The sequence below is a fragment of the Haliotis asinina genome, chromosome 11 (genome assembly GCF_037392515.1).
Source record: "Haliotis asinina isolate JCU_RB_2024 chromosome 11, JCU_Hal_asi_v2, whole genome shotgun sequence".
Lineage (NCBI taxonomy): Eukaryota > Metazoa > Mollusca > Gastropoda > Lepetellida > Haliotidae > Haliotis > Haliotis asinina.
In genome coordinates this window covers 1,915,159-2,059,337 of record NC_090290.1, presented here as the reverse complement: position 1 = coordinate 2,059,337, position 144,179 = coordinate 1,915,159, and the positions used below count along the sequence as shown (strand labels likewise).

The 144,179-nt window shown below is 39.9% G+C and overlaps 5 protein-coding genes across 6 annotated transcripts; 2 read left to right on the top strand and 3 right to left on the bottom strand.

The window, feature by feature from the left end:
* Window positions 1-11,682: 11,682 nt before the first annotated feature.
* Window positions 11,683-32,080, bottom strand: LOC137255595 (uncharacterized). Of its 2 annotated transcripts, XM_067793034.1 has the most exons (8): window positions 32,007-32,080; window positions 28,173-28,284; window positions 27,587-27,614; window positions 17,777-18,036; window positions 17,262-17,289; window positions 16,348-16,548; window positions 12,372-12,490; window positions 11,683-11,908 (listed from the first exon to the last, which is right to left on the bottom strand). In XM_067793034.1, the coding sequence occupies exons 4-8, from the start codon at window positions 17,978-17,980 to the stop codon at window positions 11,771-11,773; spliced, it is 690 nt and encodes a 229-aa protein (XP_067649135.1). In that variant the 5' UTR covers window positions 17,981-18,036; window positions 27,587-27,614; window positions 28,173-28,284; window positions 32,007-32,080; the 3' UTR covers window positions 11,683-11,770. The 2 variants fall into 2 exon arrangements, with proteins under 2 accessions (XP_067649135.1, XP_067649134.1); XM_067793033.1 differs by lacking the exons at window positions 27,587-27,614; window positions 28,173-28,284; window positions 32,007-32,080 and adding an exon at window positions 19,425-19,569.
* Window positions 32,081-57,184: 25,104 nt separating this feature from the next.
* On the bottom strand, window positions 57,185-60,445 carry LOC137255587 (uncharacterized). Its single transcript, XM_067793013.1, has 6 exons — window positions 60,378-60,445; window positions 59,237-59,465; window positions 58,690-58,717; window positions 57,963-58,163; window positions 57,653-57,771; window positions 57,185-57,448 (listed from the first exon to the last, which is right to left on the bottom strand). The coding sequence occupies exons 2-6, from the start codon at window positions 59,423-59,425 to the stop codon at window positions 57,317-57,319; spliced, it is 669 nt and encodes a 222-aa protein (XP_067649114.1). The 5' UTR covers window positions 59,426-59,465; window positions 60,378-60,445; the 3' UTR covers window positions 57,185-57,316.
* A 12,141-nt stretch (window positions 60,446-72,586) lies between these two features.
* Window positions 72,587-84,420, bottom strand: LOC137256157 (cyclin-dependent kinase 5). Its single transcript, XM_067793862.1, has 11 exons — window positions 84,327-84,420; window positions 83,396-83,484; window positions 83,108-83,175; window positions 79,695-79,812; window positions 78,336-78,431; window positions 78,085-78,159; window positions 77,132-77,228; window positions 76,664-76,733; window positions 76,277-76,337; window positions 75,634-75,714; window positions 72,587-74,902 (listed from the first exon to the last, which is right to left on the bottom strand). Exons 1-11 carry the CDS (start codon window positions 84,361-84,363, stop codon window positions 74,804-74,806), a joined length of 891 nt encoding a protein of 296 aa, XP_067649963.1. The 5' UTR covers window positions 84,364-84,420; the 3' UTR covers window positions 72,587-74,803.
* Window positions 84,421-84,620: 200 nt separating this feature from the next.
* LOC137255864 (uncharacterized) lies at window positions 84,621-99,971 on the top strand. Its single transcript, XM_067793441.1, has 11 exons — window positions 84,621-84,785; window positions 85,395-85,431; window positions 85,789-85,870; window positions 86,818-86,943; window positions 87,316-89,546; window positions 91,832-91,976; window positions 92,798-92,944; window positions 94,031-94,198; window positions 97,002-97,124; window positions 98,126-98,285; window positions 99,356-99,971. The coding sequence occupies exons 1-11, from the start codon at window positions 84,767-84,769 to the stop codon at window positions 99,826-99,828; spliced, it is 3,711 nt and encodes a 1,236-aa protein (XP_067649542.1). The 5' UTR covers window positions 84,621-84,766; the 3' UTR covers window positions 99,829-99,971.
* A 3,685-nt stretch (window positions 99,972-103,656) lies between these two features.
* LOC137255711 (tubulin gamma-1 chain) lies at window positions 103,657-129,313 on the top strand. Its single transcript, XM_067793203.1, has 13 exons — window positions 103,657-103,781; window positions 105,089-105,139; window positions 109,458-109,519; window positions 114,350-114,517; window positions 114,843-114,911; window positions 122,574-122,653; window positions 123,438-123,564; window positions 123,918-124,004; window positions 124,539-124,688; window positions 124,989-125,147; window positions 125,715-125,876; window positions 126,436-126,627; window positions 127,332-129,313. Exons 1-13 carry the CDS (start codon window positions 103,733-103,735, stop codon window positions 127,353-127,355), a joined length of 1,380 nt encoding a protein of 459 aa, XP_067649304.1. The 5' UTR covers window positions 103,657-103,732; the 3' UTR covers window positions 127,356-129,313.
* The last annotated feature ends 14,866 nt before the right edge of the window (window positions 129,314-144,179 follow it).

The window sequence follows — 144,179 nt, the reverse complement described above, 5'->3', positions numbered from 1 at the left end:
TCATATGTGTGTTTAGATCTCAAAAGGTCATCAAATTACTTTGAGTTACTCTTCCTCCCTGTAACTTCTCCAACCAAGAAATACCATGGACAGTGCACGTGTACACAACGGTTGGTGAAACATATAAATAAAGGTATGTCACTTTAATATGAATTTTACCAACTGACCATGTTGTTGAAATACACTATTGTTCATCAAGACTAAAAGTTATCAAAACACTAACTCAAATCAGCCAAATAATCCCATTAGTGATATCCTCTTTGGACTGAAGTTGTTTCTTTTAAGAGTAAGAGGATTATAAGGCATGCTCAACTGGGTTTGTTCGTTTAACTAATCCCACACAGCCATCACCAGCAGAGGGAATGATTTACACATCTCATTCTTTGTGCTTAATTATTGTGTTTGTTCTTTATTGAAAAAAAAATGAAATGGGATTGTGAACAGCTTTACAGTTTATATCGACACCGGTACCATACAACATACAATACAAAATTTAAATGCAGCATGTGTTGTCACATATGTATATAAATTTCAGTTACAAACATGGGTAAAGGTTGAAGACAATCTTATATGGAAATAGTGAATTATCTGATCTTAATAATCTGTCCATCTTAAGATCTGCCTACCTCTTCGTCACTTCTTCTTTTAGATTTGATACTAAACATGATTGAAGAATTAACCTCGTGGTTTGTCTTATGATAATCTTGTATTAGAACTTTGGTTTATTTACCTTTGTAAAGTGCATTCCACACATACAAACTAATTGTATTAATATAGAGCATTTATGAGGATGTTATTGGTAAGATAATTATTTTTGGTGTCTTGATAGTAAAATTATGGATGCTCACCGAGACTAAACCATAGACTAAAGACAAAAAACATCTTCAAGTAGAATGGAAGACCGTGACAGAGTATGGAAAAGTTTTTTCCCATCTTGTTGAGTCAGTTGTGTATAAAGTGAACTATCACTGTTGACACTGATGATGTATGATTGTGTAGCACTTTAAGAATCTTATATTTGCGAAAGTTACCAAATGCAAAACAGAGTGTACAGTTATGTAAGTTATGTTTTATGTATGAATGATAAATGAAAAAATTATGTACGCCGAAACAAATGATAGACCGGCACGCACCATTTAAATATTCTGTAACATACTTCTTGTAAATGATTATATAAATCTTGTTGCACAATGATTTGTATTAATTCATTTGAGTATTTGCTCCAATCCACACGTACTGACATCACAACCAATTATCTATTGACATGTTTATGAGATTTCTTGAATACGCCAATTGCACAACACCGTTAATGAGCACCAGCATAAAAGGTCTAGTGACAGGTGTTAATTAATGAATGCATATAGTTCCCACGGAGTAGAGTGGTAAAATCACCGGAATGAGCTTGGGATGATGATCTCGAACAAAGGCAAGAGATCTGTTTTAACAGTCACAAGTACTTGGTATATAGATCAATGCTGGCCGTACACATCAACTTTCATGTTTTCATGCACCAGACGCAGTTGCATTGATATAAAGCACAAATGGATTATACAAATTATGGCTTATTCCTATCCATAATCCCATTCAGTTTTCATGAATAAATATGTCACATGCAAGATCTATTATGCATATCAACAGTAAGAACTCTACCAGAACAAAAACAATAATAAATTAGTAAGTATACAGAGTCATGGGGATTCTTGAGAAATGGCAAAATTGAAAGAAGTAGTGGTAAAATCCTTCCTAAATTTACAAAAGTTTACAAGCCTTGTAAACATCACTTTTACAACCGTTGTAAATATTTGTAAATATGATATTTAAATTTTGTAAATTTTTGTAAATCACCATTTTTTTTTTCTTGTGACTGCCGCTGGTGATGACAACATTCATTACCAATTACTGAATTTTACCTGAGACATGTCTTTTGACACTTTGGGAAATATTTGACCATATTTGGATTTCAGGAAACGTTCCTCAATCATGGCACAATGCCATTGTAATCCCCATACCAAAGCCTGGCCGGGATCATACAGATCCATCACATTATCGCCCTATATCGTTAACCAGTTGCGTTTGTAAAACCATGGAACGAATGGTGAACAATAGATTAGTCTGGTATTTGGAAACGAATAATCTCATCACAGATGTTCAATGTGGTTTCCAGAAAAACCGAAGTACTATTGATCATTTAGTACGAATAGAATCATATGTTAAGAATGCTATTGTAAATAAACAACACGTTGTATCAATTTTCTTCGATCTGGAGAAAGCATATGACACTACTTGGAAGCATGGCATATTGAAGGATTTACATGATTTTGGTTTGAGAGGTCGTTTACCTCATTTTATCTCACAATCTTTAAAATCTTTCAAGTCCGAGTGGGTTCAACTCTGTCTGACCATTACGATCAGGATCAGGGTGTCCCACATGGGAGTATTTTGTCTGTTACTTTATTTAGTATTAAAATAAATAGTTTTTCTAAACTTTTAAATGATGCAGTTAATGGATGACTTTTTGTGGATGATTTTAATGTTTCTTGTCTTGGTAAACATATGCATGCCATAGACAGGCAGCTACAATTATGCCTAAATGAAATCTATAAACGGTGTCTTGCAAACGGTTTTAAATTTTCGAAGTCCAAAACAAACTGTATACATTTCTGTAGAAAATATAAACCGCACAGAGGCCCAGAATTATGTTTAAATGGCACACCCATCAAAGTTGTAAAGTAAGCCAAGTTCTTGGGACTTATTTTTGATTCTCATCTGACTTTCCTACCACACATTAAGTACTTAAAAAATAAATGAATGAAGGCACTTGACTTACTGAAAGTAGTTTCGAATTATAAGTGGGGAGGAGACCAAACTACCCTCTTACACTTATACAGATCTCTCGTCCGCTCGAAACTTGATTATGGCTCCATTGTATATGGTGGAGCATGTAACAGCAATCTCAAACTATTAGATATTGTCCACCACCAAGGTCTAAGACTTTGTCTTGGAACTTTCAGAACTTCCCCAATTGACAGTCTCTACGTCGAGGCCGATGAGCCATTTCTTAACCAACGACGTATCAAATTATCTTTACAGTATCTCACTAAACTATATGAAACCTTTCCTCTCTGCTGCTGGAATTGAGCTGGAAAATATATCTCCCTCCCGTCTGATTTCGTCTCCTCCTTGGCAGTTAGTGAGACCAGATGTTGACCTAACACTGACAGCATTTAAAAAATCGGAAACAAATGATTTACAATATAAACAAGAATATAATCAATTAAAAAGTAAATATTCCATTTACAAATCCTTATTTACAGATGGGTCCAAGGATGGTGGCGCCGTGGCTTCTGCCACTGTCGTTGGATCCAGAATACTATCGTCCCGATTACCCGATAATAGCTCTATTTTTACTGCAGAAGCAAACGCAATACTAACGGCTCTAAAATATATTTAAAAAACCCCTAAACATCAACAATATATAATCTATTCAGACTCTCTTTCTTGCCTTCAGTCGATTAAAAACGTATCATGTAAACATCCACTTTTAATAGAAATTATTGAGTTATATAATGATCTTGCTACTGGCCAATATGACATCGTCTTTTGTTGGTTACCCAGTCACGTTGGTATTACTGGGAACACAATGGCCGATCGTGCTGCGAAGGCAGCACTCAACAAATCTGTGACACCACTTCTTATTCCTTATTCTTATAATAGCTCTATTTTTACTGCAGAAGCAAACGCAATACTAACGGCTCTAAAATATATTTAAAAAACCCCTAAACATCAACAATATATAATCTATTCAGACTCTCTTTCTTGCCTTCAGGCGATTAAAAACGTATCATGTAAACATCCACTTTTAATAGAAATTATTGAGTTATATAATGATCTTGCTACTGGCCAATATGACATCGTCTTTTGTTGGTTACCCAGTCACGTTGGTATTACTGGGAACACAATGGCCGATCGTGCTGCGAAGGCAGCACTCAACAAATCTGTGACACCACTTCTTATTCCTTACAGTGATTACAAAGCCACCATTAGATCTTATATCCGTGATCTGATGCAGAAGAAATGGGACACCGAAGTAGGTATAAATAAACTACATGAAATAAAACCGTATATTAGTGACACCTACTTGGGCTGTCAGTCCAGATTTGAAGAAGTTATTTTAAGACGATGTCGTATTGGCCATACGCATGTATACTTGTCAATAGGTGAGGATCCTCCGTTTTGTATCCCTTGTGATGAGAGAGTCACGGTGAAGCATATCCTGCTTGACTGTGTTGAATTCTCCATTACAAGGGATAAGTATTCCAATGTCAAAACTGTCAATAATCTTTTTAACACTGTTAATTCATATTTAATTATTGGTATTTTAAAAGAAATTGAGTTTTGGGTTGCATTTTAAGTAACATGTTCTGTAAATAGATGTATTTTAATGATTGGTGGCCTAGATTAGTACCTTGAATTGTTGTTGGCTGTACCCTCAAAGGGGTTGAAGTATTGAAAAATTATTGTCCTCATGAGAGGGTACATAAGTCCCAAAACGTTCAAAGTCAATGTAAACTTACCAGGAATTTTAAGCGTAGTGGCACCCGTGGCGAGCCACCTCCTCGTGGTGGGTGCTGGGTAACACTAAGAGCTCGCCAACACCCCCGTAGTGGACCCGGGGGATATTTGGTCCACCAACCCGTTTGCCGTGGGTTGCGGCCCGTGTCGGCGGAGGAGGGGATCCTGGTGGTTGAGGGCAATAGGAGCTTGCAACCGTGTTCCTGTTGCTCAATACACCACTTTGGCCCTGACTTCGCCTAGGCGGGTGGTCGAATGGGCCCGGTTCGACCAATCGGCTGGTCATGCCAAGCCCTGTGTATGGAATCTATGTATATTTATCATTGCACAAGTATAATTTGAAATTGATGTAATTTTGGTCTTGGTTTTATTTTTATAAACATGTTTGATTTGAATTCTGACGTTCAAAACTTTGCCTAGAGTCTTATGCCCAGAAGGCGATGGCTCATGGGCCAATCTGGTGGATCAATTATTCATAATTCTTCTGCTGGAGTATATCATCCGGGTATCCTTGGTGCTGCAGGCTGGAGGCCCGCTTGCTTTAGCATTGTCCTTGTGATACTCCGTGGTGGGTGGGGAGCTCGGATGATGAAACCTTAATAACTCACCATAGCTTACGAAACCCCCACTAAAAAGAGCAAACGTCCTCTTGAAAATGACCCTGTTGATGACCTCAGACCGTCTAAACACATTGACTACTGGCCCCATTTTATTGTCATTGAAACCAAAGATAATGCACCTTTAAAGTTAAACCCATTTGCGGTGTCTAAAGGTATCCAAGGCATTGCCGGTGATGTAAAGAACATTAGAAAATTACGTTCTGGTGCACTGTTGGTCGAGTGCGCCAAAAGGCAACAGTCAACGAACCTTTTGAACACTGACACTTTCGTTGGCACTCCGGTTACTGTCACGGCCCACAAAACACTGAACACGAGCAAGGGAATCGTACGTGATCGAGATCGCTTACTGGCAGACATGTCTGAACTTGACATCGCTTCCGAAATGAAAGATCAGGGTGTATTATATGTCAAACGTTTCACAACCTGTAAAAACAAAACAACTATTCAAACTAATACCTATCTGTTTTCTTTCTCATCACCTACTGCTCCAACATCACTTAAAGCTGGATACTGTAATATCAGTGTGGAAAAGTACATTCCGAATCCCCTTCGGTGTTTCAAATGCCAAACGTTCGGCCACGGTGTCAATACTTGCACATTGTCTGATGTGTGTGCTCACTGCAGTGAAAAGACACACACAACAGAAGATTGTGACAGTAACGTAAAAAAATGCACCAACTGCTCAGGCGACCACTCCTCATTTTCAAAACATTGTCCTGTTTGGAAAGAGCAAATGGAGATAAACAGAATAAAGTTTACTCAAAATATCTCCTTTTCTGAGGCAAAAATAATGGTAAAGAGGTCTGATCTTCCAGAACGTTATGCTACAGTAGCAAAAACTTCATTGGAGTCTACCCCTAAAATAACAAAATCATCCACAGGCTGCCAAACTACCTTGACTTGGGTAAATTGTCCACAGCTTTTGTACCCTGCCATATCATCTCAGACTGAGGAATCACTTCCTAGTACCTCAAAGTCTTTTTCTGATCACAAATCATCATCTCAGTCACACTCAAAGTCTCAATCGACAGCTGATAGTCAACAAACTGTGAAAAGTAAACCGAAGCCAAAGCCTGATGCTTCAAAACAACAAAGTGGCAGAGCTCCTAAAGGGTCACAGAACAAAATTCAACTGTTTAAGAAATACGGGTCTCTTGAAGACATGGACATTTCTGAAAACGTCCATTCTAGGGCACATAGCTTGTCGCCCTCCAAAAGAGTGCGGGGTAGATCCCCAATAAATCCCCCCAAAAGATAGTTTATTCCAATAATATTGTACAATGGAACTGCAGAGGATTGAGGACTAATTTACATGAATTACAGCTATTAGTCCAAGATTTCACACCTTCAGCGATATGTCTCCAAGAGACATATTTAAAACAAACAGATACATTTGACCTTCGCCAATTTAATGCATATCATTGTTTTTCACCTCCGGGTGATAGGGATACTGGCGGATCATCCGTTCTAGTCAGACAAAACGTTATTCAAAGCCATGTTTCACTTAATACTAATATGCAGGCTGTTGCAGTGAGAGTTACTTTACATTGCGTTTACGCTATGCTCTCTTTATATTTCGCCGTCTTCGACGTTTGCCAAAACTGATCTTCAAGCTCTATATGACCAGCTCCCGAAGCCCTGTATTATAATGGGAGATTTAAATGGGCACAACCCACTCTTGGGTAGTGTAGCTACAAACACTAAAGGTAAGTTATTGGAGGATTTTTGTTCTGACAATGACTTATGTATTTATAATGATGGTTCCAACACATATTTACACCCTGGTACAGGGACCTATTCTGCTCTCGACTTGTCACTCACAAATTCAGAACTACTAAATGAATTCGAATGGTCAGTCCACGATGACCTCTGTGGAAGTGACCATTTTCCTACTGTATTAAAAGCTGTAACTCCATCCGATGTTCCTCCATCATCAAGGCGAAATTTTAAAACGGCTAACTGGGCTTTATATGAAACACTGTGTGCTGAAAAACTTCAACCTGGGCGTTCTATTGACGTTCCCGATGCTATTAAATGCTTTTCTGATGAACTGAATTCCATAGCTGATGAGTGTATACCAAATTCCTCTGTAGTTCCACACATAAGAAAACCATGGTTCAACGATGAGTGCAAACAAGCTGGGAAGGCAAGGAAAAAAGCAGAACATTATTTCCGTCGCCATCCTATGGTGCATAATTTAAATAAATTTAAAATTCTAAGTGCTAAAGCGAGGCGTACTTTTAAACAGAACAAACGCCAATCTTGGCAAAATTATGTATCCAAAATAAATTCTCGGACACCCATGTCCAAGGTATGGAACATGGTGCAGAAAATCAAAGGTAAAGGTACTAAATCTACTGTCCATCATCTTAAACATGGAGATCAGTTACTTACGGATAAATCTGATATCGCAAATAACCTGGGTGAAACCCTTGCTAAACACTCTTTCTCTTCCAACTATTTACCAAAATTCCAGCAATATAAAAAACAACAAGAAAAAAAAGTATTAATTTCAATTCTGATAATGGGGAAGATTATAATGAAACTTTTTCTATTCATGAACTCCATACTGCTCTTGATCAAGCTCACGACACTGCTACAGCAGCTGATAACATACATTATCAACTCCTGAAGCACTTACCAGAATCCTGTTTAGAGACGCTCTTGTATATATTTTATGATATTTGGACTTCCGGGAACTTTTCTTCCTCATGGCGTTATGCCACAGTGGTACCCATACCTAAACCTGGACGTGATCATACGGATCCATCCAATTATCGTCCGATTTCATTGACAAGCTGTGTTTGCAAGACCATGGAGCGCATGATCAATAATCGACTTGTTTGGTACTTGGAAACAAATAACCTTATCACAGATATACAATGTGATTTCCGGAAAAACAGAAGTACAGTCGATCACTTAGTTCGTTTGGAATCATTTGTAAAAAACGCATTAATTAACAAACAGCACGCTGTGTCTATCTTTTTTGATCTTGAAAAAGGAAATAACACAACTTGGAAATATGGCATTTTACGAGATTTACATGACTTCGGTTTGCGAGGTCGTTTGCCTGAATTTATAGCCAAGTTTTTAAATAACAGACAATTCCAGGTCCGTGTGGGTTCTACCCTGTCTGATCATTACAATCAGGATCAGGGTGTTCCACAAGGCAGTATTTTGTCTGTCACTCTTTTTAGCATCAAGATCAACAGTTTATCTAAAGTTTTAAACGATTCAATTGATGGATCGTTATTTGTGGATGATTTTAATATTTCTTGTCGTGGTAAAAATATGCATACTATTGAACGGCAATTGCAGTTGTGTTTAAACGAGATTAATAAATGGTGTCTTGAAAACGGCTTTAAATTTTCTAAATCGAAAACTAACTGCATACATTTTTGTCGAAAATACAAACCACATAAAGACCCCGAACTATCTCTAGACGGGACGCCCATTAAAGTTGTGAAGGAAGCCAAGTTCTTGGGTTTCATCTTTGATTCACATTTAACGTTTTTACCACATATTAAATCACTTAAAAATAAATGCCCGAAAGCACTTGACTTGTTGAAAGTGGTTTCAAATTCAAAATGGGGAGGGGATCAAGCTACCCTTCTCCATCTATATCGATCTCTCGAGCGTTCAAAACTTGACTATGGCTCCACTGTCTATGGTGGAGCCTGCAAAAGCAGCTTAAAACTATTAGATTCAGTCCATCATCAAGGTCTAAGACTTTGTCTCCTTTAGAACTTCACCTGTTGACAGCCTGTATGTCGAGGCTGATGAACCATCTCTTGAGCAGCGACGTATAAAATTAGCCTTACAGTATGTAACAAAACTATATTCAAATGAGTCAAACCCTGCATATAACTGTGTCTTCAATCCTCTGTATGAGGATTTATACACGAAAAATCTTCTCTTGTTCCGCCTCTTGGATTAAGAATAAAACCACTTATTTCTGCTGTCAGCATTGAGCTGGAAAACATAGCTCCTTCCCGTCTTCTTTCTTCTCCTCATTGGCAGTTGGTTAGGCCACAAGTGGACCTAACATTAACGACTTTTAAAAAATCAGAAACGAATGAATTACAGTATAAGCAAGAATATAATCAACTGAAACATAAATATAGCAATTATAAATCCTTATTTACAGATGGGTCCAAGGACGGTGGCGCTGTGGCTTGTGCCACTGTCATTGGATCCAGAACAATATCTTCTCGATTACCAGATAACAGTTCTATTTTTACAGCAGAAGCTAACGCCATACTAACAGCTCTTAAATATATTCAAAGACACCCTAAACATAAACAATATATAATCTATTCAGACTCTCTTTCTTGCCTTCATGCTATTAAAAATATATCTTGTAAACATCCACTTTTAATTGAAATTATTGAATTGTATAATAATCTTGCCATTGGCCAATACGACATCGTCTTTTGTTGGTTACCCAGCCACGTAGGTATTTCCGGTAACGCAATGGCCGATCTTGCTGCCAAGGCAGCACTCAACAAATCTGTGACACCACTTCTTATTCCATACTCTGATTATAAAGCTAGCATTAGAACTTACATCCGTGATCTGATGCAGAAGAAGTGGGACACCCAAGTAGGTATAAATGAATTACATGAAATAAAACCCTATATTGGTTGCACTTACTTGGGTTGTCAGTCCAGATTTGAAGAAGTTATTTTAAGACGATGTCGTATTGGTCATACTAGATATACTCATTCATACCTTTTGAAAGGTGAGGATCCTCCATTTTGTATCCTTTGTGATGAGAGAACCACGGTCAAGCATATCCTGCTTGACTGTGTTGAATTCTCCATCACAAGGGATAAGTATTTTACAGTTAAAACAATGAAGGATCTTTTTACTAGCGTTAATTCATATTTAATTATTGGTTTTTAAAAGAGATTGATTTTTTGGTGGAATTCTGAATGTTATGTTGTGTAAATAGATGTATTTTAATGATTGGTAGTTTGGATTAGTAACTTGAATTGTTGGTGGCTGTACCCTCAAAGGGGGCTGAAGTATTGTAAAATTATTGTCCTCCTGAGAGGGTACGTAAGTCCACAAACATTCACAGTAAATTTAAGTCTACCAGGATTTTAATGGTAGTATTCATGTTCTTTTAATTTCGGCTAACTTTTCGTACAATCGCCAGCAGCTGAAGGGATGGTGTAAATCCAACTAGGATCCATGTAGGTAGCAAAGGTACTGTAAGTCCCCATGGTTCCTAGTGTGGTGATCTACCTTCTGTTGTTGGCGATCTATAGTCTGTTTTTATATTGTATTGTCTAAATAGTGCTATTTAACTTTCCATGCTAGTTTTAATTGAAATTGTGATATTCTAGTTGTTTTACTGTCCTTCGTTGACGGGTTTTTATGATGTATATATGCTATGTTTCATTGTTGAATGTTCTTGTCACGATATGGCTGAGATATTGCCGATGTGACGTTAAATATTAACTCACTCACTTTAAGCGTAGTATATTTGCTATATCAGTTTTGACTACAATTTCCTACAAACGCCAGCGGCTGAGGGGATGGTGTAAATCAAACTAGGGTTCATGCAGGTAGGAAACGCACTCTAAGTCCCCATGGTCCCTAGTGTGGTGATTTACCTTCAGTTGCTGGCGATCTATCGCCTGTTTTTATATTGTATTGTCCACATAGTAATATTAGTTTTAACTTTCCTCGCCAGTCTTAATGATAACTGTGATATTCTAGTTGTTTTACTCTCCTTCGTTGACAGGTTTTGTTATAGCAGACATATATTTGATTTCATTATTACACGTTCTCGTCACGATATGGCTGAAATATTGAAGATGTGACGATAAATCTTAACTCTCTCACTCACTCACTCTCTCACTCTCTCATTAGCATTGCTCCTGCTTAATGTCCCGACAACTTACTTTCCCAATATGATTATTATGTAAATTTCCTGGTTCACTCATGCATGCTTATTCTTACCCATATTAGCTTATTCGTCAGCTCATTTTCGCTTTAAGCTCATCAAAGTGCTTAGATCCACATCACAAATTAGTTTCTTGCAAAGTGAAATACTAACAGTTGCACGAGCTTGTTTCCAATGACCGTTGTACAACGACACAATATAAGCAAGGGGATGTGTTGAGTTTGTGAAGCACGCGTTTCAATAAAAGCGACGTAATCCTTTCCACACCCACAAGAAATTTCTGCTCAAACCAGAGTCGATGTATAATTGTGATTTCATCACGATTATGTCTTTGCTTCAGCAATATCACAGCTGTACGATATTGTTTGTAAACAATAGTGTCTGGACCAAACAATCCAGTGATACGATGACAGCATGTGTTTATGAATCACTATCAACAGCGATGATACCAAGTGTTCTGTTTTGTCCCTAGTGAAACACGATATCTGTATCGGAATGACCTGCAACATCCTCTGGAACTTAGATATTTATTTTTCCGCGCATTCGAAATCTGATAAAACTGATACATCATCTCGATGACATATATAAATGTGTTTATTCAGCAGAATACATTGTAAATGTTGCCACAGGAGGGTGGTGTTCTGGAACGTGTCCAATCACGTGTTTAGTCTCCCTGGCACACTGCAGTGTAACTGGCAAGGTTCTCTATGCGTGTTGCTTCATTCTCATACATACCAGGTGCTAGCAAGATTTTTTCAATCGCTTGTATCTGCGTTGGGGTGACCGGGGCGAAGTATACCAACTGAAATTATTTGAAAATGTGTGTATAATAACACGTCGTTTTGAGTTGCCAGACATGAAAATGTTCAGATGGTCTATGAGCTGAAAACAAAACCAATATCAATGATGTCCCCATTCTACCCGTTACCTAGCACTACCCAAGTCCTTCGATATTATTATATCACTGCCACGTTATCAATTCCTTTAAATACTAAAGCACATGACCCATAAACGCCAAAGATAACTGGTAATTGGGTTCAAAGAATTGGAGTGTTTTTTTCACACAGTATCACAAATAATATAATAAATTTAACAGCGAGTTTAGTCCGCAATATTATGTGTTACTGAATGCCACTATTCAAACCCGGGCCTTCATGGGTCAATGAATCTAAGAACAGAATCATCAGTGACTTTTGTTGACATTGAACGTAAGCAGAGAGACAGCAAGATACTTTCAAAAAGATATCTGTTACAGAGATCCTCACCTTAACCGGGTACTCTGCGAGAACTCTGAAGCATGCTCCTTTCTGACCAGTTTCCAATATAGATCGGTCCTGCTCAAATGTTAGTTTCAGCCTTTCATCATATTCAGTTGTTGTCAAGTCTGGAATATACTTGATGGGTGGTGATGTCTTTCACGTAGTATTTCAATAAAACAAATTCTTCATATGCTCTCCATCAAACGTTTAGACTCACATAAAACACTCATTACATGTTATGTCTGTATATATGGTCACTTGGAAGACGAATCTTTCCACCAATGCGGGGAAACCAACAGTGAACCTTATACACATAAACTGCACGAGGAACATTCATCAAATTGGTGTGAAGCATGTATATCGAGTACATGCACTGTTGCACTTTGTGCCTGCATTTACGATGGTGAACCTAAACTTTTGATAGTCAGTATATGATCTAATGCTGTTGCATTACAATTCCATTTGCTGTTATTGTCAATGATGCTCAAATGATACAGAACCTGTTGTGACACAAAAACAACAAAAACGACATTCATGGCGTATCTTGGCTATTTATATAAGTGCAGTAAGAGTCTGCTAGTAATAGTTATTTTTGTCCTTTCTGAAATCCGTTTGTCGTGGTAAATCTATTGTCCAAAACTTACGTAACTGTTGTTTCGGCCATTGCATAAAATAAGTATATGTATGCCCAAACAAAATCGTAACTGACACACAACAAACATATCCAGAATCAGTTTAAAAAAAAAGACGCGAATGAAATGTCATTACATGGAAAGACACAATTAATGTGCCGTGGTATGGTAATGATCAACAGTCCATCACAAAACTGCATCTCTCATAAGCGAATTGGCCACAACACTAGAGGGGTTCGTTATCAGATTCCCTAGTGTGTCCACTTTGTGGAATGCTACAGGCTTGAGAACATCACATCATACCCGAGGTAGGATATATTTGAGGATTCGAATGATGTCGTTACATTGAGGTCAAAGAGGTATTCAATCAGAACATATTTCAGACGAGGGTAACGCGTTAACATTGTTGTGATTACAAGATTACCGTACATTTGTGCTTTGAGGCGATACCATGCAGAGGACAGCCTCTTTCAAACACTGAAACACGGCGATTTCAATGAATAACTGGCACCCACGCTGCTACTGTTCCAGATGAGAACGGAACCACTTCCAAAAACGATCATCATTCAGAGCACCTAGTCTGTTGTAACGTTCACCTGTGTTCCTGGAAATAGTATAATGCTGATGGGCCGGACGTCGTTCTCCTGGTGTCCTATTAGTCACGGATACATAGCTCTGCTGACAGGTGAAGTACGGTCTGTATGGATATAGTGTACGGATATGATAAAAGGATGTAAGGGTATAGTGTAACGGTGTAGTGTAAGGGTATATCGTAAGGATGTGATGTACGGGTATAGCGTAATGGTGTAGTGTTAGGGCGCAAGGGTGTAGTGTAAGGGCAGAGTGTAATTGTATACTGTAAGGATGTACTGTAAGGATATAGTGTAAGGATGTAGTACAACGGTGTAATGTAAGAGTATAGTATATGGTTGTAGGGTACGGGTGCAGTGTAAGAGTGTAGTATATGGGTATCGTGTAATTGTATAATGTAAGGGTATAATGTAAGCATGTAGTGTAAAGGTGTAGTGTAAGGGTGTAGTGTAAAGGTATAGTGTAAGGGTGTAGTGTAATTGTATAGTGTAAGGGTATGGTGTAAGGGCATAGTGTAAGGGTATAATGTAAGGGTGTAGTGTAAGGGTGTAGTGTAAGGGTATAGTGTAAGGATATAGTGTAAGGGGTGTAAGGGTAGACTATAAGGGTGTAGTGTGAGTATGTAGTGTAAGGATGTCGTGTACGGGTATAATATAAGGGTGTAGTGTAAGGGTGTAGTATAAGGGTGTAGCGTAAGGGTGTATCGTAAGGGTGTATTGTAGGTGTGTAGTTTAAGGGTATAGTGTAAGGGTGTAGGGTTAGAGTATAGTGTAATTGTATAGTGTAAGGGTATTATGTAAAGATGTAGTATAAGGGTGTAGCGTGAGCTTGTAGTATAGTTTAAGTTAGTAATGTAATGGTATGGTGTAGGAGCATAGTTGTAAGGGTGTAGTGTAAACGTATAGTGTAAGGGTATAGTGTAAAGGTGTAGTGTAACTTTGTAGTGTAAGGGTATATTGTAACTGTACAGTGCAAAAGGTATAGTGTAGGTATACTGTAATGGTGTAGTGTAAGGGTGTAGTGTGTAAAGGGTATAGTGTAAACGTATAGTATACGAGTATAGTGTAAGGGTATATCGTAAAAGTACAGTGCAAAAGGTATAGTGTGGGGGTATAGGGTAAGGTATAGTGTAATGGTGTAGTGTAAGGGTGTAGTATAAGAGCGTAGTGTAATTATGTAGTGTAAGGGTACAGTGTAAGGGTACAGTGTCAGAGTATAGTGTAAGGGTTTAGTGTAAGGGTATAGTGTAAGAGTGTAGTGTAAGGGTATAGTGTAAGGGTGCAGTGTAAGGGTATAGTGTCAGGGTGCAGTGTAAGGGTAGAGTGTAAGGGTATAGTGTATGGGGTGTACGGATAGAGGGTAAGGGTGTAGTGTAAGGGTATAGTGTAAGGGTGCAGTGTAAGGGTATATAGTAAGGGGTGTAAGGGTAGAGTGTAAGGCTGCAATGTAAGGGAATAGTGTAAGGGTAGAATGGAAGGGTATAGTGTAAGGATATAGTGTAAGGGTATAGTGTAATCTCATAGTGTAATCGTATAGTTTAAATGTTGCTGATTGGAACCTGTGCAGGGGATGCGTGATCCAAATCCATCGGTCTTGACTACGGTTTTTAGGGCGTGGCTGCCACTACGGGGCAGTCTAAAAATTGTTTTGCTGAAAACACCAAAGTGCAATATGGTGTTTCTATGGACGCCGAGTCGACGGTCAACGTTGCCAGAATGAAGCACCTCTCCGTCCGCTATTTTTCCCAGTGTTGTGGCATTCAGGATCATAGAATGGAGACTTCTGCACTTCTTATAGCCGCACTGACAGTAAATGATAAGTATCTGGATGTCTGACATTTCAGTGACCATTCCTGACCAAGTATCTTGAATACGTCATGCTTCTTTCTTCTTCAATTCGAACAACTGTTTGGTTGTGTGTTTTGAACTATTTGAACGGATTCTTTTTCTGGTTTAAATTCTGCACTCATTCTCAAAATTACCGAAAAAACATTTACTTGAGCCACTGAGTGAATGGCAAATCCCGCAAACATTGCACCCTGCACATCAAACCAACACAAATGATAGACACACGCGACAAATGAAACACCAACAGTAGGGATTTGTTTGAGGACGGCAATGCTCATATTGTTTGCAATGTTACTTGACTCTTTTAGGGTTTTCTGGCTGCAGCTAATTATCTAATGTAATTCTCACCATAACAGCCTCGTGTACGTTCCACTAAAGATAAATGTGATTTCTATACGGAATTATGTGATAGTGTTTGGGTTATTTTTGTTGGGAACTGGAAAAGAATGTGTGTGTATGACTTAAGACTGATCCTAATCCGATGTCCTAATCCTAATTGTATTGAAAGAAATGAAAACCAATGTTAACAACTATAGTGACAAATGCTTGCAGAACTTATAACACTCATAACTTGTGACAACTATTTCTTCAGTCTTGTTCCATCTATACCAAAGACAAGTTGGCAAACAAAAGTAACACGTAAAGTTCAAAGTACACAAAGGTTTCAGTAGTTTAAAATTCCTTTCGTTTTGGTTCTAACAGAATCTTCTATCACAAAGGGCGCAAAAGTGGCGGTTCATTACTTGGAAACACGAAATCGGTCATTACAGTTGATTGTTCACACACTTATCAGGATATCGGTGGAACTGTTTCCAGTCATTCGACTGGATAGATATTTACCAAGGCAATAACGCAAGACACTACTTACAATAACCTTGTGATAACATGACACTTCTCAAATGTAGTTCTTACCTCCAACAGGAAATATCTTAGTAACCATGGTAAGATTTCCATCTTTGAAAGAATATGTCCATAAGTCATGGGGCAACTTTACACCAAGTCCGTGGGCATAGTCACTGCAGAGGGAGAGTGGTACGACGCTGTACTCGTATCCCTTCCGAGAAAGGAAGCTTGTCAACTGGGGCCAACTGCATGCCTTCTCCACTTCAAGCACTGAAACGTGTACCATATACGAAGGGATCTCATGAAAAACTGCAGTAGCTCTGCAAATATCCGTTAGATACTCCACATATAGGCATATGTCTCCCTCAAAAGGTCTCACTAAGTTCTATTAAGCAGTCAGTTTGTTGCTTGAATGGATAAAACCTGTATGCTGGATTATCTGGATTGCTTACTGTAAAAGGGGTCTAGTGCTCTCTCTCTCTCACATAACTGTTTCTTTTGCGTACATGAGTTAAGAACTATTTATATTATTATCCAAACACATCCTCTACTTGAAAAATAGTAGCAACACAAGCAGCAGCAGCAGTAGCAGCAGCAGCAGTAGAACTATTTATATACAGCTGTATGGAAGCGGTCTGTAAACAATTAAGTCTGGACCAGACAATCCGAGCTGCGCAATTCGGACAAGGTAACGTGTCAACCAAGTCAGCGAGCATGACATCCTGATCCCATTAGTCGCCTCTTACGACAAGCATAAAATACTGAAAATCAGTTCAAAACCGGAGTGAGTGTGTGAATATTCCAGCTATATGGCGGTCGTCTGTAAATGATCGAGTCTGGATCAGACAATACAGTGGTCAACAACATGGCGCAATTGGGAACCGATGACATGTGTCAACCATGTCATCGACCCTGACCACCCGACCCCGTTATTCGCCTGTTACGACAAGCACACTCGTCTTTTATGTCCAATGGTGACTTACCAAGAACAATCCTTGGCCTTCCGAGTTCCTGTTCAACCAATAATAAGAACATATCAAAATACCCGAATTGTTTTCAGTTCCATCGCCCCATTTGTATAATTACATTTACAACAGACAAAGAAATCCATGTGTTTGGTGCAGTTGTGTCAAATGATAAACAGGCATTATGCTGGACATATTATTAAACATTATATTACATTGTATATTGTGAAGATTACAGTAAACTACATATTCATTACCCTGGTAACTGGTGTCAGAAGCTCGTATTTGAATGGTATGACGTACAATATTGATCTGTGTGTTGAATGAAGTCTTCAGTGGAAATGGTTAGGTTCTAGATTCGAATTGCGATAGCTTGCTATTGTTTTACTGTCCTTTGCGACAGATATTTCTTAAAGTTAAACCAAATGTTTCTCGTCACTATAAGGCCGAAAAATTGCCAATGTGTGGTTACATTTTAACTCTCTCACTCATTCAAGTTTCCATTGATTTGTAATTAGATTAATGGTACAGACCTTAAATGCAAAGATAACCGCGATATCCTTCAGGTCTGCAACTGTGTTCTCAATCTGCAGAATGTCCGCCGTCTCGTCCCTCCCCTCCTTGGGAGGAATAAGGATTTCCATTTTGTATATCAGGGCGTCCCTGACATCAGCCGCGCCGACGACCGACAGTGGCAGACACAACATGGAGACGATACCAGTGAACAACAGCAGCATTGTTGAAAGTCGCTATGCGCTGGACTTGGATGTGGGGAAGTACGCAATGACACAAACTGGAATAGTTTAATTGCAGATAATTGTCACAGGCCTGTCAAGCAACGTTGATTCCAAAACAAGGACTGTTATATTGAGAAATCTCAGTGATGATGTTTCTTCTTCCTTTAGGGACACAAACCATACAACTAAGTGGTAGAAAAGGAATTTTGGGTTGCATTGGGTTACACTTGTACATAAACATCTCGACAGAAAGACAGACAATTTATTCCAATATCGAGGCCACTAGACCAACATACATTTTTAGATTAACTTCTACAATCCGCACAAGACACATACGAGACTATGAGTTATTCCATCCTTTGTTTGTCATGAATATGGGTTTACCTGTGATATATATACACATCACATACTCATTTCACGTGTAAGGGCAAATCTAAGCTTATACACCAAAAGAAAGAACTGACGAATATCAGAGTTAACACTACCCTTATCTCATGCCATAATATATACAAAGGACTGAAGTGATACTGATGCTACACACAAATAATACATTGTACTCGTCTTCAACATCCACCTGTGGCAAAAAGGGCAGATTCGTGTTAAACTTCTTGAGTGAGTGAGTGAGTGAGTTTAGTTTACGCCGATTTTAGCAGTGTTTCAACAACATGAGGGCAATTGAACCCAGGTCTTCAGCGTGACGAGAGAACGCTTTATCCACTAGGCTACCCCACCGCCTCCAAACTCCTTGAACATCATGCAGATCAATTGTCAAAGAGTAGAAAACGTCAATGTCTGAGACAACACGTTCGAATGTTTGCTGCAAGAAATTCCCTTCAGCCTAAAGCCAAAATAGCGTATTTAAACGTAACTAAACGCACACACACACACACACACACACAAAAGAACACACACACAAACACTTAAAATCACCACTACTCCCAGTCAAACACACTCTATATGTTTCAACGTAACTAAACGCAGATCACATTGCTTATGAAATCACTTCTTCAACAAACTGTGCAAATAGCTGAGGGCATTGAAACATACATCACCCCATTCCTAATGCTACCACCAAATTGTGATAGTGATAGTCCTTGACTGAGAAAAACGTTATATATATGTGTGTGTGTTTGGAGTGGAGATCCACAAAACAGTCATAGCGCAACGAGATACTATGCAGTTTACCTTCGAATACCAAAGTGTTACGAACGCATTGGAGATCAGTTCCCATATTCTCAAAACGTTCATAAACCTAAGAATTCTAAATTTTGATCGTAGTTATTTTTTTTAAGAATGGGCTTAGGATGTTCGTAGGACTATCAGCTTTTCGAGAATATTTTTTCCAGGTCGTGTACTTTGTACTGGTACACTGTTTATCTATCGAAGAAATGCTTCCAAAATGTTCGGCGAAAATGCAGAAAAGATGAAGCAGAATAGATATTACCTTTCTTGCAGCCTGCGTCCGGCTTCTGTGGGCAGATATGTCTGTGCTGGTGTTTCTATTTATCCCCAATATATGAAGCTTTATATACTTCGATCGTAAGATATCAACATTTACAACTGTTACAAAGTGAATTGTTCAGCCTACTGGAAGTAGCTAATCGTGCACCTGTTACAATACACGCGCATGAAAACATTTCCAGCAGCCACTTAAAAATCACACGCCATACATCTTGCATTTAGGCGCAACCAAAACTCTTTTATCATTATCACTATCTGCGCATTTCAACTTTCAGGATATGTTTTATGCACAGTAACAGATGTAAAATAGCAAACACAGCGTAATATAAGATTAATTATTTTCGGCCATAGAAAAAACATAAGTCCATCCATAATATCATCTCAAACCCCGAGGCACCCGTGGCGAGCCACCTCCTCGTGGTGGGTGCTGGGTAACGCTAAGAGCTCGCCGACACCCCCTTTGTGGACCCGGGGGGATATTTGGTCCACCAACCTGTTGTTTGCCGTGGGTTGCGACCCTGTGTCGGCGGAGGAAGGGATCCTGGTGGATGAGAGCAATAGGGGTTTGCAAAAGTGTTCCTGTTGCTCAATATACCACTTTGGCCCTGACTTCGCCTAGACGGGTGGTCGAATGGGCCCGGTTCGACCAATCGGCTGGTCATGCCAAGCCCTGTGCATGGAGGATATATATCATTGCACAAATTTTATTTGGATTTTTACTTTCTGTCTTGGCCTATTTGTTCATTGAGCTTTTCAAATTTTAAAATGCATTTTTGAAGTTCTGAACTTTTGCCTAGAGTCTTATGCCCAGAAGGCGGTGGCTCATGGGCCAATCTGGTAGACTAATTATTTCTAATTCTTCTGCTGGAGTATATCATCCGGGTATCCTTGATGCTGTAAGCTGGAGGCCCGCTTGCTTTAGCATTGTCCTTGTGATACTCTGTGGTGGGTGGGGAGCTCGGATGATGAACCGTATTACACTAACCATGGCTTATGAAACTCCAACAAAAAAAAACAAAACGTCCACTTGATATTGACCCTGTTGATACTGACTATAGACCGTCTACATCGATTGAGTATTGGCCACGTTTCATTGTGATTGAGACTCCTGATAAGAAACCTTTGAAGTTGAACCCCTTTGCTGTATCCAAAGGTATTCAAGGCATTGCCGGGGATGTGAAGAACATAAGACGCCTACGTTCGGGTGCCCTGCTAGTCGAGTGCGGGAAAAAGCAGCAGGCAACAAATCTGATGAATATTAAATCTTTCGTGGGCATTCCCCTTGCACACAAAACCTTGAATACAAGTAACGGTATCGTGAGAGATAGAGATCGATTGTTTGATGACATGTCGGAACTTGATATAGGATCTGAAATGAAGGATCAAGGTGTATTATATGTCAAGCGCTTTTCGACTTGCAGAATCAACGAAACCGTCAAAACAAATACGTATCTGTTTACTTTCTTATGTCCAAATGCTCCAAAATCAGTGAACGCAGGCTACTGTAACATACAAGTTGATACCTACTTCCCCAACCCGCTCAGGTGTTTTAAATGCCAGAAATATGGACACGGTGTAAATACTTGCACATTGCCTGTTGTGTGTGCTCACTGTGGTGAGAAGACACACACAACAGAAGATTGTGACAACGATTGTAAAAAATGTACCAATTGCTCAGGCGACCATTCGTCCTTTTCTAAACAGTGTCCTATTTGGAAAGAGCAAATGGAGATCAATAAAATAAAATTCACTCAAAATATCTCTTTTTCCGAGGCCAAAAAACTGGTAAAGAGATCTGATCTTACAGATTGTTATGCAACAATAGCAAAAACATTATCGGGTTCTAGCTCTAAAACAACATCAACCACAGGCTGCCAAACTACCTTGACTTGGGTAAATTGCGATTCTCCACAGCATTTGTACCCTGCTATGTCATGACAGACTGAGGAATCACTTCCTAGTACCTCAAGGTCTTCTGATCACAAATCATCATCTCAGTCACACTCAAAGTCTCAATCGACAGCTGATAGTCAACAAACTGTGAAAAATAAACCGAAGCCAAAGCCTGATGCTTCAAAACATCAAAGTGGCAGAACTCCTAAAGGGTCACAGAACAAAATTCAATTGTTCAATAAATACGGGTCTCTTGAAGACATGGACGTTTCTGAAAACGTCCATTCTAGGGCACATAGCTTTTCGCCCTCCAAAAGAGTGCGAGGGTAGATTCCCAATAAATCCCCTCAAAAGATAGTTTATTCCAATAATATTGTACAGTGGAACTGCAGAGGATTGAGGACTAATTTACATGGATTACAGCTATTAGTCCAAGATTTTACACCTTCAGCGTTATGTCTCCAAAAGACATATTTAAAACAAACAGATACATTTGACCTTCGTCAATTTAATGCATATCATTGTTTTTCACCTCCGGGTGATAGGGCCACTGGCGGATCATCCATTCTAGTCAGACAAAACGTTATTCAAAGCCCCGTTTCACTTAATACTAATATGCAGGCTGTTGCAGTGAGAATTACTTTACATGTAGCGTTTACGCTATGCTCCCTCTATATTTCGACATCTTCGACGTTTGCCAAAACTGATCTTCAAGCTTTATAGGACCAACTCCCAAAGCCCTGTATTATAATTGGAGACTTAAATGGGCACAACCCACTCTGGGGTAGTGTAAATATAAACACTAAAGGTAAATTGTTGGAGGACTTTTGTTCTGACAATGATTTGTGTATTTATAAAGATGGTTCCAGCACATATTTACATCCTGGTACAGGGACCTACTCTGCTCTTGACTTGTCACTCACAAATTCAGAACTACTAAATGAATTCGAATGGTCAGTCCACGATGACCTATCTGGAAGTGACCATTTTTCTACCGTATTAAAAGCTGTAACTCCATCCGATGTTCCTCCATCATCAAGACGAAATTTTCAAAAGGCTAACTGGGCTTTATATGAAACACTGTGTTTTATTGACGTTCCTGATGCTATTAAATGCTTTTCCGATGAACTGAATTCCATAGCTGATGAGTGTATACCAAAGTCCTCTGTAGTTCCACACATAAGAAAACCATGGTTCAACGATAAATGCAAACAAGCTAGGAAGGCAAGGAAAAAAGCAGAACATTATTTCCGTCGCCATCCTATGGTGCATAATTTAAATAAGTTTAAAATTTTAAATGCTAACGCACGGCGTACTTTTAAACAGAACAAACGCCAATCTTGGCAAAATTATGTATCCAAAATAAATTCTCTGACACCTATGTCCAAAGTATGGAACATGGTGCAGAAAATCAAAGGTAAAGGTACTAAATCTACTGTCCATCATCTTAAACAAGGAGATCAATTGCTTACTGATAAATCAGATATTGCTAATAAACTGGGTGAAACCCTTGCTAAACACTCTTCCTCTTCAAATTATACACCTAAATTTCAGCAATATCAAAAACAACAAGAAAAGAAAATTATTAATTTCAATTCTGATAACGGGGAAGATTATAATGAAACGTTTTCTATTCATGAACTCCATACTGCTCTTGATCAACCTCATGACACTGCTACAGCAGCTGACAACATCCATTATCAACTCCTGAAACATTTACCAGACTCCTGTCTGGAAACTCTCCTAAATATTTGTGATGGTATTTGGACATCGGGTAACTTTCCTCCTTCATGGCGTGACGCCATAGTAGTACCATTACCTAAACCTGGACGTGATCATACGGATCCATCCAATTATCGTCCGATTTCATTAACTAGCTGTGCTTGCAAGACCATGGAACGCATGATAAATAATCGATTTGTTTGGTACTTGGAAACAAATAATCTTATCACAGATATACAGTGTGGTTTCCGGAAAAACAGAAGTACTGTCGATCATTTAGTGCGACTGGATTCATTTGTTAAAAATGCACTAATTAATAAACAACAATCTGTGTTTATTTTTTTTTATCTTGAAACAGCATATGACACAACCTGGAAATATGGCATTTTGAGGGATTTACATGACTTTGCCTTGCGAGGTCGTTTACCTCAATTTATAGCCAACTTTTCAAATGATAGACAGTTTCAAGTCCGCGTGGGTTCTACCCTGTCTGATCATTACAATCAGGATCAGGGTGTTCCACAAGGCAGTATTGTGTCTGTTACACTTTTTAGCATAAAGATAAATAGTTTATCCAAAGTTTTAAACGATTCAATTGATGGGTCGTTATTTGTGGATCATTTAAATATTTCTTGTCGTAGGAAAAATATGCATACTATTGAACGGCAACTGCAGTTGTGTTTAAACAAAATAAATAAATGGTGTCTTGAAAACGGCTTTAAATTTTCTAAATCCAAAACAAACTGCATACAGTATTGTCGTAAATACAAACCCCATAAAGACCCTGAACTATCTCTAGATGGCACTCCCATTAAAGTTGTGAAGGAAGCCAAGTTCTTGGGTCTAATCTTTGATTCACATTTGACGTTTTTACCACATATTAAATCACTTAAAACTAAATGTCTGAAAGCACTTGACTTGTTGAAAGTTGTTTCCAACTCAAAGTGGGGAGAGGATCAAGCAACCCTCTTACACCTGTATCGATCACTCATACGTTCGAAACTTGATTTATATGGTGGAGCCTGCAAAAGCAACCTTAAACTTCTTGATTCTGTCCACCATCAAGGCTGAAGACTTTGCCTTGGGTCTTTCAGAACTTCACCTATTGATAGTCTCTACGTTGAGGCCGATGAACCATCTCTTACTCAACGTCGTATAAAATTGTCTTTACAATACATTACTAAATTATCTTCTAATGAATCTAACCCTGCCTATAACTGTGTCTTCAATCCGCTTTATGAGGATTTGTATAACAAAAAGTCTTCTCTTGTTCCACCTCTTGGGCACGGAATTAAACCATTTATTTCTTCTGCCAGTATAGACCTGGAAAGTATATCGCCTTCCCGTCTTCTTTCTTCTCCTCCTTGGCAATTGGTTAGGCCACAAGTTGACCTAACATTAACGACATTTAAAAAATCAGAAGCGAATGAATTACAGTATAAACAAGAGTATAATCAATTGAAACATAAATATAGCAATTATAGATCCTTATTTACAGATGGGCCCAAGGACGATGGCGCAGTTGCTTGTGCTACTGTCACTGGATCCAGAACAATATCTTCTAGATTACCAGACAATAGTTCTATTTTTACAGCAGAAGCTAACGCCATATTAACAGCTCTTAAATATATTCAAAGACACTCAAAACGTATCAAGTCTTTGAATGTCATTTAGAAGTGAAAATACATAAGAATGAAGATTTTTATGGATATCAACTTCTTTATGAGAGAACACAACGTTTCGGAGTTAATGCTTACTCCTTCATCAGGTGATTGAGAAAGGGATACAGAGGTGTATTTATATGTACAGGTAAAACAATAACAAAGTAACAAGTGGAATGAGTTAACGAAAGCTAGTATAAACAAGCACTGATAGGAAGCCGATAGTTAAGATAACAATGATGGAAGCCAATGGTAATGCATTACAGTTGATTGGATATGTTTACATAACATGATTACATAACATGATTGGGGATAAGGGTGGAAGCCAATGGTGATACATTATTGATAAATTAATCTCATCTACCTGTGTACATTCTATCTATGTAATTCATGTATAGCCTATCTACCCGAGTACATACTTGTGTTTGTACATCACCAATCCTCATGTAAACATGCTCACCCCCTATCGTGTGTTATGTACATCATCCTATCATGCGTAATGTATCACCATTGGCTTCCACCCTTATCCCCAATCATGTTATGTAATCATGTTATGTAAACATATCCAATCAACTGTAATGCATTACCATTGGCTTCCATCATTGTTATCTTAACTATCGGCTTCCTATCAGTGCTTGTTTATACTAGCTTTCGTTAACTCATTCCACTTGTTACTTTGTTATTGTTTTACCTGTACATATAAATACACCTCTGTATCCCTTTCTCAATCACCTGATGAAGGAGTAAGCATTAACTCCGAAACGTTGTGTTCTCTCATAAAGAAGTTGATATCCATAAAAATCTTCATTCTCACTCAAAACGTAAACATTATATAATATATTCCGACTCTCTTTCTTGCCTCCAGGCTATTAAAAACATTTCTTGTAAACATCCACTTTTAATAGAAATTATTGAATTGTACAATAATCTTGCTACTGGCCACGTAGGCATTTCTGGTAACACAATGGCCGATCGTGCTGCTAAGGCGGCACTCAACAAATCTGTGACACCACTTCTTATTACATACTCTGATTATAAAGCTACAATAAGATCTTATATCCGTGATCTGATGCAGAAGAAGTGGGACACCCAGGTAGGTATAAATAAATTACATGTAATCAAACCTTATATCGGTTATAAACTTACTTGGGTTGTCAGTCCAGATTTGAAGAGGTCATTATGCGACGATGTCGCATTGGCCATACGAGGTATACTCACGATTATCCATTAAAAGGTGAAGATCCTCCGTTTTATATTTTAATTAAAAAACTTTGAAGGGTCTTTTTGATAATGTTAGTTCTCATTTAATTATTGCATTTTAAAAAGAATTAGATTTGCTAAATGAATTGTAAATATATAAATATTTTATGCTTGGAATTTCGAATTAGGAACTTAGAGTGTTAGTGGCTGTATCCTCGAGGGGGGTTAAGGCACTGTAAAATTATTGTCCTCCTGAGAGGGTACATAAGTCCCAAAACATTTGAAGTCAGATTTGATCTTCCTGTTTTTTAGTCGTAGTATTTCTGTCATTTTAAATTGTGGCTAATCTTGCATACAGTCACCAGCAGCTGAGAGGATGGTGTAAATCCAGCTAGGGACCATGCAGGTAGCAGAAGTACTGTAAGTCCCCATGGCCCCTAGTATGGTGATCTACTTTCAGTTGTTGGTGATCTATATAGCCTGTTTTTATATTGTGTTGTCTGAATAGGGATATTAGTTTTAACTTTTCACACTAGTTTTATTTCTCATTGTGATACTCTATTTGTTTTACTGTCCGTCGTCGACAGGTTTTTATCATATGCATAGATTCCATTTTTAAGAATGGTCTCGTCACAATATGGCTGCAATACTGCCGATGTGACGTTAAATATTAACTCACTCACTCACTCATCACGGATATTAGATATAATTGTAGCTGTATAATCTGAGTATGGAACAAGAAGTGGTGTCACAGATTTGCTGAGTGCTGGCTTCGCAGCAAAATCGGCCATTGAGTTACGAGAAATGCCTACGTGGCGGGGTAACCAAGACGTTGTTTTGGTCAGTGGCAAGATCATTAGAAAATTCTATAATTTCTATTGAAATTGGATGTTTACATGATATTTGTTTAAATGCGTGCAGGCACGAAAGAAAATCTGAATAGAATATGTATTGTTTATGTTGTTAAGACAGTGTATTTTCTGTATATTGCATTATTGGTAAAGTGATAACTATTATTGGGCCACAATGTTTACAGTTTTGAGTGATAGTTATTATGGGTCACATTTCGTATCATAAATGTTGGTTTAGCTGCAGGCCTTACAGGAAGGTCTATATTTGCCTCCCTTAACTAATTGTGTGTACTTCAAGGAGTCATGAAAAACCTATGTTAATGGCGATGGTGGCACATGTGCTCGAATACTCAAGAATCAGTGACTATGTATATAACAAGACTGGTTGTCGTGTTGACGGCACAGAAACACATATGGATTAACTGGAGTATATACATACCTGCCTGCCTCTCTGTCAACGCATGACCAATATTACTGCTGCCGGACTGCTCGCCATGTTACAGTCAGTGTTACTTTTTCTCACTCTCAAACCAAGACTTTGGTGAGTTGATATCATATTGTGACCCATTACCTTACATTTGTCTCAGCTGCATTGTATTAGAAACCTCTACTAAGTCAGCAAGCTCACCCGATCCCATTAGTCGCCTCTTACAACGAGCATAGTCGGCTTTTGTGGCAAGCAAAGGGTGCTGAAGGCATATTCTACCCCGGACCTTCACGGGGCATGAAGTTCCATGAAACAAACATACAGGCGTAGTTTATAGATCAGAAGCAACGGAACACTGTACAATTGAAGAGCTATGTAACAGTTGACTTACCAAGAACTGCTCTTGGGCTTCCGAGCACCTTGCAAATCAAATAAATATATATAGTAGGTAGATAATGAACAAATCACGAGCAATTCATTGAACAAATCATGTGAAGTGTACTGTTGACATTACATTTACGCCACTTCAACCCAGTTTCATGCGACAGCCATTAACAATCTCAGTTGCTGATCATAATACCATGTTTAAAATACCAATTATCTACTTACTAAACATGTTGAATATAAATGTTGGCATCGAAAGGACACTTCGAACACTTCAAACACTAATATTATCAAGACGATCTGGTAGGTATGTCTGTTTTGTAACGCCGCACTCTTCAATATTCAAGCTATGTGGCGGGTGGTTTTAAATAATCGAGTCTGGACCAGTGACCAACAGCATGAACATCGCTTTAAACGATTGGTCAGTCAGTTGCCTCCTGTGACAAAGATGGGTTATAGAAGATCAATTCTAACCCGCTGGGCCCTTTGTCTTGTAATTTAGCCTTGGTAAAACTTTTGTTATCACATCATAGGGTTCTTTGCGGATTGTAGAAATGTATTACGGAACAACAGGTGGAAACAATTTCACAAACCTTGAAGGAGAATAGAACACTGATGTTAGTTAGACTCTTCACAGTTTCCTTAATGGACAGTATGTCTGAAGCTTCGTCCCTTCTTTCCTTGGGTGGCAGAGAGATGTCCGTCCTGTATACAAGAGCATCTTTATCACAGTTAGTGCCGAGAACCGACAAGGTGATGAGGCCGTAGACAAAAATGAGCATCGTGACAGTGTCGTTAATTTCCAGGACTGAAATATGGTGAGAAAGTCAGAAATAATCCATTAAGAAATTTCGAATATTTACCAAAAAATGGGAAACTGCTTGTATTAAGAATGGAATTGCATAGAATACAATTGATAAATGTCATGAGCTAAATGTGCAAACAAACATAACACAGGGCCTTTGTTTTCATACACTTGTTAGTGAATCGAGTGAATGAGTGAGTGAGTTAATATTTAACGTCACATCGGCACTATTTCAGCCATATCGTGACGAGAACATTCAGCAATAAAAACGACTATTGTGTCCATTATAAAACCTGTCAACGAAGGACAGTAAAACAACTAGGATATCACAATTAGCATTAAAACTAGTGTGGAAAGGTAAAACTGATATCATTATATGGACAATACAGTATAAAAACAGGCTATAGATCGCCAACAACAGAAGGTAGATCACCACACTAGGGACCATGGGGACTTACAGTACCTTTGCTACCTGCATGGTCCCTAGTTGGATTTACACCATCCCCTCTGCCGCTGGCGATTGTAAGAAATTGTAGCCAAAATTAAAATAACACAAATACTACACTTAAAAGTCCTGGAAAGTATAAATTTACTTTGAAAATTTTGGGACTTACGTACCCTCTCAGGAGGACAATTATTTTACAATACTTCAACCCCCGTTGAGGGTACAGCCTCTAATGATCAATGTTCCTAATCTATACTACCAACCATTAAAATACAACTATCTACAGGACATATCAATTATAATTCAACAAGGAAATCGATTTCCCTTAAAAATCCAATAATTAAATGAGTATTGACTGTGTTAAAAAGATCCGAAAGTGTTTTTACATTGAAATATTTGTCCCTTATGATGGAGAATTCAACACAGTCAAGCAGGATATGCTTGACCGAGGTTCTCTCATCACAAGGGATGCACAATGGAGGATCTTCACCTTTCAACAGGTATGCATGGGTATACCTTGTATGACCAATACGACATCGTCGTAATCTAGAAGATATTGTTCTGGATCCAATGACAGTGGCACAAGCCACAGCACCACCGTCCTTGGACCCATCTGTAAATAAGGATGTATAATTGCTATATTTATGTTTCAATTGATGATATTCTTGTTTATACTGTAATTCATTAGTTTCTGATTTTTTAAATGTAGTTAATGTTAGGTCAACCTGTGGCCTAACCAATTGCCATGGAGGAGAAGAAAGAAGACGGGAGGGAGCTATGTTTTTAAGCTCAATGCCGGCTGAAGAAAGAAAGGGTTTAATTCTGTGCCCTAGAGGCGGAACAAGAGAAGACTTCTTGTCGTACAAATCCTCATAAAGGGGATTGAACACACAGTTATACGCAGGGTTAGATTCATTAGAGTGTAATTTAGTAATGTATTGTAAGGACAATTTAATACGACGTTGTGTAAGAGATGGTTCATCGGCCTCAACGTAGAGACTGTCAATAGGTGAAGTTCTAAAGGACCCAAGACAAAGTCTTAGACCTTGATGATGGACAGAATCTAATAGCTTCAGGCTGCTTTTGCAGGCTCCACCATATACGATGGAGCCATAATCAAGTTTTGCGCGAACGAGTGATCTGTATAAGTGAAGGAGGGTAGTCTGATCCCCTCCCCACTTTGAATTAGAAACAACCTTCAATAAATCAAGTGCCTTTGGGCATTTGGCTTTTAGGGATTTAATATGGGGCATAAAGGTCAAATGTGAATCGAAAATTAAACCTACAAACTTAGCTTCCTTGACAACTTTGATGGGGCTGCCACTTAGAAATAGTTCTGGGTCTTTATGGGGTTTGTATTTACGGCAAAAGTGTATACAACTGGTTTTTGATTTAGAAAATTTAAATCCGTTTTCGAGGCACCATTTGTTTATTTTGTTTAAGCATAACTGCAGTTGTCGTTCAATAGTACGCATATTTTTACCTCGACAAGAAATATTAAAATCATCCACAAATAACGATCCATCGACTGGATCATTTAAAACCTTGGATAAACTATTGATCTTGATACTAAACAATGTAACAGACAAAATACTGCCTTGTGGAACACCCTGATCCTGATCCTGTAATGATCAGAGAGGGTAGAACCCACGCGGACCTGAAATTGCCTGTCATTTAAAAAGATGGATATAAATTGAGGCAAGCGGCCTCGTAATCCAAAGTCATGTAAATCGTTTAAGATTCCATATTTCCATGTCGTGTCGTAAGCTTTCTCTAAATCAAAAAAGATCGACACTGCGTGTTGTTTATTAATAATGGCATTTTTTACAAAAGACTCCAAGCGTACTAAATGATCGACAGTACTTCTGTTTTTACGGAAACCACATTGTATATCTGTTATGAGGTTATTGGTTTCCAAGTACCAAACAAGTCGATTATTTATCATACGTTCCATGGTCTTACAAACGCAGCTAGTTAGTGATATTGGTCTATAATTGGAGGGATCAGTATGATCACGACCGGGCTTAGGTATGGGAACAATAATAGCATCACGCCATGACGAAGGAAATGTTCCAGATGTCCAAATGTCATCACAAATATGTAAGAGCGTCTCTAAACAAGACTCAGGTAAGTGCTTGAGGAGCTGATAATGTATACCATCACTGCCTAAGCTTATACACCAAAAGAAAGAACTGACGAATATCAGAGTTAACACTACCCTTATCTCATGCCATAATATATACAAAGGACTGAAGTGATACTGATGCTACACACAAATAATACATTGTACTCGTCTTCAACATCCACCTGTGGCAAAAAGGGCAGATTCGTGTTAAACTTCTTGAGTGAGTGAGTGAGTGAGTTTAGTTTACGCCGATTTTAGCAGTGTTTCAACAACATGAGGGCAATTGAACCCAGGTCTTCAGCGTGACGAGAGAACGCTTTATCCACTAGGCTACCCCACCGCCTCCAAACTCCTTGAACATCATGCAGATCAATTGTCAAAGAGTAGAAAACGTCAATGTCTGAGACAACACGTTCGAATGTTTGCTGCAAGAAATTCCCTTCAGCCTAAAGCCAAAATAGCGTATTTAAACGTAACTAAACGCACACACACACACACACACACACAAAAGAACACACACACAAACACTTAAAATCACCACTACTCCCAGTCAAACACACTCTATATGTTTCAACGTAACTAAACGCAGATCACATTGCTTATGAAATCACTTCTTCAACAAACTGTGCAAATAGCTGAGGGCATTGAAACATACATCACCCCATTCCTAATGCTACCACCAAATTGTGATAGTGATAGTCCTTGACTGAGAAAAACGTTATATATATGTGTGTGTGTTTGGAGTGGAGATCCACAAAACAGTCATAGCGCAACGAGATACTATGCAGTTTACCTTCGAATACCAAAGTGTTACGAACGCATTGGAGATCAGTTCCAATATTCTCAAAACGTTCATAAACCTAAGAATTCTAAATTTTGATCGTAGTTATTTTTTTTAAGAATGGGCTTAGGATGTTCGTAGGACTATCAGCTTTTCGAGAATATTTTTTCCAGGTCGTGTACTTTGTACTGGTACACTGTTTATCTATCGAAGAAATGCTTCCAAAATGTTCGGCGAAAATGCAGAAAAGATGAAGCAGAATAGATATTACCTTTCTTGCAGCCTGCGTCCGGCTTCTGTGGGCAGATATGTCTGTGCTGGTGTTTCTATTTATCCCCAATATATGAAGCTTTATATACTTCGATCGTAAGATATCAACATTTACAACTGTTACAAAGTGAATTGTTCAGCCTACTGGAAGTAGCTAATCGTGCACCTGTTACAATACACGCGCATGAAAACATTTCCAGCAGCCACTTAAAAATCACACGCCATACATCTTGCATTTAGGCGCAACCAAAACTCTTTTATCATTATCACTATCTGCGCATTTCAACTTTCAGGATATGTTTTATGCACAGTAACAGATGTAAAATAGCAAACACAGCGTAATATAAGATTAATTATTTTCGGCCATAGAAAAAACATAAGTCCATCCATAATATCATCTCAAACCCCGAGGCACCCGTGGCGAGCCACCTCCTCGTGGTGGGTGCTGGGTAACGCTAAGAGCTCGCCGACACCCCCTTTGTGGACCCGGGGGGATATTTGGTCCACCAACCTGTTGTTTGCCGTGGGTTGCGACCCTGTGTCGGCGGAGGAAGGGATCCTGGTGGATGAGAGCAATAGGGGTTTGCAAAAGTGTTCCTGTTGCTCAATATACCACTTTGGCCCTGACTTCGCCTAGACGGGTGGTCGAATGGGCCCGGTTCGACCAATCGGCTGGTCATGCCAAGCCCTGTGCATGGAGGATATATATCATTGCACAAATTTTATTTGGATTTTTACTTTCTGTCTTGGCCTATTTGTTCATTGAGCTTTTCAAATTTTAAAATGCATTTTTGAAGTTCTGAACTTTTGCCTAGAGTCTTATGCCCAGAAGGCGGTGGCTCATGGGCCAATCTGGTAGACTAATTATTTCTAATTCTTCTGCTGGAGTATATCATCCGGGTATCCTTGATGCTGTAAGCTGGAGGCCCGCTTGCTTTAGCATTGTCCTTGTGATACTCTGTGGTGGGTGGGGAGCTCGGATGATGAACCGTATTACACTAACCATGGCTTATGAAACTCCAACAAAAAAAAACAAAACGTCCACTTGATATTGACCCTGTTGATACTGACTATAGACCGTCTACATCGATTGAGTATTGGCCACGTTTCATTGTGATTGAGACTCCTGATAAGAAACCTTTGAAGTTGAACCCCTTTGCTGTATCCAATGGTATTCAAGGCATTGCCGGGGATGTGAAGAACATAAGACGCCTACGTTCGGGTGCCCTGCTAGTCGAGTGCGGGAAAAAGCAGCAGGCAACAAATCTGATGAATATTAAATCTTTCGTGGGCATTCCCCTTGCACACAAAACCTTGAATACAAGTAACGGTATCGTGAGAGATAGAGATCGATTGTTTGATGACATGTCGGAACTTGATATAGGATCTGAAATGAAGGATCAAGGTGTATTATATGTCAAGCGCTTTTCGACTTGCAGAATCAACGAAACCGTCAAAACAAATACGTATCTGTTTACTTTCTTATGTCCAAATGCTCCAAAATCAGTGAACGCAGGCTACTGTAACATACAAGTTGATACCTACTTCCCCAACCCGCTCAGGTGTTTTAAATGCCAGAAATATGGACACGGTGTAAATACTTGCACATTGCCTGTTGTGTGTGCTCACTGTGGTGAGAAGACACACACAACAGAAGATTGTGACAACGATTGTAAAAAATGTACCAATTGCTCAGGCGACCATTCGTCCTTTTCTAAACAGTGTCCTATTTGGAAAGAGCAAATGGAGATCAATAAAATAAAATTCACTCAAAATATCTCTTTTTCCGAGGCCAAAAAACTGGTAAAGAGATCTGATCTTACAGATTGTTATGCAACAATAGCAAAAACATTATCGGGTTCTAGCTCTAAAACAACATCAACCACAGGCTGCCAAACTACCTTGACTTGGGTAAATTGCGATTCTCCACAGCATTTGTACCCTGCTATGTCATGACAGACTGAGGAATCACTTCCTAGTACCTCAAGGTCTTCTGATCACAAATCATCATCTCAGTCACACTCAAAGTCTCAATCGACAGCTGATAGTCAACAAACTGTGAAAAATAAACCGAAGCCAAAGCCTGATGCTTCAAAACATCAAAGTGGCAGAACTCCTAAAGGGTCACAGAACAAAATTCAATTGTTCAATAAATACGGGTCTCTTGAAGACATGGACGTTTCTGAAAACGTCCATTCTAGGGCACATAGCTTTTCGCCCTCCAAAAGAGTGCGAGGGTAGATTCCCAATAAATCCCCTCAAAAGATAGTTTATTCCAATAATATTGTACAGTGGAACTGCAGAGGATTGAGGACTAATTTACATGGATTACAGCTATTAGTCCAAGATTTTACACCTTCAGCGTTATGTCTCCAAAAGACATATTTAAAACAAACAGATACATTTGACCTTCGTCAATTTAATGCATATCATTGTTTTTCACCTCCGGGTGATAGGGCCACTGGCGGATCATCCATTCTAGTCAGACAAAACGTTATTCAAAGCCCCGTTTCACTTAATACTAATATGCAGGCTGTTGCAGTGAGAATTACTTTACATGTAGCGTTTACGCTATGCTCCCTCTATATTTCGACATCTTCGACGTTTGCCAAAACTGATCTTCAAGCTTTATAGGACCAACTCCCAAAGCCCTGTATTATAATTGGAGACTTAAATGGGCACAACCCACTCTGGGGTAGTGTAAATATAAACACTAAAGGTAAATTGTTGGAGGACTTTTGTTCTGACAATGATTTGTGTATTTATAAAGATGGTTCCAGCACATATTTACATCCTGGTACAGGGACCTACTCTGCTCTTGACTTGTCACTCACAAATTCAGAACTACTAAATGAATTCGAATGGTCAGTCCACGATGACCTATCTGGAAGTGACCATTTTCCTACCGTATTAAAAGCTGTAACTCCATCCGATGTTCCTCCATCATCAAGACGAAATTTTCAAAAGGCTAACTGGGCTTTATATGAAACACTGTGTTTTATTGACGTTCCTGATGCTATTAAATGCTTTTCCGATGAACTGAATTCCATAGCTGATGAGTGTATACCAAAGTCCTCTGTAGTTCCACACATAAGAAAACCATGGTTCAACGATAAATGCAAACAAGCTAGGAAGGCAAGGAAAAAAGCAGAACATTATTTCCGTCGCCATCCTATGGTGCATAATTTAAATAAGTTTAAAATTTTAAATGCTAACGCACGGCGTACTTTTAAACAGAACAAACGCCAATCTTGGCAAAATTATGTATCCAAAATAAATTCTCTGACACCTATGTCCAAAGTATGGAACATGGTGCAGAAAATCAAAGGTAAAGGTACTAAATCTACTGTCCATCATCTTAAACAAGGAGATCAATTGCTTACTGATAAATCAGATATTGCTAATAAACTGGGTGAAACCCTTGCTAAACACTCTTCCTCTTCAAATTATACACCTAAATTTCAGCAATATCAAAAACAACAAGAAAAGAAAATTATTAATTTCAATTCTGATAACGGGGAAGATTATAATGAAACGTTTTCTATTCATGAACTCCATACTGCTCTTGATCAACCTCATGACACTGCTACAGCAGCTGACAACATCCATTATCAACTCCTGAAACATTTACCAGACTCCTGTCTGGAAACTCTCCTAAATATTTGTGATGGTATTTGGACATCGGGTAACTTTCCTCCTTCATGGCGTGACGCCATAGTAGTACCATTACCTAAACCTGGACGTGATCATACGGATCCATCCAATTATCGTCCGATTTCATTAACTAGCTGTGCTTGCAAGACCATGGAACGCATGATAAATAATCGATTTGTTTGGTACTTGGAAACAAATAATCTTATCACAGATATACAGTGTGGTTTCCGGAAAAACAGAAGTACTGTCGATCATTTAGTGCGACTGGATTCATTTGTTAAAAATGCACTAATTAATAAACAACAATCTGTGTTTATTTTTTTTTATCTTGAAACAGCATATGACACAACCTGGAAATATGGCATTTTGAGGGATTTACATGACTTTGCCTTGCGAGGTCGTTTACCTCAATTTATAGCCAACTTTTCAAATGATAGACAGTTTCAAGTCCGCGTGGGTTCTACCCTGTCTGATCATTACAATCAGGATCAGGGTGTTCCACAAGGCAGTATTGTGTCTGTTACACTTTTTAGCATAAAGATAAATAGTTTATCCAAAGTTTTAAACGATTCAATTGATGGGTCGTTATTTGTGGATCATTTAAATATTTCTTGTCGTAGGAAAAATATGCATACTATTGAACGGCAACTGCAGTTGTGTTTAAACAAAATAAATAAATGGTGTCTTGAAAACGGCTTTAAATTTTCTAAATCCAAAACAAACTGCATACAGTATTGTCGTAAATACAAACCCCATAAAGACCCTGAACTATCTCTAGATGGCACTCCCATTAAAGTTGTGAAGGAAGCCAAGTTCTTGGGTCTAATCTTTGATTCACATTTGACGTTTTTACCACATATTAAATCACTTAAAACTAAATGTCTGAAAGCACTTGACTTGTTGAAAGTTGTTTCCAACTCAAAGTGGGGAGAGGATCAAGCAACCCTCTTACACCTGTATCGATCACTCATACGTTCGAAACTTGATTTATATGGTGGAGCCTGCAAAAGCAACCTTAAACTTCTTGATTCTGTCCACCATCAAGGCTGAAGACTTTGCCTTGGGTCTTTCAGAACTTCACCTATTGATAGTCTCTACGTTGAGGCCGATGAACCATCTCTTACTCAACGTCGTATAAAATTGTCTTTACAATACATTACTAAATTATCTTCTAATGAATCTAACCCTGCCTATAACTGTGTCTTCAATCCGCTTTATGAGGATTTGTATAACAAAAAGTCTTCTCTTGTTCCACCTCTTGGGCACGGAATTAAACCATTTATTTCTTCTGCCAGTATAGACCTGGAAAGTATATCGCCTTCCCGTCTTCTTTCTTCTCCTCCTTGGCAATTGGTTAGGCCACAAGTTGACCTAACATTAACGACATTTAAAAAATCAGAAGCGAATGAATTACAGTATGAACAAGAGTATAATCAATTGAAACATAAATATAGCAATTATAGATCCTTATTTACAGATGGGCCCAAGGACGATGGCGCAGTTGCTTGTGCTACTGTCACTGGATCCAGAACAATATCTTCTAGATTACCAGACAATAGTTCTATTTTTACAGCAGAAGCTAACGCCATATTAACAGCTCTTAAATATATTCAAAGACACTCAAAACGTATCAAGTCTTTGAATGTCATTTAGAAGTGAAAATACATAAGAATGAAGATTTTTATGGATATCAACTTCTTTATGAGAGAACACAACGTTTCGGAGTTAATGCTTACTCCTTCATCAGGTGATTGAGAAAGGGATACAGAGGTGTATTTATATGTACAGGTAAAACAATAACAAAGTAACAAGTGGAATGAGTTAACGAAAGCTAGTATAAACAAGCACTGATAGGAAGCCGATAGTTAAGATAACAATGATGGAAGCCAATGGTAATGCATTACAGTTGATTGGATATGTTTACATAACATGATTACATAACATGATTGGGGATAAGGGTGGAAGCCAATGGTGATACATTATTGATAAATTAATCTCATCTACCTGTGTACATTCTATCTATGTAATTCATGTATAGCCTATCTACCCGAGTACATACTTGTGTTTGTACATCACCAATCCTCATGTAAACATGCTCACCCCCTATCGTGTGTTATGTACATCATCCTATCATGCGTAATGTATCACCATTGGCTTCCACCCTTATCCCCAATCATGTTATGTAATCATGTTATGTAAACATATCCAATCAACTGTAATGCATTACCATTGGCTTCCATCATTGTTATCTTAACTATCGGCTTCCTATCAGTGCTTGTTTATACTAGCTTTCGTTAACTCATTCCACTTGTTACTTTGTTATTGTTTTACCTGTACATATAAATACACCTCTGTATCCCTTTCTCAATCACCTGATGAAGGAGTAAGCATTAACTCCGAAACGTTGTGTTCTCTCATAAAGAAGTTGATATCCATAAAAATCTTCATTCTCACTCAAAACGTAAACATTATATAATATATTCCGACTCTCTTTCTTGCCTCCAGGCTATTAAAAACATTTCTTGTAAACATCCACTTTTAATAGAAATTATTGAATTGTACAATAATCTTGCTACTGGCCACGTAGGCATTTCTGGTAACACAATGGCCGATCGTGCTGCTAAGGCGGCACTCAACAAATCTGTGACACCACTTCTTATTACATACTCTGATTATAAAGCTACAATAAGATCTTATATCCGTGATCTGATGCAGAAGAAGTGGGACACCCAGGTAGGTATAAATAAATTACATGTAATCAAACCTTATATCGGTTATAAACTTACTTGGGTTGTCAGTCCAGATTTGAAGAGGTCATTATGCGACGATGTCGCATTGGCCATACGAGGTATACTCACGATTATCCATTAAAAGGTGAAGATCCTCCGTTTTATATTTTAATTAAAAAACTTTGAAGGGTCTTTTTGATAATGTTAGTTCTCATTTAATTATTGCATTTTAAAAAGAATTAGATTTGCTAAATGAATTGTAAATATATAAATATTTTATGCTTGGAATTTCGAATTAGGAACTTAGAGTGTTAGTGGCTGTATCCTCGAGGGGGGTTAAGGCACTGTAAAATTATTGTCCTCCTGAGAGGGTACATAAGTCCCAAAACATTTGAAGTCAGATTTGATCTTCCTGTTTTTTAGTCGTAGTATTTCTGTCATTTTAAATTGTGGCTAATCTTGCATACAGTCACCAGCAGCTGAGAGGATGGTGTAAATCCAGCTAGGGACCATGCAGGTAGCAGAAGTACTGTAAGTCCCCATGGCCCCTAGTATGGTGATCTACTTTCAGTTGTTGGTGATCTATATAGCCTGTTTTTATATTGTGTTGTCTGAATAGGGATATTAGTTTTAACTTTTCACACTAGTTTTATTTCTCATTGTGATACTCTATTTGTTTTACTGTCCGTCGTCGACAGGTTTTTATCATATGCATAGATTCCATTTTTAAGAATGGTCTCGTCACAATATGGCTGCAATACTGCCGATGTGACGTTAAATATTAACTCACTCACTCACTCATCACGGATATTAGATATAATTGTAGCTGTATAATCTGAGTATGGAACAAGAAGTGGTGTCACAGATTTGCTGAGTGCTGGCTTCGCAGCAAAATCGGCCATTGAGTTACGAGAAATGCCTACGTGGCGGGGTAACCAAGACGTTGTTTTGGTCAGTGGCAAGATCATTAGAAAATTCTATAATTTCTATTGAAATTGGATGTTTACATGATATTTGTTTAAATGCGTGCAGGCACGAAAGAAAATCTGAATAGAATATGTATTGTTTATGTTGTTAAGACAGTGTATTTTCTGTATATTGCATTATTGGTAAAGTGATAACTATTATTGGGCCACAATGTTTACAGTTTTGAGTGATAGTTATTATGGGTCACATTTCGTATCATAAATGTTGGTTTAGCTGCAGGCCTTACAGGAAGGTCTATATTTGCCTCCCTTAACTAATTGTGTGTACTTCAAGGAGTCATGAAAAACCTATGTTAATGGCGATGGTGGCACATGTGCTCGAATACTCAAGAATCAGTGACTATGTATATAACAAGACTGGTTGTCGTGTTGACGGCACAGAAACACATATGGATTAACTGGAGTATATACATACCTGCCTGCCTCTCTGTCAACGCATGACCAATATTACTGCTGCCGGACTGCTCGCCATGTTACAGTCAGTGTTACTTTTTCTCACTCTCAAACCAAGACTTTGGTGAGTTGATATCATATTGTGACCCATTACCTTACATTTGTCTCAGCTGCATTGTATTAGAAACCTCTACTAAGTCAGCAAGCTCACCCGATCCCATTAGTCGCCTCTTACAACGAGCATAGTCGGCTTTTGTGGCAAGCAAAGGGTGCTGAAGGCATATTCTACCCCGGACCTTCACGGGGCATGAAGTTCCATGAAACAAACATACAGGCGTAGTTTATAGATCAGAAGCAACGGAACACTGTACAATTGAAGAGCTATGTAACAGTTGACTTACCAAGAACTGCTCTTGGGCTTCCGAGCACCTTGCAAATCAAATAAATATATATAGTAGGTAGATAATGAACAAATCACGAGCAATTCATTGAACAAATCATGTGAAGTGTACTGTTGACATTACATTTACGCCACTTCAACCCAGTTTCATGCGACAGCCATTAACAATCTCAGTTGCTGATCATAATACCATGTTTAAAATACCAATTATCTACTTACTAAACATGTTGAATATAAATGTTGGCATCGAAAGGACACTTCGAACACTTCAAACACTAATATTATCAAGACGATCTGGTAGGTATGTCTGTTTTGTAACGCCGCACTCTTCAATATTCAAGCTATGTGGCGGGTGGTTTTAAATAATCGAGTCTGGACCAGTGACCAACAGCATGAACATCGCTTTAAACGATTGGTCAGTCAGTTGCCTCCTGTGACAAAGATGGGTTATAGAAGATCAATTCTAACCCGCTGGGCCCTTTGTCTTGTAATTTAGCCTTGGTAAAACTTTTGTTATCACATCATAGGGTTCTTTGCGGATTGTAGAAATGTATTACGGAACAACAGGTGGAAACAATTTCACAAACCTTGAAGGAGAATAGAACACTGATGTTAGTTAGACTCTTCACAGTTTCCTTAATGGACAGTATGTCTGAAGCTTCGTCCCTTCTTTCCTTGGGTGGCAGAGAGATGTCCGTCCTGTATACAAGAGCATCTTTATCACAGTTAGTGCCGAGAACCGACAAGGTGATGAGGCCGTAGACAAAAATGAGCATCGTGACAGTGTCGTTAATTTCCAGGACTGAAATATGGTGAGAAAGTCAGAAATAATCCATTAAGAAATTTCGAATATTTACCAAAAAATGGGAAACTGCTTGTATTAAGAATGGAATTGCATAGAATACAATTGATAAATGTCATGAGCTAAATGTGCAAACAAACATAACACAGGGCCTTTGTTTTCATACACTTGTTAGTGAATCGAGTGAATGAGTGAGTGAGTTAATATTTAACGTCACATCGGCACTATTTCAGCCATATCGTGACGAGAACATTCAGCAATAAAAACGACTATTGTGTCCATTATAAAACCTGTCAACGAAGGACAGTAAAACAACTAGGATATCACAATTAGCATTAAAACTAGTGTGGAAAGGTAAAACTGATATCATTATATGGACAATACAGTATAAAAACAGGCTATAGATCGCCAACAACAGAAGGTAGATCACCACACTAGGGACCATGGGGACTTACAGTACCTTTGCTACCTGCATGGTCCCTAGTTGGATTTACACCATCCCCTCTGCCGCTGGCGATTGTAAGAAATTGTAGCCAAAATTAAAATAACACAAATACTACACTTAAAAGTCCTGGAAAGTATAAATTTACTTTGAAAATTTTGGGACTTACGTACCCTCTCAGGAGGACAATTATTTTACAATACTTCAACCCCCGTTGAGGGTACAGCCTCTAATGATCAATGTTCCTAATCTATACTACCAACCATTAAAATACAACTATCTACAGGACATATCAATTATAATTCAACAAGGAAATCGATTTCCCTTAAAAATCCAATAATTAAATGAGTATTGACTGTGTTAAAAAGATCCGAAAGTGTTTTTACATTGAAATATTTGTCCCTTATGATGGAGAATTCAACACAGTCAAGCAGGATATGCTTGACCGAGGTTCTCTCATCACAAGGGATGCACAATGGAGGATCTTCACCTTTCAACAGGTATGCATGGGTATACCTTGTATGACCAATACGACATCGTCGTAATCTAGAAGATATTGTTCTGGATCCAATGACAGTGGCACAAGCCACAGCACCACCGTCCTTGGACCCATCTGTAAATAAGGATGTATAATTGCTATATTTATGTTTCAATTGATGATATTCTTGTTTATACTGTAATTCATTAGTTTCTGATTTTTTAAATGTAGTTAATGTTAGGTCAACCTGTGGCCTAACCAATTGCCATGGAGGAGAAGAAAGAAGACGGGAGGGAGCTATGTTTTTAAGCTCAATGCCGGCTGAAGAAAGAAAGGGTTTAATTCTGTGCCCTAGAGGCGGAACAAGAGAAGACTTCTTGTCGTACAAATCCTCATAAAGGGGATTGAACACACAGTTATACGCAGGGTTAGATTCATTAGAGTGTAATTTAGTAATGTATTGTAAGGACAATTTAATACGACGTTGTGTAAGAGATGGTTCATCGGCCTCAACGTAGAGACTGTCAATAGGTGAAGTTCTAAAGGACCCAAGACAAAGTCTTAGACCTTGATGATGGACAGAATCTAATAGCTTCAGGCTGCTTTTGCAGGCTCCACCATATACGATGGAGCCATAATCAAGTTTTGCGCGAACGAGTGATCTGTATAAGTGAAGGAGGGTAGTCTGATCCCCTCCCCACTTTGAATTAGAAACAACCTTCAATAAATCAAGTGCCTTTGGGCATTTGGCTTTTAGGGATTTAATATGGGGCATAAAGGTCAAATGTGAATCGAAAATTAAACCTACAAACTTAGCTTCCTTGACAACTTTGATGGGGCTGCCACTTAGAAATAGTTCTGGGTCTTTATGGGGTTTGTATTTACGGCAAAAGTGTATACAACTGGTTTTTGATTTAGAAAATTTAAATCCGTTTTCGAGGCACCATTTGTTTATTTTGTTTAAGCATAACTGCAGTTGTCGTTCAATAGTACGCATATTTTTACCTCGACAAGAAATATTAAAATCATCCACAAATAACGATCCATCGACTGGATCATTTAAAACCTTGGATAAACTATTGATCTTGATACTAAACAATGTAACAGACAAAATACTGCCTTGTGGAACACCCTGATCCTGATCCTGTAATGATCAGAGAGGGTAGAACCCACGCGGACCTGAAATTGCCTGTCATTTAAAAAGATGGATATAAATTGAGGCAAGCGGCCTCGTAATCCAAAGTCATGTAAATCGTTTAAGATTCCATATTTCCATGTCGTGTCGTAAGCTTTCTCTAAATCAAAAAAGATCGACACTGCGTGTTGTTTATTAATAATGGCATTTTTTACAAAAGACTCCAAGCGTACTAAATGATCGACAGTACTTCTGTTTTTACGGAAACCACATTGTATATCTGTTATGAGGTTATTGGTTTCCAAGTACCAAACAAGTCGATTATTTATCATACGTTCCATGGTCTTACAAACGCAGCTAGTTAGTGATATTGGTCTATAATTGGAGGGATCAGTATGATCACGACCGGGCTTAGGTATGGGAACAATAATAGCATCACGCCATGACGAAGGAAATGTTCCAGATGTCCAAATGTCATCACAAATATGTAAGAGCGTCTCTAAACAAGACTCAGGTAAGTGCTTGAGGAGCTGATAATGTATACCATCACTGCCTGAAGCAGTATCGTGAGCCTGGTCAAGAGCAGTATGAAGCTCATGCATCGAAAATGTTTCATTATAATCTTCCCCATTATCTGAATTGAAATGAATAGTTTTCTTTTCTTGCAGTTTTTGATATTTTTGGAATTCGGGTACATAATTAGATGAGGAAGAATGTTTGGCTAACGTTTCACCTAATTTATTTGCAATATCTGATTTATTGGTCAATAATCGATTCCCATCTTTAAGATGGTAAACGCTAGATTTAGAGCCCTTACCTTTGATTTTCTGGATCATATTCCATACCTTTGATATTGGTGTGCGCGAATTAATCTTTGATACGTAGTTCCGCCAAGATTGGCGTTTATTTTGCTTGAATGTACGGCGTGCTTTGGCATTTAAAATTTTAAATTTGTCCAAATTATGGACCATGGGATGGCGACGGAAAAACATTTCAGCTTTCTTCAGTGCCTTCCTAGCCTGTTTGCATTCAATGTTAAACCATGGTTTACGCACATGTGGAATTGCAGAGGACTTTGGTATACACTCTTCAGCTATGTTATTTAGTTCATCTGAAAAACATTGTATGGCATCAGGTATATCATGAAAAAGTTCAGGTGTGAGTTTGTCAGCACATAGACTTTTATATAAAGTCCAGTTAGCCTTTTTAAAATTCCACCTTGATGATGGAGGAGCATCTGACGGAGCAATAGCATTGAGAATGGTTGGAAAATGATCACTGCCACACAGGTCATTGTGGACTGACCATTCAAACTGATTCAGAAGATCCGGGTCTGTCATGGACAGATCAAGGGATGAATAAGTACCTGTACCGGGATGTAAATACGTGTTGGATGTATCATTAAAGAGGCATATGTCATTGTTGGCAAGAAAATCTTCCAGTACTTTCCCCTTATTATTAGTGTGTGCACTTCCCCAAAGAGGGTTGTGTCCATTCAAATCTCCCATGATGATACAGGGCTTGGGAAGTTGATCATACAACGCCTGAAGATCAGCATGCTGAAGAGATGAAGAAGGAGGAACATAGAGTGAACACAATGTAAGAACAATGTGCAAAGTTACTCGGACAGCAACAGCTTGGAGGGGGGTATTCAGAGAAACCGGGCTATGAATAATACCTTGTCTCACCAGAATCGAAGAACCTCCTGTTGCTTTAACACCCGGGGGTGAGAAGAAATTGTATGAACTGTACTGCCTTAAGTCAAGTTTCTCATTATTTGGTAAATATGTCTCTTGTAAACATAGAGCTGAAGGTTTAAAATCCTGTATAAGTAACTGTAAATCATTAAAATTATTCCGCAGTCCTCTGCAATTCCATTGAATGATATGTGAGTCATTCATGGGGGCTTAATTTGAGATCGGGATTGAGGTCTGCTATCCTTCACAATGTGCGAGGGACTAATCTCCATGTCAAGAGGTTCAAATGAATTATGAACCTCAACAGTATTTGGAAGTGAAGAAGGTACCTCCAAGTGCTGGAGGGACCTGGCTTTTCTTCCCATTTGTTTCTTTTCTTTTCTGGATAACTGGGCTGCGCCCTGAACTGCCTTGTTGGATGTATTGTCTGGCATAATATCAGTTTGAGATGCTGATGTTGACGTTTTAGCCTCAACCTGGGGATTTGGAGCTACTGTGTCTAGTGTAACTTGTTGTTCGACCCAGGAAAGTGTTGTTTGGCAAGCTACAGATACTGTCACCGGAGCTGGTCTAGATTGTTGAGTTGATACAACTGCTGAAAAAGTTTTAGTTGACGAAGAAGATGCAGATGATTGTGACATCAATAACTTTTTAGCCTCATGATATGAAATGTTGTTTTTGCACTTAAGTTGAAGAATTTTTGATTCATGTTCGAAAACTGGACATGATTTGGAAGAGGCCAGATGTTTTCCGTTACAGTTTGCGCACTTTAAAGTTTCTGTAGCGCATGTGGAACTGTCATGCGCATCACTGCAGCGAGAGCACACAGTGTTGCGATTGCAGTTCTTTGCTCCGTGGCCAAACTTTTGACACCTGTAACATCTGAGAGGGTTTGGAACGTAAACCTCAACACCGATATTGAAATAACCCGCTCTAGCACTTGTTGGCAATTTTGGAAGGGAAAACGTGAAGAGATAGGTGTTGGTCAGTATAACATTGTCATTTTGCTTTTTAGTGAAACGTTTCACATCAGTGACTCCTTGACTCTTCATTTCAGCAACAATATCCTTCTCACTCATCTCAGATAGACATCGAGCACGATCGCGTACAATTCCTTTACAGGAATTTAATGTTTTGTGTTCTGAAACGGAAACCTCAACGTTGGCAAATTGTTTAATAGACAGAAGATTCAAAGACTGCTGTTTACGTAAACATTCCACTAGCAAAGAGCCGGAGCGCAGGCGAGTAACATTTTTCACTTCGCCACAATATTAATTGACAGCTTTTGAAATTGCAAAAGGGCTCAGTTTAATTGGATTGTGATCTAAAGCCTCAATAACGATAAATCGAGCCCAGGAATCTACATTAATGCCATGATCATCATCAGACGAACTTGCATCCAAATGCCGTCTTTTTGAACCGGAGTGTATTTGAGACATAATGAAAAAGGTGTGGTTCAACAACCCTGCTCCCCACCCACCACGGAGTGTCAACCAGGACGGTGTCTAATTGCATTGGGTCTCCAGAATACAAACACCAGGGATACAGGGATGTTATACTCCCGTGAGTATGACACAAATAGCAGTATTTGTATACCAAAGTACATGCCAGGGAGGTTCAGCCCAGTGACAAGAAATTGGAAACATACCGAATTTGGAGGTCAACCTCACCAGATTGGCCCATGAGCCACAGCCTTCTAGCATAGGACTCTAGGCAGTTAAACATATTAATAATTTGAACAATGGAAAGTAAAGAGGCAAACACCCAAATACGACGAATATGTGCACAAAATATTCACTATGCACAGGGCATTGCGTGACCAGCCGATTGATAGAACCGGGCCAGTTCTACCACCCGTCTAGGTGAAGTCAGGGCCAAAGTGGTGTATTGAGCAATAGGAACACGGTTACTGGCCCCCATTGCCCTCAACCACCAGGATCCCTTCCTCCGCCGACACAGGGCCGCAACCCACGGCAAACGGGTTGGTGGACCAAATATCCCCCCGGGTCCACAACGGGGGTGAACGGCTCTCAGCGTTACCCAGCACCCACCACGAGAAGGTGACCGTTCACGGGTGCCAGTTAGTGAATCGATTGGCATATACTAGTGAAAGGCAATTATAGAACTCCAGAATCTGTCATGTTGTGTTAGTTGCTTCAGCACCAAATGCAGCAGCGTTCCTGAAGTTTGTTTGAATAGAATACATGGCCTGGGACTAAACACAGTTAAGTCTTTGGTTCTTTGCCTTGCACATTTGGTTCAAATGAAAGCATTTTTACACAACAAATTACCTTATTCTGATTGCCGAGTGCCCACGGCTGTTTTGTTCTCCGGATATATGAATGCCACGTGTTCATACACTAAACTACTCCACGTAAATGTTACATTTATATAGTCACGTGGACAATGGTACACACATGTTGCATAATACAATGGTTAACTCACCTAGCCAGGGAGAAACATATTTCCAAGAACTGCAGTCAGCACCGTTGGCCACCCTTACAGGTGGGCCCCAACACCCATAAAGCTGCGCCATTTCTTGAAGTTGGTTAAACATGTGCATGTGTACGTACACCTCATGGAATCAAGTTGAGGTAGTTTCACTTTACTTTGTGTTGATAGTTGTCACAATACATGATAAGTGATTACTGAATAGCATGGTGCATGAAAATCAACACAGGTAGTTCCACATTAAGGTGAAAGTAATAGCAAAATTTCGAAAACAAGAATACTGGGTTCTGTAAAGATGAAGTTTTATTTCTTCTTATGACTTTTATTTTACCTAGGTACAGTACGGTAGACCATATGGCATAACAATGAAGATTTTGTCCTTGTTACAGAAAGTATAATCTTACGTTGATAGAAGAGGCTAGTATGGATTATTGTAATTATAGTTCTCTGCATACAGTAGACAATATGAGAATCATGCAGTTATCACTTTCTGTAATCAGTGTTAGCAAAATACATAAAACTATTTTCAGCTGAGGTCTTCATTCAATTTCAATTTCAATTATATTTTCGCTGTGATCACACGTTGCTAATCGGACAAGGTGAGCTACAGTGAAGATACAAAATATCATTCAGTCACGACATATCTGTTTCACATCATGCACGTGCAACAGATGGTTGTGCAAAACTGAGTTGAGTTGAGTTGAGTAGGGCTTTACCTCACATCGACATGATTTTGGCCGTATACTGATGAGGTAATGGTTGCATTTATTACCCAAGTCCTTGATCCAATAGGTTTGTGTCAAAAACATATATTTTCATTTCAATACCATTTTTAAGGCAGAAAATGTCAAAGCACCAAATATAATGCAAGCAATTCGTTATTCTTTACAGGGCTACAATTTATGGTACAGGTCAACGTCCCTCAGGTTATTTACAATCAGATGCCCGCTCACACGGTAAAACAGATCTTTCAGATTTCTTGTAACATAATCAGTCAAGCAAAATATGCTTTGTGGTGAGATGCTCATCGCAAGAGACACACATGGGAGGTCCGAACCGTGAAGTTTCGGGATAGAATAGGCCTTCAGCAACCCATGCTTGCCATAAAAGTCGACTACGCTTGTACGAGGCGACTAAGGGAATCGGGTGACCAACCACGCTGATTGGGTTGACACCTAGCGTCGGTTCCCACATGCGCATATCGAAGCTCATGATGTTGATCACTGGATTGTCTGGTCCAGACTGAATTATTTACAAACTGCCGCCACACAGCAGAAATATGGCTGAGTGTGGCGTTCAGCTAAAGTCACTCACTGGGTTGCTGAAGGCCTTTTCTGCTCTGGACCTTCATGGGTCATTGTGTGTGCAAAGCCTTTCAAGATAGGAGATGAAGTTCATCCTGTTAAAAAATCAAAAATACTTACTAGTAGTAAATGAATGATGACCAAAAGGATTTGGCTGGACACAACAATAACGATTTCCTGCTCGAAAACGAGGCTGTGGTCAAAGTGACAATAATATCGTAATTTTAGTATGTTGTTGAAGTGTGTCTCGCTTACAAGAGCGAAATTGTTATGTTATACTCAATGTCATGCAAAACCCTACTGTTCATAAATCAAACACATATTTACCTCCAGTTTATAACAGTTTGGATTTTGTAACTCGGTGAAAACAAACGTAAATACCAGTTGGCGAATGTTCCCCCTCCCCTAGAGTATATCTGATCTTTACGTGGACTGATAAATATCTGGTTAATATTGAAATTAGCACCAATGTTGCAATAGGACATCCCTGCAAGCCAATAGCTTGCAATCACATCCTTCCTGTTCGGTTGTATACAAGTAACAAATTGTGACTTTCGCGCATTATTGTAACAGTAACTGATTAACATGAAAGCCTTTAAGTGGGGTAAAGAAGAGCTGGAAACCGTGAACTGTGATCGATCTCTTATAAAGAGTGTACACTGGGCGTCACTCACGTGGGGAAATTTGGATCATTCTGATGTGCATGAAAAATAGACATCTCTATCAGAAAAGGCACCCGTCGCGAGCCACCTCCTCGTGGTGGGTGCTGGGTAACGCCAAGAGCTCGCCGACACCCCCGTAGTGGACCCGGGGGGATATTTGGTCCACCAACCCGTTTGCTGTGGGTTGCGGCCCTGTGTCGGTGGAGGAAGGGATCCTGGTGGTTGAGGGCATGGGAGCAGGACTATTGCTCCTATTGCTCAACACACCACTTTGGCCCTGACTTCACCTAGACGGGTGGTCGAATGGGCCCGGTTCAACCAATCGGCTGGTCATGCTAAGCCCTGTACATGTAAATGTTGTTCACAAATTTGAGAAAATATTTAATTTTTTGTCTTGGCTTCATGATGATTCATTTGTATTTCGATTGTACAATTCAAATTTCGTAACTTGCCTAGAGTCCTATGTCCAGAAGGGAGTGGCTCATGGGCCAATCAAGTGGAATAAATACTTTTGTGTTTTTCTGCTTGAGTATATCATCCGGGTATCCTTGGTGCTGCGGGCAGGAAACCCGCCTGCTTTTAGCATTGTCCTTGTGATACTCCGTGGCGGGTGGGGAGCTCGGATGATGAAACAATATAAACTTACCATGGCTTACGAAACTCCCCTAAAAAAAACTAAACGTCCTCTTGATACTACTGATCCTGATGTTGAAGACCAAGGACTGTCCACATCCATTGACTACTGGCCACGGTTTATTGTAATTGAGACCACTGACAACACTCCGTTAAAGCTGAACCCTTTTGCGGTATCAAAAGGCATACAGGGCATTGCAGGTGATGTTAGAAACGTTAGACGTTTACGAACAGGTTCTTTGCTTGTTGAGTGTAATAGGAGGCAACAGGCAACCAATCTCCTTTAGTTTGTAGGCATTCCAGTGTCAGTCTCTCCTGACCGTACTCTTAACACTAGTAAGGGTATTGTGAGAGACCGTGATAGACTATTTGCTGATATGCTGGAAATTGACATTGCTGCAGAGATGAAGGACCAAGGTGTGCTATTTGTCAAACGTTTCACAACCCGAAGAAACAACCAGATCCAACAAACCAACACCTATTTTCATTTTCCACTCCAACGGCTCCAAAATCAATAAAGGCCGGCTACTGTCACATCAAAGTGGAAACGTTTATTCCTAATCCACTCAGATGTTTCAAGTGTCAAAAGTATGGTCACGGTGTAAATTCCTGCACATTGTCTGTTGTGTGTGCTCACTGCGGTGAGAAGACCCACACAACAGAAGATTGTGACAGTAATTACAAGAAATGCACCAATTGTTCAGGAGACCATTCGTCTTTCTCAAAAGAGTGTCCGATTTGGAAGTACCAGATGGAAATAAACAAACTAAACTTTACTCAAAATATCAGGTTTGCCGAAGCGAAACAACTTGTTCAAAGATGCGATCCACAAGAAACATATGCTTCTAAAACAAAACCATCATCTGAACCATCCTCTAAGGTTTCTATGTCTTCTTCAGCTGCTCAAACAAACTTGACTTGGGTGCACACTGATTCCCCAGAGGTTTTTTCACCCGCTATTTCCACTCAGACCGCTGAGCTACTTCCTCGCATGTCGCAAAGTCAATCAGGACCAGCTTCGGATTCATCATCACAGCCACCTGCAAGGTCTCAATCTTTGTCAAATGTCCAACAAATTCCTAAAGGAAAAACTAAACCTATGCCTGATTCTTCAAAAAAGCAAAGTGGCAGAGCCCCAAAAGGGTCTGAAAACAGAATTAAGCTTTATAATAAATACGGATCACTTGAGGACATGGACGTGTCCGAAAACGTCCAATCAAGGGCACACAGCTTGTCGCCCTCAAAAAAAGTACGGGGTAGATCCCCAATCAACCCGCCCAAACGATAATCCATTCCAAATATATAGTACAGTGGAACTGTAGAGGCCTAAGGACCAATTTCAACGAGTTACAGCTACTTGTCCAGGATTTTGCACCATCCGCTTTCTGTCTCCAGGAAACCTATCTGAAGGAGACAGACGCTTTTGATCTACGTCAGTTCACTTCATATAATTGTTTTTCACCTCCAGGTGATAGGGCCACTGGAGGGTCTTCAATTCTTGTAAAACAGGATGTTAGCCATAGTCCTGTAACACTCACAACTAGTCTCCAAGCTGTTGCAGTGAGACTAACTCTTCACGTTACCTTTACACTATGCTCTTTATATATTTCACCTTCTTCAGCACTCCAGCAGTCTGATCTTCAAGCTCTCTATGACCAACTTCCTAAACCGTGTATTTTAGTGGGTGATCTCAATGGACATAACCCGATTTGGGGTGGTACAAACACTCTAAAGGTAAAATACTGGAAGATTTTATAGCCAAGAATGACTTGTGTATATACAATGATGATTCAAGCACTTATCTGCACCCTGCAACTGGCACCTACTCTTCTCTGGATCTGTCTCTTGCAGACCCTTCTCTACTAAATGAATTTGAGTGGTCAGTCCACAATGACCTCTGTGGAAGTGACCACTTTCCAACTATCTTAACAGCAACTAATCCATCTGATTCTGATTATTTAAAACGTTATGCACATCTAAACTACGGCCGCAGTGTTTCAGTGAAGTAACTGATCCTATTCGGCTTTTTTCTGACACTTTAAATGAAATAGCTGATGAGTGTATACCAAGGTCTTCTACTGCTCCACATGTACGGAAACCATGGTTCAATTCCGATTGTAGGCAAGCCAGAAAAGCGAGGGAAAAGGCGGAAAATTATTTCCGCTATCATCCAACTGTCCACAACTTGAATAAGTTTAAAATCCTCAATGCGAAAGCCCGTCATACCTTCAAACAAAACAAACGGCAATCTTGGAGGAACTACGTTTCCAGGATTAATTCGCGCACGCCAATGTCCAAGGTATGGAACATGGTTCAAAGAATTAAAGGCAAAGGTTCGAAATCTTCAGTTCACCATCTCAAAGATGGTGATAATTTAATTACTGACAAGTCTCATACTGCAAATAAAATTGGCGAAACACTTGCCAAAATGTCTTCATCGGCAAATTATGTCCCTGAGTTTCAGAGATATCAGAAACAACAGGAAAAGAAAAAACTTAATTTCGAATCAAATAATGGTGAAGATTATAATGAAGTTTTCTCATTACATGAGTTATATACAGCTCTTGACCAAGCTCATGACACTGCAGCAGGTGATGACAATATTCATTATCAGCTACTGAAACATTTGCCTGAACCATGTCTGGTCACACTTTTAGATATATTTGACAAAATATGGACGTCTGGAGCATTTCCTCCTTCGTGGCGTAATGCCATTGTAGTCCCAATACCAAAACCTGGCAGGGATCATACAGATCCGTCGAATTACAGACCGATATCTCTCACTAGCTGTGTCTGTAAAACCATGGAACGTATGGTGAATAATAGATTAGTTTGGTATCTTGAAACCAATAATCTCATTACTAATATTCAGTGTGGTTTCAGGAAAAAGCGCAGTACCATTGATCATTTGGTACGCTTAGAATCCTTCGTGAAAAATGCAATCGTAAATAAATATCAATTTTCTTTGATCTTGAGAAAGCTTATGATACGACCTGGAAGCATGGTATTTTGAGGGATTTACATGAATTTGGATTGAGAGGTCGTTTGCTTCTTTTTATATCAGAGTTTTTAAAAGACAGGCAATTTCAAGTCCGAGTAGGTTCTACCCTGTCTGATCATTACAATCAGGATCAGGGTGTCCCTCAAGGTAGTATTTTGTCTGTCACTTTGTTTAGTATTAAGATCAACAGTTTATCCAAGGTTTTAAATGATTCAATTGATGGATCATTATTTGTGGATGATTTTAATATTTCTTGTCGTGGGACAAATATGCACACTATTGAAAGACAACTGCAGTTATGTTTGAACAAAATAAATAAATGGTGTCTTGAAAATGGCTTCAAATTTTCTAAATCCAAAACTAATTGCATACATTTTTGTAGAAAATATAAGCCGCATAAGGACCCTGAACTATCTTTAAATGGCACTCCCATCAAGGTTGTAAAGGAGGCCAAGTTCCTGGGTTTAATTTTCGATTCTCATTTAATCTTCTTGCCACACATTAAATCCCTTAAAGCTAAATGTCTGAAGGCACTCGATTTGTTAAAGGTTTTTTGAAATTCAAAGTGGGGAGGGGATCAAGTTACCCTCCTTCACTTATACAGATCATTGGTACGATCTAAACTTGATTATGGCTCCATTGTGTATGGTGGAGCCTGTAAAAGCAACCTCAAACTATTAGATTCTGTCCATCACCAAGGTCTAAGACTTTGTCTTGGATCTTTTAGAACCTCACCTGTTGCCAGTCTCTATGTTGAGGCTGATGAATCATCTCCTTCACAACGCCGTATAAAACTGTCTTTACAATACATTACTAAACTATATTCTAATAAATCTAACCCAGCCTATGACTGTGTGTTCAATCCGCTTTATGAAAATTTGTATGACAAGAGGTCTTTTCTTGTTCCACCTCTAGGACACAGAATTAAACCCTTTCTTTCTTCGGCCAGAATTGAGCTGGAAAACATAGCTCCCTCCCGTCTCCTTTCTTCTCTTCCTTGGCAGTTGGTTAGGCCACAAGTTGACCTAACATTAACTTCATTTAAAAAATCAGAAACTAATGAATTACAATATAAACAAGAATATAATCAATTAAAACATAAATATAGCAATTACAAACCCTTATTTACAGATGGATCCAAGGACGGTGGTGCATTAGCTTGTGCCACTGTCATTGGATCGAGAACAATATCTTCTAGACTTCCCGATAACAGTTCTATTTTTAGAGCAGAAGCAAACGCCATATTAACTGCTCTTCAATATATTCAAAGACACCCTAAACATAAACAGTATATAATCTATTCAGACTCTCTCTCTCTCTTGCCTTCAGGCTATTAAAAATATTTCTTGTAAACATCCACTTTTAATAGAAATTATTGAATTGTACAATAATCTTGCTACTGGCCAGTGCGACATTGTTCTTTGTTGGTTACCTAGTCACGTTGGCATTTCTGGTAACACAATGGCCGATCTTGCTGCTAAAGCAGCACTCAGCAAATCTGTGACACCACTTCTTATTCCATACTCAGATTATAAAGCTGCAGTAAGATCTTATATCCGTGATCTGATGCAGACGAAGTGGGACACCCAAGTGGGTATAAATAAATTACATGAAATAAAACCTTATATCGGTTATACTTACTTGGGTTGTCAGTCCAGATTTGAGGAGGTCATTATGCGACGATGTCGCATTGGCCATACGAGGTATACACATGAGTACTTGTTAAAAGGTGAGGATCCTCCGTTTTGTATCCCTTGTGATGAAAGAATCACAGTCAAGCATGTCCTGCTTGACTGTGTTGAATATTCCATCACAAGGGATAACTATTTTGATTCACGAACTTTGAAGGATCTTTTTAATTCTGTTAGCTCTCATTTAATTATTGCATTTTGAAAAGAATTAGATTTGCTTAAAGAATTGTAAATAGATAAATATTTTACGCTTGGAAGTTTGAATTAGTAACTTAGAGTGTTAGTGGCTGTATCCTCGATGGGGGTTAAAGTACAGTAAAATTATTGTCCTCCTGAGAGGGTACGTAAGTCCCAAAACATTTCAAGTCAAATTTGATCTTCCATTTTGTCTTAGCCGTAGAATATGTGTCATTTTAATTTGTGGCTAATCTTGCATACAATCACCAGCAGCTGAGGGGATGATGTAAATCCAGCTAGGGACCATGCAGGTAGCAGAAGTACTGTAAGTCCCCATGGCCCCTAGTATGGTGATCTACCTTCAGTTGTTGGTGATCTATATAGCCTGTTTTTATATTGTATTGTCTGAATAGGAATATTAGTTTTAACTTTTCACGCTAGTTTTATTTCTTCTTGTGATATTCTTGTTGTTTTACTGTCCGTCGTCGACAGGTTTTTATCATATACATAGATTCATTTTTTAAGAATGCTCTCGTCACGATATGGCTGCAATACTGCCGATGTGACGTTAAATGTTAACTCACTCACTCTCTATCAGAAAATGGATCTTCCACACTAGCACAAACATGATCTGCTGGCACATATAGAAGCATATGATACAGTACTGTCAGAAAAGCCAACTGTTGCCACGTTACCACGTTAATATTTCCGGAGCTGTCATTTTTCAAAAGCTGAAACCTAGTAATGTCAAATCATTTTATGAATATTTTTTTCACTTGTCCCTTGCAGTCATCAAGAATCCGATATTCACACCATACTTTATGTTTCTAATGCAGTTTACCAGTCAGTTTATACATACATGTTAGTCATATCTTGCACAGCCTTAACCCAGGATACAGCATGAAAGTGTTAAATGAAGTCTTATCAGGAGGTAGTCTCTTGTGGCTGCAAAAGAGGCTATAAGAACACATGCAAGTGTTTTGTCAGTGAGTTCTAACTAAGCATGTAAAATATTGCATCATCAAAACAATTACAGCAACACTTGTCTCTCTCCTTATTAAGATCTTTTTAGTGACCAATGAGTGCAGATCTGTGTTATACATGAAACAATTTCCACACTGAGGTTCATCCAGCAAAGGAGAAATGCTCTCACTGATAACAAAGATGATAATTTGTAAGTTGATACTAATTAAGTGTTCTGTGTTTCTCAGTTACAGTTTCACTACGGTTCTGTGCTGCTAATCTCCTAGGAGAGCCTGCTCCTAACAGCATAGTGCATCATATCAGTCATGAGAGCAACATTTGCTAAGTTTCTATCTTTTTTTGTCATTTTCACTTACAAGCTGTAGATATGAGATACTTCTTATTTCATTTGTTTCACTTTTTGTCCTCATTTTATGCCTGTACATAGATGCACGTTAAATTTGCAGCTACCACTAGAGCCGTTTGGAACGTTTTCAGTTTTAATAAACTGAAATAAGGATCCCTGATGCGACGGTCAATTTCATGGAAATCAGATATACTACTATGTAGACATTCTCTCTGCGTGGAGGCTAGATGCACTACGTGAAAGATTGATCTAATGTGGCCAAAATGTGAACAACAAAGTCAAGTGTCAGAAAATTTGATGTTGTCCTTTCAAATCATTGTGGTTACATAGAAAAACTCCAGTACATCTAAAATAATTGTACAAATCAACAATGTTTTGCATGCAATTCTTATTGCAACATAGACAGCCATCGACTAAACACAAACAGCAACTGTCACTATGTCAATAGTTCTTCAATTCTTCTGAACAATATTGTAACTATGGATGAGTGTAGACTGCATCTGCCAGAAACCAAACATCTGTCAAAGCAGGCAATACACGTATGTCTCTTCTTGCATATAAGCCATCTGAGTATGAGTCATCTCAATGAAATAAAGAGCTCTGTACAGTTAATATTTTGTCTAGTGTTAAAACATTGTTTGAAATGATGGCTATCACTCTGTACATAAAACGTTGGAACCAGTGACATTGAAGTTCCATGCCCTTGAAACAAAATGGTCTTTGTTAGTGACGGAAGTGAACCAGGCCAAAAAGGTGAACGGGGATTCCCGTGTGCAGTATTGATTCTATTTTTTCAAGTCAAACGTTTCACGGAATGCTTCTCTTAATTTTGTAGTTGTACACTGACGTTTGTACGGGCTTAACTTCCGAAAATGCAAATATTCCATTAAGTAAGCTCTGGGCGAGAATAACGCTCACAGTTAAATCTGCGACCATGAATTTACATTTGATGCCTAGAAGACAAATTAAAATGTTTGTTTTGCCACTCATGTTTTGGACCTGTAATGTTTTGTGTGTGCCTCAGACACTGTCCCTCAGAGTGGCATATATAGTGCCACTTACAGACGACAAATATCCTCACAAACTGTATAAAAATGTGTGCCGTTTATAATTATTGTGTGTAAGATTTAGTTATATGTTGTGAAATGTGACTTATTGACTTATTGTTGTGAAGTTATATGTGCAATATCACAAATGATAGATCACAGAACAGATGCTGTTGTCTGCTTTATTGAAGTCAAGGTATTACAGAATTAACAGAACAGTAGTGTTGAGCCTCCAGAATCACTGAAGAAGTCAATGTACGTCTGGTATCGTTTTGTGGATGATTAGAATGCCCTACAGTTTCAGTTACACTGTCCTGTGTAATAATCCAGGTTTTGGACTTGGGTGATTTCAGATTCAAAGTTCCCCGGAGCATGCAGAACGTCTTCTATCGCTTCAACAGTCGATGGTTTGAGTGGAGCAAAATACATCAGCTGAAAACAAAAATGTATTGTCAACACTCAGTGATCAAGTATCATTTTCACAAGAAACATTTAGCCCCAAATATACATTGAAATATTTCGGTCGTATGTGTGCACTTTGCATGCAGTAATCGGGACGACATATCCACATCTAAATGCCTCCTACAAATACATCAAAGTAATCCACAAAACAACGAGAGGTGTGAAGAGTTTTACCTGTACAGGGTATTCTGCCAGAGTTCTGAAACATGCCCCTTTCTGACCGGAATTAAGGATGTCAATGTCCTTCTCGAATGTCCACCTCATCTTAAGGTTGTACTCAACTGTGGATAGATCTGAAAAGGAGATGATGATGATATATATATATATATATATATATATATATATTACATGTTGTGACAGGTCTATGCTCTTGGGTATTAACCATACTAGATATAAAGTGGTCAACAGCTGAACAAAGAGGTGTGACACCTGCCATTGTAAATGACTCCTACGTCTCCGTACCAGGTTACAGAAAGAGACACACCTTTCAGGGGAAATGTTTTCAAGTCAATCATAAGTCTCTCGTCCCCAAAAGACGTTGCCCACTTGTCCTTTGGAATGTCGACGCCGAGTTCCTTGGCGAAGTCACTACAGTGGTAGAGCGCCTGAGAGCTGTACTCATATCCACTGCTTGACAGATATTGTGTCAGCTGGTTCCACCTGCAGGCTTTCTCGACGTCAAGAACTGAAAATTGTATAACAGACAAGTTATGAAAGTCACAACAGTGTGCTCGGTGTATTTGCTCTTTCGATGTACATCAACACTCAGTTTTGAGTGACAAAAAACAATGAAAACTGTGGCAGCGCAAATTGTTCGTAAATACGTAAATAAATATATCTACACGCAAATCTTCAGATAACAGAATACAACATCCACCACTCGCCATTAGAAAATCCAAAATTAATATCATTGTGTCCGTCTAGAATTCACTGGAATATGAAGAAGCATGTTAATTATATCTTGTAATGCTATGTTGATCTAAACTAATGTATCACAAACTTCATCTAAGCATTACAGTTAGTGGATCGAACCAAATACATTTTCGGAAAATGCAGCAAATATGCCTGAATCTATCGTACCTTTAAAATCATTTAAAATTAATTATGAATTTGTAAATTATGGGACTTTATTAGGTTCCCTAAAACATACATATAGGCGTAATATATAGGTATGAAGAAAGGGTACATATGTCATTGAATAGATGACTCACCTAGAACTACCCTCGAGTTCCCAAGCTCCTTCCGAACCAAAAACAAATAAATAGTAGATGTTCATATTGAACAAATAATGAGACTTATATATATGTGATATCGAAGGTAAGCAACAATATTAAAGATCTGCCCTAAAATAACAAGCAAAAATCCCTCTCTTCGTAACAGTATTTACTTTGAATATGAATGTTAGCATTACGAATTTAAGCGTTTAATGTCGTAGTAAGCAACATGACAGCGCCAGTCTGTAAATAATCGAGTCTGGACAAGACATCCCAGTGTTGAACATCATGTGCATCGATCTACGCAATTTGGATATGGCATGTGTCAAGCAAGTCAGCGAGTAAGACCACCAAGATCAGTTCTAACTGAGATCCTTGTAGCTTACTTGAACCATGTTTAAATACTTTGTTATCCCATCAAGGAGTCCCTTGTTCGTTTTAGAAATTATGAACAACCAGTTGAGGACGTTTCACAAAACTTAAAGGAGAATAGAACTCTAATGAAATGTATTACGGAACAACAGGTGGAAACAATTTCACAAACCTTGAAGGAGAACAGAACACTGATGTTAGTTAGACTCTTCACAGTTTCCTTAATTGACAGTATGTCTGAAGCTTCGTCCCTTCCTTCCTTGGGTGGTAGAGAGATGTCCACCCTGTATACGAGAGCATCTCTTTCACCTTTAGTGCCGAGAACCGACAAGGTGATGAGACCGAAGACGAACAAGAGCATCGTGACAAAGTAGTTATTTCCCAGCGTCGAATGGTGGACTCTGAAATAAGTGAACTCTAGCACCAGACTTTTTCGAACAAGACCAACGGTGAGAATTTAATGCAAAATCTTTTTAAAATCACTTGACTTCGAAATGGTTTATATGCACTGTATTGGAAATGGCTATTTGTTCAGGGTGGAATTTCAAATGTAGTGCGGAGTGGTGGAAAAAAATGGGATCTGTATTCCGACGTTTTAAGCATGAACATGGTACGAATTTTACACAAAATTAATTCAGAAATGAAAAACATTAATTTCCTAACGAATAGAAATTTGTTTGGAGATTTGTTCGAGATAGTGCATTACATCAATAATGAGAGTAGCATTCGCTAAGTGTCTATCTTTGTTGACATTTTCACTTTTGTGCAGCAGATCTGAGACACTATTGAGTTCATCTGTTTCATTTTTATTTCATTTAATGCCTAAACATATATCCTTGTAATACCTACCACTACAGATGTTTGGAACGTTTTCAGTTTTGGTTCCCCGAAATGAGGTGATTGTTCTCACTCTCATGAAAATCCGATATATTACTTCGTATATACATTTTCTGTGCGCGAAAACTAGAACACATACGTCAGGTGAAGGTTTGGTCAAATTTCTAAATCCAATTGTAACCAACAAAGTCGAATTTTGCGAAAATATGATGCCGTGCTTTCAATCGTTAGGGCTACTCTAAGCTGCATCCTCATACTGATATAAAACGTCAATATATGCATGCAATTGTAACTACAAAGTCAGTAGTCCTCGCTGCCACCACCGTCAGTTCAATAAACTGCTACCGACATTGAAACCGAATTATACCTCAGTCAAATTAGGACTTTTTCTAAAGAAGATGGTTCAGTGAGGTCTTTGGTTCTTTGACATGCACACTGTGATATCAGAATAAGAGCATGTTTACGAAAGTAATTACCTTATTCTGCGTGTCAGTGCCCAGAGCTGTATGTTGGCCAAAGATGTGAAGATGACAGCTTATATACTAAATGCCTTGATGTAAATGTGTAATTTAATATACACAATGGCTATTGTGCAGAGGGATGGACAATGCTGTTTAATGAAGTGTTTTACTAAGAATATTGTGTTTCGCAATTTCGGGTTCAGTGCGATCAGACGTTGCTAATCATACTAGGTAAGCTACATAGAAGACACCAAACATACATCCAATCGTGATATGTCTGTTTCGCATCAAGTTTTCGCGACAGATGACTGTGTAGAGGTAAAGTAAAAGCTTGTGCTTTGTTGATCATCGATTCAAAAGTCAGTTTGTTGGTTTGTTGCTCATGTATTATACATGTGTGGTTGTTTAAGCAATTTACTACGCCATTTGAACGTCAAACAAGGGGCACCCATGAAGAGCCACCTCCTCGTGGTGGGTGCTGGGTAACGCTAAGTGCTCTTCTCCCGTGTGGACCCGGGACAGAATGTGTCCACAGCACCCCATTGCTTGACGTAAGAGGTGACTAAATTGGGCAACCTGTTTGCCGTGGGTTGCGTCCCGTGTCGGTGGAGGACGGGATCCTGGTGGTTGAGGGCAGTTGGGCTTTTAACTGCGTTCCATTTGCCCAACACACCACTTCGGCCCTTACTTCACCTAGACGGGTGGTTGAATGGGCCCGATTCAACCAATCGGCTGGTCATGCCAAGCCCTGTGCATGGACTGTGTCTGTGTCATTGCACAATTTTGACATTTGGAATTGTTTTGAAATTCGGTCTTGGCACTACTGTTGATTTGTAACTTTTTTATTCTGAATTATGATCGTATGAACTTTGCCTAGAGTCTTATGCCAGAAGGCGATGGCTCATGGGCCAATCTGGTGGATTAGTTATTTTTAATTCTTCCGCGAGAGTATATCATCTGAGTATCCTTGGTGCTGCAAGTCGGAGACCCACTTGCATTCAGCATTGTCCTTGTGATACTCCGTGGTGGGTGGGGAGCTCAGATGATGAAATCTAACTAACTAAACATGGCTTACGAAACTCCTCAAAAAAAGAGCAAACGTCAACTTGATACTGATCCCATTGAAACTGACCACAGACTGCCCAACTCAATTGATTACTGGCCACGTTTTCTTGTTGTTGAGACTATTGACAAGACCCCTTTAAAGTTGAATCCTTTTGCCGTAGCTAAAGGTATACAAGGCATCGCTGGTGATGTTAAAAACATTAGGCGATTACGTTCCGGTGCCCTTCTGGTTGAGTGTGCAAAAAGACAACAAGCCACCAATCTTATGAGTACAAAATCTTTTGTCGATATTCCAGTTACGATCTCGGCTCACAAAACACTTAACACGAGCAAAGGAATTGTCAGGGACCGTGAACGTTTGTTTGCTGACATGTCGGAACTTGACATCGCCTCAGAGATGAAGGAGCAAGGTGTCCTTTTTGTCAAACGTTTTACAACCCGTAGAAATGATGCTACTGTCAACACAAATACATATTTGTTTTCTTTCTCTTCTCCAAATGTTCCAAAATCATTGAAAGCAGGATACTGTAACATCAACGTTGAAATGTACATTCCAAACCCTCTTCGATGTTTCAAATGCCAAAAGTTCGGCCATGGGGTTAATTACTGCACATTGTCTGTTGTTTTTGCTCACTGTGGTGAAAAGACACATACAACGGAAGATTGTGACAGTAACGTTAAGAAATGTACAAACTGCACTGGTGCCCATTCATCGTTTTCCAAAGAATGTCCTGTCTGGAAGTATCACATGGAAATCAACAAACTAAAATTTACCCGAAACATTAGTTTTGCAGATGCCAAAAAACTGGTCCAAAGTTCTGAACCTAAAGAAAGCTATGCTTCCATTACTAAAACATCGTCGGAAGCAAGTACAAAATCAACCGCAAGCTGTCAAACTGACTTGACTTGGATAACATCAGAAGCTCCTCTGATTTTTTCACCTGCAATATCCACTCAAACGCCAGAGTCACTTTCGTCTCAGATCCAATCAGTAGAATCCTCTGATCATGATTCTTCTCAATCAACTCCAAAATCTTCAGAAGCTGTTAAAACTAAACCTAAAAGGCCAGATCCTATGAAAAGACTAAGTGGCAGAGCTCCTAAAGGGTCACTGAACAAAATACAATTGTTTAACAAATATAGGTCTCTCGAGGACATGGACGTTTCTAAAAACGTCCATTCTAGGGCACATAGCTTGTCGCCCTCCAAAAAAGTGCGGGGTAGATCCCCAATAAATCCCCCCAAAAGATAGTTTATTCTAATAATTTTGTACAGTGGAACTGCAGAGGATTGAGGACTAGTTTACATGAATTACAGCTATTAGTCCAAGATTTTTCACCTTCAGCGTTATGTCTCCAAGAGACATATTTAAAACAAACAGATATATTTGACCTTCGTCATTTTAATGCATATCATTGTTTTTCCCCTCAGGGTGATAAGGCCACTGGCGGATCATCCATTCTAGTCAGACAAAACGTTATTCAAAGCCCTTTTTCACTAAATACTAATATGCAGGCTGTTGCTGTGAGAATTACTTTACATGTAGCGTTTACTCTATGCTCACTCTATATTTCGCCGTCTTCGACGTTTGCCAAAACTGATATGCAAGCTCTATATGACCAACTCCCGAAACCCTGTATTATAATGGGAGATTTAAATGGGCACAACCCACTCTGGGGTAGTGTAAATATAAACACTAAAGGGAAATTGTTGGAGGACTTTTGTTCTGACAATGATTTATGTATTTATAATGATGGTTCCAGCACATATTTACATCCTGGTACAGGGACCTATTCTGCTCTCGACTTGTCATTGACAAATTCTGAACTACTAAATGAATTCGAATGGTCAGTCCACGATGACCTATGTGGAAGTGACCATTTTCCTACTGTATTAAAAGCTGTAACTCCATCCGATGTTCCTCCATCATCAAGACGAAATTTTAAAAAGGCTAACTGGGCTTTATATGAAACACTGTGTATGGAGAAACTTACACCGGAAAGTTTTATTGACGTTACCGACGCTATTAGATGCTTTTCTGATGAACTGAATTCCATAGCTGATAAATGTATACCAAAGTCCTCTGTAGTTCCACACATAAGAAAACCATGGTTCAACGATGAATGCAAACAAGCTAGGAAGGCAAGGAAAAAAGCAGAACATTATTTCCGTCGCCATCCTATGGTGCATAATTTAAATAAATTTAAGATTTTAAATGCTAAAGCACGGCGTACTTTTAAACAGAACAAACGCCAATCTTGGCAAAATTATGTATCCAAAATAAATTCTCGGACACCTATGTCCAAGGTATGGAACATGGTCCAGAAAATCAAAGGTAAAGGTACTACATCTACTGTCCATCATCTTAAACATGGAGATCAACTGCTTACTGATAAATCAGATATTGCTAATAAACTAGGTGAAACCCTTGCTAAACATTCTTCCTCTTCAAATTATGTACCAAAATTCCAGCAATATCAAAAACAAGAAGAAAAAAACTATTAATTTCAATTCTGATAATGGGGAAGATTATAATGAAACGTTTTCTCTTCATGAACTCCATACTGCTCTTGATCAAGCTCATGACACTGCTACAGGAGCTGATAACATACATTATCAACTCCTGAAACATTTACCAGAATCCTGCCTAGAAACTCTCCTGAATATTTTTGATCATATTTGGACATCGGGTGACTTTCCTCCCTCATGGCGTGACGCCATAGTAGTACCAATACCTAAACCTGGACGTGATCATACGGATCCATCCAATTATCGTCCGATTTCATTAACTAGCTGTGTTTGCAAGACCATGGAACGCATGATAAATAATCGACTTGTTTGGTACTTGGAAACAAATAATCTCATAACAGATATACAATGTGGTTTCGGTAAAAACAGAAGTACTGTTGATCACCTCGTGCGACTGGAACCATTTGTTAAAAACGCACTAATAAACAACCAACCCGCTGTGTCTATCTTTTTTGATCTTGAGAAGGCATATGACACTACTTGGAAATATGGCATTTTAAGAGATTTACATGACTTCGGGTTCCGAGGTCGTTTGCCTAAATTTATTGCCAACTTTTTAAATAACAGACAATTTCAGGTCCGTGTGGGTTCTACCCTGTCTGATCATTACAATCAGGATCAGGGTGTTCCACAAGGCAGTATTTTTACTGTCACACTTTTTAGCATAAAGATAAACAGTTTATCAAAAGTTTTAAACGATTCAATTGATGGATCGTTATTTGTGGATGATTTTAATATTTCTTGTCGTGGGAAAAATATGCATACCATTAAACGACAATTGCAGTTGTGTTTAAACAAGATAAATAAATGGTGTCTTGAAAACGGCTTTAAATTTTCGAAATCCAACCCTAACTGCATACATTTTTGTCGTAAATACAAACCACATAAAGACCCTGATCTGTCTCTAGATGGCACACCAATTAAAGTTGTGAAGGAAGCTAAGTTCTTGGGTCTCATTTTTGACTCACACTTAACGTTTTTACCTCATATTAAATCACTCAAAACTAAATGCCTGAAAGCACTTGACTTGTTGAAAGTGGTTTCAAATTCTAAATGGGGAGGGGATCAAGCTACTCTTCTCCATCTATATCGATCTCTCGTGCGTTCGAAACTCGATTATGGCTCCATTGTATATGGTGGAGCCTGCAAAAGCAACTTAAAACTATTAGATTCAGTCCATCATCAAGGTCTAAGACTTTGTCTTGGCTCCTTTAGAACTTCACCTGTTGACAGCCTGTATGTCGAGGCTGACGAACCAATGTCTTGAGCAGCGACGTATAAAATTAGCTTTACAGTATGTAACAAAACTATATTCAAATGAGTCCAACCCTGCATATAACTGTGTTTTCAATCCCCTGTATGAGGATTTATACAATAAGAAATCTTCTCTTGTTCCGCCTCTTGGTTTAAGAATAAAACCACTTATTTCTGCTGCCAGCATTGAGCTGGAAAACATAGCTCCTTTCCGTCTTCTTTCTTCTCCTCCTTGGCAGTTGGTTAGGCCACAAGTTGACCTAACATTAACGACTTTTAAAAAAATCAGAAACGAATGAATTACAGTATAAACAAGAATATAATCAATTAAAACATAAATATAACAATTATATATCCTTATTTACAGATGGGTCCAAGGATGGTGGCGCAGTGGCTTGTGTCACTGTCATTGGATCCAGAACAATATCTTCTAGATTACCAGATAATAGTTCTATTTTTACAGCTGAAGCTAACACCATATTCACAGCTCTTAAATATATTCAAAGACACCCTAAACGTAAACAATATATAATCTTAAGAATGAAGATTTTTTTATGGATATCAACTTCTTCATGTGAGAACACAACGTTTCGGAGTTAATGCTTACTCCTTCATCAGGTGATTGAGAAAGGGGGTACAGAGGTGTATTTATATGTACAGGTAAAACAATAACAAAGTAACAAGTGGAATGAGTTAACGAAAGCTGGAAGCCAGTATAAACAAGCACTGATAGGAAGCCGATAGTTATGATAACAATGATGGAAGCCAATGGTAATGCATTACAGTTGATTGGATATGTTTACATAACACAGATACGGGGTAAGGACGATGTACATGATTGGGGATAAGGATGGAAGCCAATGGTGATACATTACGCATGATAGGATGATGTACATAACACACGATAGGGGGTGAGCATGTTTACATGAGGGTTGATGATGTACAAACACAAGTAGGTAAGGATGTACTCGGGTAGACTGGCTATACATGAATACATAGATAGAATGTACACAGATAGATGAGATTAATTTATCAATAAGTCCCAAGCACTTGGTAGGTACACTCCTTGGTCGCGGTTGATGGCTGGTTTCTGTCTCCGGATCTCGATGGCCTCTTGCAGTTTCCTTAGGCGCCAGTTGTTGTTGTTGGTAGATAGTATCCTAGTGTCCTCCCATCGAATTGAGTGTCCAGGGTTCTCGAGAATGTGTTCAGAGATGGCCGATTTCTGGTCGAGTTTGCTGACTGAGGTCTGATGTTCCAGACCAATCAACACCAGAATGAAGGTCTGATGTTCCAGACCAATCAACACCAGAATGAAGGAACATCAGACCTCAGTCAGCAAACTCGACTGATGTATTTTCACTTCTAAATGACATTCAAAGAATTAATATATAATCTGTTCAGATTCTCTTTCATGTCTTCAGGCGATTAAAAATGTGTCATGTAAACATCCACTTTTAATTGATATTACTGAAATGTATAATAATCTTGCTACTGGCCAATACGACATCGTCTTCTGTTGGTTACCCAGCCACATAGGCATTTCTGGTAACACAATGGCCGATCTTGCTGCCAAGGCAGCACTCAACAAATCTGTGACACCGCTTCTTATTCCCTACAGTGATTACAAAACCACCATTAGATCTTATATCCGTGATCTGATGCAAAAGAAGTGGGACACCCAAGTGGGTATAAATAAATTACATGAGATAAAACCTTACATTGGTTATACCCACTTGGGTTGTCAGTCCAGATTTGAAGAGGTCATACTGCGACTATGTCGTATTGGCCACACTAGATATACTCATGCATACCTGTTGCAAGGTGAAGATCCTCCATTTTGCTTCCCTTGTGATGAGAGAGTCACGGTCAAGCATATTCTGCTTGACTGTGTTGAATTCTCCATCACAAGGGATAAGTATTTTACAGTAAAAACAATGAAGGATCTTTTTACCAATGTTAATTCTCATTTTATTATAGGTTTTTTTAAAGAAATTGATTTTTTGGTTGAATTTTGAATAATATGTTTCTGTAAATAGATGTATTTTAATGATTGGTAGTTTGAATTAGTAACTTGAATTGTTGCTGGCTGTACCCTCAAAGGGGGTTGAAGTATTGTAAAATTACCCTGAGAGGGTACGTAAGTCCACAAACATTCACAGTAAATTTAAGTCTACCAGGTTTTGAATCGTAGTATTCATGTTCTTTTAATTTTGGCTAACATTTCGTACAATCGCCAGCAGCTGAGGGGATGATGTAAATCCAACTAGGGTCCATGTAGGTAGCAAAGGTACTGTAAGTCCCCATGGTCCCTAGTGTGTTGTTGGCGATCTATAGTATGTTTTTATATTGTATTGTCTAAATAGTGCTATTAGTTTTAACTTTCCATGCTAGTTTTAATTAAAATTGTGATATTCTAGTTGTTTTACTGTCCTTCGTTGACAGATTTTTCCACATGTATATATTTAATTCAAATGTTCTCGTCACGATATGGCTGAGATATTGCCGATGTGACGTAAAATATTAACTCACTCACTCACTCAAACAAGGCTTCAGGAACCGGTAAATCCTCGGATATGGAATAATCGGACGTTTGCGGCGGCATCAGTGAGGAGAAGAAGTAAACTGTAAATATCACAATCCTGTATGATTAAACATGACTTAAGTACACATAAAGAAAGTCTTTCCTCGTTTTCAAGTAGCCATAATAACTGGAAAGGTGGTAGTGGTACCGCGTAGATAGAATTTCTTTGACTTAGTACGATAAGATCAACGATTTGCTATCTGAAGTTTATTGAGCAATCCTGGAGCGCATCGCTGATAAAATACCGCCATTGTTAAATTTGAGAGGTAGGATGTTTGGGAACAAAGGAGGCATCATTAGCACCAAGGGGCTCTATTACTTCTATTTCTCTCTTTGTATTTACAACTAAGAATGTCATAATGACAAAACAAGGCAATTTGACCAAGAGCAGGACAATTACCACAGAGGTATTGTCACGGACAAATGTTGCTCGATCCTGGTAGCAAGACACAGACTGCCAGGAAAAACGACAAGCAGCTGCGACTGACTACAGAAACAAAATGTGAGTAGACATGCTACGCAGTGAAGCCCACAACACCCAGACTTTAAGAAATGCGTTATATTCATGTGTACATGAAAAGTATCGTTGGGAGTTTATTTGTTAGTGCTCAATTTATAACAATTGTATTTTGATAGTGTCTGGCCTTAAATATTTTAGATTAATGTGCAAGATTTATAATGAATAGCCATGTCAAACTCAATAAATGTGGTAAAGTAACTGAATTTTTGCCAGCTTGGTAATTGTCCTGGGTTGCAATTGTCCCGGATGGCAACTGTCCCAGACAAAACTTCACAAACACCGAAAATCAGCTACTGCTTAATAATTATAAAACAGTCTATTCCTTTGATTAACTGACGGGAATTATAGAAAAATCGCCTCCTTCTTCATATTCCGATATAACGACTGAATGTGATAAAACACATTCCACAAGATCACAAGAAGGGCGGTGGGGTAGCCGAGTGGGCAAAGCGTTTGTTAGTCACAACGGAGACCTGGCTCCGATTTCACACATAGGTACAATGTCTTTAACACAGGTTCTTTTCTGAAAAGAAATTGATTTCATGACTAAATTTTGATTATTATGTTCTGTAGATGGTTGCATTTTCATGATTTTGGGTTGAATTTCGAATAATTTCGAATAATATGTTTCTGTAAATAGATGTATTTTGATGACTGGTAGTTTGAATTAGTAACTTGAATTGTTGGTGGCTGCACCCTCAAAGGGGATTGAATTATTGTAAAATTATTGTGCTCCTGAGAGGGTACATAAGTCCCAAAATATTCCACTGTTTTTAATCGTAGTATATGTGCATTTTTAATTTGTGACTGGATGTGACTAAATAGCTAACATCTGAAGGGATGGTGTAAATCCAGCAAGGGCCCATGCAGGAAGCAAAGGTAATGTAAGTTCCCATGGTCCCTAGTAAGGTGATTTACCTTCAGTTGTTGGCAGTCCACAGCCTGTTTTTATATTGTATTGCCCGAATAGTGATATTAGTTTTAACTTTTCACGCTAGTTTTAATTCCATTTGTGATATTCTAGTTGTTTTACTGTCCTTCGTTGACAGGTTTTTATGATATACATAAATTCCATTTCAGTGTTAAATGTTCTCGTCAGGATATGGCTGAAATATTGCCTATGTGACGTTAAATATTAACTCACTCACTCACGGTGTAAAACTCCCTGACTCACTCAGTTATGATAAGTCACCATTCCTTATTCTACCGGTTCAAGCATTTGTGTTTACATTTACTCGTGAAGTACGATCAATTAACATCTACATTCACAAAGATTCAAAGGGCGTCTTACGACTTTTGTATCAACATTCTTTGATCAGGTTTTCAATAAGACTTACTGCAGTCACCTAGTAATTTTAGGTACACGTGTTGAAGACATTTTAATTGCCTTTCTTTAAAAAATTTTGTGCCACATTTTATGCTATGTTCAGTCTCTGTTGTCTATTATATATTCATAAGAATGTCTTTACGATATGGTCAGCACAATTTGGGTGACTACAGTAAGAAAGGACAATCAACATTTAGCTACAGAAGACCACCGTCGCATATAAGTGGATTAAATATTTTCTAACTTCAAAATACTGTCAGTAATTTTCAAATTTAACGTTTCCGTAGTTAGACATATGTTAACCAGTGCCTAGGTCCTCGATGTTTGTGCGTGGATTAATCCCACAATGTACACACTCGGAGCCGGTTAAAAGGGTTTTGTTAGTTGAAAAGATTAAATTATTCAGTATTCATTCTAGATAGTTACATTTGTGTGATGAAGCAAAATTTTATGATTTCTGAGCGTTAATTGTGTTGTATGAATTGATGTGTGTCTAATTTGAAGGTGTCAAATTAAATATGTCTACGGATGGTTTTTCTCGGAGATTACTGATGCGAATGAAAATGTTCGATTGATCGTGGTTGGGAAACTTGACTCCAAGTGAGTATTATTAGTGCTGAATGTGTGAAACATTCATGATCCCATCCATCACTTATACTCAAGCGAGGTATGCAAAATAGGTATTGAAATATTGTCACATACTGAGTGAGGACGCCTCATTTAACACACGGGACTTAAGTGATAATGAGTTTGAGTGTGAATGCGAATTATATCACCTACTTTGTCATTTTGATACAAGTTCTTCATGGCAGTTACTGAAGTGCCACACATAAAACTGGTTGCTGAAGTCCAATTCTAATACGGATCTTCACAGGTGTGTTTAAAGAAGTGCTGAGGACAACTCTCTCACTTAACTGTGCTGGTGTAATTGGTAGTAAAGAATGTGAAGTTGTTTGTTAGAGGTTTAATAGGCTATTTAACAATGCTGTCATGAAAGGGTTTCACATATCAGAGAAATCGGATCGTTGACCTCGGTAAATGCAAGCAGCAGAGGCACTGTAAATCCCCATGGCCGCTAGTATGGTGATATGGTGGTCTACCTTCAGTTCTTGGCGATCTATAGTCAATTTTTACTTTGCATTGTCTGAAAGAGTTTTCTTCTTTTAAAGCTCATGGTAGCTAGGTTTAACTTTTTTCGTGATACTCTGGTTGTTTTACACTCCGCCGATGACTCTTTTTAACTACTTATATTTATTGTTAATGCTTGTGACGATAAATCTTAACTCACTCACTAGTATGTATGTACAACATTTCTTGTCACTATATGGCTAAAATTATGCAGAGGTGACGTTAAATTCTTCTTCAATAAATGATGAATCAGCCACCGAAAGAAAAGATTGCTGGAATTTTGGTGACTAAAACGTCGCTCGGTCTCAGTAACAGAAACATTCTTAGGTCATGAAAAATTGTGACAAAAATACTGAAAATGAACATCCTCTGTCTTGTAAAAAAATTGATATTAAATGTCAAATACACCAATCGTGACATGTAAATGTTGATCGATAACGGTGTATCCTGACTCTGAGACGACTATTTCTTGTTTTAATCTCCACATCACCGGGCACAAGGCAGGGAAACAACAAGTGTCGTTTTTTCAAAATCTTTTTATATATCGACTCACCAACCTTTTCATCTTGGTTATATGTTAGAGTATACCCCAAGCCTTATCCTAAAGCATTTTGACGGTGTCCCTTTTTGATGAAAGCCCAATATTTGTTAAATTAACAGAGGAAGCAAATTACAAAATCACTCACGACAATTCACTCCAATCGTCACTTGTTTAAAATATACACTGTCAATATTCAGATATGTCGTAAAGTTTAATACAGTCCACTGTGACAACACAAACGTTATTTAGTTTCTTAGCTCGAAAAAAAGTTAAAAGTGAACGAGAAGAAAACATTCACCATTGACTTTGCGTTAAATCGCGGACGTGTGAGGCTGCACACGTTTGATATTGTATAAGCTGGTGATGAAAATCAGAGATGGTATCAGAAATCTGCAGAGGTAGCTTGCCTAAAGTTAGTTGTGAGTGAGTTTGTGAGTGCTTGCACGTGATCAATGTAAGGAAAACGAAGGCATCTTCAAATAATGACATCAAGTTAATATCACACTGCATTAAACTTCATTTTCAAATTGGTATCTTTGTCATAAAGATTTTACAAAGTCTTACTCACAGGGTGCGATAAATTTGAACAGAGCCTTTGAAAGGAGCCTTGATTTGTGCTCACATACATTCAACATCATTTGTGAGTATGGAAAGTATGAATGTAAAAATCGCGTTTTAATGACTTCAAAGTCCACCATCAACACTTCGCCATCACTTCGTACATATCTGTCCTTATCCTTTGAGATCAAACTTCAGTTGAAGTAAACACACGGACTAGTTCACGTCATTCCTGCCACATACACTATCACTTTCAAGCTGGGAGACTAAGCTGACTCCACAACCCAGCTGACTATCCACAGTTACTTCACTGTTGTTTAACACCCACTCAGCAATATTCCAGCTATATGGCGATGGTCTATAAACAATCAAGCCTGGACCAGACAATCCAGTGATCAACAGTATGAGCATTAGATCTAAGAAATGATATGAATATGACATTATGTCAACCTGACTATGCAAATGATCACCAGCATAAACATACATCTAAGCAATACGATGGATGTGACAATGTGTGTCTCTCACACAATCAAGTGATCAATAGCACAAGCATCGATTTATGCAAAATGAAGGATGCGATGGCATGTGAGGGCCAAGTGAGTGAGTGACCACCTGGTCCAGCGAGTCACCTGTTAGAGCAAGCATGGGCTACAGAAGACTACTTCTAACTGGAAACTCCACAGGTCCTTTTATCCATGAATCAAAACAAACACCATCCTTCACATCGCATGTTTATCATACAATAATACAATACAACTGACAAACATCCACTGTGTACAGGTATATCAAATGTACAACATCACATCTCAGTTTCATGTCTATCCACATACACAATAAGAGGAACACAAACCTTCACTCAGTCCAGATATTATACAACTTCTGACCAACATTCATGAAAAGTATGTTTGAAACATAAAAAAAGATAAGAATAAATATAATAGCCACAAAACTTGTTCTTTCTTCAAAAGAAATCTCTGCTTAAAGTAGAATTGAATGAGGAAATCTGACTGTATTTAAAGAGCATGTATTTATGAATCATTACCAAACAGTGATGATGCTACATGTTTGTGAAGAGGTGAATGCATCTTCCCAGAAGGCTGGCATCTATCTCAAACACGTGCAAAGGCAACTGATCACTGAAAATACCTACTGGAACACATGGTAAAAGCCGAATACAGAAACTTGCCTCAGAGAGGCAATTTCTGTTCCTGCATGCTGTTTCACAAATTTCTTTTGTTTTAAAAGTTGGATATAAACACTGTATTTTTTGTACCTTTTTATCACACATATTTTTTCAATAATGAACAAAATTTCATTTAATTATTTCCAGTGACAATACAGAGGTTCCAATGTACAGCAACTTCCAATCTTCTGGTCCAAAGTCTGCCTTGAACATGGCTTTGGGACAACAGTCTCTCTTTCACAAATACAACAAACATAACAAAAATTTCAGTTTTATGTCACAATAAATAACATTCAACAGTGAAACCTGGCTACCTCAACTTCATCTTTGCTTGAGATGGGTTTAATGTCAATCAACAGTTATGTTTGCCAAATGGCAATACATGCCATGTTCAGCTTCTGCGTTATCTGTGTAAGAACTGCTGCCTTGATCTTCAAATAACACAAAGCATTATTTGTACAAGGCGAAACTTCATGAAATACTTCATTAAAATGACCAAGTTATTTCGTGGGCTGGCTTCAAGAGGTTTTTTGAAAACACACAGTGACTTAATTAACATCTACTCACTGCAATGCTATGTCATTTCGACATATACTGTAGAATTATTCATGATTGAATATCTCAATCTTATATCAAAGGATGCCTTGGGAGACAGACCATTCTGACACACATTGCGAAACATGGACCTATGTTCCTAATCGTAGCCAGGCAACCTGCCTACCTCCCCTCTCACTTAGTAAAACCAAGAATCTTGATTGTTTCAGTATCTCACACCTCTTGTGTGATCCATACTGCCTCAATATAAAAACAAGGGACTGATAATGGGATTTCGAAAAAGAGTTTTTCTGTTGATTTATTACATATTTTTGATTCAAAACAATCAATATTCATTTATTTCTAATAGCATGTGGTGACTAGACACCTGAAAATGGTCAATGAAAATTGAAAATAATAGTGAGCACTGAACATGATGAAACATCCATCCACTACAAAACACTAACACATAAATACATTGAACACAGTGAATCATTCCAATTGATAAATTGTTTTTTTTGCTCAAAAGAGAATCATCTTTCCAGGTCTGCTTCAAGATTTCAGTAAAATGTTAAATGTAGGAAGCCTTCTTCGGTTTAGGCTTTTCTGAAGGAGCTCTAAAAGCTCACTCACTCACTCACTCACTCACTAAAACAATCACTCAAACAGTCATTCACCCATATACTCACCCACAGGCACTCACTGTGATTCACTCACTCACTTACTGAACTGTGCCACTTGGCATGAAAGTCAATCTGTCAAGGTCAAAGATACTCAGCACTCACTCAGCTGAGACTGAACACACTGCTATGCTGCTAACAGACCAATGATCACGGCCACAGCCATTAAGTCATCCCAATGAACAGCAGATCCTGTCACATTTTGGGAATGCCATTCTGTGCAGAGATTCACGCTCTGTGCCATCTCTTAGCCATCCCTTCCAAAAGATTATGTAGTGTAAATTGTGCGTTTCATTATTTGTCAGTAATTAGGAAACAAGTGAAACCTCATCTATTACAACTGATATGTTTATCATACATGGTACGAGTCCCTCTCATTACCCTACCACGAGCAAAGTCACACAACATCACATGTGAGTAGCATAAGGAAATCGCCCCATTATTCCATGAGGAATCCAATTGCAGAGAATTCATCCCTGTATTCCAATTGAAACACTGATGTTCATCTGTTATTAACTACAAACGACACAGTCAATGTTCATCCCTGTTTGATGGCTGGGCTCAGATCGGCGAAGTAGCTGTGTAGAAGGCCTTCCTCGGCAGATATCCGGCCAGCCGGGTTGCACACCAGCAGACACTGTGGACAAATCAAAATGGTTAACCCTGTCAATCTATAATACATGTATGTGTTTCTTGAAACTAATATCAAATCATTGGTAGTTTTACCGATGACCCCCATAACAATGAGTGAGTATACAAAAGAAAATCATGCCAAGAATATTTTACTCAGAATTCCAGAAATACCAAAAGGCACCATTACACCACCAGATCTATCTATGTGCCTAGTTTAGTGAAGAAACATTGAATGGTTTTAGAGTTCTGCTCTGAAGTAGAGTACTTCCAATAATTTCAGCCTAAGTCAAACTTGTTGCCATGGAAATGCCAAAGATATATTATTCACAGTTCCAAAACTATCAAAAGGTACCAGCACACCACTAGACCAATCTATGTGCCAGGTATGGTGAAGAAATAGGGAATGGTTTTAGAGTTCTGCTCCAGAAAAGAGCACTACCACCTATTTCAGTTGAAGTCAACCTTGTTGCCATGGAAATGTCAAAAAATAAGCCTAGCTTGGTGAAGAAATGTTGAACGTTTTAAAGTTCTGCTCTGGAAAAGATATATGTGCATGGACAGACGCACTGCGGTGGATAATAATTAATTTTCAAATTAAGAATGTGTAGACACATTTAAGGATGCTTCTTAGTGATCATCATGTGGACCTTGTTTTACATTCCAAAAACAGGTGGACAATGTTGGTAGTCTCTGACACAGTGAGGAAAGGCTGACTGAAGTGATTTACTAACTTACCTGTAAAAGGTCACGGCCTTTAGCATTCAGTTTGGGGACGACTTGTTGCCACGTGGTGGAGACATGATACATTGGGAAGGGCTGCAAGAATACAAGGTTTAGTTTACACAGAGTAAAACTATACAATACTCCATTCCTTACACAGGCAATAATAATACAGCGCTCCATTTCCTGTGAGTTACTGTCAGGGAATAATGCCAGTTATGTAGAAGAATTTTTCTTCAAACCTAGGTTATTCATTTTCATTCATTTTCAGTATAACAAGCAATGAGGTTATTCACAATGGTACAAAGTTTAATTTGAAGTAATTGTATCTCAAATCTGCATGGTGTCTGTCAGTACATGACAACATGCATGACAGGACATCAGGGTAACTTGTCACAAACAAAACTAACCATTACTACTCTTACCTTACATTTGTCAACTCTTATCGGTCAATAGCCAAAGACTACGAAACAATGCAGGCAGATCTGCCCAGGTGTATGAACTGTACACCCATCTGGACCCATACTAGGAACTGTCAGCAGACGTGCAATGCAATTGTTGTTTACTAGTTAAATCCCTATCATATAACTGTTATCTCTCTATCTTATCCGTATCATATCCCTATTGTTTCTGTATCAATTTCCTATAATTTCCCTACTCTGTAGTTAGGCAGCTGGGTCATCTGTGGCCATGTTTCTTCTGTTGGTGTTCCCAGTAATCTAGGTCAAGGTCAAGGATTGCATATTCCACAACATGTCACATTCAGCAGACTACAATGTACTATGGACCTATCAGAGACATTTTCAGTTACACACTGAACACGCTAGGCAAATGCTTCTTATATGTACTATTAATTAATAATCATAACCCTCCTACATAAGATACAATTCACAGTGTAAGATAATTAAAGCTACATATTCCACTCAGAGTGACGTGCAGTCAGAGGCATCAAATCCACAGACTTCCCTTAGTTTCAGTAGGTTTATCTCCCAACTGTAACAGAATGCTTTCTCTTTTGCAAACCATCTTTCTGTCATAAGGATACTTGAAGATCCTCTTCAGTTGATCTTCGTCATCATTTCCCGGAAACAGTGGCCGACCTGCATTAGCCAACTCTGAAAACCAGTGATACTGATTGTATGAATCTGCCAGCTTCACAAATGCAGTCATATAAGAAATATCCTTGCAATTCTAAATGCAAACAGTAGAAGATGATATCTGTCATAGAAAGGAGTGAAGCTGGGAACATGAGGAGAAAGTTTCTTGAAATAATGTCTTCACAAAAACATAGAAATACTGAAACATAATATATAACAAGAGGAAAACTCTATCTGCAGAAGACAGTATTGACAAACAGCAGTTTATCTTATTTCACAGAACAGTGAAATGTTCATGAAGGCTCTATTCATAACAGAGGACTTTTTTCTGGATCATGCTGTCAGACAAACAGTGCACAGGGTCAAAGTTTCTGACAACTTCCACATAAGTGACCATCAGCACCAAATCTACTGACCTGCAAAAATACATCCCGCAGACCACATGTCGATTGATGTTGAATACATCTTGGCCCCGAATAGTACATCTGGTGGACGGTACCACAAGGTGACAACCTGGAGTTGACCAATGAGAGAATCAGTTTGAACCCATCAGTCAGTGGATAGGTCAGAACAGTGTGCGAAGACAACAGATGAAATGACAGCAGAGTTCAATGAATGCTGGTGTGTTGTTTAAAACCATGCTCAGCAATATTCCAGCTATGTGGCAGCCGTTAGTAAATAATCAAATCTGGACCAGATAATCCAGTGATCAACATCATGAGCATCAAATTACACATCTTGCATACAATGCCATGTGTCAACCAAGTCAGCAAGCCTGGATCTTCATTGGTTGTAATGAGAGATGGGGTAAAGAAGTTTAACACTGTGTTAAAGATAACTGCATTTATAAGATCTAAATAAACCTGTTCTTGATGAGTACACTAGGATCTCCACTTGCTTGCTCATTGCTTAATGTTCCAGCTATGTTCTTCTGAATGTTAACCAGTGATTGATATTAAAGTTGGTTTGTTGCTTAACGCTGCTCTCTGCAATTTTCCAGTAATGTGATGGTGGTTTGTCAATAATCCAGATAATCCAATGATCAACAGCATGAGCACGAATCTACAGAATTCAGAAACGATGACATATGTCAACCAAGTCAGCAAGCCTGACCATCTGATTCCGTAAGTCACCTCTTACAATTGGCATTGGTTACTTAAGACCAATTCTAATCCCAATCTTCACGGGTGCAGTTGAGATAAGATGACATGCATCAACCAAGACAGCTAGTTGGACCGTAAATCCCATTAATCATTTCTTGTGACAACCATGGGTTCTTGAAGACCATCTCTAACCCTGATATCTCTTGCTGTTAGACACGCAATATTTAGTGAAGGAGTAGCTACTGTATACTGAAGACTGGTCCTACCTCTGCTGAGTAGAATCGAACTGGAATTCCAAATGCTCTTGCCAAACCAAAATCTGCCAACTTCAGCTCCCCATTCTGAGGAATAAAATAACAAGTTAAATCCAACCAGATGATGTGATACTGACGGACAACCTGTATATATATTTGCATAGAAACCCTGCAACTAAACTGAAAATTCATTTGTAATATACAAGTCAGTTTGTTCCTGACAAAATGACTGTAAATGGTAGCAACCACTGAATGTGCTTCACCTTGTTGATGAGCAGGTTCTGAGGTTTGAGATCTCGATGGAGGACGTTGTTGCTGTGACAGAAGGCCAGGCCTCGCAGCAGCTGGTACATGAATGACTGAAAACAGCCAATAAACCAGATGTAGGATGTCATAACAAAGTCAGCAACATGTTTCATCACCTTCAAGGATTCATAAATTTCAATTATGGATTTCAACTCTTTTTATAGTGTAAACATGACATTTATATATTAGTGTGCATAAGTTTACAGAACCTTAATCAATACTTAAGCAAAAACTGGACGTGGACACCAAAAATGACCCCATGGAACCATCTTGGGAATTCAACCCAGTGTTTTGGACTGACAAGTGACTACCACCCCTTCTGATATGTAACTTGTGTAAAACAAATGACCGATTCATTAGTGAAGGATGTGGTCGAAAATGTCAAAATTAATTTTGCACATGGAACTGGTTCAAGGCCTTAAAGCCAAGAAAGAAGTGAGCAGGACAAAATACTTGAGAATGCTATCCATTTTAAAAGTTAGTTGAAGTCTGGTCATGTACATATATGATAAAATCCTTCAGTGCTCTAAAAATTGAACAGAAGCCCCTCAATATCTTACAAATAAAGTTCACCCTCCAATAGTTTAGGAGAATTGTGAATGCACATGATCAGATATAAACACACTCTTGTAACTCCATCAGGTACAAATAAATTAAACCCCTGTTATCTGTTCTCCTGCATACTGGGTACACATTAACTCATTACATAGTTTGAATGTGACTTTGTTTCTGAATGGATAAGGAAGGTGAAATTTGTGAGACAACTTCTGTATCAACAGTTCAGACATATCCTTGCTTTTCTCCTCAATTATGGGGAAAAGCAAGAAATGATCTGGGATTAAGATATCACAAGGGTGAAATACTTGAGCATATTTGACTGTTGACAAGGATCACACAGTATAGTGACAATGCAAGAAAACCTCAGCCAATAATCATACACCAAGAGTTGTATCGCTGAAGGGTGGAGTTTACAAAACAGACACAGAACATGAAGATCCTCTTTCAGTTACTATTAATATATAGAGCTCTGTTACTTTAAGACTGTCCAGTTGTTTAAATGTCAGGGGAGTCGAGTACGTGACATATCTGCACCTGTTAAAGGGCATCACAGAATCAGTAAATTCAGCGAAAAATCCTCAAACTGTTAATATTCCCCAGTTCATATCATAAGAAAAAAAACTATGACTCTGTTCACTTGACTTTATTTTACTGGTGGCAGGACCTATAAACATTTTATCATTACTGCATTGAGTACAAACTTATGTGAGGACAATAGATTTAAAATCCCAAAATGAATCTACACTAAATATCAGTACCTTGACTGTGTCCGGATCAATCTCCCCATTACAGCTGTCAAAGTATTTCTTCAAGTCTTGGTCACAGTACTCAAACACCAGCGTCAGCTTCTTCTCACTGTGTAGGACATCATGTAATCTGCAACATACAGATGACACCTTACTGCTCACTGTGTAGGACATCATGTAATCTGCAACATATAGATGACACCTTACTGCTCACTGTGTAGGACATCATGTAATCTGCAACATACAGATGACACCTTACTGCTCACTGTGTAGGACATCATGTAATCTGCACACAGATGACACCTTACTGCCCACTGCTTTGTGTTCGGGTTTTGAAATTAGAAGATCCAGCTTAGATTTGCTCTTGAACAACCCATGCTTCTTGTAAGAAGCAGCAAGTCAGGCTTGCTAAACTGGTTGATGTAACTCATAGTATCCCAACTGTGTAGATGTTTACCCTTAATTTCAGTTGCTGGATTGTTTGATCATAGGCCACGGTTATCTCCCTTGGTAACATTTACAGGTTCATCATCACAACTTACACATCAAACACAGCAACTCCAGAGAAGTCAGTTAATACAAATGTATTGCCAAACATCATTCATAATGTTAAACCATGATATCTGGTTTGTGATCAGGGTTTTACATGAAGCAGAAAAGTACATAAAGTATGCACAAACATGGAGAACAGGCACAGAAAAATATCTGCATTGTGTTAGCAGGATATTATATATTATTATTATTATTATTATATTATTATTATTATTATTATTATTATATAATATTCACTGTACCAAATTCTTGACATGTCAATACATGACACCATTCACTTTACGGGCAGGTCATCTTTCCTGTAAAAACCTGTGAAATAGGCAAGTGGAGGTACACTTGACCCTAGCGTATGTCAAGGTGAAATCCAGTATGCCATTTTCATCTCACAAATACTCCCCAATGAACTTTAAGCAAGAGCATACAACATTGGTTGAGATGAAGTGCATATTTGAGCTTCCAGGTTTATATTTCAGTGCATATGGCAATGGGTACATGGAGGCTGCCATCTTGTAATCTTTTGAAAAGAATGCAATTTTTATGATAAAATTGATATTTTATACTTATCCAGACTCTGATTTGCTTATCTCCCCTTCCCTCTGAATGGTCGAAGGAAACTTGGATCCCTTCAAATTCGCTAGAAGTAACTGTACAATCACTCACCTTAGCCTCTCCCTTTCCATCCAAAACCGACCATGTGACCACCCACATGGTAAACCTCATTCTCTTCACGAGAATCACCTCCACACACGCCTGCATTGAGTGAAAGGGGAAGGTTGGGAGGGATTCATCTCATGAGTCAGGATAAGTATAAACTATTAATCTTATCATAAAAATTACATATTTTTCCTCATCCTGACTCATGCTTATTTGCTTATATAGTGCGGCGGAAAAGGCGGCGGGTCAACCACCTCCAGGATTCCCTGTTAGATTGTACAGGTATCAGTGTTCGCTTATACACCCTCTAGGAATTCTTCTCACAGCTGCATATTGAGTCTTTGTTGCATCTGACAGGGGACCACCTTCTTATACTGAGCATGAGAAGTAATCTTTGCAGATTTTGTGGATTTAGATGTATCTACGTAGAGATGATGATTATACACAAGCACTTTCAAATAAGTTCCGCCGCAAACATTCTATCTCAGCAACCATCACAACAGGTATTGCTTCAGATGTTGTGGTAGGTTGAGGTTCTGAGTATTGTCAAGATGTTTTATCAGGAAATGCTGTAACTGTCTTAACTGCAGTCTTCCTCTGCTTGTAAAATCCTGCGCCAATATCAGTAAACCTAACAGATGCTGGTATGCTCTGAGGTTTAATGGCTTGTTGACAGCTTCTGGTATTGATGATAGTATGTTCTTACATCTGTGGCTTTTTGACATGTCTGATGTAAGTGTTCTCTTTTTAAGTGTGAAATAATCCTATGTTCTCAGTCATCACCATGTTGTCACCAAAAATAAGAGTGAACCTCGATCTGCCAGAGAACCTGAAGAATAATGGGCTCTCCAACAACCAGGTAGCACACTGACAGCCATAAGGGGACAAGGCTACAATGTGGAGGATGTTGATGCCATGGAAGACTTCCTGGGTGAGGATGACATACTGTCAGTATTGGACTTCCAAATTAATGAGAAATGGCATGCCCCCCTACCATCAGCATGGGGCAACAGGTGAGGGTTCATAGTGGACAGAGGTAGCTAACCCAGATGGGTTACCCTGGGGGACTGAAAGCAAGAGCTCTGATAGCAGGGACTATACCCTGGCAGAGGTCAGAGTGGGGGGCGGCAGCCTTACATGGTTTGCGAATGTACTATGTGAAGAACTCAAAGGGATGACGGTGAAAATGATGGAGGCCATGGAGGGACTGAACCAGAGAAGTGAAGAGAATGCAACACAAACGATAGAGACCATGTAAGGACCATACCAGAGTGGTGAAAGGAAAATTCTGGAGGGTATTGAACAGAAGAGTTCCCAATGGAACCAAAAGAACCTAGCTAGAAATGAGGACAGTATGGCACATATGTCAACCATTGCCAGGTCACAGAAAAGATCAGAAGTTACTTTGGAAAGGGTGACTACACAGCCCCAGACCCCCTTTCTATGGTACTGTCAGAGTCGTGTATGCCAGGGATGGCTCATATCACTGGAGCAATTACAATGCACTCTGAAGTGAGGGGGATAGTCAGGCTGGACAGGCGCCCCTAACTCCAACTCTGCCTCAGAGCAAGACCAACAGCTGCGGAGGGATGCTCGGTCGCAAGATGTCCACATGAAGACCAATGCAGATCACACAGGTGCAAACGTGCAGCGCCGAGTGATAAATGAATGGAATGCTAGAAGGTTGGTCTCAGCCACACCATCAGGAGTGGCACCGGGGTCAAGAGTGTGCATGCCCAACCGGGATTCGAGGTTAGGGCAGGCATTGTAGGATGAGAGGCTCGGGGACATGACAGAACCTCTACAGGATGAACTTGGCCAATGAAATAAGAGGCGTGAACCCCGACGCAGGATACAACACCACCAAGATGATGAATCAAGGCATGCATAGGGGACGGTGGAACCAGGGACCTCGCCCAGTGGATCAGGCAAGGCCTCGCATAACCTCATCCTTACTTAAACTTATATACTTAGCTACGATGGGAAGGAGGCATGGGCACCATTCAGGCTCAAATTTGAAAAGCTGGCAGAGAGGGAGGGATGGTCAGATGAAGACAAGCTCTTCTGACTGTGTTGTTGTGTGCGAGGAGAGGCAAGTGCCTTCTTTACCACTTGCCAGTTGAGGGATCCTTTCATGTCATAATCATATGGTCAAAAGCTTGAAAAGTAGAATACATGACTGTTTTAATTCACACACTCTGTTATTAACATCTACCCACCTCACAATATTCTTGTGCTTCAGCTCTTTCAGCAGGCAGATTTCCCGCAAAGCTGAACTTGGAACACCCTGTGCAAAAAAAGTACCAAATTTTCTTGAGCTCTTATACTGATCGTAAAACAACTGTACTTATTTTCATTTTATCTAGATACTCTTTGTTAAACATAATTTTTGGTCTGGTTGCCATTATTTATTTTGGAATTGAGTCGTTGTTATGTAGAGTCTATTAGTGATGCCAATGGTGTACTAAAGAGATGCAGTGATATCAATGAACTGATCTGAGGCTAACCTCATCATCATCATCAAGACGAACTCTCTTCAAGGCAACTATTTCATGGGTTTCTCTGTTCTTTGCTTTGAAAACTGTTCCATATGTTCCTGAAAAGAAGGAAATTGCTGCATGGATTTTACAAACAAATCCTGCATCACCACTATATATGATATGTATCATGATATCCATGTCACAATTTCATATGTATCATGATACCAATTTCTGCTGCATTACTGCACAGGCTATAGTAGCAGCAAGCAAAACCTCAAGGTACTCACAGGAGTCACACTCACAACAGATTCATCATCCATGAACATTGATGGAGTATATGTATATTCTTCTGGGTATGAAAAATAACCCCATCCATTAAAATAGTGTGTAATGTTAGTCATTACTAACAATTAATTTGACAGTCAGTCACCTCAAGGGAGAGTCAGAATACCCCTATTTGTTTTAAATGGTGTAATATATTCTTTGAAGACACATTTTTCATAAAACATAATATACCAATATTAATATACCACTGTTATGCCACTTATTTGATAACTGAATTACAAAAATAAAGGTTTGTATAATATGCTTTTGTAAAAGCTAAAAATGCGTAGCTTTTGCCAATAACTAGGCGCGACCGTAATGAGGCGTAGCATACAAGTACAGCCTACAGGCAGGTTTTGGAGTGCGATTTCTTTTATGAAACACTTTTCACACTATTCATAAGTTGTAGATATTCTGACAGAAGGCAGCAATCTGCCCACATTTTAAGCAAGAGATCTTTTCCAGTGGCAACAGAGAACATTTCAAGATGCTGTTAATGTCCGACTTCCACTTCGCGTTTGACGTCTGGTGTCAGCAGGTGCTTGTGCTTCCACAAAAGTCCGGATCAGCTGATCAACAAAGACTGAAACGTCTTTGATTTCAAGAAGCAATCTGAATAAATATGATAACGAACCTTCTCCAATTTTCTCGAGCTTCTCATATTTTTGCATTGTATTTGACGACGACCTCTCTTACGCGAGATTTCCGGAAGCAACAAACCGGAACTAGCCCTTTACAAAATAGAAATTAGTGGTAACATTGAGCCGGGGGCATTTTACACAAAGTTCTCATACCAGGATACTAGATGCATATTCCATACAGATTTGTAGCAATAATAATTTGACAATAATTTTATAAATAGCAAAAAGGAATAAGTATATTTATTTGGGACTTTCTAAAATGTCATTATGATTCGAATCCGAATAGTATTTCCAAGCAAACTTTTGTTTTCAGGAAGAGTTACTTCCCTTGATGTTTACAAAACATGGCTTCCGAAACAAGAGGAACTGAGTGGGGCAGTTTCAAAAACAATCAAAAGCAACATATTGATTGAGTCTGCGAATACTGATACACATGGCTTCGCTTCATTTAGGTATGAGTTCCAAATGAAATGGAGCGTTTCCTTTTCAATCACTGACTGGGTTAGGTGTCTCATTTCTCTCCGTTGGCGTCTATTTGGCGTTGCAACATGCATGCAGTAGATAAACTAATAGTTCGTGCCACACTGCTTGTCTTGTACCTGCCTTTGCTCCTCTGTGAATCTCTAAATTCAGGGTAAAGTTAGGAATATCATTATCATGTTAAATAGTGTATATCTTGGTTAGAACATGTTCACATGTGCCATACCGGAGTTCCGTCAGTACCCCTCTCTTTTTACATAGCATGTCCACCTTCCCCGGCGTAATATTCCAACACTGAAATAAATTCATTGATTGTTTATTTATGCTTGTTCTTTTTTATCGAATGTATATTTAGGGTCAGGTATGCATGTCAGTTTGTAATTTTGGCTTTTGATTGGGATCTTGGTAGGGGCGGAACTCTTACTGGCCAGTTTGACTTTTTTATGTGGCCATTTTGACTAGGGTCAGTGTGGCCATTTTGACCTGTTCACTGTTCACTCACCATGGTGTACCTTGCTGATATTAGTGATAAATTGTTTGTTAGTGTAGAAAATCATAGTCGGTTATCTTTAAATTTGCAGCTGCTGTGATTCGTCCATGCTTTGGAAATTCTGACTGGTAAGGCATGTTTCACAGCATTCATTTTCTTTACACGAGTTAGATTTGTTCTTCAGTAAGCCATGTTTGTCTGAGGAGGCAACTAATGGGATCAGGTGGTTAGACTTGCTGTCTTGGCTGACATGTCATCACACCCCAATTGCATAGTAGGATGCTCATGCTGTTGATATATGGACTGTCAGGTTGAGACTCGATTATTAGCATTAAACAACAATCAGTTCAATAATCTTTACACCTCATACAATAATGCATATCATTTGAAACAAATACATGTATACAAATAATTTTATTTGTAGCATTGCAATTCCTTATCGTTTACTTTGACTTTCTGAGTTTCAAAGTTATGTGTACTTTCAGTGTGAAGTGTGTTGTCAGCGAACATGGTGACACAGTGTATGTCAAAGATGTCTCTCTACTTCTGCAGCTACTGGACATAGAGGTATGTATCATGCTGGAATCATTGACAACATTTGTTAATGTGTCAGTACACAGATTTAACAATGGACCCACATTTAGGTCAAAATGTGCAAAATGAATATCAGATCTTCATGATCAATACAAAGATTGTTGCTCATTCTGTCAACCACCAGTTTGTCTGCTTGAGACTGCTGTCCTCTAGCATTGCTGTTTGCAGGCTTTAATCATTTTTCATTCTAGCTGCTTCCAGTTCGTTCTCAGGACCAAAGTTAAGTCACTCATAAGTTTATCAAGTTTGAGAAGCAGGGTAAAAGAGTAGAATGTACATTCTTGCTGATTCTCTCAGTGATGTGTAGATAACTGGTCATGACATTAACCAATTACCCAACGGTTTATCTGAACGTGGCTCAACTGTGTACAATCTATCATGATATAAATCTAAAGATACCACTCACTCATTTCGCCATTTACTAACTCACTCATCCACTCATTAATGGTTCGGCTCACTGACATGGTTTACACATGTCATCGTATCCCACCTGCAAAGATTAATGCTCAAGCCGTTGATCACTGGATAATGGATTGTCTAGTCCAGACTCAATTATTCACAGACTGCCACTGTATACCTGGAATATCAATGAGTGGTGCCTCAAACAACAATCCAACCCACACATCAGTACACTCTTTCACCTCTTCACCATGTTCACTCACCAACTAACATTTCCAATCATTCGTTTCCTTTCTCAGTCAGTCTCTCACTCATTTCTGCACTTATATCCACCCTCACCCCGCACACACACACACGCACTCATTTGTACCTCCCTTTCTCTTTCAACCACTCAGTTTGTCAGTCAGTCTCTCGTTCACTCATTCCTTCACACACTTCCTGCCTTGCATTATTTCTTGACCGATTTAATCAGTCAACCAACCAGTCAATCAATCAGTCAACCAGTCAATCTTCTGTTTCAGCATCCCATTGGTCAGCTGCTGGTTGCTGCGTGTCAGTCTCACAGTCATCGCTATGGGTCTGGGGTGAAGTCTCTCCTCGTTCTACATGGTCTTCTGACAGAAGCATATCAATCTCTATGTGAACAGGTGATCAGCACACAGTTTAGCCGGCCAGAAAAATTGTCCCCAATCTGCATGGACATGAATCTGTTATTACAGAAAATGTCCACTTTCAATAACATATCTTATATATGGGCAAATTCAAACAAGTTACACTAGTTTTCTGTCACAATATCAAATTCATGTAACTTTTATATTATACTCAAATGATTAGGGATGTATAATATTTTAGTTATGACTTTCACCCCTTCCAGGACACAGTCTGGCTTCAGTTGGAAAATGTTGACACGAACCTTTGGTGTATTTTAACTTGGAAATAACATATACAGCAACACGAATATCATTCATTATCTCGGTGCTGCACTGAAACAATCATAAATTTTACAAATTGTTTTTCAGGGTATTCCCTCAGTGGCTGTGATTACCCTGATGAGAGAGTCTCTGTCTGACTCCATGTGTATACTGTCAGGTCTCCAGATACCACTGACTGACCACCTGCATGCTACCAGACATAACCACCCCCACACAGACAGCACTTTGTTCAGAGCACTTCCTGCTAAATCTGATGATTTTAAAGAAGTGATTATGTCACACTCTGAAAAGAGAATCGATAAGGACGATAGGACATTTGTCAAGTATGGAAGTGATATCAAGGACTTGGGAGAAACTGAGTTGATTCATTTGAAGATGAAGGAAGTCCACGAGGATGAGGATTATATTGGGTGTTTTCTTCATGATTTAGTTCCAAGTAAGGAAAAGAAGAATGAGGAGGCTCAAGCTGGTCTTACAATTAATGATGTGTGTATAAAAGTCAGAGATGAAATCCAATTGACCAGCAGGTTATCTGATGCAGACCAACATGATTCAGACTTTGATGACTGTTTTGAAGATCAGCCTTCTAAACACCCAAGTGTGACTGTGTGTGAAGATCGTGTGGAGGCATCTCCATATGATACTGGTAAACTAGATGCTTGTTTTTCTCAAGGAATTGCTGAAATAGAACCTACACATGTTGAAGGGTTTGTAAGTTTGAATGACAGATACTCTGAAGGAACTGATCAAAAGACTTCCGACAGGACTGCTGATTGCAGCATGCTTATATCTTCTCAGAATCATTCTGTCACAGAAGTGGTTGAGGATGATTTTGATTCTTGTTTTGAAGATCGTGAATTGGATAATAAAGTATCAACTGATACAGCTGTCACAGACTGCACTACTGAGAGGACTGACTGCACTACTGAGAGGACTGACTGCACTACTGAGAGGACTGACTGCACTACTGAGAGGACTGACTGCACTACTGAGAAGATAGAAGCAGATATCAAATCTTTGAATTCATTGTTGAAAAGAATTAAGTCAACTAAAACTGATAGCACAAATGTTTTTCTTAGTAGTCGCCATTTCAAACAGCAAGCAGTCTCAGATGCAGAGAGTAGTGATGGTGCAAGTGATGTGCTTGTACAACCAACAGACAAACTTTCAGGAATGGATGTGCACAAAGAATCTTATGGTAAACAAGGTGATGATATCATGCCAGTTACAAAGAAATTGAAGAATAAATTTCAGTCAGAGCTAGAAAGACTGAATAATATGGTACAAAAAGTGAAAAGCTGCCAACAGAAGTTTTCTGAGACCCATCTTCAAACAGCGTGCTCTGGTTCAGTTGCACAACACAGTGTAACTTCATTATCTGCTGAAACAAAAATGCTAGATTTGGTCAATCTTAAAAAATCTCAGAAACGTGTACTGAATTCAAGTCGCTATTTCAAGACAGTAGAGTCCACACTGGCAAGGATGACAATGGAGTGTGCTGATGCCAAATCTGACAGGAAGACACATTACAAGGTAGCAAGTTCTGCTCCAGAAGGGTATGACTTTGAACTCAGTCTACAAAAGAAATTGTCTCAAAAGGGAAAGGAAGGGATAAGAAACTCCTCTCCTTACAGACAACATTTTAAGGCATTCAACGATGTCAGTGTGACATGGGATTTGGGAGACAGAAATTTGCAAGATGAAAACAGGGCAAGTAATACAACAGATGTAGAAGGACAAACTGATGGTGTTCAGAGTAGGGACCAAGTGTGTTCAGTGAATCATTCTGATCAGTTGATCAAGGGGATTAAAGAGGTCAGTTCAGATGATGTCCAATCTTCACAAAGTGTTCATGCGGAAGTGATGACGCTCTCCTCTGGACAGGTTTTGTTTGAAGGTGCTGATGATGTTTCTGGGAAGGGATTAGAATCGTTACAGCAGGCTTCAGGTATGATCATGCTTCATCAGTCGTTAGGGTCAGACACATCCACACCTCATCCCTCTGAAACAAGAGATGGATCAGGAAGGATGAAGCTGGAGGCTGGTCTGTTGTCCGCTACTTGTACAACTCACCACAGACATATGGATGAACTATCCCAAATCCCAGCCCTCTCTGACAACAACAGTGTCAGCACTGTGAGATGTTGGGAGAGGACTTTGCCTTCTGGTGAGACACACTTCCCTTTGGACTCGGATGTTCCTCTTTCAGCCATGTGTTGGTGTGAGGTGGCAGACGGTCTGAGTCATGGCTGCCCAGAGATGATGAAGTTGGTGGTACAAGCTGCAGCATCACAGATGGCAATGACGAGTAAGCATGTGTAAGTTTCTTATCAAGACTGTCCAAATAATGAAAGTGTGGTCATGGTCACTGCATGTTAAGTGGGAAACCAAATCTAAGGTTATGTGTAGTGTAAAGAATCACTCCAGTGTTACAGGGCTGAACAAATCCACTCGTCCGCTCGTATTTACGAGTGGTACCTCATGTCGGGCAAGTTAAAAATACAAACTACTCGTCCTATCGGGCGAGTACCGTTTTTTTGCTGTGAAATAAAGCATATAACGTCTTCAATTTATTAAACAAAGTATTTTACAAGCCATTTAAGAATCGAAAACGTGCATTGATCTACAACAGCGTACTAATATTGATCGTCTCGCTTATGCCAATAATAAATCAATAACAGTGTTAAATACATAAGGAGGGGAGGTAATTCTACTATTGATATTGTCGTGGATGTAAGGGGCTTGTTGCAAGCATTAAGAAACGCCAGCATGGACATTCGAAAGTATGTGGGAGGGGCAGGAGATGGGGAAAAGAAAACGGAAGAAAAACAAATTCAACAAAGAAAGCTAAGTCAAAAGAAATATGACAGAGAAAAACGAAAACGTTTCGTACAACCAACGTGGTTTAAGGAATTTAAGTGGGCGAAATTTAGCGAGTCGGAAGATGAATTATTTTGTATTCCATGCCGAAAATACCCCAAACTGTCAGATCCAAAATGTGGACTTGTGATAGGTCTTAGAGGTAAATTTAGGAGGGAGACACTGAAATTCCACAACAAAAGTAGGAAGCACATTCAGTGTTGTGAACATGAGAAAGTCGTTGAAAATCCACAAACAGCACAACACACTAAGTCAATGCAGAAAGTTGACGAAAGAAAGCAGCATGATCTATAACAAGCTTTTTACAACAGCTTATTATGTTGCCATGGAAGGGGAACCTTTTTCAAAATTTGCGAGTTTTTGCCAATTATTTTTAATTTACATCTGCTCTAGTTTTATGTTGGTTCAATCCCATTGTCACAACAGTGATGTAATTTCATGACAATTGAAAACCAGTTACCTCACACATCTGTTGTCATTTTTAATACTTGAACGTCCATTTGGATCCTAGCCAGAAGGTATAGAATAATGTTTGTTCACTGACTATATAAAAGACAATAACACAATCTATAGGAATCAATATCTTTTATTCAAGAAAACACATCATGATCATGGTGAGATTGCAGATTATTTCAGTTAAAAAGTAGGACGAGTGAAAACCTTGCAGGACGAGTACAAAAAAAGAGTACTCGCCCTGCAGGGTGACTGAAGTTTTCAAAATTTGTTCAGCCCTGTGTTATGGTTGGGACAGTAAGACCTGAGAATGGAGGGTAGGGAGAAGTAAGTCTGAGAGTGCATAGTGCTAAAGGTATTACTTTTCTCCATCTGATGGTCAAGGTCTTACTTTCCCAACTATAACCAAGAAGGAGGAAACCATCAATGATGGATAATTAGGTGATCATTTAAGTTACATTTGTGACATCATTCCATTGTCTACAAGCTCCATTAGTTTTCAGGAATGGATCGGTGTCTACGAGTTTCAAATTAAAGACTTCTTTTTTTGTCATTTTGACATCTAATATTGATAACAGAAATATTTCCAATCCTTGAATGTAATTTTGGTAGAGTAATATCCGAGTAACTCCCCATTCCTAATCAATAATGTGCAATGGCCCCTCTGGGGATTTGGCTCCATTATTTTTTAAGGAATGGAGAGTTATTTGCACATAACTCTCTACGTATTGAAGCTAAGTAACAGTAACTGAAGCACTAGTAAAATCAGGTCAAACTATAAATAGATTATCTTAGATAATTCAACCCCAGCATCTTTGCCAGCTGAGTGAAGGTGATCATATACTTTAACATAGGCTTAGGATTGACGTAGCATTAGAACTGCTTTGCCCAAGTGAATGCTGATGTTTTTATCCATATGTAGGGTGCTCAAAAGTCTAAATATTCACACTCACACAGACTCACCATTAGACTCTATCAAAAAATTGTCCCAGAGAAATATTTCCCACTAACCTTGGAATTCATGATTTCTATGCAACACCTTCTCCCTGATCCTGAACTGAACCAGTTACCCATTTGTTTAAGCTTCAGTGTAAATGGTCACAGTGAGCAGTCATTGAGACTATACGTGACAAAAGTAACACAATCTGGTCATATATACTTCTGCTTTCTAAGAAAGGATATGACATATTCCAATGTGGTTCCAGAGGTGTTTGTATACTATAATCTCCTGTGTGGTTCTGTAAGTGCATGTATTGTATACTGTTTGTAGGTTGAATCTGAAGCTTCTTCACACCTGCGCTGTGGGTGGCACTCCTGTCAGACACACAGGTGTGGTGCCAGGTCTGGTGGTGAGGTGTGACTCACACACACTCTCACATGTCCTCTCATACAAAGACAAATGCTGGAATGTTCTGGTACGTCTTTATACATGTAAATCAACATCATGTCATTATAAAGACATTTTTTTATCTTCATCATCAAATATGCGTGAAAGCATTTAATCAAGGGGTTTGATTTTCGCACCAAGCAATATTGGTTTAATGTTTCTGCAAATCCACCAAAGTAGGCCTTACAGCTTAGAAAAATTCTTGTACTTGTGTTTCGGGTGAATGATATTACTGATTTTGGTTTTATTTTGTTTATTCAGTGTTTTAGTTGCTGATTAAATATGTTGTTGCAGGTGTTATTTTTGTGAATTTTTATGTAAGAATTGACTTAAAAAATGAAGAATCCACTGTTAAGTAATAGAGTACAAATATACTGAGGGGTCAGCTTTATGTGCAGACTCTTTCAGTGTTGTCACAAACCCTAGTGTGCGTTACACAAACCTGTGCACTTAAAAACAAACAGGAATCCGTAGATGACCAGATGGTGGCTACACAGATATGTGCAAACACATAGTTGCTGGTGCAGCAACATACAGTAAACTTGGATGAAGTAAAGTGACTATGTGTCCCAGTCCACCCAGCTGTGAATGGGTACCTCGTAAGGAGGGGAAAGCCATATTCACTTGGTACGCCTAGTAGGCTGCAAGAGTTGTATACTCCCTAGGAAGTTCAGATTGAACTGGTGAACTGGATATTGGCATTATACAAATGACTTGTATGAAGTAACAAAAAGATTTCAGTCAGTTCTAAAATGAACTCTAGCACTGTAATGAGAAGCTACATTGAATCAATGATACTCATTTAGCATTGCATTAGGATATGAAGACAGCTTATCTATTTGTCAACAGCTGTTGAATGGGGACCTGAATGGCAAGTTCCGTCACAAGGGGTACAAGGATGCCGTGAAGGGTAGCTATGTGGGTGGTGTAGAGTCTGTCGGACATCTCAGTAGACAAGATCAGTGGCTACAGCACTGTGTGGAGAGACTGACCGAGGTATGTACAAGGGGAGGGGTGTGGGTAGTGTAGAGTCCCTGGGACATCTCAGTGGACTGGACCAGTGGCTACAGCACTGTGTGAAGAGATTGACTGAGATATATATAATTTGAAAGTTGATTTCGAAATATATTATACCAAAATGTGTAGTGATGACTTACATCTTGTTGACCACTATTTGCTATTGGTTCCTTCAAAATAAAATGGAAGCTTTTCAAACATTGGACATCAAGGATATAGTTAGGCTGACAAACATTACACTCCACTGTCCATGACACAATGCATCCTGTCTGTCAACAACACAGTGTATCCTGTCTGTTGATGACACACTGTATCCTGTCTGCCCACGACACAATGTATCCTGTCTGTCCATGACACATTATCTTACCTCACACATGAATGTCGTTTTCTGATTGGCTAAGCACTCTTCTATTATTTTCAATGTACCCCACTTACAGGAGATGTATTATTTGTAGTGTACACCGCTAGGAATTCCGAACTCTTCTGGTGCTTCATGGTAATACTTCTTTGTCTCGAGTAACATTGAATCACACTTCAGGCATGGAAATAACCGATGTTTTGTGATTGAAAATCGATGGCAGGGAGATCACTCTAAATCTGAATACCTTGTGTTGTCTGCAAATGGCGATTCGCCTCGCATGTAACAGAAGTGCTTCAACCCGTTCAGAATAAAAATTCAGGTGTTCGGTAAGATAAATACGTTGTTCACTGGTTGCGAGGGGTCCATGGGCTCATTTACCCCTGAGGTTGGTTGGTAACATAAACAAACATCAAGGGTAAATGAGCCCATGGACCCCTCGCGACCAGTGAACAGGTTTTAAAGTACCCTGTCTCTCCATGACACAATATATCCTGTCTGTCCACAGCACAATGTGTACTGTCTGTCTCTAACAGAAGATATCCTGTATGCCCACAACACAAGGTATCCTGTCTGTCCACTGTACAATGTATCCTGTCTGCCCACAACACAATGTATCCTGTCCGTCCACAACATTATTTATCCTATCTGCCCATGACACAATGTATCCTGTATCTCTACAACACAATGTATCCCTTGTGTTTCAGCTGTCAGTTGGCTTAGTCCTTGTGAAGGGCCTTGTGGACGAGAGAGTGACGGACACTCTGACCGCTAGTGGTGTGGTCACAATTCACAGTGTTCCCTTCCGAGTACTGGAAGCCCTGAGAGAGGCAACGGCCACAGAGCTGTGTGTGTATGTCACAGAGGCCAGTAAGGTAGGAGCACTGACGAACAATCTAACATGAAAAATCTTTCTTCAGCTACCTTACTACTAGGCTGTACCAGTGCATCGGACTATTGATGAATGGCAATTATTGAGTCTCCAATAGCAATTAATCAATGGTATAGATGAAAAATGGTCGAGATACCAGCAAGACTTTGTCTAGATCTCAGAAAGACACCTCAGTCACTGGACACCGGCCTCTTCATGCAACGGTTCACCACTCATATGATGAACCTAATGGATCATCATTTTGAAGAGGAACAGAAATGTCAGTCAGCAGCTACAACTACAGTTGCCCTTTGTGACGGTTCATCGGCTGTATTTGGTCTGTCGGATGAAGAGGAGGCATCATATGCATGCTCCCATTCACGGAAATCATTGCTGTCAGCTGTATCCAATATGGATGTTGTTCCTTCCATTGACTCGCTGAAAACTCGCACTCATGGATCCCAAAATGTTCACTGTCTACATACCCTGTTCGTCAGATATGCAGTAATTGTTCATTGTTATCATTGGATACAGACTCATGTAGAAGGGAGTGAAAGCACATCATGGAATGGTAGTCATTCCAGGTCACACCTATAAGATGAGTAACAAAGACATCAGCACACTGACGTTTCCTCCAGCCTGGAAACTTTGTCTACAACCTTTCAGATGGTGACTAAGTATCAGCAACAAAGCATCCTGGCTTTCAGCGTTTGTCAATTCCGTCTTCATCATATGGAGCCCTTTATGAAAATGCCTGAACCAGATGAATCATACAAGCTCATCAATGAGACTCGCAACAGATCCTACAAAGTGGAAGACATCTCAGTGTTACTCCAACAAGTCAAACCTCTCCGAGGTCCAGACAGCAAGAGACATGAAGTACAATGCTGATAGCGGCAAGGGCTCTTTTCGCTGATCAAGTGGAGGAAACAGGCACTCCCATGGAACAGGACATCCTGACAGGGGCGCTAAAGGATGAAAGCGCTGAAGATCAGGTTCAAAACAACTGGAGGCTTCCACCCCCAGCCGTTCCTGTACAACCTTCAACACTCCTGGAAGAATTGGGGACTTCTCAACAACAATTACATCATGAGCATCCTACAAGACGGCGATAAGATCCCACTACAGGCAACACCATCGCTCACAAAAGACCTGTGTACATCAGGGATCGGAAAAACAAACTAGCCGATGCCATGTTGTCTCTACTAGAGAAAGATATAGTCAAAAAACTACACCTCGATCATTTAGCACCAGGATTCTATTCCCCAATGTTTCTGGTACCCAAGAAAAACTTCAAAGAAAAGTATCGACTTTGATACAGCATGAAGGAGTTCAACATGGATTATCTACTGAAACTAGAATGGTTCAACTGCAGCATCTCATCCGTCCAGTGGATTATCTAGCCAGCATCAGTCTGCAGGATGCCAAACAGCACATTCAGATACATCCAGACTTCAGGAAATCTCGGCGTTTCCTATTAACGGTCAGCACTAGCAATGGACAGTTCTACCGTTTGGAATGTCTTTGGCCCTGCAGCTATTTCCTCGGGCATAAGCCATTAGTCACCTACCTACATCGCCTTTCACCTGGATGACGACATTCAAGCTGATCATGAGACAAGTCAACTCGGACTACCGACTGAGTTAGACTTCCCCCTCAGGCTACTAACTGAACTTGGATAGCTTGTGAATCTAATGAAATCAGAATTAGAGCCGCAGCAAGATCTTAAATTCCTCAGGATTCGATTCATCCGCATCGTTGTCCCAGAGGATTGGTGGACCAAAATTCAAGCCATGAGAGAACAAGCTCTACCCTCTATGTTACCACTACAACAGTGGTAATGTCTATGCTGCTCACATCAGCACAAGATTTGACCAGACGAGGACATCTACAACTATACCCATTTACAAAGATTCCTAATTCAGCTCCTCATCACAGTCGATCGGATAGCTCTGTCGGACAACTCGAGGCCACATCTAATATGGTGGACTCACTGATCGAATGTCTAGACAGGGACTTATTTGTTAGAAAAAACATCTCTACGTAGGTGCATCACTACAAGGTTAGGGTGCTCACCTGAACAGCGAGGTCTGGATGAGAAATGAACCCATTCAGCATATCAACCATCTGGAGATGAAAACTGTAATCAACGCAGTACATTGGTCAACAGGACTGAGGAACAAACTGCTGATGGTTCATAAAGACAACTTCACATTGCATTCTACAGTAACAAGCAAGGATCAACATGACCTCACACACAGCTGAACTTTCAACTCTTCGACATTGTCGACAACTTGAATCCAATAATTCTCGTGTCTTTCTTATGAAATTCGGAGAGGATGGCAAGCATGGCTGGTCCTGTGACCATAATGTCGGGAAAGTGAGGCTTCCAGTGGGTGAGTGTATTGTATGTCCTCTTCAATTAGAAGGGAACTTCAAGGGATTTCAAGTGTTCTACAATCTTTGCATAGAGGGTGGAGATAAGCATTATAAATAGAGTCAGGACAAAATATCAAATAAAATTCAGAAAATTACAAGTTGGTTGCAATAGACTATCGCCATGGGAATTGTTGTTTTCCTCTCAATAGTCACCCCTGTGCACTACCCCTATTGGTTTTTTATTTTTTTATTTTTGCAGAGCAGAGCCTAGATTTTCAAAGCACTTTTAGCACTAAGATAGTCGTAAGTTCATCTTAATGTATGGCACTTTGGACTATCTTAGTGCTACGAGAGTTTCAAAAATCTAGACTGATCATTTTTATCATTTTTCCAGAGTTCAAATGGTCAAGTGTGTTTCTTTGTTTCAGAGTCATGTATGCGAGAGTGTGCATGTTCGATCATACTTCCCATCCTGGTGTGACCATCTCAGTAGCCACGACCCACAGGCAGCTCACATTGTGTTAGACACTGCCAAGGCAACTGCATTACAGGTAACCATGGTGATGGACAATACTATATTATCATTATAGGATGTTTATATAGCACACATATTCATGCACCTAGTGCTTGCTCAAGGCGCTGGTATATGGTTCCTTCGATCATTGGATGTCAGTGTCAACGTCAAATGGTATTATCAATTTCAACTCCCCAATTCACATTTGGGTGAACTGGGACACATGCACGTTGCTGTACCCGGAACAAGGTGTAGGCACGTATTTGTGTGGCCACCATCTGGTCATATACCAATAGATTTGTGGGTTCTTTTAAGTGTACAGGGTTGTGTACTGTACACTATGGGTTGTGACAACACTGAAAGAGTTTGCACACAATGCTGACCCAAGGTCTTCACACCTGGTCAAAGGTGGGCACGATCCTGTCATCTCAATCTCGCTGGATCACTAGCCTGGCACTTTAACCAGCTCGCCCACCACACCCCCGACTATAAAGAATGATACAGGTGAATATCGATATCACAATGCATGCAGCTATATTCCATCTGTATGACAGTGGCCTTTAAATAGTTGAGTCTAGACCAGACAATACAGTGATTGACGTTGTGAACCACAGTCTATGCTATCAGGTCACACTGACACACTTGGAATAAATCTTTATGAATGATCCATGATATATATTGCATATGCATGCAGTTAAAGAGCCCCTCAATCTATTTTCAAGTGAATATGCTCTGCAATGAGACCTGCCTTTTTTGTAGGAGATTATATATTCATGATTTCCGACTGTCAGGGTTAAATAACCAGATATTGGTCTTGTTTTGAAGTGAGCAAATCTGCAGATGGTGAGTTTTAATAATGGAAACTTGTTTCATTTTACCAAAGACACACATATCTCTTTGATTTTACTTTTAAAAAAGGCTGATACTGAAAATGTCCCATATGCTGATTTATTGATAAGCATGAATGGGAAACTCAAATTTCTGCATATTGAAATGAATTGGCTATTGTGTATCTGACACAACGCTTAATTTCTGCAGACAATCGTGTTGTGTCACCCAAGTTCTCATGCCAATGACATTCAGGAACAGGAAGTAGATCTGTGTAGCCACAGACTTGCTAACGCTTTGCATGATGGGATGGTACTGCCTGGAGGTGGAGAGGCCGAGAAATTCTGTGCAGACTACCTCCAAAAAAGATGTGAGTGAATGCAGTTCTGTATATTCCAGCATTATGGTGAATAAAGCATGTAGCATGCTATATTTGACCGAATTGCACAGGATAATGTGTGCATCATTAGCGGCATCAATCACATCATGTTTCGGGTCTTGGGAGTACCTTGGCAGCATTTGTAAAATTTTTTATATTCATCCATACTGTTTTGCTGTGTTTTTTATTGTGAAATTTGGAATGCCTTTATTTTGCATTTTTTGTCATTTCTGTAATGATTTACACTATAACCAATCAGTATAAAATATACATATACGCACAGTCAGTGCCAAACATGCTTGAGGCTGCTAGCCTGTTTGGCATTTTAAAAGATGCTATTTGATGATCATAAAGAATTTTGACATACAGAAAATGAAATCCACAAATTCTTTGTTTACTGAACATAACACCTAACAGTTTAGTGTTATCACATATGACTGTTCATGGTAGGACTAGTGGATGAAGTACCTTTTCATATACGATAAAGAAGTTGCCATCCACATATTCACCTATATCTTCATCAACTTGTAAGTGCCTCTCAAGAATGTAATAGCTTTTGTTGTACTTACATTTCTTCATGGCAAGTTCTACTATTCCTTTTTCCTTTGTGATAAAAGAAAGTTTAGATGAGAACCTTCTGCTTTAGTTCTACACCTATGATCCCTTGAGGTACCTGAGGCAGTGGGGTAGCCTAGTGGTTAAAGTGTTTGCTTGTCATGCCAAAAACCAGGTTTCGATTCCCCACGTGGGTACAATGTGTTAAGCCCATTTCCGGTATCCCTCACTGTGATATTGCAGGTATATTTTTAAAAGCAATTTAAAACCAAACAATAATCACTCACTCACTCACTCACTCACTCACTCACTCACTCACTCACTCACACTCGCTCACTCGCTCACTCGCTCACTCTTGTGGAATCTAACAGGGGCTGGAGAGATAATAAGCATCATATATTATTTCAGTTTGTATTGATGGAGAGTACTTGTGTAATAATCCAATACTGAAGTATATTCAGATTCACTTATTTCAGTGTTGGTACTTAAATTATTATCTCTTTCAGGCAGCAAGACTGACAAGGTCACCTCTGATCTTGACCTTTACAGACCTGTGGTAACGGAGGCAATGGCTGATATTTTTCACAAAATGGGCAAATTGGTTACCAACAACTGTGCTCAACCCCAACATACTGAATCTCCTGAGGATCACAGAATGTTGGGCAGTTCATCTCTGGACAGAACTTACCAGTTGTGTAATCCACCACATACAAATGGTCCTTCACAGCAACACAGTAAAACAAACAAACACGATTCATCATTCTACTCACCACTGTGTGATGTGCAGGGGATCTCTTGTAAGAACAGACACGGAAAAAGATCTCTTTCATTTGACAATTACAATTCTAAGATGGCTGCCTGGTCTGCAGCTATGGATGCTGTTGCTATGGTAACCCAGACAGATGTTCACGTTGTGACAGGAGTATCATCTGATGAAGATGGGAGATGTGGAATCTTTCTGAATGGCATAACTTTGTAAAATAAATAAAAATGTTTGTGTTGTTCTTCATGTTTTTGATACATTTTGACTGAATGTTATGTGACAGAATGGGGTATAATGTCATTAGCATCATTTCTGATGAGGACAAACAAATTATTAAACAAATGATCTAGGAATGAAAATTTGTTTTTAATCTTTTGTTTTTTAAGACCTGTTTATCAGTAACAGAGCTTAATGGCTAAATGTCACTAAAATCAAGGGGAAAGATGTCTGTGAAAAAAATGTGACAGTGTCTCTTCTATGGGTGTGTCAGTATCTGCTGATAAATCCAATGGCCATTCAAGTTGGATTTTTTAATGCAAGAATGATCTGTTTGATAGCACTGTAGTTATGCTTATAAATGTCACTAAATTGGTGAATATCTCAAGAGGCGCTTTTCCTCCAGTATAAAGTGACTGGACTCGGTGCATGCCAGGATAGCATGACATGACTGGTTTCGTTTAATTCCTGTCCCGGTAAAACCAAATGACATTTCAAGATAGTACATGTTGTTACCTTGCCTGCTGTTCTATGAGATAAATCAAATACTGACTTAGCAGACTGTGTGATGTATTCATGTTGAACTGTACCACACGTAACAAAAAGCAAAGGAGACTGTAGGTTAATAATACACGAGGCTCAATCTGGTCATTTTGTTTTGGTTTTTAATGTGGTTTGTGTCCTTTTCAAACTAGGGTGCCCTTTTCCGTAGAAACTTCACCCTGCCCTTTTTGTGGTCTGGAGGAAACATTATTATATACAGCATTAGACTCTCTTTCCTGTTTGCATTGCCCTATCATGGGATGTGGGTGAGTTTTGAACAATTTCTGCTGACACTTGATGAAGACTGACAGGCATTTCGGGCTGACTATCAACCGATCATCCCTGGTAAGAGATCCCTGATCTCAAAATTGCTTTCTGTGAAATTCTTAATAATACTTCTTGCTGAAACATTGCTTAATGCAAATACTCATCCATCGATTATCACCCAGGGGAATATCACTCTTTGTACTTATTTAGAAATATGTACTTATTTAGAAACGTACTTCTTTAGAAATGTACTATAGAATGTTAGGTAATGACTACTACAGTGTACACGTAGAAATCATGGTTTATACATGACAGCACTGTGTTTATGAAACAGTGAGTTAGACAGGGGTGTTAATTTCCTCTCTCAAAAGTGTGGATCCAGAGGCCAAGCATCTTGTTCAAACACATACATGTGTCTCTCACCACCCACAAACATGTAAACCAATAACTCCAGTACGTAAATGTGCTTCACTTTCTGCAATATTGAGTCAACTTGATGTGTTGTAAATATGGATACTTGGGTCCAGAGTCCAGTGACTGACATCATGAACATCAGTCAAGGAAATTGGGATACCATAACAGGCACTGTCCATGTCAGTGAGCCTGATCACCTGATCCCTTGAGTAGCTTTTTAGGACAAGCATGGGTTGCTGAAGAACTTCAGGGTCTGTCTTAGTGTGTTGTTCACATTAAAAAGTAAATGATCAAGGATTACTGTCAGACTGCCTCATTGGTGTCTACTGGGCTGGCAACATAAAAGGGAAACTGGGACAGTGAGAATCAGTCTATGTATGTGAATGTGCATGTACAATCATATGGTTAAATATACAGAATGTGTGCATTTCATTTGGTGTAAGTTCATACACCCAAAGCAAACGCGACTCTTTTTTGGGAATTTTTCATGTCTGAGTGAGTGAATTAAGTTTTACGCCGCTTTTAGCAATATTCCAGCAATATCGCGGCGGGGGACACCAGAAAATGGGCTTCACACATTGTAACCATGTGGGGAATCGAACCTGGGTCTTCGGCGTGACGAGCGAAGGCCTTAACCACTAAGCTACCTCACCGCCCCTTTTCATGTCTGAGGTATTTTATTTTTCAATAAAAAATTTAGCTGTTTCAGGGGTGTAGCATTTCCATTATTAAAGTAATCGGTGTATTTCATGCAATTTTGATTGCCGGATTGCCTGAAAACACTTATGGGCTGACTGTTTTGCGGATACCAATGGAACTTCATAATGTCACATAAGAAATACAAACAGGCATTTGGCTTGCACTGAGGTTAAAAATCTGATGGGAAATGGTCGCAACCGTGTGTGTGCCATACTCTCGGAATCAGGGCCTAGATTTTTGAAGCTCACTTAGCGCTAAGATAGTCGTAAGTGTCATACATTAACTTACGACTATCTTAACGCTAAGAGAGCTTCGAAAATCTAGGCCCAGCTTATGCACATACTATCCATATAGCTTTGGCTCATTCTCCTTCAACAGCAATGAAAAGATTTGTGGTTATCGCCTACACACACACGCACCCACGAACATGTATATTGATTTGAAAGTAGATTGAATATAACTTGAAACTATTGTAGCTCATATATCATTCTACTTACGTGTGGTAAATTGGACATGTTGCTAGAACTTCTGTCCTGCCTTACGGCGAAGCATGCGTGGTCGCACCTTAGGCAAGTAAGTTTGTTCAAAAGTACCCCAGTTCGCGAAGCAGAAAAAGGATGCCCGTTGGGATAAGATAGATGACCACACTAGACCCTAGTTTTATACCACCGCAATATTCCAGCTATATGGCGGCGGTCTGTAAATAATCGAGTCAGGTCCAGGCAATCCATTGATCAAGAGCAGGAGCATCGATCTGTGCAATTGGGAACCAATGCCATCTGTCCATCAAGTCAGCGAGCCTGCATGACCACCCGGTTCCGTTAGTTCCTCTTACGACAAGCACAGTCGCCTTTCATGAGAAGCATGGGTTGTTGAACGCATATTCTACCCAGGACCTTCACGGGCCGGGCAAGATAAATGAGGAGGATGAAATTATATGGATGAACAACTTCTATATTGTTATGAGAGCGACGTTTCGGTGTAGGTTCTAGCACCGTTATCAAGCAGGTGATTATATTGAAATTAAGTGAAGTTTGGGGTGTAAACTACCATTAATCAATAAAAGCAAACACGAAAAAGAACACCCTCCTCAAAACAAAGAAAACCTAAACCCCCACCCCACCCAATATATATATATCCAAATCGCTCTGTTTGAGGCATGTTTACCGACATAAGTATATATATAATACTTAGGTGTCGGTAAATATGCCTCAAACAGAGCGATTTGGATATCACAGGTGATAAACAACTGTTTAACTTAATCCATAAACAGAGACATATTTTACCAAAACTAGCATTTTTATGGACCTGTGAAGGCCCCGGGGTAGAATATAGGCCTTCAGCAACACGTGCTTGTCGTAAGAGGCGACTATAATGGGATGGGGTGGTCAGACTAGCTGACTTGGTTGACATATGTCATCGGTTCCCAATTGTGCAGGTCGATGCTCATGTTGTTGATCACTGTATTGTCTGTTCAAGACTCGATTATTTACAGACCGCCGCCATGTAGCTGGAATATTGCTGTAAAACTAAACTCACTCACTCAATGGCATTTTCATGTACACTCATATATAGATATCTTTCTCATTATGCTATTTTAAAATCATTACTAGAGCCAGGAAAATATTTAACTGTCTGTCTGTCACGTGGGAAATCGAACCCTGATCTTGGGCGTGACAAGCTAGAATCTTAACCACACGATAATATCAAGCATTAATAGCATTTATAGTAATAACATATATCATGTAAATGTAGATTATGCAATCTGTAAGATATGTTCGGTATATTTGTATGACTTTTTTAATGCAGAGTTAGAAAAATGTCATGGCCGATTACTTATTTCATGAAAGTACGCAAACGACTCACAGAATGAAACAGTTTTTTTATTACGGTTCATTTTCCGTTTCTTGTCCGATTCCTCGTTTACATTGACTGCCGCCATTTTCGAGTTCTGACAGGAATACGAGACTGAAAACCAAATATGCCTCGGGAAATAATTACACTGCAGCTCGGGCAATGTGGAAATCAAAGTATGGTGCTTTTGACAGTGAATGAGAGAGTTTGCTAATGTTTAGTGACATCATTTCTGGCAGTTTGGAACTGCCTAGTTTTGCTTGCTTAAGACGTTATGTCATGAAGTTCTGGTGGCTGAAAGTGATATTTATTTCTTTTATCACTCACATTAGTCACAATACATAGTTACCGGCACATTAGGAATTACTTCATGTTTGTCATAAATGCCGACTGATGTCAAATCAGGCCGTCAGGCATGGATTCCTTTATACTCTATTGAACCCTATACTCTGTCACTCAGTGCACAGAGCTGAGTTACTCCATTTTCATCCAACAAAAAATTAGATAGCTAATTCCATTCCATGGTAAACTCACCCATTATCCTTTTGTTGTGTAAATGAACATTACACCTAGATTACGAATTTCTATATCTCATTTGTGTAATACCTCATCCTCTCTACTTTGTTCAGGCACAAGAGTTAGCAGTTTTTAGTTTGAAGTGAAGTAAAATCACTTTTGTCATGTCCAGTCCTATGAAGTCTCTCCTTTCAGCGTCGTTTCATGATTTTAGCATGGTACACACGTACTCTTGTTGTCAAACATCAGTAAGTCTGGAAAAATCTTTTTCTGACATTTAAATGAACAGTTCATAATTATCACTAAATAGAAGCAGACCTGCCTTCCTGGCGTATTTTGTTCGATTTTGTGTGATTTAATACGATTATACATCCACATAGCAGACTATATTATGCCAGTCGAGTTATATTAGGCAAAAAATAGTTTCATTCCACACTGGTTCAACTTTTAGTATTAACCATCATGGAGAACATCCTTGTCTGTTCTTCCAATATTGTTTATAAATGCCATCATCCTGCATATCCGAGTCCTCCCGATATTTTCTGACTGCTTATGAATGGCAACAGCATGGCTGATCAAGCCACAGACAAACCCCCACATTCGAAAATCAAAATGTTATTCTTTGATCAAAATTTACTGAGAAATACACTTCCGTCCCCAGAATAAGCAACTCAATTTGAAGGAGCCAAGTATAAGTATTGTGCATATAGCTACCCAGATTTAATATTGCGCATTCAGGAGACATGCTGGGAGGAGCCAGATTATATTCCTTATGAGACTGTACACTTTTACACCTCAAAATACACTTTTTAGCCATCATGAACACACTTTGAATTTTGTAGGCAGGTGTAGGCAGGTCTCAGTAGCCAGTTGTTTCAGATCAAAATTATATTCTCTCTTTTCAGTTGAGTTCAGGTGAAGTGGAATGATTTTGATTGATGCCACCTTTTATTTTCTGTCTTTCCAGTCGGAATGGAGTTCTGGAAGCAGCTGTGTGCAGAGCATGGGATAAGTCCAGGTATTATAGCAGAGTGAAAGCAGGCCAGGCATGTGATAAGTCCAGGTATTATAGTAGAGTTACAGCAGGCCAGGCATGTGATAAGTCCAGGTATTATAGCAGAGTGAAAGCAGGCCAGGCATGTGATAAGTCCAGGTATTATAGCAGAGTGAAAGCAGGCCAGGCATGTGATAAGTCCAGGTATTATAGCAGAGTGAAAGCAGGCCAGGCATGGGATAAGTCCAGGTATTATAGTAGAGTTACAGCAGGCCAGGCATGTGATAAGTCCAGGTATTATAGTAGAGTTACAGCAGGCCAGGCATGTGATAAGTCCAGGTGTTATAGTAGGGGGACAGCAGGCCAGGCATGTGATAAGTCCAGGTATTATAGTAGAGTTACAGCAGGCCAGGCATGTGATAAGTCCAGGTATTATAGTAGAGTTACAGCAGGCCAGGCATGTGATAAGTCCAGGTATTATAGTAGAGTTACAGCAGGCCAGGCATGTGATAAGTCCAGGTATTATAGTAGGGGGACAGCAGGCCAGGCATGTGATAAGTCCAGGTATTATAGTAGAGTTACAGCAGGCCAGGCATGTGATAAGTCCAGGTATTATAGTAGAGTTACAGCAGGCCAAGCATGTGATAAGTCCAGGTATTATAGTAGAGTTACAGCAGGCCAGGCATGTGATAAGTCCAGGTATTATAGTAGAGTTACAGCAGGCCAGGCATGTGATAAGTCCAGGTATTATAGTAGGGGGACAGCAGGCCAGGCATGTGATAAGTCCAGGTATTATAGTAGAGTTACAGCAGGCCAGGCATGTGATAAGTCCAGGTATTATAGTAGGGGGACAGCAGGCCAGGCATGTGATAAGTCCAGGTATTATAGTAGAGTTACAGCAGGCCAGGCATGTGATAAGTCCAGGTATTATAGTAGAGTTACAGCAGGCCAGGCATGTGATAAGTCCAGGTATTATAGCAGAGTGAAAGCAGGCCAGGCATGTGATAAGTCCAGGTATTATAGTAGAGTTACAGCAGGCCAGGCATGTGATAAGTCCAGGTATTATAGTAGAGTTACAGCAGGCCAGGCATGTGATAAGTCCAGGTATTATAGTAGAGTTACAGCAGGCCAGGCATGTGATAAGTCCAAGTATTATAGTAGGGGGACAGCAGGCCAGGCATGGGATAAGTCCAGGTATTATAGTAGAGTTACAGCAGGCCAGGCATGTGATAAGTCCAGGTATTATAGTAGAGTTACAGCAGGCCAGGCATGTGATAAGTCCAGGTATTATAGTAGAGTTACAGCAGGCCAGGCATGTGATAAGTCCAGGTATTATAGTAGGGGGACAGCAGGCCAGGCATGTGATAAGTCCAGGTATTATAGTAGAGTTACAGCAGGCCAGGCATGGGATAAGTCCAGGTATTATAAGTGATTATTGCAGAGTGACAGCCGGCCTGGCATTCGATACATCCAGATATTATAGCAGAGTGACAGCAGGCTAGGCATATGATAAGACAAGAGATCAATTCAAAATGTTTACAAACTGGAGACTTCCCTAGTTAGATATAACTCTGCAGCAGCGTCTGCCATTTTGATTTATTTATCCCTTACAAGGAGTGTTGCTACCAATTCGATTTTGTTTTATTTATGCGGTTTAATCTATTAATGTGTAATAATGTAAAGGAAATTCAAATGTTCGAAGGTTTTGTTTTACTTCATCACAAAATACCATTCATGGTCACGGAAATTGCCAATTGTATCCTCTGAATCGGTTCATGAAAAAATTGGACTGCAATACATCGTATTGAGAAGTTGGAACTGCAATATTCCGGTTAACACGTGTTATCGCCGAGCCCTACCAGATATGCGACTCTGTGTTTCCTGATCCAGCTTTGGTACTTTCAATTGGTGTTGGGTACATAATGTCACTATTGTAAGAGTAGGTAATATTTTATAACAGCCCTTGCAGAAACTATATAGATAAACAACGTACAACTTGTCAAGCAATCTGATCATGCATTCACTGAAGTTCAATGAAGCTTTCTCGTTGTTGAAACATGCATGTAGAAATCAGGAAGAATGCATGCACAGTCAGAAAACATCTGCAAACATTAGCTCCCAGTTGTGTGTCTGTGCAGTGTTACTGTTGTCGCTGAGCAATTTATCACATGACTAACTTCGGGGCTGGGAAAGTGTTGTATCTCCCCAAATTAAGATGCAACTTATGTGGGAATTTCCAAGCCCAAGTTGACATAACATGATAAACATTCTTAATGCTGTTTTTAAATACACAACTCTTTGGTGCAATAATTACAGTGTGGAAAGAATTTATATATAATGTGAATAGGATATTCAATGGTATCCAGAGAAACATGTCATGATTTCCACTGTTTGGACTACTCGTGGTTGGAACACTTAAGAAGACACGTGAATCTATAACAGAAAGTCACATATCTGAAAATGTCTGGTGGTTTGAGAGAGAATGTTCAGTTTGTCTATACTGACCAGATTTCCAGAAAAGTTTTCAAGCAATGGCTATTTACTCCCATTTCTGTTAATATCGTATCAATATGAGTAATTGTATTTTTTGAGGAAAAACTTGCATTTTGTATGCTCCCACTAGTTTCTAGATTTTTCCTTATACAGACTCATAATTATTATGCTTGTCACCTTCTATCCGAACATAGTGGAATCCTTTGAAGCTCTTCACTGAAGAGGACATAAAATTAGCACTCACCCATGAGTGGCCTCCCTTTAGCCAATGCATTGGTGCGCAAATCTGTCACCTGACCAGTCATGCTTGTCACTCTCTCCTCCATGGCTCCAATACCGTATCCACAAAACTCGGCTACAGACACTCTCAACATACCATGGGAGGGACTCAACACGTAGCATTTCTGCCTCCAGTACTACTGCTTGAAGAATTACAGAAAATCAAGCATCTACTATCCAGTGAGGGTTTCCGGACCTACAACAAGACCTAAGAAATCCTACCTTAAAACTACCTGATAAACCGAGTCTCCTACTTCATCAACAATACCAAGCAAACTCTCGGAAATCCGTCTGCATTCCAGCTACATGTATGGACTTTAGTAAAGCTTGTTTGAAAAAATGAGGATATTCTGACAGAGCGGCGAAGGTTGTCACATTTGCCTTACAAACGTCTACTCGATCACTATACGATGATACGTGAAACTGAAAGAGATTCAAGTCGTGTGCAAAGCAGAAGGGCTTCACTGCAAGTAAAGCGCCTCATGCTCAAGTGGCTAACTACTTGTGTCATTTAACAGGCTCTATGTTATCAACTTACTTAGTGGCACTTAGTACAGTCATCACTATGAAAACTGGCATAAAGTTGCCTGAAGTACCAGAACTACTAGCTTTACTACTTTCATTTGAGTTGGAAGATCAACAAAGGAATTCAAGGCTCCTGCATAGCATCTCAACATAGTACTACAACATCTCGTAAGCAACGCTTAAGGTCCACAAGCTCGAACATCCATGTACCTGTTATCCGAGAAAATGCTATTTTTGGTTGCCCTAGCAACAGCTGTCTGGATGTCAAAAACACATACCCTGGACTATGTGTGAACATGGTCGAGAAACCAGCACATCGTGACAGTGTACACCTTGGACTCAGATGGGATTTTATTGCCAAGAATCAGCTGTCTGGACAGCCTGACAGACAATTTTTCATCCCAGCACTGTCCACAGAACTTGGTTCAAGTGACATGCAAGTTTATCCTTGTGTAAATCTACCTGTAATGGACAAAGACAAGAAGAAAGAAATTCAAGCGCCTGTTTATTCCATTATCATTACAGACACCTATGGAATTTTGAACTATGTTTGGATAGAAGAAGGAGACAAGCATAATAAGCATGAGTCAAGATAAGTAGAAAATAACAATCTTAATCAGAAAAGTGCATAATTGAGTACTTTTAGACTAAATGCTCTTAGTAATTGTCATATTGCCAAACATGTGGCAGCCATTTTTAAATACTCAACATGGAAGACTATTAAAGTCCAGACAGTGGCTACAGCTACAATAGTATATACGTGTATATATGGGCAGCGCCTACCGTTAGCTAATGCTGTTGTAGAGTTTTGGCACCACAACAAATCATACGCAAGCCAGTTTAGTTAATTGAGTAATGTGCACAAGGTATTATAGACCTATTGGGTTTTAACTGATTCTTATGCAGTTTTTGGACTCCCAGATTTGTAGTCAATTGAGTAAATGTGATGTTTATGGAGTAAAATATAGAAGTAGGCACCTTATCTTGAGCTCTTGCTTACATTCTTTGAACTAAAAATGCTATATGTTCATGATGCATATTTCAGAGGGTATTCTGGAAGAGTATGCAACAGAGGGAACAGACAGAAAGGATGTGTTCTTTTATCAGGTAGGATCAACTTTTTTGCATCAATATAACTACCCATGGAGATCCTGGTGAGTAGGACTGTCACCTGTACTCGGGTACTCAAGACCAAGTCAGGTAAAGCAGGACTCGAGTCGAACTGAATGGACTCGAGGACTCGTAGAGATAACTCTAAATGTCTCACGCAATCAAGATGGATGATTATGAGAAAAAATCCAGCATGTGAACATATTTTGATCTCGATTTAGTGGCTAAAAGAACAAAATGTCATCATTGTGGCGATTCCCTTAGTTACGCAGGTAGTACAACAAGTTCAATGCACAAGTATTTGTCCTGTAAGCACCCGCCAGTATGCACTGTAGACAGAACACCAGCTCAGCAAGCAATGCTGAGGCAGTTTGGTAATTTCGTTACCAAAAGTCGCAAGTCTGTTGACAGGAAATGGTATGAAGGTATACGCAAAAAGCAATGCTTATGTGTGTTAAAGATATGTGACCATTAAGCCTTGTTAAAGTGCAGGGTTTCAGGGCTTTCTGTGAAGCATTGAGCCCAATTTACCAGGTACCATGTGCTGCAACTATTCACAACTACATCATGAAATCTTATGGGGATTGCAAGGAGAATATGATAGCTATGCTCAAAACAGTACCTGCCGTTGGCCTAACTACAGACATGTGGACAAGTGTAGCCACTCACGGACATGTGGACAAGCGTAGCCACTCACGGACATGTGGACAAGCGTAGCCACTCACGGACATGTGGACAAGCGTAGCCACTCACGGCTATATCAATGTCACTGCTCACTATCTATCAGATTGGAAGTTAAAGTCCTGTATCCTTGCAACCCGACATGTAGAGGAGAGGCACACCAGTGAAAACATTGCCGCGTATCTGAAATCAGTTCAGGAGGAATTTGGTATCAAAACAGTGTCTGGCATCACAACTGACAATGCATCAAATATGTCAGTAGCAGCAAAAACAGCTGGCCATCCCAATGTCCGTTGTTTTGCTCACACACCGCAACTTGCTGATAACGATGGGCTCAAGGTACCTGGCATCGAAAACATGCTAATGCATGCACGCAAACTTGTGGCCTTCTTTGCAAAGTCAACAATGGCAACACAGTTTCTCGAAAGTCATCAGAAAAAACTCGGAAAACTCCCAAAACATGTCATAACCGATGTTGTGACGCGTTGGAATTTCATCTACTTTCTGCTTGACTGGCTGTCCTTCTTGCATGGTGACATTGTTGCAGTGCTTTATGATACCCTTCTCAAGAAACACAAACACCTGGACCTAAAGGACAAACACTGGACACTGGTGGACCAGCTTGTCATACCACTGAAACCTCTTGTTTCAGCAGCGTAAGTTTTGTGTAGTGAGGAATTTCCAACGGTGTCTACCCTTTAGTCACTGCACTTGTTGACAATCACCTTGTAGTGAGAGATCTAGACTCCAACATCATTGGTGAAATGAAGACGAGAATCTCCGCCAGACTTTCCTCAAGCCTCTTTCAGGACGGATTCCTACAGTCCCCTTCACTGGTAGCGTCAGCCCTTGACCCATGCTACAAAAACCTGAAGTGTCTTCAGCCTGAACAGAGAACTGAAGTTCAGGATGCACTTTTTGACCTCATCACTGAGGCAGCAGATGACCAGCAGCGTACCGACGTTGACCTACCTACAGCTGTAAGTGTGAAAGAAGAGCCAGGATCTCCTTTCGAGCCAGCTTAGCCAAGTGTGCAGAAATTCAAATTGTATGAATCAGAAGATGCGATGTCGTTCCTGCTCAGTGACATCCCCCCCCCCCCCCATTTCAGTCTCAAGCTTGAACCCCGTTATCAAGGAAGAAACTCCTGACAACACAAGACCAGAGATCCCCTGTGCCACTCCTTCAGAGACATCTCTCCAAGCTCCTTTGCCTGCATTACCCGCTCTCCCCAATATTGCAAACTGATAGACTGTATATATGCACACCAGTAGTGTCGACAAAATGTTGATGTTTCATTTTCAGTATCAGTATCAGTTCATGCTGTTGCAGACTTTAAATTTAAAGTAAATGTACTAGCCATATTGTTAGGCTTTGCATTCATCTTTTAATTTCAAGAAGTTGACTTCAATAACAAGGTATGTTCTTTAAAACTTTGCCTTGTGTTCTTGCCTTCTAGCATTATTTTCATTACAGTTTGATAAATTAGAATTCACTCTTGTCGTTCAACTTGGTTTCAGTCGTTCTTATCCAGCGTATTATAGTGTTACATATTCAACAATCAACACATGCATACACAAATCTTGAAAAAGTTTACAGGTTTAATTACAAACAATACCTTTGACATGATCTCTGCTCAGTAGAAGTTTGGAAGAAGAAATTCAGTGCAGTGATACTCAATAAATGCTTAGTCTTTAGTCGGAAACCTAAACGTTTCCGCTGTAAGGAGTCTGAAATAAACATCAATCCAGTTTGCAAATTATATTCTTAAGGCTCCATAGTTGATCCATCTTAATGTAACACCCGGTGCAGCACCAGTCAATGAATGCTTTTTTCTTCAAGATTTCGCTCATGTTTTGCCACACTTTAACCATGGAAGTACTTTGATTGGTTTCTTTTCCCGGACACATATAAATCATATTACAGCACTTACAGGCGTAATAAGGTATCATCGGCCCAGCTCATGAATATTAATCACATTATTAATTGCGTAGAATTGGATCACAGTGACATTTACGCTGCCTTCACATGCTGTTTGCAATAATAAAAAGGTAATACACACTTCCATACATCCACTGACAATGAATATTTAGTTTAGATTCACGTTTATATTCTATCACCAGGATTTCTTGGTCTATGTTGTGACTTTCAATATGTGCTCTGTCTCCTGATATTTCCACACAGTAATGACCACTTGAGGTCAGATTGATAATAACTGGTTTGTTAAACATTTCAGCTTTGTCTGTACCTACATCCAACTTTGTCCCAGCTTTCTTCAGGGATTGCTTGCTCAACAACAATGGAATGTCAGCATTCACTACCTCTGTCCCTATATTACACTCTGTTTCACCAATTGTTGCAGGAATTAAGGCTGTCATAGATGATGTCACTTTGACGCCATCTCCAAATCGGAATGCTGTTTCACTCTCTTTACTAACCACTTCAGCTTTTCTCTTCTGACTTAAATTTCCTATGAAATTGTCAAACCATTGTCGACCGCATACTGTTCTTGTACAGGCTGTATCTAGAACTGCACATCCATGGGCTTCCGTCATAAGGATTTGATTTTCTATCTTTTCTTCTTTGGTGAACAAGGTAAGGTTGCATGTTTCTTCCTCTGTCAGTTTGATCTTCTCTTCATCTTTGTGTGGACAGTCCTTTACCCAGTGGAAAGTTGACCTGCAAAACACACACTTTGTTCTGCGACCAAATCTGTCTAATGGGTTAGTTCCTTTCTGGTTACTACCCTGTGACCATGTTCTATTTTCAGTGGAGTATTTATAGCTAACTTTGCTCCTAAGATCATTGCGAGTCATGTATGCTGTTTCTTGTTTAATATCAATAGAATTCAGAATTAATGCAAGTTGTGATGCTTTCACCAAATATTCTTTTTAGTGCTGCTTTTACTGTCTGATATTTTCTGTCACAAGCAGCAGTTAGGACCAATTGCCTTTCTCTAACTGAAAGATTTGCACAATCCAGAAGTTTGAAAGCAAGAATGGGGTCAGGAAAGTCCAGCTGATATCTTTTGCACATGCCATTTCTTCTCTCAAATTCAATGATATATTCATTCATACTTGTCCCACATGCTCGACGATAACTATCAAACTGGGTGTATGTAGAATAGGCCAAGTCTATCTCGTCTTGTTGATACAAGGAGTCAAGTGCTTTCAGTAAGGTTTTCAATCCTCCTTTTCTGTTTAAATCTGTCACATCAATCTCCAAAGCTTTAGCTCAGCTTGACCAGTAAGTGTGAGAGTAACTGCCAATGCTTGCTTTTCTTCAACTACATCTGTCATAAGACTCCAAACATTCAACTCATTTTTCCAAACTTCGTAAACACTATCTTCTTTCAGTGTTGGTGGTGATTTAAAATTCACAGCCATTTTCCTCTTTAAAGTGAATTTTACGCTCTGCTACCATGTAAATTCAGCAATATAGTTACTCACTCACATGACACATCCTCTCGTGGCCACTGCCTGTAGTCAACTGCTTGTCCCCTTCAATAAGTCTAGTCCACTCTGTCCAGTCAAAACCAATCAGTTTCCAAGCCCATCTATTGTGTTTGTATTACAGTCCAGGTGCTATCATGTGAGCTGCACTCCAGTAGCCTCAGCATCAAACTTAACTTGTATCACATATACATGTTGCGTTATTCGTAGATCGGAAGTTGGAACAGCCACGTGTTGAATGTTGGGTTTAGATAAGCATCCAAGTTGTCGGGTACACAGGTCCAAGTCAGGTTTGACCTGTTGAGTATTTGAGTCCTAAATTTTGGACTCGTGAGAACCCTACTGGTGAAAGTGGTCTTTCATGACCCAGACTTGTAACGGGACTAGTGGGATCCCACCTGTGTAGATTGATGCTCATGCTGTTGATAATTGTGGCAGGATTCCAGCTATGTGGCTGCAATCTGTAAATAATTGAGTCAAGACCAGAAAATCCAGTGATCAGCAGCATGAGCATGAATTTGAAATGGAAACTAGTGACATCTGTCAACATCTCAGCGAGTCTGACCACCAGATCCTGTTAGTCGCCTCTCACGACAAGCATAGTTGCCTTTGTGCCAAGCATGGGTTGCTGAAGACCTATTCTGCTTGGGTTTTCACTGGGAATGGAGTTAAGTCCAGCATCATTTTTGTGTAGGCTGACGATGAACACTACATTCCCCGAGCAGTATTGTTGGACCTGGAGCCCAGGGTGATCAACTCAATCCTCAGCTCACCATACGCCAAGCTATACAACCCTGAGAATGTGTACCTGTCAAAACATGGGGGTGGTGCGGGAAACAACTGGGCCAGTGGCTACACACAGGTAAGTTCAACCTTGAGAAGCCAAAATGTTGAATAAGGGTTTTTATGGATTGAACAAATTGTTGATAACAGTCGTAATTAATTTGTTTCCAGTTAAATGCCACATTCAGTATTACGGCTGTATGATGGTTATTTGTAAAAGCTTTCTTAGTGATAAGATAGTCGTAGATCTAAGTTAGCGTACGGCACTTAGTGCCTTAGCGCTAAAAGAACTTTGAAAATCTAGATCCTGAACCAGAATCTTGAATATGATTCATGATCCTTTCACACAGATATTGTCCAGGGTGTTGTGTATAGATGTTTAGACAATATTTAATTATGTTCAGGCTGAGCGGCTGTATGAGGATGTGTTTGACATCATAGACAGAGAGGCTGATGGAAGTGACAGTTTGGAGGTAGGGAAAATGTTTCTGTATCAATTACAACAGGTGTTTGTGCCATGGCAGGATATATATGTCCCACTTTTGGGTTCGTAGTGAATTTTGTTTCAAGAGTACATATACCTGCAATAACAATGATATTCTTTTTCATAGAGATCATCTTTTGGTTACATATATACATTTTCTGCTGCTGAAAATGTCGTATAACAGTTGTATCAATGTTTAACAAAATACTGTACAATAAACAAAAAGTCTTTTTAGTTCATTATATGACCCCTTCACCACGTGGAGTCACCCCACTGGCACATATGCGCAGCCAACTAGGTAAGCATTCAAACCTGTATCATCCTTCCTTCTGCTGTCGCTCTTACCGTTCACGTGTATTCAATAGTGCCTTTGCAGTCAGTTACGTCTCATTTATGTTACTTTTTATTAAAATTTATGCTTACTTTCCTGTGGTTTATGCACCTGTTGCTGTTCCATGGCAGGAAGCTTAGCATGCCATGGGTTTAAACACTGTGTTAAAGTATTTCATGTCGCATGCAGGCTCTTCACGTAATTTTCAATGTTTTGTACATGTATGTTAGTAGTTGTGATGTGCTGTTAGCTACTAGCCTCAAGCTAGTAGGTTTGATATGTCCATTAGCATGCAATTGTTTCAACAGCATATGGACTCCATGAAGTCTCTCGTCCATGAATTGGTTGGCGGTCTCAGGCAGGAGTTCCTCACCCATTCTGGATGGGGGACTGTCCAGGAGTCCAGGAGTTAGATCGCCATGCTTAGCTCAATTTCAGTTGTAAATAATTGATATATCTGCTATTGACATGTCCCACTGTTTTCGATTTTTCTCACGGGTTTACCAGTCGATTGTGAGTTGAGATTTTTCCCTTATGGTGCACTCTATTGATTTCACTATATGGGCGGGGTTTTCACATTTGCACTAGATTCACATTTGTGTGAGATCAATTGCTTAACTTGTGAGGTCATGTCCTGTCTGTCAGTTCACTCCCACAATGCCTCTTGTGAAAACTTTGGGACAAATCACAAGTGAGTGCCATGGTGTAAGTTAAGTTTTGCAATTATGATGGCTATTTTTTGGTTCTGTGCTAGTATTACCTCCTCCCCAGCCACCAGTCATTTGGATCTGAATTTATGCATATATGTACCCCAAGGACAATCTCTATGAAAAGGAATTAGATATAACTGTAGAGGTTTTCAATTCTTTGAAGAGAATTGTCCTTGGGGTAGGGCTACTCGCCTACCCACAGTTTTGTTCACTGATTTATGCAGCAAAAGGAATGATACAGGTTTGGAGGCTTACCTGGTTGCCTGCACATGGCCTCAGAGGGGTGACTCCACATGGTGAAGGGGCTGCATATTGAACAAAAAACACTCTTTGTTTATTGTACATTATTTTGTTAAACATAGATACAACTGTCATATGACATTTTCAGCAGCAGAAAATGTATGTATGTACCCCAAGGACAATTTTATTCAAAGAATTGGAAACCTCTACAGTTTTATCTAATTCTTTTTCAGAAGAAGTCCTCCTTGGGGTACATATAAGCATTTTTATGTCCATTAAAAATCCCTACGACAGTTGTAACTATTTTGATAATAAAATATTTACAAAACAAAAAACTCGTTTTTGTCTTGTGGGACCACCTTTACAGGGCCCCCAGGCCCCCTACAGCCAAGAGCAGGTAACTCTGGCACCTCTACCTCGCACCTCACTTTTCATGCTGTCGTTCGACTAGAAAGACGTGTGTGGTCCATTTAGATAGTTTTTGTGCTATCTGCCTACGGAATTATGAGTGAGAAAGAGTCAGCTACTGTATGTATAGTTCCTTTTCTTTCGCACGGGCGTTAGTTGGAATTTCTTGGCTGAAATTTTCATTCATATATTGTTGTAACTTTGCCGGTCGGGTCCTATCTTCCTGTCATGTGGCAGGCAAGATGGCGGTCTTTATGGCTTCTTTTTAGTGCGGGAAGTGTTTCGCTTGCGTCTCACTTATTCCTACGTGTTTCTTATTAGTATGTTTACATGCTAAGATGTCTTAACCCATTTGTTCTTGTTTCAGTCAAAATGGGGATGTTGGTTTTTAAGACTTTTCGTCTTTTTCATTGCATTACGCACTTGTGTGTGCACACTTGTTATTGCATTTATCCGCTTATACTTTCTTGTTTAGCTGGGTTAATGTATTTTGGCAATTTATTATCGCCCGTGCGTTTATATTTTGCATATTGTGTGTTCAATTGCGTATGTTTTCTGTACATCAGTTACCATTAGTTGGTTCTGATTGTTACAGTTTCGGGTCTAGGCTCAGGCACGGGTGCTGTCCCTTTGGGAATCTCAGATCCAAGCTACGGCTCTGGTGTCGTTTTCCCAGCTGGCTCTAGGGGTTTTGCACCGAGCAGAGTAGCCGAGATCAAATGGCTGTGCCGCAGGTGGTCGTCCCTGCGGACGCCCCCGATCCCGCGGAGTTTCGTCTTCTTGGGGAAGCGTTTGCTCCGTGTAGGGTGACTGAGGCTCAATTGCCTATTTTACCTTCACTCCTCAGTGAGGTAATTAATCCGCTCCTGTAGGGTAGCCGTTCGCGGTTCGATCTCCCGGAGCTTGACCGGCTACTTGATGGGGGACGATGCGCTATTTGACCCTCCCGTTGTCGACGAGTGCGTGTATGCCTCGATCGCACTTGGGGGGTCGTCTGGCCACTGCCAGGCGTCGGCTTGTCAGGGTCGCCGCTTGCCGCTTTGTACCTCATCGAACCAGGTGTTGCGCTCGGTTTCTGCTCCTTTGAGGAGCAATATCGGAACGCCGTGCAGCAACTTCAGGTTGCGGTGCACTCAGCCTACCTCTCTGTCTTGCAGAGGCAGGTGGTGTCGCAGGAGGACGGGGACGAGGATTTTTCCTTGTCCACGTTAGAGCGGCAACTTACGGAGGTGCATTCACATTTGACGCGCGACTCAATGCGTTCACGAGTCAGATGATGTATGCTGTGATTGGCCTTCGTAGGTTATGGCTGTCGCCAGGTATTCACCGGCTACACAGCAGGCACTGCTGTCTCTGCCTTTCCGACTGGGCTTGACCCTGTTCCCGGGGGCTTTGACGGGAGTTAGTGAGGCTGCGGAGGCCGTTAGTCAATTCAAGGACTCTTAAGTCTTTTCTTGAACAACCCTCCACCTCTCACTCGCGGCCTTCGGTCCTCAGCTCAAGCTATCCTGCGACTCAGTCTAAGGATGCGCCGAAGTGGACTGCTCCACTACAGGCACGGAAGAGCAAGGGCAGGGGTAAAGGGAGTACCTCCGGAGCCCTCAGTTGTCCCGTTGCAAGCGGCAATCTCTGCCGTCGGCCGGGACACTTTGCCTTCTACCCGAAATTCCTGTGGGTGGTCGCCTCCCGTTATTACTCAGGGATGGCCACACGCCACAGTGGAAGCGAGAGCTTACTCCTTTTGCCGGGATTCGCTGCACTCTGGTGCCGAAGTCACCGGAAAAGGTGGCAATCCTCCGTGCCGAAATTCAGTCTTTACTGGACAAGGCAACTATAGAGATGGTTCCATCAGGACAGGAGACTATGGGGTTTTACTCCACTTATTTCCTGGTAACCAAAAAGAACGGAGGGTTCAGACCCATTCTAAATCTCAAGGGTTTGAACAACTTGATAGAGGTGCCGTCTTTCAAGATGGAGACACTGAGGTTAGTGATCTCGTCTGTAGAGGCAGGGGATTGGCTTACGTCAATCGACCTCAAAGACGCATACCTCCATGTACCGATGCATCCCGAGTTCAGGAAATACCTTCGGTTTTCCTTCAACGGGCTTTGTTATCAGTTTCGTGTGCTCCCCTTCGGCATCTCCACGGCGCCAAGGGTGTTCACCAAACTCATGCTAGTACCAGTTCAGGTCGCCAGGGCGCAGGGCAACTTTTGTTTCCCGTACCTGGACGACTGGATCCTCAGTGCGCTCTCCCAACACCTAAGTCGAGAATCCACACAGTAGGTGATGGATATTCTCATCAGGCTAGGTTGGGTTATCTATCTTAAAAATCAACTGGTGCCGAGGCAGGATCTGGTTTTCTTAGGGGCGAGGTTCGAGACAACCCGAGGGGTGGTTTCTCTGTCCCAAGAGCGCATTTTCAAGGTACAGGGCATAGTGTTAAGGTTCCTTCAGTCCCATATTGCCTCAGCACGGACGTGGCTTCAGTTGCTAGGCAACATGGCGGCGACGGTGGACATAGTCTGGCGTGCACGTCGGAGAATGCGTTCCATTCAGCAGGCGTTAGCACAACAGTGGTCCCACTCGGAGAGCTACGAGAAGAATCTGGCTATTCCCTAGTGGTTGATACGTCACTTGCGAGTGGTGGACAGATACCGGGAATCTATTCAAAGGTTTACCTCTGATGACCCCGGTACCGTCGCTCACAGTTCAGACGGATGCCTCCCTCACAGGGTTGGGGGGGATGCGTCCTGGGTGACCTCGCGATGTCGGGACTATTGTCCGACCAAGAGGCGACCTTGCACACCAATGTGTTAGAGTTGAGAGCTGTGACGTTGGTGTTCGAACGCTTCGTGGATCAGGCTCGAAGCCGAGTGGTTTGTCTAGAGATGGACAACCAGACGGCGATGTCCTACATTCTGAAGCAGGGCGGCACTGTGTCTCCGTCGCTCCTTCAGGAGGCGTGGCAGTTTTCTATTATGGTGCGATCAGTTCAGCATACGGGTTATGCCTGTGTATCTCCCAGGGGTCGACAACGTGCGTGCAGATGCGCTCTCACGACGTGTTCTGGCTCCCCACGAGTGGTTGCTCGATCGGGAGATATTCGGGATTATCTCCCAGTTGTCTGGGTCGTTCTAGGTGGATCTGTTTGCCTCTGGAGTGACGAACTAGATTCCGGGGTTTTTGTTCGCGGATTCCTGATCCGAGAGCGATTGCCGCCGACGCCTTCCAGTGGGACTGGACGGACAGGGTGGTGTCGGCGTTTACGCCAATTCCCCTGATTTCCAAAGTTCTGTCTCAGCTTGCCACCCAACCAGCGCGGCTACTAGTGCTTCTCGCACCTCTGTGGCCGTCTCAACGCTGGTTTCCGGTAATACTCAGGTCGCTAGTGTAGCCGCCGGTACTATTACCGCGGCGACCGAACCTACTATCCCAGGACGGCCAGCCTCACCCCAATCCCCAGGATTCAGTGGGTGGCCTGGCCACTGTCCGGAATCGTCTCCAAAAGAGCGGAATTCCTGCATCAGTTGCAGACACAATTCTGGCTTCGTGGATGGATTCCACGAATGTACAGTGTGAGGATAGATGAGCCTGTTATGCGCGCTGGTGTGGAAATAGAGGGATTCTCGATCCCTTTTCTTCGACTGTAGTTGAAGTATTGGAGTTCTTACCGTCTCGTTTAGAATCTGGCTTAGCCGCTTCTACGATTCGAGGCTACTCCCTGGCTATTTCAGCCTTCCACATACCCGTTGAGGGTGCCTTGTTGGGACAATACCCCCGGGTACAGCGTTTTCTTGCAGGCGTGGACAGACTGCGTCCGGTCGTGAAATTTGTCTCGAGTATTGGAATGGTTACCCACTCCTCTCGTTTATGACTTGGCCAACCCGTCGTTACAACTGTTAAGTTGGAAAACGACTTTTTAGTGGCGGTTACGTCTGGTAGACGTGTTAGCGACTTACACGTCATGTTTTCAGACCCGGATCTTACTATGTTCCATAAGGATCGGGTTAGCATTCGCTTACCGGATTCATACCGCCCAAAAAAATTCGATCATTCGCTTCGAATGACCGCGCCTATCGATCTAACTGGGTGCATGCTGCCTGCGTCGTCTGATAATACATACCGTAAGGTTCGTGTATTAGACATTATGAAACCTCTTAAAGTTATTTTAAGAGAATAGCCTTGCTCCGTACGGAGAAACAGCTATTTTGCTGTTGTGGTGGCGGAATGGCTGGCTATGCGACTGATACACAGACGGCATCCCGATGGATTGTATCGGCAGGCTGCAAGGTCTATATACATAAAGGCTTATCTCCCCAAAAAGGGGTTGTCAGCTCACTCAGTGAGAGCAGTGGCCACGTCAGAACCGTCATTACCAACTGAACAGACACTCACGAGAGTGTGCTCGGTTCGGTCAGTCAGTTCCCTGCAGAACAGAATAGTTCTGCTCAAGCTGATTAAGCTTTGTTTGATAACTATATCTGTTTGCACTCTGTGTTGGGTAACTATCCATTCCCATTTTATCGGCGGTGATATTTGGTGATGGTTTCTTAGTCCCGCCCTCTTTGGCTGGGTGCCTTACTTTCCTTTCCATTTCCCTGCTTAGCTTGCTAGTGCGGTATGGACAAGGTTCAGCTAGGCGAGTGTCCCGTACGTCCAGGTCTCCAAACTTTGATTTGGGTGGGCGGGGTTTCTCATTTGGGATTTCCCAAATTCTAGCCAATGGGCATGTAAGCTTTGACAAGCGGGTCCTCAGCTTTGTCACGCCCCCGCCTTGATTGACATCAGCGGTCAGGTGACCAGGTCGGTGCCTTTTCTATTTCCGTGTGATTGTAGATTTGCACTTCGATCGAATGGACTGTTGCTGTCAGACAGAATACCACTCCCAATTGCTTCTCTTCGGGAGTCTGTTTAATGCTTATATGTACCCCAAGGAGGACTTCTTCTGAAAAAGAATTATACAAACCTGTAGAGGTTATGAATTCTTTGAAGAATGTCCTCCTTGGGGTACGGCCACCCGCCTCCCCTCATTCTGTCTGATACGTTCAGCATGAAAAGTGAGGTGCGAGGTGCCAGAGTTACCTGCTCTTGGCTGTAGGGGGCCTGGGGGCCCTGTAAAGGTGGTCCCACAAGACAAAAACGAGTTTTTTGTTTTGTAAATATTTTATTATCAAAATAGTTACAACTGTCATAGGGATTTTTAATGGACATAAAAATGCTTATATGTACCCCAAGGAGGACATTCTTCAAAGAATTCATAACCTCTACAGGTTTGTATAAATTTATATGAACTGTATCAAGTCTAGTTTGTTTATGGCTCCTGTTTTTGTCTGTTCTCTAAGAAAATATAAGAAATGTTTTGTCATGCAGACTGTTTCTGAATGATTTCTATTAAATTAGAATTTTTCACAAGTGCCAAAACAGGACTCATCATTTGTGTAATGAAGTACATTTTGTATGTCAGTGTGTACAGACTAGCAGAGGCGCCTACCCTTACGATTTCTTCGTAATTACTACGATTTTTACCTTTAAATTACGTCAGTAAGGTAGTATATATAAGAACTATGAAAAACGCTGGTGTAAAAAATTCCAAATTACTTTTAAAAATTACTTACAAGTCAAACTTTTGATCTAAAACAATTTGCAGCAATCCATGAAGCTTTTTCAAGTTACTGCACTTCCTGTAATCAGGCGCAAAAATTACTTCTGGAGTGCATTGTGAGGTAATCATGTTGGCAAAGATCATGTACATGTAATTCTGATATGTGAATAAACTACCTTGTGACACCTGGGCTTGTTTCTGATTAGTTGTTAAAGGAGGTCGCCAAAGATCGTATATTTCTGCTACGCAAATGAAAATTACTGAAAATACTTGTATTTCCCATCACTTATTACTGATAGGGCACTTAAAGGGTAGGCACCTCTGGACTAGTGTCTGAGGGTTGAGTGTTTGTTCCAGGGCTTTGTCCTCAGTCATTCCATTGCTGGTGGAACAGGGTCTGGGATGGGGTCCTACCTGTTGGAGAGGCTTAACGACAGGTATGTACAGAAATAACATTATCAGATTAGCAAGCACTTTGATGAGAGTAGATCTCACATTTCCAGGCCATTTGGGGCCATCATGTGGATTAGATGGTCAAATTAATTGATTTGTGCATTACCATGACCTGATGATTGGGATCTTTACTCATATCATTAGTCACCGGATTGTTTTTAGTCCCTAATTACAGTGGAAGCCCTCTAAAGCAGTATTCATTGGGACCGGCAAAAAATGCTGGTATAGAAGGGCATACCGGTCTAGAGAACTTTTCCCTCTCAATCTGAGAATTCTCTGCTTTCTCAAACTGTCCCAAACTGTTAGCCTGCCAATTTGGAACCTTGGATTAAATTATTCTACAAGTCACATGTCACTCCAATTTGCAACATCAATAACCTTAATGCCAGTTGTAATCCACTGTGTTAGTACATGTCCAGCTAATCAGCCAGTCAAATAGATTTCGGTTTAGCAAGTGCTAATTACTGTTAATTACAATTGGGCAGTCTTTGTTGTGCTGAAATGTAGAATAGACTGACACTGGATTAGAGGGTGTGTACCAAATTCTAGTGCCGATATTGAGAACTTGCCAGATTGGAGGACTGCTGGTTTTTAGAGCTTTTACTGCATTTGCATGCATGCATCATGAAAGTAACCTTGGGAATAGTGTCTAGTGTTCAAGCAGCTAACAAATACATAGTGATAGTTTTGCTAATCATGTCACATATATTGGGCGAGTGTAGGACCACGTATGAGGTAAATGTGAAGAAGCAGAAGCTTTCATTTCAGATTTCCAAAGAAACTTATCCAGACCTACTCCGTTTTCCCGAATGTTGATGAGATTTCTGATGTTGTGGTGCAGCCGTACAACTCCATACTGACTCTGAAGAGGCTGACACAGAATGCAGACTGTGTGGTACGCTTATTGCTGACATTGCTGTATATTTGCAGGTTTGGGTGGCCTAGTTGTGTAAAAACACTGCAGAGTTGCCTCCCTTCGACACTCAGGTAACAATGATTAGGGATTTGAATCTTGGATTGCGTGGATGACAATGAGTGAGACGAGCTACAACTTTTGACAACCAGGCTTCCCCACCGCCCTTATGGTGTGGCTGGAATACTGTTGAGGCAGTTGTAAACCCAGGGCTCTCTTTGACTGATTTCGATCTGTATGAGAAAGAATGGTTCAATTTGGGTACTGTCAGGATTGTGTTTGTTGTTGGTGTCTACTGGTAGAGAAACTATTTGTACTTCCTTCATTGACTCCAGGTGGTGCTGGACAACACAGCTCTCAACCGTATCGCCGCTGACAGGCTTCACATAGACACACCCTCCCTGGCACAGATCAATCAGCTGGTGAGGAGAATGGCTGCACTTGTATAACCTGGTTTATTATTCTGGTGTGTTTCCTTATAAGATTGTGTTGAGCAGTGTATGAGTCGAACAAGGGACACAAAAGATTTCAAGGAAACAGAATGTATTCTGCAGACTATACATATTCATTAAAAGGTAGTTCACCCAGACTACTTAATTTATTCTTATCATCTGTGATCGCCTTTGTAGACTTGTGGATCCTGGAGATAGTGGTTTGATATCTTCTCACATCTTTCCTGAAGATATGAAAAGGTGGTAATGGTTGTAGCTCATCCTCTTGCATGGCTGCAAAGAGCTTGGCCAGGTTTGAGTCCCTAACGTTTCTCATATATGTATTTATGCATGAATGTACATACACAGATGTCTTATAATAGAAAGAGGTTCCACTCTTGATGTTGTTCTCATTGGGCAAGAACATTATTTTCTGTTGTTATTGGTGCCGAGTCATTTTCCCAAAATATCCCCAGAAATTTGTTCAGTTTAACATTACAATTATCTGATTCCATTTTACAACAGGTATCAACTGTGATGTCCACAAGTACAACCACCCTGCGGTACCCAGGTTACATGAACAATGATCTGATTGGCCTGATAGCTTCTCTCATCCCCACCCCCAGGCTTCACTTCCTGATGACTGGGTACACGCCCCTTACAACTGACTCACATGTAAGGCTTACCCTTCTAATCAACACCCCCTACCTCAAGTCTTCCCGCATAAGTGACCCACAGCTCAAGGTTCTCAAAGTACCAGCTGACAGTGCTGGCATATAACTGCTGGGCTATAACAGGCAGATTCTTGAGGATTCTGTATCATTTTGTTCTGAATGTAGATGTTTGTGCTGATTCTTTGGCTGTTACTTTATGCACATATGGCAAAAGGGGACTACTCCCTCCAGATTGCTAAGATCCTTTGTTGGATGTACCAAGTTCTTGAACTGTAGCATAAGACTATTGACTTTGATGCAGGTTGCCAGTGTGAGGAAGACCACAGTACTGGATGTGATGAGGCGGTTGTTGCAGCCCAAGAACATGATGGTGTCGACGCCGGTGGGAGCACATCGCCAGGCCAGCCACTGCTATATCTCCATCCTCAACATCATACAGGGGGAGGTGGACCCCACACAGGTGAGTCACATACAGGTGATGTACACACAGGTAAGTCACAGGTGAACCCCACACAGGTGAGTCACATACATGTGGCCCTCCGACAGGTCAGTCACATTCAGGTGAAATCCACACAGGTGAGTCACATACAAGGGGAGGTGGATCCCACACAGGTGAGTCACATAGAGGTGAACCCCACACAGGTTAGTCATATACAGGTGGATCCCACACAGGTTAGTCACATGTGGGCCACACACAGATGGACACTCCTTAGACCCTACAAAGTAGGGGTATATAACAGATGTTAGACGTATACAAGTGAACCTACACAGGACTCATCTCTTGTGAAATTCATTCCCGTAGACCCCAGTTTTCAGGATAGTGATATATATTTCTAACATTGCTGAAATTATTTAACATTTGTCAAGTTTACTGAAATGGCAGTTTATTGATGAGTACAGTTTATATTCCAAACTTGTGTCTGTTATAGGTTCAATAACCTTTGGAGGATACAACTGCATTGTGCTTGTTGAACTGATATCCTCACAGAAATATTTCCTCTCACACTGCCATGTCTGATCTGTGCAGGTACACAAAAGCCTCCAGAGGATCCGTGAGCGGAAGCTGGCCCAGTTTATCCCCTGGGGTCCGGCCAGTATCCAGGTTGCGCTTTCCCGCAAGTCTCCCTACATCCAGACGGCACATCGTGTCAGTGGCCTCATGATGGCCAACCACACAAGCATCTCACATGTAGGTTTTACATGGACTCTTTGTCTTCAACAATAACTATTAACATATACTATCTTATTCAGGTGATCGACACGGTATCAAGCATCATAAACAGTTTTTGTGGATGCATCAGTGTCACCCTTATGCAGTAATGCGACTACAGCTAACTCAATATTCTAGATCTCAGATACAGCAAAGGGGAGTCTATATTATCTCCCTTTTTCCTCACACTGACTCATGCTCACTGCTTACCTCCCTTCTCCTTTAGATGGTTAGGTGGAAACCTGAATCCCTTTCAATTCACAGTAGCAAAGCAATATCACTTGCCCATGAGTATCCTCCCCTTTCCCGCCAAAACCGTTAGACGTGACCTGAGCGTAGCTCTTATCACTCCTTCATCACATGGCTCCCTTTTGCACCACATTCCTATTTCAACCTATCCATCCAAATTAAGGTCATGAGCAAATGGCTGTCTAAGGTAATGCCTTTTGCTAAATGGAGTTGTGCCCCTTGGACAAATTTAGGATTAAGTTTGCGAAGTTATCATCAAGGTTTTTCAAGTTTCAATTTCCTTTCGCAGTTGTTTGAGAGAATCCTTCGTCAGTTTGACAAACTGAGAAAGAGAGAGGCTTTCATGGACCAATTTAAAAAGGAGCCAATCTTCAAGGACAACTTAGACGAGTTTGATAGCTCTCGAGAAGTTCTGCAGGAGTTAGTAGACGAATATCAGGCTGCCACAAGATTGGACTACCTAGACTGGGGTACACGGCAGGTAGGCAGACTCAACTTCTGTCTTCATCTTGGTTCCTTCATAGGGCAGATGCTCATGGCTGTTACATGATCGGAATACCTTCATCCTGTCCATGAAATAAGGCCTGTCTGATCCCCCGAGACAGGCTAGATTTCTGATGAATAGTGTAAATTCATTGCTGGCCAGCCTGATTGTCTGGTAAAACTTTTAGAAAACATCTGAGTAATTTTGGATTGTCTGGTATGGTTAAATCCATTTTGGGCAGGTAACATTTTGAAGATGTAGCGATGGGGGGCGTTTTCGGCTTCAAAACACTGCTTCATCGTCATCTTTTGGCTTTTTTCCCCTTCATTGGAGTGGTGGTCATCATGTAACACCACACGACCTTGAATGTGGGAGATGGAAAGTAGGCAGTCACCCACATTGCCATCATTGTTCTTTTATAGCTCAGGTTGTGAGGGCAGTATCATGACACATTGTTTAGGAAACAGAAGGTTTACCTACATGATTACAGCACTTGGTGATCTGCATCTTGGCCTCCCATGTTTAACACGTGTAATTTAGCATTGTCAAAGTGACCTTACCCCCTTGGACTTTGTCCCATACATCCATCCATAACATTGTACTTCAGTATATGCAATAAAATCACAGCCATGTTTAATACGTCAGTGTTTGGAATAAAAAATGACAAGAATGTTTAAATCTCCTGTTCTGTTTTATTGCAGGGAGCAGTTACTGAACGTGCATGATGTTAATAACACCAGGACAAGAATCCAGTGCCAACTGTCTCAGGGAGATATGAATTTCCTAATAATGTGTGTTCTGATGATATCTACGCAAAACTGGCATGAATAGTCCTGACAGGGATGTGTGTACAGAGGTCACAGTGGAAAGTCTCCCTGAGATGTGTGGAGATGGACAGGGGTTACCTTATTGTTCCAGACAACCAGACACAGCACATGGGAATCCTGTGCTATGACTGGAATAATGCTTCAAGGTGTGACAATCAATCTCATCTAATCATTAACAGATCTGAGAGTTCCACCTTGCCCTTCCAGTGATTGGAATCGCATATATAGTGTGTGCTTGTATGTGTGCACTGGGTGGAGGGGGGATTAGAAGGGTGAGAATCTTTCATGAATGCTCTTTTTGTATTGATATTCTTACAAGACTCAACATTTTGATGTATCCTCTTGTGTTGAGGTGGTCAAATGTGTGTTGACTTTATGAAGGAAGCTCTTGTTAAGTTGATGTCATCAGATGAATGTAAACGTCTTGATGGATGCTCTTGTTGAGATAAGTGTGAACATGTTAGTGCTCCTCTTGTGTTTTGATGATATTACATTAAGCTGATACACTGTGATACAACAGAAATACTGCACAAAGCAACTTTTACCCAGATTGTAAACTCTTACTATTGCCTTCAGTAAGACAGGAAGAAAAGACGGGAAAGAATATCCAGAAGGCCTTGCTTGAATACTGTTTTAGACAAAAAGGTACATCATCTGGTCGTGATTTGTCAAAACAAAATTAAGTTTTTACTAAAATTTAAAAGTGAGTTTAGCAGTTTGAAACTGCTGATTTTTTAAATAAAAAAGCCTAAACAACTGAAGTAATCAGTCCTCCAAACTCAGAATATCTCCTATGTTTGAGTTAAATGTCTATTTCTGTTCATTCTAGGAAATGAGAGAAAAATCTCTAACCTGAGTCAAAACTCAGACTTAAGTTTGTTTTGAAATCGGCTCCAGGAGTTCACGTTTCTATACCCTGACACTTTCTTATGCTCATGCATAAATTTATACAAATGAAATCTTCACTGAAGATGTAAGGACAATGGATATCTTGGGAACGATTTCAGAATATTGATCAGTGTCTGGTGGGTCCACCATGGTGGGCAACGCATGCACAAGACCTTGAAGACATAGGGCTGATTCATTTCATTCATTACCAACCATGTTACAGTCAAGATCGTGGTTAGATTGGTCTTCAGCAAGCCCATGCAAGTAGTAAGAGTCAACCAACAGGTTTGTGTGATCAGCATCGTTGACTTGGTTGCCATTTGTCATTGTATCCCATTTGACTAGATTGATGCTTGACTGTCATGTCCAGACTGGATTATTTAAAGACCATCGCCAAAGAGCTGGAATATTCCTGAGTGTGATGTAAAACAACAAGCAAAACACACCGTTCTGTATGAGGAGTTACTCCAAACAAAACCCCCAAAAAGTGAAAACCCTGTTAATGTGATGATTACACAATGCCAGTTATGTATAAATGTAACATATCTGGGATTACACTTTCTCAGTAAAGTACAGTTTCCTCTACTTTTTCGGGTAAGGCACATAATCGCCAGCACGTAAGTCCTACACCTGGCCTGAGAAATTGCTGTGGCTGATGGGTTGAGTCCGGCACAGAGTCGGATGCCAAGACTGCTCAGCCACAGCAACTTCTGGTAAGGCGTCTGCCTTTGTCCCTGACTTATGAGGATGTGGGTTTGAATCAACCCCACAAAAGTACAAGAATCTGTGCTTTACTAAGAGTGTGTAATCCCAAATATAACATGTTACACTGTTAGTGTGAATTGATTTCTTCAACTCACATGTTTCATGTGCATATTGCATGGCTTATGTGAATTGTCTAAAGCACAACCATGTAGGTGGATTCTGAAAATGAAATCATGAACCAAAATATATTTCTTACAAACGTATCGTGTATTGTTCTTAAGAACCTGCTGAAAAGGATCCATGAACACAGGAAAGATAGATGTACTGCTCAGTTGGTGCTAAAACCTTAAGGGCAAACTCATTAACAGATGATAATGCACAGTTCAACTTGTTCTGAAATATGAGAATCTCAATTTGAAAAGAAACGGGGAAATTCGAACTCTTTAAAATATGAAGTATGTAGCTGAAACATTTAGAAACACTAGAAGCACTTTTGCAACATGAAAGCTGAGGTTTCCAGTACAACCTTTTGCTTTGATGTATTGACAATCACCAAAGTATGAAAAATGATATGATGCTTACAGACGACCTCAGCTGACACTACAACAGTCTTTCTATGGTAACTGGAGTTTCACTGGGTGTGGACAGGACCCCAGCTCATTCTCACAATACATGCGGAAACCTTTCTCGCTACAGTCACCTCAAAGTGACTTCATACATTAAGACAAACTCATTACAGGATGTGTGTGTGTAAATGAGCGAGTGAGTGTTGCTCATATTGCCTATGGTATGTAATATTACATCGGTCCTAGGCAAACCAACAAATGTCAAGGCGTCTTCTAAAAAGATCAAACCATGAGAACTCTTCCGTTTGAGGCTGTAAGTGTTCAAGATATTGTCTGTACCACATATAGATGAAACTGAAAATTCCAAATTCCAATCTGAATAAATTAGCCCCAAACATGTTGGCAAACATCAGTTTTTGCAGGGTCGGTTTAAGAAAACAAAAAAAAAATTCTTTTCAACTTCAGCCACCTTACGCAGTGACCTTGCCACCCCACACAAATTATAGTTTGTACTTCCTGCTCAGTGAATCATCTTGGATTTTTGTTTTGGTTATTTACAACAAAATTATTCTGGATCCGACATGACCATAAATTAACACCTTTAAATATTGGACCCCTCACGTCAAACTAAACAAAAATACTACTTTGAAAGGTCAACATTCCAAAGCAGTCTGTGTCAATTTTACTCCTACTGTAGACCAAATGATGTGTTATCGACCTGTTTAAAAGTCTAAAATAGACATTGATGGAGTGTAAAATCCAGTTACCGTGAATTAATTTTCTTTCAAAAGATGTCGATTCCTTCGTCTTTGCATACGGCAGACGTGTTCTACTTTCAGAATGAACCACCCTGAAACCATAGAACAGAGCAATACCTTTTTCTAGTTCCATTCAATTTCTGCTCCAATTTCATTCAGTGTCTGACTGTAATTATTGTTATTGTTCAGAAATGTGAACAGGCAAGGGGTCCGTCAACTTCAGAACCACTAAGTTATAATGGCCATTGTAAGATAAGCTGTGATGACGAAAAGTTTAATAATACATCGTTCATACTTGATGCTCTCCAACATTGGTCATGCCTTATGCAGTCGGCGTTTTCAAGTTAACTAATTAATAATTATTATTTTTGTTGCGATATGTTGTACATGGCTGATTCATTGATGAGGAATTACACGGATATGTTACTGAACTTAATATTCAGTTCTCGAAATGAAAACAACATGGCTAGGCAGGAAAGTGCTCCGCATCATTATTTTGATAAAGTTCATCAGGTCTTCTCCCCAGGGGTCAGAAGTATCTGCATTGAAAACTTATGGGTCCTGAACGGATGCGAGCGCTTGGTTACATTAAACCATTCGTGATCAACTCGTGATATTCCGGGAAAAGCCGAATAGCTTTTCGTCTTCTTGTTGGAGGTTACTGAAAGGGGCGAGTGATGACGAATGACATCAAACATGTATAAGACAAAATGTTATGGATGCCAATTTGTTATTGTTTACACAACGTTTCTTAGCTCTTCCTTACCCTTTCGTCACATGCATGCTGAGAAATGATGATAACTTAATTGGGCTCTTTTGTCTTTTAAACATTGTCGCCATCTTTGGTCGCTTGACGATGCAACTGTGTGGATGGTTCACGGGCGCTCGCGATTCTGAGCACACCTCTGGTGAACATCTGTGTGAAATATACAACGTTTTGGTTTTGACTGACATTTGTCATCTTCAGAGATGAAACCAAGGTGACTGGCTAGCATTCTGTCACTTGAACAGTCAGTCCCAGATATTCCACAGGACACCTTTGGTATATCATTCATAAATAGTATTTTGCGGAGCAGTCCATTTAAGAGTGGGCATAGAATATTTCTTTCAGTTCCACATTTATCTCCGTTCACGTTTTGTGACAGAGAATTCTGTAGACATAGTACATGAGTCGAATTCGGCAAAATCTAATGCGAATATCTTTCTTAATTTACGACTTTGGCGTGTGAAGTGTTCTTGTTTTGAGTAGCACACACTGTCTGCAGTTTTTGGGGCGTCAAACTGCCAGACATGGACTCCATAACTATCGTTTGTGTACAAAGTGAGTGAGTGAGTGAGTTAATATTTAACGTCACATCGGCAATATCTCAGCCATATCGTGACGAGAACGTTAAATACTGAAATGAAATATATGGATACTATAAAAAACCTGTCAACGACGGACAGTAAAACAACTAGAATATCACAACTGGGATTAAAACTAGTGTGGAATGTTAAAACTAATATCACTATTCGGACAATACAACATAAAATCAGGCTATAGATTGCCAACAACTGAAGGTAGATCACCATACTAGGGGCCATGGGGACTTACAGTACCTTTGCTGCCTGCATGGACCCTAGTTGGATTTACATCATCCCCTCAGCTGTCAGCAATTTAGTCACATCTAGCCAAAAATTAAAAATACACATATACTACGATTAAGAACAGTGGAAAGTTTAAATTTACTGTGAATGCTTTAGGACTTACGTACCCTCTCAGGAGGACAATAATTTTACAATACTTCAACCCCCTTCGAGGGTACAGCCACCAACAATTCAAGTTACTAATCCAAACTTCCAATCATTAAAATACATCTATTTACACAACATAACATTCAAAATTCAATCAAAAAATCAATCTCTTTTAAAAAACCAATAATTAAATATGAATTAACGCTAGTAAAAAGATCCTTCATTGTTTTAACAGTAAAATACTTATCCCTTGTGATGGAGAATTCAACACAGTCAAGCAGGATATGCTTGACCGTGTTTCTCTCATCACAAGGGATACAAAACGGAGGATCCTCACCTTTCAAAAGGTGCACATGAGTATATCTAGTATGGCCAATACGACATCGTCTTAAAATAACTTCTTCAAATCTGGACTGACAACCCAAGTAAGTGTAACCTATATACGGTTTTATTTCATGTAATTTATTTATACCTACTTGGGTGTCCCACTTCTTCTGCATCAGATCACGGATGTAAGTTCTAATGCTAGCTTTATAATCAGAGTATGGAATAAGAAGTGGTGTCACAGATTTGTTGAGTGCTGCCTTGGCAGCAAGATCGGCCATTGCGTTACCGGAAATACCTACGTGGCTGGGTAACCAACAAAAGACGATGTCGTATTGGCCAGTGGCAAGATTATTATACAATTCAATAATTTCTATTAAAAGTGGATGTTTACAAGAGATATTTTTAACAGCCTGAAGGCAAGAAAGAGAGTCGGAATAGATTATATATTGTTTACGTTTAGGGTGTCTTTGAATATATTTGAGAGCTGTTAATATGGCGTTAGCTTCTGCTGTAAAAATAGAACTATTATCTGGTAATCGAGAAGATATTGTTCTGGATCCAATGACAGTGGCACAAGCAACTGCGCCACCGCCCTTGGACCCATCTGTAAATAAGGATTTATAATTGCTATATTTATGTTTCAGTTGATTATATTCTTGTTTATACTGTAATTCATTCGTTTCTGATTTTTTAAAAGTCGTCAATGTTAGGTCAACTTGTGGCCTAACCAACTGCCAAGGAGGAGAAGAAAGAAGACGGGAAGGAGCTATGTTTTCCAGCTCAATGCTGGCAGCAGAAATAAGTGGTTTTATTCTTAAACCAAGAGGCGGAACAAGAGAAGATTTCTTTTTGTGTAAATCCTCATACAGGGGATTGAAAACACAGTTATATGCAGGGTTGGACTCATTTGAATATAGTTTTGTTACATACTGTAAAGCTAATTTTATACGTCGCTGCTCAAGAGATGGTTCGTCAGCCTCGACATACAGGCTGTCAACAGGTGAAGTTCTAAAGGAGCCAAGACAAAGTCTTAGACCTTGATGATGGACTGAATCTAATAGTTTTAAGTTGCTTTTGCAGGCTCCACCATAGACGATGGAGCCATAATCGAGTTTCGAACGCACGAGAGATCGATATAGATGGAGAAGGGTAGCTTGATCCCCTCCCCATTTTGAATTTGAAACCACTTTCAACAAGTCAATTGCTTTCAGGCATTTAGTCTTAAGTGATTTAATATGCGGTAAAAACGTTCAGTGTGAGTCAAAAATGAGACCCAAGAACTTAGCTTCCTTCACAACTTTAATTGGTGTGCCATCTAGAGATAGTTCAGGGTCTTTATGTGGTTTATATTTACGACAAAAGTGTAAACAGTTAGTTTTCGATTTAGAAAATTTGAAGCCTTTTCAAGACACCATTTATTAATTTTGTTTAAACACAACTGTACTTGTCGTTCAATGGTATGCATATTTTTACCACGACAAGAAATATTAAAATCATCCACAAATAACGATCCATCAATTGAATCGTTTAAAACTTTTGATAAACTATTTATCTTTATACTAAAAAGTGTGACTGACAAAATACTGCCTTGTGGAACTCCCTGATCCTGATTGTAATGATCAGACAGGGTAGAACCCACTCGGATTTGAAATTGTCTATTATTTAAAAATTTGCCTATGAATTCAGGCAAACGACCTCGCAAACCGAAATCATGTAAATCTCTCAGAATGCCATACTTCCAGGTTGTGTCATATGCCTTCTCAAGATCAAAAAAGATAGACACAGCATGTTGTTTATTGACTAGTGCATTTTTCACAAATGATTCTAAACGCACTAAGTGATCGACAGTACTTCTGTTTTTACGGAAACCACATTGTATATCTGTTATAAGGTTATTTGTTTCCAAGTACCAAACAAGTCGATTATTTATCATGCGTTCCATGGTCTTGCAAACACAGCTAGTTAATGAAATCGGACGATAATTAGATGGATCCGTATGATCACGTCCAGGTTTAGGTATTGGTACTACTATGGCATCACGCCATGAAGAAGGAAATTTCCCGGAAGTCCAAATATCATCAAATATTGATAACAGCGTCTCTAAACAGGATTCTGGTAAGTGCTTCAGGAGTTGATAATGTATGTTATCAGCTCCTGTAGCAGTGTCTTGAGCCTGATCAAGAGCACTATGGAGTTCATGAATAGAAAACGTTTCATTATAATCTTCCCCCTTATCAGAATTGAAATTAATAGTTTTCTTTTCTTGTTGTTTTTGATACTGCTGGAATTTAGGTAAATAATTAGAGGAGGAAGAGTGTTTAGCGAGGGTTTCGCCCAGTCTATTTGCAATATCTGATTTATCCGTAAGTAACTGATCTCCATGTTTAAGATGATGGACAGTAGATTTGGTACCTTTACCTTTAATTTTTTGGACCATGTTCCATACCTTGGAAATGGGTGTCCGAGAATTTATTTTAGATACATAATTTTGCCAAGATTGGCGTTTGTTCTGTTTAAAAGTACGCCGCGCTTTAGCATTTAAAATTTTAAATTTATTTAAATTATGCACCATTGGATGGCGACGGAAATAATGTTCTGCTTTTTTCCTTGCCTTCCTAGCTTGTTTGCAGTCATCGTTGAACCATGGTTTTCGAATATGTGGAACTGCAGAGGACTTTGGTATACATTCATCAGCTATGGAGTTCAATTCATCAGAAAAACATTTAATAGCATCGGGAACGTCAATAAAACGTTCGGGTTTAAGTTTTTCAGAACACAGTGTTTCATATAAAGCCCAGTTAGTCTTTTTAAAATTCCGCCTTGATGATGGAGGAACATCAGATGGAGTAACAGCTTTTAATATAGTAGGAAAATGGTCACTTCCACAGAGGTCATCGTGGACTGACCATTCGAATTCATTAAGTAGTTCTGAATTTGTGAGTGACAAGTCGAGAGCAGAATAAGTCCCTGTACCAGGATGTAAATATGTGCTGGAACCATCATTATAAATACATAAATCATTGTCAGAACAAAAGTCCTCCAACAATTTACCTTTAGTGTTTGTATTTACACTACCCCAGAGTGGGTTGTGCCCATTTAAATCTCCCATTATAATACAGGGTTTCGGGAGTTGATCATATAGAGCTTGAAGATCGGTTTTGGCAAACGCCGAAGACGGCGAAATATAAAGAGTGAGTGAGTGAGTTAATACTTAACGTCACATTGGCAATATTTCAGCCATATCGTGACGAGAACATTTTGATACTGAAATGAAATATGTATACATTATAAAATCCTGTCGTCAAAGGACAGTAAAACTACTAGAGCATCACATTTACAATTAAAACTAGTGTGGAGAGTTAAAACAATTACCACAATTCGGACAATACAACATACAATACGGGCTGCAGATCGCCAACAACTGAAGGTAGATCACCATACTAGGGGCCATGGGGACTTACAGTACCTTTGCTACCTGCGTGGACCCCAGATGGATTTACACCATCCCCTCAGCCGTTGGCGATTATACTGAAAGTTAGCCATTATTAAAAACAACAAATATACTACGATTAAAAGTTTGGTCGTACTAAATTTACATAGAATGTTTTGGACTTACGTACCCTCTCAGGAGGACAATAATTTTACAATACTTCAACCCCCCTCGCGGGCACAGCCACTAACAATCTCAGTTATTAATCTAGACTACCAATAATAAAATATTTATCTATTTACAATTCTGATAACAAATCTAATTCTTTTAAGAAGGCAATAATTAAATGAGAGCTGGTATGAGTAAAAAGATCCTGCATAGTTCGTGAGTTAAAATACTGATCCCTTGTGATGGAATACTCTACACAGTCAAGCAGGATATGCTTGACTGTGATTCTTTCATCACAAGGGATGCAGAACGGAGGATCCTCACCTTTCAAAAGGTATTCATGAGTATATCGTGTATGGCCAATACGACATCGCCTCATAATGACCTCCTCAAATCTGGACTGACAACCCAAGTGGGTATAACCAATATAAGGTTTTATTGCATGTAATTTATTCATACCCACTTGGGTGTCCCACCTCTTTTGCATCAGGTCTCGGATGTACGATCTGATTGTAGCTTTATAATCAGAGTATGGGATAAGAAGTGGAGTCACGGGTTTCTTGAGTGCTGCCTTGGCAGCAAGATCAGCCATTGTATTGCCAGAAATGCCTACATTGCTTGGTAACCAACAAAAGACGATGTCGTATTGGCCAGTGGCAAGATTATTAATTAATTCAATTATTTCTATTAAAAGTGGATGTTTACAAGAAATATTTTTGATGGCCTGAAGGCAAGAAAGAGAGTCGGAAAAGATAATATATTGGTTATGTTTAGGGTGTCTTTGAATATATTTGAGAGCTGTTAATATGGCGTTCGCTTCTGCAGTAAAAATAGAACTGTTATTTGGAATTCGAGAAGATATTGTTCTTGATCCAATGACAGTGGCACAAGCTACTGCACCACCGTCTTTGGAACCATCTGTAAATAAGGGTTTGTAATTGCTATATTTAATTTTTAATTGACTATATTCTTGTTTATATTGTAATTCATTAGTTTCTGATTTTTTAAATGAAGTTAATGTTAGGTCAACTTGAGGTCTAACCAACTGCCAAGGAGGAGAAGAAAGAAGACGGGATGGAGCTATGTTTTCCAGCTCAATGCCGGCCGAAGAAAGAAATGGTTTAATTCTATGTCCTAGGGGCGGGACAAGAGAAGACTTTTTGTTGTATAAATCCTCATAAAGGGGATTGAAAACACAGTTATAGGCAGGGTTAGATTCATTAGAGTATAATTTAGTAATGTACTGTAAAGCTAACTTTATACGGCGCTGCTCAAGAGATGGTTCATCAGCCTCAACGTAGAGACTGTCAACGGGAGAAGTTCTAAAGGACCCAAGACAAAGTCTTAGACCTTGGTGGTGGATAGAGTCTAGAAGTGTTAAGTTGCTTTCACAAGCTCCACCATATATGATGGATCCGTAATCTAGTTTCGAACGGATAAGTGATCTATATAAGTTAAGCAGGGTAGTTTGATCTCCTCCCCATTTAGAATTTGAAACAACTTTTAACAAATCTAGTGCCTTCAGACAGTTGGCCTTAAGTGATTTAATATGCGGCAAAAACGTCAAGTGGGAGTCGAAAATAAGACCCAAAAACTTGGCCTCCTTTACAACTTTGATAAGTGTATTGTTTAAATACAGTTCAGGGTCTTTATGCGGTTTGTATTTGCGGCAAAAATGTATGCAGTTAGTTTTGGACTTTGAAAATTTAAAGCCATTTTCTAAACACCATTTATTTATTTTGTTTAAACATAACTGCAGTTGCCGTTCAATGGTATGCATATTTTTACCACGACAAGAAATATTAAAATCATCCACAAAAAGTGATCCATCAACTGAATCGTTTAAAACCTTGGATAAACTATTGATCTTAATGCTAAACAATGTGACAGACAATATACTACCCTGCGGAACACCTTGATCCTGACTATAATGGTCAGACAGGGTAGAACCCACTCGAACTTGAAACTGTCTGTCATTTAAAAAGTTCGATATAAACTGAGGCAAACGGCCTCGTAATCCAAAATCATGTAAATCTTTTAAAATCCCATGTTTCCATGTTGTGTCATATGCTTTTTCTAAATCGAAAAAGATTGACACTGCGTGTTGTTTATTAATTATGGCATTCTTAACAAAAGACTCCAAACGCACCAAATGATCGATAGTACTTCTGTTTTTATGGAAACCACACTGTATATCTGTTATTAGGTTATTGGTTTCCAAGTACCAAACAAGTCGATTATTTATCATGCGCTCCATGGTCTTGCAAACGCAGCTAGTTAGTGAAATGGGCCTATAATTGGAAGGATCAGTATGATCACGTCCAGGTTTGGGAATGGGAACAATTATAGCATCTCGCCAAGACGAGGGAAAGTTTCCAGACGTCCAAATATCATCAAAAATGTTTAAGGGCGTTTCTAAACAGGATTCTGGTAAGTGCTTCAGGAGTTGATAATGCACGTTATCAGCTCCTGTAGCAGTATCATGAGCCTGGTCAAGAGCAGTACGAAGCTCATGGATCGAAAATACTTCATTGTAATCTTCCCCATTATCTGAAGTGAAATTGATAGGTGTCCTTTCTTGTTGGTTTTTATACTTTTGAAACCGGGGTACATAATGCGACGAGGAAGAGTGTCTGGCCAAAGTTTCTCCAAGTTTATTTGCAATGTCAGATTTACTAGTTAATATTTGGTCTCCGTCTTTAAGATGTTTAATGCTAGATTGTGAGCCCTTGCCCTTGATTCTCTGGATCATGTTCCATACTTTTGATATCGGCGTACGCGAACCGATTTTCGACACATAGTTTCGCCAAGATTGACGTTTATTTTGTTTGAAGATACGTCGTGCTTTTGCATTTAATATTTTGAATTTGTTCAAATTATGGACCATAGGGTGGCGACGGAAATAATGCTCAGCCTTTTTCCGTGCCTTCCTAGCCTGTTTGCAGTCGTTGTTGAACCATGGTTTTCGTATGTGTGGAATCGTAGAGGACTTTGGAATGCAGTCATCGGCTATTTTGTTCAGTTCATCAGAAAAGAGTTGGACGGGGTCAGGAACTCCCATAAACAGTTCAGGCTTCAATCTGTTGGATGAAAGTGATTCAAACAAAAGCCAGTCAGCTTTGGTAAAGTTCCTTCGTGACAAAGGAGGGACGTCAGATGGACATATAGCTTTAAGAATAGTTGGAAAATGGTCACTTCCACACAAGTCGTCATGGACTGACCATTCAAACTCACCCAGCAGAGTAGAGTCAGTAATTGATAAGTCAAGGGAAGAATATGTTCCTGTACCAGGATGTAAATAAGTGTTGGAATCATCATTAAAGAGACAGATATTGTTGGCAGAAATAAAATGTTCTAGTATGTTACCTTTGCTGTTTGTATGTGTACCTCCCCACAAGGGATTGTGTCCATTCATATCGCCCATGATGATACAGGGCTTAGGAAGTTGGTCATAAAGTGCCTGCAGATCGCCAGGCTGCACAGAAAAGGAAGGAGGAAGATAGAGAGAGCACAATGTAAAAACAATGTGCATCGTTACACGGACAGCAACGGCTTGAAGATGGGTATTTAGAGGAACAGGACTGTGAATGGTGCCCTGTCTCACTAATATTGAAGAACCTCCAGTTGCTTTCGGCCCAGGAGGAGAAAAGCAGTGATACGGAGTATACTGTCGTATATCGATGTGATCGTTTTCTTTAAAATATGTTTCTTGTAAACAAAATGCCGATGGCTTAAAATCTTGTATAAGTAAATGTATATCATTAAAAGTGTTCTTCAGTCCCCTACAATTCCATTGAATAATAGTATTGGAAGTGTTCATGGAGGCTTAACTGGAGATCGTGACTGGGAGGAGTGTTCACTCCTATGAATTGGTTGTGAAGGAGGAACGTCTATCTCCAGAGGTTCATACGAGTTATGAACCTCAACAGATGCAAGAACTTGAGTGGGCGTCTCCACGTTTGTGAGCGCCTTTCGTCTTCTCTGTACTTTCTTTTTCTCTTTTCTAGTTAAAGTTGCATCATCGGTATGTATACTTTCCATGGAGTGAGATGGTACATCACGAGTAGGATTGTCTGTTTGTGAAGTGGTTGATTTCATATTACTTTTCTGAGATATGTCAGAGGGTTGGTGCAGTACAGTCTGGTCATCCTTGACCCAGGAGATGTCGGTCTGACATGACACGGAGACTGTCTTACAAACTCGAGTGGAGGATGCAATTGCTGCGGAATATGTTTTTACATATGTTTGAGCAGGAGATGGTACTAGTGTTTTTGCTTCTTGGTAGGTTATGTTGTTTGTGTGCTTAATTCTTAAGATTTGGGCTTCAAATTCAAACGATGGACAGGATTTAGAAGACGCCGTGTGATCACCATTGCAGTTAGCACATTTGAGTTCATTTGTGCACTCAGAGCTATCATGGGCTCCAGTGCAACGGCAGCATACTACCATCTTGCTACGGCAGAACTTAGCACCATGACCAAACTTTTGACACTTAAAACATCGGAGTGGATTTGGTACATAAACCTCCACCCCGATGTTGAAATATCCAGCCTTTAGTGATTTAGGTATTACAGGTTGAGAAAAAGTGAAAAGATAGGTGTTGGTTCTAACAAAGACACCATCTTGTGCTTTTCTGGAAAAACGTTTTACATGTGTGACTCCTTGAGATTTTAATTCAACAGCAATTTCCTCCTCGCTCATATCAGAAAGACAGCGAGCAACATCTCTCACAATGCCTCTGCTCGTGTTCAGTGTCTTGTGCACTGAAACAACAACGGGAGTATTAACAAATTGTTGTAAACCCAACAGATTGACTGATTGTTGTTTCCTCAAACACTCCACTAGTAAGGCACCAGTCCGTAGTCGTGTGACATTCTTAACATCTCCACAGACACCTCTAATGCCCAGTGAGATAGCAAACGGGTTTAGTTTTAAAGGACTTCCGTCAACTGATGCAATTGTGATAAACCGTGGCCAAGAATCAGAAATATCTGGAGCTACCTCCTCATCAGACGAGAGCACATCTACATGTCTGCGTTTAGTTGCTTTGCAGGAAGCAGGTGAATTGTATTGAAACATGGTATAACATACGAATTCAGCACCCCTGCTCCCCACCCACCATGGAGTGTCAACAAGGACGGTGTCAATTTGCACCGGATCTCCAGGATGCTAACACCAGGGATACAGGGGTGGTATACTCCAGTAAATATGACATGAATAGCTATATTTGTCCAAAAGATTAGTTGTCAGGCTGGTTCGGCCCATAACAATAATCCAAAGACATATAGAATTCAGCGGTCAACATCACCAGATTGGCCCATGAGCCACCGCCTTTTTGGCATAGGACTCTAGGCAATTTCCTCGATGCAGAGAAATAAAATCTGACTCTGAACAAGACCCAAGACCCAAGACCCAACAGTACAATGAAAATGTGCAAAAATAATCCCCATGCACAGGGCCTGGCGTGACCAGCCGATTGATAGAACCGGGCCCATTCTACCACCCGTCTAGGTGAAGTCAGGGCCAAAGTGGTGTGTTGAGCAATAGGAACACTGGTCCTGCTCCTATGCCCTCAACCACCAGGATCCCCTTCTCCACCGACACAGGGCCGCAACCCACGGCAAACGGGTTGGTGGACCAAATATGCCCCCGGGTCCACAACGGGGGGTTGGCGAGCACTTAGCATTACCCAGCACCCACCACGAGGAGGTGGCTCGCCACGGGTGCCCGAAATATAAAGAGAGCAAAGTGTAAACGCTACATGTAAAGTAATTCTTACTGCAACAGCCTGCATATTAGTAACAAGCGAAACAGGGCTTTGAATAACATTTTGTCTGACAAGAATGGATGATCCCCCAGTGGCTCTATCACCCGGAGGCGAAAAAGAATGATATGCATTAAAATGACGAAGGTCAAATATATCTGTTTGTTTTAAATATGTCTCTTGGAGACATATCACTGAAGGTGTAAAATCTTGGACTAATAGCTGTAATTCATGTACATTAGTCCTTAATCCTCTGCAGTTCCACTGTACAATATTATTGGAATAAACTATCTTTTGGGGGGATTTATGGGGGATCTACCCCGCACTCTTTTGGAGGGCGACAAGCTATGTGCCCTAGAATGGACGTTTTCAGAAACGTCCATGTCTTCAAGAGACCCGTATTTATTAAACAATTTAACTTTATTTTGTGAGCCCTTGGGAGCTCTGCCACTTTGTTGTTTTGAAGCATCAGGCTTTGGCTTCGGTTTACTTTTCACCGTTTGTCGACTATCAGCTGTTGATTGAGACTTTGAATGTGACTGAGATGCTGATGATTTGTGATCAGAAGACGACTTTTAGGTACTAGGAAGTGATTCCTCAGTCTGTGATGATATAGCAGTGCACAAAGGCTGTGGAGAATCACAATTGACCCACGTCAAGGTAGTTTGGCAGCCTGTGTTTGATGTTGTTTTAGAGCTAGAACCCGATGATGTTTTTACTATTGTAGCATAACTTTCTGGAAGATCAGATCTTTTTACCAGTTTTTTGGCCTCAGAGAAAGATATATTTTGTGTAAATTTGATTTTATTTATCTCCATTTGTTCTTTCCAAATTGGACACTGTTTAGAAAATGAAGAATGGTCACCTGAGCAGTTGGTGCATTTTTTAAAGTCACTGTCACAATCTTCTGTTGTGTGTGTCTTCTCACCACAGTGAGCACACACAACAGACAATGTGCAAGTACTAACACCATGACCAAACTTCTGGCATTTAAAACACCTTAATGGACTGGGTATATAGGTGTCTACATTGATGTGACTATAGCCTGCCTTTACAGATCTGGGAGCTGTTGGAGAGGAAAATGAAAAGAGGTAGGTATTAGTCTGAATGGTCTCCTGGTTTTTACGTGTTGTAAAACGCTTAACGTACGTGACCCCTTGATCTTTCATTTCTGAAACAATATCAAATTCAGACATGTCGGCAAATAATCCATCTCTATCCCTGATGATTCCTTTGCTTGTGTTAAGTGTCCTGTGTGGAGATACTGATACTGGAATGCCGACGAATGTGGTGGTAGACATCAGGTTAGTAGTTTGTTGTCTTCTGTTGCATTCAACGAGCAACGCACCTGAACGCAAACGTCTGATATTTTTGACGTCACCAGCAATTCCTTGTATGCCTTTCTGTATCGCAAAAGGGTTCAACTTCAGTCTGCTGTTATCTTGAGTCTCAATCACGACAAAACGTGGCCAGTAATCAATGGAAGTGGACAGTCTTTGGTCGTTATCATCTGGATCATTGTCAAGTGGACGTTTTTTCTTTGTAATGGGGATTTGAGAAGCCATGGTTATGGTTGAATAGTTCATCATCCGAGCTCCCCACCCACCACGGAGTATCACAAGGACAATGCTAAAAACAAGCGGGTCTCCGGCTTGCAGCACCAAGGATACTCGGATGATATACTCCAGCAGAAAAATTAAAAGATTAATGATTCCACCAGATTGGCCCATGAGCCACCTCCTTCTGGGATACGACTCTAGGCAATAATAAACAGTAACGTTTTCAAATTCTGTTTCGAAATTCGCCAAGGCTAGAAAATATAAACATACAATTCTCAAATTTTTGTGCAACACTACAGAGTTATAGCACAGGGCTTGGCGTGACCAGCCGATTGACAGAAACGGGCCGACTCCACCACCCGTCCAGGTGAAGCAAGGGCCAAAGTTGTGTGTTGGGCAATGGAACGCAGTTAAAAGCCCCAGTGTCCTCAACCACCAGGATCCCTTCCTCCACCGACACGGGACGCAACCCACGGCAAACGGGTTGGTGGACCAAATATCCCCCCGGGTCCACTACGGGGGTGTTGGCGAGCTCTTGGCGTTACCCAGCACCCACCACGAGGAGGTGGCTCGCCACGGGTGCCTTGTGTACAAAGAGTGAGAAATTAGTGTAGTCATGCTGACAATGGAACCCGGATCTTCCGCTCCAACCACTGGACTACCCCACCGCTCCTGAATTTATATGGCAGCGATGTGTTGTGGTTACAAAATTTCCGAGTCCCGTGCAGGGATTCGAACCGCGGACTTTCTAATCCGAAGTCGGACGCTTTGTCCACATGACCAAAGAGGAGAACTCCTTCAGCAAGCTGATAAAATAAGGATG

Coding starts and splice junctions, on each gene's coding strand:
- LOC137255711 (XM_067793203.1), top strand. CDS start 103,733: ATGCCTCGGGAAATAATTACACTGCAGCTCGGGCAATGTGGAAATCAA. Junction 124,005..124,538: donor TGGCACAGATCAATCAGCTG/GTGAGGAGAATG, acceptor ATTTTACAACAG/GTATCAACTGTGATGTCCAC. Junction 124,689..124,988: donor CCCTTACAACTGACTCACAT/GTAAGGCTTACC, acceptor ACTTTGATGCAG/GTTGCCAGTGTGAGGAAGAC.
- LOC137256157 (XM_067793862.1), bottom strand. CDS start 84,363: ATGCAAAAATATGAGAAGCTCGAGAAAATTGGAGAAG. Junction 83,485..84,326: donor GCTCGAGAAAATTGGAGAAG/GTTCGTTATCAT, acceptor CCTTCTTTTCAG/GAACATATGGAACAGTTTTC. Junction 76,338..76,663: donor CAACTGAAGAGGATCTTCAA/GTATCCTTATGA, acceptor ACCTTGACCTAG/ATTACTGGGAACACCAACAG.
- LOC137255595 (XM_067793034.1), bottom strand. CDS start 17,980: ATGCTGCTGTTGTTCACTGGTATCGTCTCCATGTTGTGTCTGCCACTG. Junction 16,549..17,261: donor AAGGCCAAGGATTGTTCTTG/GTAAGTCACCAT, acceptor TACACGTTTCAG/TGCTTGAAGTGGAGAAGGCA. Junction 11,909..12,371: donor TCGCAGAGTACCCGGTTAAG/GTGAGGATCTCT, acceptor AAATAATTTCAG/TTGGTATACTTCGCCCCGGT.
- LOC137255864 (XM_067793441.1), top strand. Junction 89,547..91,831: donor GCAATGACGAGTAAGCATGT/GTAAGTTTCTTA, acceptor TACTGTTTGTAG/GTTGAATCTGAAGCTTCTTC. Junction 97,125..98,125: donor CCAAGGCAACTGCATTACAG/GTAACCATGGTG, acceptor TAATTTCTGCAG/ACAATCGTGTTGTGTCACCC.
- LOC137255587 (XM_067793013.1), bottom strand. CDS start 59,425: ATGCTCTTGTTCGTCTTCGGTCTCATCACCTTGTCGGTTCTCGGCACT. Junction 58,718..59,236: donor GTGTTCTGTTCTCCTTCAAG/GTTTGTGAAATT, acceptor TTGGTTCGGAAG/GAGCTTGGGAACTCGAGGGT. Junction 58,164..58,689: donor GAACTCGAGGGTAGTTCTAG/GTGAGTCATCTA, acceptor TACAATTTTCAG/TTCTTGACGTCGAGAAAGCC.